Source organism: Pelecanus crispus, chromosome 6 (assembly GCF_030463565.1).
Source record: "Pelecanus crispus isolate bPelCri1 chromosome 6, bPelCri1.pri, whole genome shotgun sequence".
Taxonomy (NCBI): domain Eukaryota; kingdom Metazoa; phylum Chordata; class Aves; order Pelecaniformes; family Pelecanidae; genus Pelecanus; species Pelecanus crispus.
In genome coordinates, this window is record NC_134648.1 from 30,303,679 (window position 1) to 30,423,067 (window position 119,389).

The 119,389-nt window shown below is 53.8% G+C and overlaps 5 protein-coding genes across 5 annotated transcripts in view; 2 read left to right on the forward strand and 3 right to left on the reverse strand.

Moving 5' to 3' along the window:
* PEX16 (peroxisomal biogenesis factor 16) overlaps window positions 1-1,200 on the forward strand; it is a 6,794-nt gene extending 5,594 nt beyond the window's left edge. Inside the window, exon 11 of the mRNA XM_075711930.1 lies at window positions 673-1,200. Within this exon, the coding sequence (XP_075568045.1) occupies window positions 673-731 (59 nt within the window). The 3' untranslated portion in view covers window positions 732-1,200. The remainder of the gene's footprint in view (window positions 1-672) is intronic.
* Window positions 1,201-2,444: 1,244 nt separating this feature from the next.
* On the forward strand, window positions 2,445-3,063 carry FREY1 (Frey regulator of sperm-oocyte fusion 1). Its single transcript, XM_075713302.1, has 3 exons — window positions 2,445-2,512; window positions 2,735-2,802; window positions 2,927-3,063. The coding sequence occupies exons 1-3, from the start codon at window positions 2,445-2,447 to the stop codon at window positions 3,061-3,063; spliced, it is 273 nt and encodes a 90-aa protein (XP_075569417.1).
* A 1,302-nt stretch (window positions 3,064-4,365) lies between these two features.
* On the reverse strand, window positions 4,366-28,495 carry MAPK8IP1 (mitogen-activated protein kinase 8 interacting protein 1). The gene is given in 14 exon segments (XM_075712791.1): window positions 4,366-4,438; window positions 4,880-4,978; window positions 5,343-5,413; window positions 6,426-6,545; window positions 6,697-6,806; window positions 7,092-7,264; window positions 7,815-7,890; window positions 8,560-9,034; window positions 9,036-9,436; window positions 9,658-9,739; window positions 13,563-13,778; window positions 19,214-19,222; window positions 20,391-20,496; window positions 28,410-28,495. Coding segments are annotated over 14 exon segments (2,097 nt in total).
* Window positions 28,496-34,210: 5,715 nt separating this feature from the next.
* CRY2 (cryptochrome circadian regulator 2) lies at window positions 34,211-57,108 on the reverse strand. The gene is made up of 12 exons (XM_075711768.1): window positions 56,915-57,108; window positions 53,834-53,942; window positions 49,563-49,705; window positions 42,150-42,334; window positions 40,732-40,820; window positions 39,529-39,669; window positions 38,721-39,032; window positions 37,478-37,629; window positions 36,077-36,279; window positions 35,514-35,603; window positions 34,844-34,985; window positions 34,211-34,360 (listed from the first exon to the last, which is right to left on the reverse strand). Exons 1-11 carry the CDS (start codon window positions 57,106-57,108, stop codon window positions 34,846-34,848), a joined length of 1,758 nt encoding a protein of 585 aa, XP_075567883.1. The 3' UTR covers window positions 34,211-34,360; window positions 34,844-34,845.
* Window positions 57,109-58,987: 1,879 nt separating this feature from the next.
* Window positions 58,988-61,917, reverse strand: SLC35C1 (solute carrier family 35 member C1). Its single transcript, XM_075713137.1, has 2 exons — window positions 61,374-61,917; window positions 58,988-59,547 (listed from the first exon to the last, which is right to left on the reverse strand). The coding sequence occupies exons 1-2, from the start codon at window positions 61,915-61,917 to the stop codon at window positions 58,988-58,990; spliced, it is 1,104 nt and encodes a 367-aa protein (XP_075569252.1).
* Between the last annotated feature and the right edge of the window lie 57,472 nt (window positions 61,918-119,389).

Here is a 119,389-nt window from a genome sequence, read left to right on the forward strand (position 1 = left end):
CTGTCTTCTAGTCCTTCACTAGAGGATCCTCTTATTATGGGCCAGAATTCCACCTCCCCCTCTTCCCTGCTGATGTAAAGCCTTTTGTAGAGTGATTCATGGCAGTGATGTGGCATTAGATCAGCCTGGCATTGTGGGATTTCTTTGGGGAGTTCACAAAGCTGGCTAGCTCAGGAGCTGCTTCCTCCAGTTAGTGATTTCAGAGAGGCTTTGGAGCCTGCATTAAGCCATGTGCTACATAAGCATTTTCACTCTACAGCAGTTGCTTCTGTGTCTGCACCTGATCATTATTGCTGAGTTGTTTTCCCTCTTTCCTGTGCCACAGCAGCGTCCTGACTCGCTGCATGTGGGTTTTCCCCTTGCACATTGTAGAACCCCCTTCCCACTGGAGACTGGATCTGTCAGCTCTGAGGGAGTGGCATCCCACACCGTGGCCATGCTGACCATGTTTCACACCCTGCTTGGTCCTGCTCTAATCCCTGGCACCACATCCCAAAGTTTTCTCCCATCTTGGCAAAAGTAACTGTTCTATTCTTGGGTTCATCTGAGTTGTATAACTGGAGATTTGGGATTGTTGGGTATCATAACAAGAAGGAGGGATATACCCCAGATACACACAGCTTCAAATCCTTGCCTTTCTACTTGCGTGATCCCCCTGTTCTCTTGTTTCAGGGCCACTGATGGATTACTTGCCTGCTTGGCAGAAAATCTATTTCTATAACTGGGGCTGATGAGAAGATGATGATTATTCTCTGCTAAAATCATGGCTGGACATTTCTCAGGAGGACAGGCAGGCTGGGGGAGGGATGTTGACAATGTCTAATTTTCAGTTAAACCATCAATGAGAAGCTCCTGTTCTGCTGGGTGGGGAGGGGGGTGTATGTAATTATTTTAACAGATCTAGCTGTGAATGATGGGTACTACATGTGTGGAGAGACCCTGGCCACCTCTTTCTCTGGACCATTCTGTGGCTGCAGCGATGGTGATGGGACAACCTCTTTTTTTTTAAGCACTTAATTTTTCTTCTTTTGTATGGCTGCACTATAATAAAGCCAGGCAGCGTAGTGGTTTTTGGAGAGCATCGTCTCCCACCTCATGGCGCTGCGATTGACCTGCAGCCTGCTCGTGTTGGCCGTGCCTGGCTGATCTGCTTGGAGCGGGCTTGTCTGTCAAATAAACTGACTGAACGGAAAGAACTGAGCTGAAGGACATCTCGTCCCCTGTTTGCATGCGATCTCCTCGTATCTGGTTGCCAGCAGGTTTCTATCAGAGCAGCTTTTGCAGTTGTCTGCCCTGGGATATGCTGCCCCTTAGAAGTCTTTTGCTCTGGCCTGTGACCTGTGACCTTGCTCAGCTGATGACTGTAGCCTCTGTCACTCCAGGCACCTGGTTCAGTCCCCAGTTTCCTGGGGTTCCCCTGGGGGGATGGAGAGCTGCAGTTCGCAGGCTACTTTCCTAGCACCTAATGTTGTGCTAAAAGGGTTTGCAGAACGGTGATCAGCCAGTGCTCAGGGACTGGGCCAAGGGCAGAGAAGAGGAGGGATGAAGAGATTAATTCAGCAAATACTGCTGTGCCACACTTAAGGGTCCAGGAGAGGTTGGGACAGCCATGGCCCTCTTTTTGTATCTGCTCTGCTAACGGGTGGACAGTTGCGGTTCGATCGGCTCAGGGAGCTGCTGTGGAGGCTCCCTGGGCCAGGACAAAGGGGTAGCCAGCTGGTGGCACTGGGTTGCCCCACAGGCAGCTGCCAGCCCTGTGCAGAGCTTGGGAGCTGGAAACCGCCAGGTGTGTTGGCCTCAAGTGGGTGGAAGGAGCATTCCTACATGAACCATCCTTGGGGGAATCTGGGGCTGCAGGGGTGACAGCCTTCTTGCCTCAGCACCTGAAATAGGGGATGGACCACCACACACAACCCCCGAACGGGCCACCACAGTTGGGCACCATAGGGCTTTGGCAGCAGGTGGGGTCTGTGTTGCCACCTCAGCTGGCAGCAGTACCCTGTAACACAGCAGCATAGAAAAGCCATGAGCGAGCAACTGTGCTCCCTTCGTTCGGGTGTGTAGAAGCGGAAGATGTTGAAGATTGCGAAGCCTAGAAAGTGTTGGGGGTGTTACTTCTGGGGATAGCGAGGTACTGAGATGAAGGGGTTTGCTCTTGCTCTTGGAGGGGTTGAAAGGGAGGCAGAGGGTGGTGGTAAGGGACAGGGAAGCATCCCTGGAGCTGTGGCTGCGTGGAGGGATGTGCACCAGTGCAGGGAGGGCTGGGAGCAGCTGCCGTAGCCTGGGCAGGACCAGGCAGCCCAGGTCCAGAACACACATACCGGGAGGGGGCAGGCAGCCACGCCTGGGTGGGGGGCCTGCCTCCTGCCTAACCCAGCCGGTGTCCCAGGGCCACCGGGGTGGCCCTTTGTGACCTCGCCGTGGAGCCGGCATCAGGGCGCGCCATGCGGTGCTCGCTCCTGCTGCTCGCCCTGCTGGTGGGGGCTGCCCTCCCACGGCCCCTGCACCAGAGGTGATGGCACTGCCACCCCCCCACCCTCCTCCCTGCCCCGGTACCTGCAGAGGTACCCCAGGGCTCCTGGCCCAGGCGTGGGCTGGCTCTTGTGGCACCAAGCCCTCGAGACCTGGCTGGGCTGGGTGAAGGCAAGCAGTGCGTGGGAGCTCTTGTGCCAGTGTGTGTGAGTGCCGTAGGGTCTTGGCTCACTCCTGCCCTGGTTATCTTCTGCAGTGTCAGCTACTCAGTCCCTGAGGACTTCTCGGCTCCTCTGGAGCTTCCACAGCAGCACTTTGGCCTGGTGGATGGTACAGCGCTCTCCTCACCCCTCCAAACCCCCTTTCCATGCACTCACCCCCTCCAGGCGGGCAGTTATCCCCAGCCTGGTGAGCAGCCCCAGGGCTGAGCTGAGCCTCTCCACTCTACCCACAGATTATGGCATCAAACCCAAGCAGCCTCACTTCAGGACCCACGCAGCCCGGGAGCGGCCGGAGGGGCTGCGCAGAGCTGGCAAAAGCAAGCGTGATGAGCTTGACTTGCTGGAGTACTACTACGATGCCCACCTGTGAGCCAGTGTGCCCCTGTGCCCACTGCAGCCCAGCTTTCTGGAACCTGCCCGCCCTCCGCTGCTGCAGGACAGGGTAGGTGTGGAGTGTAGGAATGATTTGGGGGGGGGGAGGGGGGTGCTGTAAGGGTGGGGTGGGGATTGGAATGTCCTCCAGAGGTCCCTTCTGATCATCATACGATGATCTCTGGCCTCCAGGGATTGCAACCGGGGCTCTCGGACCAAACCAGAGAAGCTGCAGCTCCTCTGGGGGTCCCAAGGGAAGGAACAAATCATGGCCCAAACCCACTGTGGTGGGACACAAACAGCACGGCAGCCCTGCTCCATGAACCATCATATTTAATAGTTGTTGCCATCACAGCAGATCCAGCTGAAGCACAGAGACCGCTGGCTGCAGGGACCAGGAGAGCTCTTCTACCTCCCTGGTGCTTCGCATGGCTCCCTGCAGGCTTTAGCCCTTCCCTGCCCCGCTTCTGGCAGGGACCCAGCTCTGCGCAGGGGCTGAGCCCACCGCCCTGGGGTGGCCCAGCCCTGCTGCTGCCTCTGCCACCTCCAGCTGGGGGAAGAGAGGAAAAGGGGCAGAGAAAGTCTCCCCTCCCAAGGATGTAGTTACTGCAGGGAGATACAGGGCAGACTTTTCTCTCTCCCCAGGGCACGGATACAAGAGGGGTAGGGATGGGGGCAGAGGCCAGGGTGAGCTGTCTCAGCTCATCCTGCTGCCGGCACGCCTCTGGCAGAGGAGCTACTGGGTCTCCCTCTGTCATCCCTGCCCAGCAGCCTTGTCCCCAGGGCCTGGGAGGGAGGCGATGCCCGCCCAGGGCAAGCTCATCTCCCAGGCGTGAGCCAGCACATGGGTCTTGTTTGCTGTAGCTGCTGCGTCGTCATACTGCGAGAGTCCGACTCTGCCACTGCATTAAAAGTCACCCCAGAGGGATGTGACGGGAAGCTGGGCCATGGTCACAAGGAGATGCTGTCACCCCAGCCCGCAGCAGGAAAGGGCCTGAGCATGCTGCTGCCCACCCCTCTGCTGCTCACAGGCAGGGCACCCAGCAGGTGCTTCTCCAATAGAATAAACTAAAGAGTATTTTGTACAATAAACACAATTTGTCCAGCCCTCCCCCCTCCCATCCCCCGCCGCCCCAGCCCGAGGAAGGGGAGTCATGAAAAGAGGCGGCACTCTGTGCCCCGGGGAGCCCTGCCCCGGGTCCGCTCCTCCTCCAGGCTCAAAGCAGCTCTTGTCCATGCACGACACGGGGAAGGGGCGAGATTGCAGCCCTGACTGTGCAGGAGGTGCCTGTGCCAGCCCCTACTCCAGGTAGATGTCCTCTGTGGGGCACGTGTACTCCACATACTCCTTGTAGAATTGCTGAAAAGCCCTCCTGCAACACAGCACCGGGCAAAGCTGAGCAGCGCCCTCCCTGCGAGGCATTTACAGAGCCCTGCTTCCCTTCTCACCCTCGCTCCCTACCCTGCAGCCAGTTTGACCGTCCAGCCCCTGGCCCCTCCTGCGTTAGCACCCAGAGCTGCCATCAGAGCGGCAGGGACTCCATCCTTGCTCTAATCCCCTGCATGGTGCATGACTTTCAGCCATCTGCCTGCAAGGCCTTGCATTGGGACTTGTTCCAGGGCTGTCAGAAATATGCTGCCTGTAGCCCTGTCAGCCCTGGCTCTTGCCCCAAGCCTCTCACTCAAGGGGAGAGGTGCCAGCCTGGGGCCAGGTCCAAGCCCCACACATATGGGAAGATGGCAGGCTTCAGCCTGGCTGCCTCATTCCTCCTCCCCTTCGGGAGCAAGGGCCTCCCTCCTCGCCCAGGACTCACCCTACAGACTCTGCCAGTGGCTTCGTGGACTCCTCCGAGACGAAGACATGACAGGCGAATCTGTGGTCAGCAGGGTGCTTGGTAATGAACCCAAAATATCTGAGGGCAGAGAGAGTGGGTGTGACTGGACCAGCAGACAAGCAGGCACAGGTACCGCAGCATCCCCGAAGTGTACCCAGCCTTGAGCACAAGGGTTTGGGACCTGCACCCCCTGCAAACCCTAGTGGCCACCAGCTGCCATGGCCCCTGCCCAGAGCTGGGATGTAATTCCTGTCCAAAGGCTGCTTTTGCATGAAGCTGCAGCGCTGGGCTCACAGGAGACACAGAGCCCTCAAGAGCGGGGCACTGGGAAGCCATCCCTTCCCAGCCCCACTCGTGCTGCTCCCATGGAGTGGGAAGGCAGCAAAGCCTCTGTACCGAGCTGCTGGCATTGAGAGCCGCCCCACACCTCCTTACTACTCACTTGTTGTTCTTTGGATGGTACCCACAAAAAGAAATGTTCTTCAGCTGGAAAAAATGGCTACACTTGTTTACCTGGGGAAGAGAGAGACAAACTGTCAAAGGTTTCCTCCCCTCCACCCTGCGGGGCAGCCAGTCTCTGGCCCCTAGAAATATGCACTTGGATTCAGCAGTGAAATGAATCAGAGCCTGATCCTGGGCTGCTACCAGCAGTGCTTTCAGGATGGCCCCAAGCACGTGCACACAGGGTGCTCTTCCAGAGAGCCCTGCTGGCTCCCACCCTGGCTGCCCCTACCTCTCGCAGCTCCTGCAGGGTTTCCCTGGAGGCCCCGGGTTAGGCTGTACTCAGACTAGGGTCAGTGCTGCTGTTTGCCCAGTGCACGCAGCCCTTCTCCCTCGCTAAAAAGGCTCTCGGAAATACCAGCAGATAGAAGGTGAATGGATAACTTAGAACTAAATAAGTCATTCAAGCCTGGGTGTTCAAAAGGTCCCAGCCAGAAATGACAACTTATTTATACAAGTTTAAAGAGCAACCAAGTTGATGGCATCCTCTAGAGGCAGGACTTGTAGAAACCCCAGCCCAGCTCCCTACCACAGCATCCACAGCCGCAAACTACTACCCCCCAGCTGCAGGGGAGGTTTCCCAAAGGCTTGCTGCAAAGCCCTCGCTTGCCTCTGCCCAGCATCTCACCATGCTTTGCTGGGCTACTTATGCCGAACGCTAATCAGCACCCTGCCATAGCCAGCTAAAGAGATTACAGGGCAGATCTGGAGGACACTACTCAAAATAGTAGCAGAAAGGTTTAGGAGCAGCTGACAGATTACCAGCACGGCTCAGCTCACAGCATCCCACTGCAGCGACGTGCTTGGCAGCTGCAAGGGCATCAGCCAGCAGTATGGCCCAAAGCTGGGAGCCCATGGGACGGTGAGGGACCCTGAGGTGGGCCTACAACCCCACTGATGGTGTTTCTCAGACCCTTAGACAGGTGGAGATCCTCCATTTTCATATGCAAACATGACCTGTAGCACAGGGGGCACAAGCCAGCAGCTGGGGAAGGGATGAGATGAGCAGGGAGTGAGGTGCTACCTTGCTGTGCTCCTTGGAGTCATCGGCTTTCACAGCAATCTTGACCCCACGCACGCTGATCTCCAGGACACAGCTGGAGGGTGGGTTAAAGTGCACAGTGAGGCGGCGCGTGGTGGCAATCTGGGGGAGAAGACAGACAGACAAAGCCCTGGCACTCGTGAACAGTGGTGATGGCTCACCCTTTCCCTTTGCTTCCTTTCTCCACTGAGGCTCTGCCTTGCTGCCAGAAGGAGCAGGCACTCCTGCTCCCAGGGATGGGGTGGGACACTACCTTCTGCATGGCCGCGCACAGCACATCGTTGCCCTTGTGATAGGGAACCTGCACGGAACCGAGGAACTTCACCCGAAACTGGTCCACCCAGTCGCTGCTTTTGGCCAGAGCTGGAAGAGGGAACACACAGCAGGGATTGTCTTCAGTGACCGGGAATGTGGGTTGAGGTCCACCTCCCCGCTCCATATTCCCACCCCTGCATGTTTCCCTGCCCAGGGAAGGCTTCCTGCAGCACCAGCTCCCACCATTGCACCAGAAGCTGCCCATCACTCCCTGCCGGATGCCCAGCTTGGTGTTCCCTCCATCCCCCTGGCCCAGCACCAGGATCTGCTCAGCAGACAGGAGGTGGACACAAGATGGGGGACATCAGCAGGCTACGCGCAGAGGCTCGGTACCTGTTACATGGTCTGGGTCCTTGGTGACTTCAATAGCATAGTAGGCAGGAAAAATGCCCCGGTCACCCGTCCGCATGTTGTAGGCCTCGTACCAATAATCTTCTGCCTGCACCTCCACCAGCAAAGGATCGTCCACCTCCAGCTCCAGTTCATCCGCATGACGAGGCACAAACCTGGGCAGGGAGGCACTAGCACCTGGCTGGCCAGCAGTGCTGGTGGCCTTCTTACCGGCACACTGCTGGGGCAAGGGGCAACACAAAACCCACCACTGGCCCAAGCAGGCGGCACCCTGGCAGGTGTAATTAAAATTGTCCCTGCTCACTGCAAGGGGGTTGGGCTAGATGACCTCTAAAGGTCCCTTCCAACCCAAAGCATTCTATGATTCTATGATTAGCCATGGGGACCCAAGATGCTGAATAAAGCATCTAAGCAGGTTTAAGCTCAAAAAGCAGCAGCACCCAGGCACCTAAGGCAAGGGTATCCCTATGGCACCACCCATGCTGCTCCCCGGAGGTCCCGGCTGCCCTCAGAGATCTTGCCCCTGCAGCAGCCTGGGCAGATGTCGCTCCTGGGCAGGACATGAGCTATGGGCAGTGCTTTGGTCCCCGGGGCTTCCCAAAAGCTGGAAACACTGGGGTTTGGGCTGGCCCCACTGTGGTGGGAGGGCAGGACTGGCTTTGCCCCATGAGAGGCTGGGGACACCGCTTGCGCCTGCGAGCTCACCTAAAGACGGCACGGTGAGTCTGCTCCTGCTCCTCCCCGTTGATCATGCAGGAGAACAACCCAAAGGACTCGGCACCTGGGGACGAAGGCAGAGGGGGGACATCTCAGCGTTGAGGGGTCAGCACCACAACCAAGGGATGGACACAAAGCCAAACAGGCTGCTGATGCTCCTGGGGTATGGCTGGGCCGAGACGAAGGCATGCGGTGCCACACGAGAGAAAAGCACGGCTGGAGCCGCTGCACTGGCGCCCAGTGGTCCCCACTGGGACCACGACCTCCCCGCGCCACCCCACACCGCTGTGACGGCTGGCGTCACCAGCACTGTGGGACCGGCCGTGCCGCAGGAAGCCCTGCCTGCCGGGGCGTGCCACCAGCCCCGGTGCTCCTCCGGGCTCAGCGAGGAGGGGGACACTCCAGGAGGGATGCTGTCCCACCGCGAGACCACCCAGCCTTCCCCTCAGCACTCTCAGCACGGCCATACCTCGGGCTAGCCAAAAAACCCAGCCTGAAGCACCTCTGGCCACCCCCACCTGCAGGTCGCAAGGCTTTTCCAAGCCCCCCACACCTCCCCGTCCACCAGGGACGAAGCCACAGGCTGCAGCAAGCAGAGCTGGGGCTGGTGCCTGCTGGTGGCCCTCCACCTCGCCGCGGGGCCCTGAGCGTGCCCTCGGCCTCGTGCCAGGGACAGGCAGGGCACCCAGGCAGGCAGCCACCAGCCCACCTCCCCCCGGCGCCCAGCACTCACTGGAGGATCGCGCCCGGCCGCTCATGAAGACGTTGAGGAACTTCTTGGAGAAGTGGATGTCCGCCTCGGGGGTGGAGTCCTCGGAGAGGCAGACCGAGTCGCGCTTCAGCGCGTCCTCCTCGTACTCCTCGCCGATGGCCGACTCGTAGGGCGAGGAGACGCAGTTGTCGTAGACGGTGGCCGAGTCGCTCTCGTCGCTGTAGCCCGAGTAGCACTGCTTGAGGCTGACCAGCTCCAGCTGCACGTTCTCGTCCACTACCAGGGTGTACTTGACCGAATCGTAGGAGAGGGCGCTGGTGTCCGAACTCACCGAGGCTCTCTGAAGGCTGTGCCCTGGCCGGGAGCCACCGCTCCCACCACCGCAGGAGGCCCTGGGCGGGTTCGTCTTGTCAGGGGAGGACATGTAGTCCAGCACCTCGTCCTCCTCGCTGATGGAGGGGTTGGTTTTCCCTGCCAGGGGCCGAACAGCCGGAGGTGTCGATGTCGGAGCTGATGGACATGCGGTTCTCACTGGACTGAGACAGGAATGGCTTGTCAGTCTCCAGAGGGTCCGAGTTCTTCTGCACGGGCGTCAGGTAGATCTCCTCTGTGGCCTCCAGCCTCACGTCCGTCTGGTAGCGGATGCGGTCCCGGTGGGCCTCGGGGCCCCTTGTCGTCACCACCACCACGCTGGCACCGTGCGGTGGGGGCCGGCTGGTGGCCTGGTGCTTCTCGGGTGGCCGGGACGAGGTGACACAGGCGGGTGCCATCTGGGTGGCCGCTGTGCGCCGGCACGGGCTCTCCGTGGATGTGCCCCGGTCTTTGGTGGAGGTTGTGCTGTTTTGGTGATTGACCTCATCACTCAGGCAAACGTGGTCATGGGGAGGGGTCTGCTCACCTAGAGGGGGAGGAGAGCAGCAGTGACAGCCCCGCGGAGGGTGATGCTCCCTGCCAGGGAAGGTGGCCGGGGATGCCAGCCAGACTCAAGACGGACATGCACCCTGCCTCCATGTGGGATGTTTTCTCCAACCTCCTGCTCTTAGCACGACTTGCCCCAGGCTTCTGAGAGCCACGAAAGGGTGCAAGGAGCTGCCCCTGGCCAACAGCCTGAGAACTCACCCGTTTTCAGAGGGGACGACGACCGGGACACCCGCTCCTGCCAACTGTGCTTTTTCCCCAGAGAGTTGTTATTCAGAGTGTCCTGAGGAGAAGAACAAAGCTGCCTTGTAACCCAGACAGTAAACAGCGCGTGGCGCAGTGGCAGCAGCACCCATCCCTCCCCGGGTCCACAGCACCCCGCTTGGCTCCCCCCTTGCCTGGGCACGCGGTTCTCCGGGGGACCCACACCTTGCCACGCCGCTGCTGCAAGAGCTGACACGGTGGCCAAAGCAGGGCAGGCAAGGAGCCAGCCGGGAGGCAGACGGCCTGGCCTGGATGGATGTACTCATCTGCCCCGGGGAGACTCGGACACAGGAGCCCACGACTGGATGGTCCCAAGCCAAAAATTCAAGACCTGAGCCTGCCTAGAGCCCACCTCAGCTGGGCAGGCATGCTTTGCTCCAATCCTTCGGGCCCTGCCTACCTTCAAACCATCCAACGTCATTAAATGGGGGAAGTCCCAAGGGCCAGGGGTTGTGCTGCTGCCCAGCTGGGAGCCAGCTACAGGACAGACTGACACCTGCTACTGGAGTCATCCATATTGGGTGTATATAGGGGTACACATATGCACGCACACATATATGTACAGATACATATCTATACATGCAGACACACATATATATGTAGTCCACTAGCAGACATCAATCCTGATCAGCTAGAGAAGCAAGGCAGGATCAGGCTGCCCGTGCTGGGGCGAGTTTCTTTGGGTGCTGTGCCCTGCCCGCCTTGCCCTGGGTGGCTGGCCATGTGTGTGCACACGTGTGTGTGCACAGGGGAACGCACGCTCAGCCTCACTGCGAGACCTGGGGACAGAGAACCACGGCAGTCTCCTGTCTGCAGGGCTGGGAGAGGAGCCCTCCCCGGTCCCAAAGGCCACTGGTCCCCCTCTAACAAGGGCCCTCCTGCAGATGGGGGACAAGCCCTCCCTGCCCATCTCCGCAAGGGTGTTTCTCCCCCAGCTGCAGCAGTGGCATTTTCCATGCCATTAGTTTTTGCTCAAGTACTAAGCCCTGCTGGGACTCCCTGGATTTTCTCACAGCCTTATCGCCAGCCTGCAGCCATACCAGCAGTGCAGGAGCTGCCCCGTACTTGCTTTGCCTCCCCACCAACACGAAGCAAGCCTTTGCCCTGAAACTCCACCGAGTCACACACTGCTGAACCATGGCTGCCAGATCCCTGCCTCCGCGCAGGGAGGGGAGAGACCCCCACCACAGGGCTTCGGCGACCTCCCACCACGGCCTCCGCGAGCCCCTCCCGTGCCAAGGCAAATAACGGCGCGTCCCCGCTTGCCTTTCCCAGGGACACGATGGGCTGGGACGCGGGCCAGGCGAGCTGCCGCAGCGATGGCCTCTGCGTGCAAAGTGCCACGGGGCCAGCACACGAGCCAACCCGGCTGCCTGGACCAGGACAGGAGGCAGCAACGCAGCAGGCAGAGCCCACCCATCCCACAGGACCAGGGCACTCTGGGGTCTGCAAAGCCCATGACGCCCAGCCAGGGTGGAGAGGAACTCACAAGGTCTTAGAGGATGAACCTAGCCAGTCCCAGCAACTGTTTCTTCCTCTCTTGGGAAGCTGGGGATGCTCTTCTCATCCCAGACCATCTACCTAGGATGACTCTCACAGAGAGCCCAGCAACAACCAAGACATCAATCACCAAGCCAGCTCCTGGCCCGGCAAGGAGGTGCCCTACCCATGCACACCCTGCGCAGCACGAGGATGCTGGAGGCATGGGAGGGCAGCCCGGCGCCCTGGCTGGGCATTCAAGACAAGACGCATGGCCACGGTCCCTCTTCTGACCACCTGCAGGAGGAGGGAGCAGGGCAAGCCAGGAGGGTGCAGGAGGGTCTGGCATAGGTGGAGGCAGATCTCAGGCCGATCCCAAAGGGATGCCCTGCACCCTGTCCTCTCCTTGGGGCACCACATGTGGACTCGCCTACCTTTGGCCAGAGGTAGGCATCCAGAACGGGCACCCCAAGAACCTTACAGCCAGCCTGCCTCCGGCACTTCTCCTGCTTCTTGCAGGATGCCGCTGACAGCACTGCCCTCCCCAGCCAGCCATGCCCCAGCCCTGTGCCCCCATCCCCACTGGCTCCGCGCTCCTGCTGCCAGCTGCGGCAAAGCCCCCACCTCCTGTTACCCCAAGTCCTCAGCTTCGGCCATGCCTGTGGCCCCACAGCCTCCAGCATCCCCCTGCGAGGGGACCATCAGCTCCCCCTCCCCAGCCCACCATCTATGCAACCCTCCCCCACCAAAATCCCTCTCCGCAGGCCTGCTGCCACCCCTGGACACTGGTTGGGACCGGCTGCCCAGGAGGGGGGCCCTGCTGTCCCCCGTCACCCCAGCTGGATGTGGCTGCCACGTGCCACTTGCTCCTCCAGGTCCCCGCGCAGGGTGGGACAAGGCTGCTGCTGTCCCCTTGTCCATTATGCTTGGTAGGGCTCCCCCCCCCCCCACCGCCTCCCCAGCCCTGTTGCCTTTGTCCCTGGTGCCAGCTGCCCTGAGGGCACCCATCCTGGCTCTGTGCCTTCCTCCTCCTCCTCCTCCTCCTCCTCCTCCCACCCATGGCCTCAGGCAGAGAGCTGGCATCAGCTGCCAGTGCTGGGCTAGTGACACCCAGATCCAACTACTCCCCATCTGTCACCCACAGGGACACCTGCCTTTCTCTTCACACTCCTCGGCTGAACGTCACCGCGATGAAAATCCTCCTACTTGACAGAAGGCATGGCTGAATGCAGGAGGGTGGCAAAAATAGCCCTGCGCGTTGCGCATCTTGTACGGGTTCGTGAAGTTTGCAGGAGAGACGGGGCAAAGGGACTTTGGCTGCTGCTCAAAGGGTCAGCGTGCGGGGCACCGAAATGCTGCCTGCCCCAGAGACAACAGCAATGCCAAAGCCGCATGGGGCAGGCAGTCTTGGGGGAAACCATCCAAAACCTCGGGCAAAATCTGAGAGCGAGTGAGACAACAGAACCCCTTCATCCTCCTGGCCACCATTTTGGGCGTTGCCGTTCTGTCTCTCAAATTTTGCACGGGGCGCTGACATTAATGCTTCTTTTGCTGGGCGTTGCTGCTCAGGAGCGGAGGCTGCCAAGTCCCCACTGCTGGGCACGGGGCACCCGGTGTCACCATCCTGCCCTGGGGCTGGCGCTGCCCCGGCCTGAGGCTGGAGCCCAGCCAGCTGTCGGCCAGTGGTGCCACCCTGGGCTCGCCAGCCCCGTGGTGCGGTGCCCTGTCCCGTGATGGCTCATTCACGCGTTTGGTACGTTTGGTACGCCATGCCTCGTTCGCTCTCCATCCCCACCGGGTCCCTTCCCTGCTCCCGCCTCGCCCCTTGGGGCAAGGTGCTGGGGGCACAGCTCAGCCCTGCCACCCTGATGCCCCATCCCGGCCTGCTCCCTCCCCACCTGGGCAGCAGGGATGGAAGAAGGACCCCCCTAGCCCTGAGCCCCCCCATGCACCCGGCCGAGCGTGGTGCCCGGGCAGGGGCTGTGCGGGGGGCACAGCCTGCAGGGGCTTGGCGGTGGAGGGGCGGCATGGCAGGGAGTGAGCACATCCCCGGGTCCCCCCCCGGGCCCCCCCGAGCCCGCAGGCCGCTCCCTCCGGCCCTGCGGCGGGGACCGAGCCTGCGCTGCACCCGGCTCGGGGATGCGGGCGGCGGCGGGCAGGGACCCCCGGGGGGGCGGGCGGCCGCCCCGCCGGGCATCCCGGGGAGGGGCAGCGGAGCCTCTTCCCCGCCATCCCTCCAGCCGAGCCCCGCCATCCATCCCTTCATCCCTCCGAGACAAAAGCCCCGGCGGCGGCAGCATCCCTCATCCTCCTCCTCCTCCCCAGACCCCCCTGGCGCGCTCGCCCTCCCGCCCCGGCCTCACCTGGCTGCGAGGCACCTGCGGGAAGAGGTTGAGAGTTGTGGGTCTCTTCGGCCTGTAGACATCCGTGGTCCCGGCCGGGGGCTCCTTCTGCAGCGGCTCGGGCGCCGTCTGCTCCTCGGCCGGCGCGTCCCCCGCCGCGTCGATGAGGTCGAGCTGGAGCATCTCCGCCTGCAGCCGGCCGGCCTCCCCGCCGCCCGCCGCCCGGGCCCCGCCGCCCTGCCGGCTCACATGGCCCTGCCGGGATTAGCGGCCGCGATCAGGCCACCGGGAGGGCGGGCAGCCGCCGCGCCTCCCGCCGGGGCCGGGGAAAGGGGGGGGGGGGGGGGGGGGGGGGGCCGGCGCCGGTGCAGCCGCATCGGCACCCGGCGGCCTCTGCCTTTTAAAGGGGCAGGGATGTTATTCCCGAGGCCGGGGAGCCCCGCGCCCCCTCCCCAGGCAGGCGCCGGGCAGCATCCGTCCTTGCTGGCTGCTCCCGGGGGGCCGGGGCACCCCCGTCACCTCATTCCCGGCAGGTACATGTCACCGCCACATTCCCCGCCAAGCGCGCAGATGTGCGCGCCCAGGTTTCATCTCGACATAACAAGGACGTTTTTTCACAGTGAGAGCAAGCGCTCTCTGAAAAAACCTCCCCAGGGACATGGTAGAGTCCCCATCGCTGGAGGTTTTCAAGATGCAGCTGGACAGGGTGCTAGATAACCTCATCGAGGCTCCCTTTCCCACGAAAGGTTGGACCAGGTGATCTTTCAAGGTGCCTTCCAGCCTGGGCTGTCCTATGATTCTCCCTCCCAGGGCAGATCGTGCCCTTTCTTGGTTCCTGTCCTGGCAACTGGCACTCATACGAGCACGCAATCATACTGGTTGGAGGTTTGGTCCAACCCCTGCCCAGAGCAGGTCGCTCAGGGCCTTGCCCATCACACCGGATTATCCTCACGGACAGAGAGCCCGCTGCCACATTGGGCACTGGTGCCAGTGCTGCACTACTACTACTTCTTCTCTCTATGGGGTTGACATTTTCACTGCACACCTCTGAGAGGAGTCAGGCTCCTTCTTCCCTGTAACGCCCATTAGGCAGCCGGGGACAGCAGTTACACCCCCCCTTAGCCTCCTCAGCTTGAACAAACCTCTTCTCATACACCCTGCATTTGCACATATTGGGATGTGAAGCCATGCAGAAGGGATGCCTGACAAGCCGGCAGCCTGACATTAGCTTTCTAGTCACCCGCTGGCGGTGGCTGTGCTCTGGCGGGGAGCAGCCCCACTTTTTCCCCTTGCACCCTTGGAGCAAGGTGACCACCATGGCCCATGAGGGCTGCGAGGAGCGGATGCTCTCACGGCTGCGTTGCTGGGCAAAGAGGCACTGATGTCCCCCACGGCTGCAGGTGTTTAAAGGTCAGCGGTTTCCTTCCCAAGCCACCTTCCTTGCAGTAACCGGAGCTTGCACATGCACAGGTTGCTGCAGCCAGCAACAAAGGCTGCACCTTGGCACTAGCAAGTTGAATTCCCAGTGTTATCAGCTGTTTGTGGTGAGTGGAAAGCTCGTCAGCAGGCAGAGGTGAAGGGCATTTTTTTACAGTTGATGCTATCCGTGTCTCTGGCTGCATGGAGGATGCCCCTTGAGCTATGGGAGAAGTAACAGCTACAGCAGATCCAGCAGCCCCTCTAAGAGCTCTCACTGCTACCAGCTCCTAAACTGTTGGACTAAAGCCAGCGCAGGCAGGGCTCTGCCTGCTGCAGGCACAGTATGACCCCTCTCAGGGGGGCCATTTCACCCCAGTGCCCCTGCTGCAGTCCTGGCAGGCACTGAGTGAGCTCCTGGAGGAGCGCTGCCACCAAAACCCGTCCTCTCAAGGCTTTAAATGTTTAACTCCCTTGTTTTTAATGTTAGCCTTCATACAACAAGCTCTGTGTTTCCATGGCAGATCCCACCAGTTGCCTGTGGCAAATCACGTGGATTTTAACAAGGAAACAGAAGCAAAGGAAAGAACTGGGAGGCAATGCCGGCTAAATAGATCATACCTAGCTAAGGTAGGTGTGTTCGAGTCAGCTGGTGACGTTCAACCTAGACTGCTAATGATGCTGCCTCAGTAATCCTGTAGCTGTAGCAATCAGTCGGAAAACTCACAGAGGAGGGAAAGTCCCAGAAGGATGCAGAAAAGCAAAACAGTACCTGTTTTGAAGAAAAGTGCACCCTAGGAGGGATGCACCATTCCAGGTTCAATAGCTAGGATGAACTACAAACACCACAGGTACTTATTAATGGACTGTAGCACACCAAAGTGATTTTGAAACCACACAGAAATAGATCACCTTACCATCTGAGTGGGACCTGCGGTGATCTGCAAAGCAAGGGCAGGGACTAGATGTTGGGAAGCCTTTCTAACTGGAAGGATGCTGCCCCACCACAACAGGCTGCCTCGGGAGCTCTCTAGGAACAAGTTCATGTAACCTAAGGCCAGCCTGAGTATGATGACGCCTCAGCACAGATGCAATGGTGAGGTGACTTCCCAAAGTCCCTTTAACCTGTGGGAGAGATCAGGGCATGTGGGAGAGCAGTACCAGTGCCCAAATCCGGTGGTGGGATGTACACAAGAGGCACACCTGGACCCTGATGCAGTCATGGGAAGGCTTACACCTCCATTACAGATCTGTCCCTGGGATGGCCACGATGCTGGTGTGCTCCTGCTGCTGCTACCTCCCACCCACACAGTGCCATCCCAATGGCAAGAAGTCCCAGTGTCCAGCCACCAGTCTCTGATGGTCCTGATGCTGTGGTCCATGGGCCCCAGGGGGGCTGGGGCAGCTTGAGCCCTGCTGCAATTGCAAGGTGCTGGGAGCACCCCTGGGAGCACCGGTCCAGCCAGGGGAACTGCCTGCGTGGGGGCTGTTGCTGACCCCAGGAAGGGACAGATGCTGCTCACTTCCCTAGGAATGAAAGGCTCTCGCAAGGGCGGCGGGGTGATATGCAAGATGTTGCTTGAGTGACCCTGGTCCCTACCCGCTATGGTTGAGCAGGGGAAAGGCTCTTCCCTGCTCCCCCACCCCTGCAGCCTTCCCTGTCAGAGGAGAAATGACAAAACCTTCAGCTGGGAAAAGCATTTTATGAGCATGGAGAAGCAAGGGGGACTTGCCAAGCAGAGGGGACAACTGTGTCCCCTCTCCCTACCACCCAGCTGTGGCTGCTTTGCTGCCGGCTTCGAAGCAGCAGGAGAAGTCTCTCTGCCCCCAGCCTGGAGCAGCCGCAGCTGGCGATGGCTCACAGAGGCAGCTTCACAGGACAGCCTTTGAAAAGCTGCCCGGAGTAAGCAGCCGCCCTTGCTGCTGTATCGTTTGCTCCCAGCCCATGCAGCTGGCTCCCTGCCAGCCCCCGGATCAGCAGGTTGGCCTGCTCGTGGCAGCTGCTTCCCCCTTTGCAGTGGGTCCCGCTGGCCTTCGGGTGCGGCTGCTGCCAGCGGCACACTGCATCAGGGATGGTGAACATCAAGAGGAAGCCCGGCATTTCCAGCTGTCTTGTTATGCTGGAAAATCAAAGTAGTTTTTTTTTTCCCTCCACATATCTGTATCTTCATGGCTGATTCAAGGCCTTTTCAGGCAGACCATGAAGGCTCAGCACAGCCCTATATCATCTCTTTTCCTTTGAGCACTTGTTCTCATGCTTGCAGGTATTTCCAAGGAGGGTATTTCTTTTTTTTTTTTTTCTTTTTTTTCATTCCTGCATTAACCATTTTCCACAGCTCCTGGAATACAGGTGAGGCACCAAGCCTTTATTAACCACAGCCTGGTTGTTTGCTGGGATTGATCTTGCTGAAACCAGGGATAGTCACTCCAGATTTCCAAGCCAAACCCGAAGCAGCCCTAAAGGCAGCTCTGCTCCTCCGCTGAGTGCTCTCCTCAGCCCATCCCTTGCTTCGTTCCTGGTTTTCCTTCACCTGGGTCTTCTCGTTGAAATTAAGGGGTGTTTCAGCCATGTTTGGGAATATTCCTCATTCTTAGTAAGTGGTCTCCCATCTATGAGGTGTGGCCCTTGTCATCGTATAGAGTTCCCTCTTGCACAAACATCAGTCTACGCCTCCTTGCAGTTTCTGTGTGTCTAAGCCACTATTTCTGGCAAGCTGCTAAAATAGCGACAATGAAGTCATCTTTGTTTTTCCAGGACTGAAAAAAACCCAAATCCCACCTCTGTTCGGGTGTTGAACTCCACACGAGCTGCCTGTTCCTGCCACAGGGTTTTGCTGCCCAGGGGCTCTGCCCAGGCCCCCTTCCTTGCCAAGGTTCCTGGCTGTCCCCTCTGGCAGGGTCTGTCCCCTCACTCCATCCCGGCACTTTCCTGCTTGCCACTGGGGCGGTGACTGCGCCTGCCCGTCTCTACAGAGACTCGCCTCTGGGTCGGGAAGCTCAGAGTGGCTGGATGCCCCCAGCCCCCCGGCTCACACGCTCCCCAGAGCCCCTATTTCCCCCTTCCCCGTTGCTCTCTGTTCCAGTGTGATCTGGCGAACTGGCAGCTTGCTCTCGCCCCGCATCCCTCACTCTGTCACTCCACTGCCTGGCACTGCGGGGCGACCAGGGCCAACCCTCCACCCTACGTACCACGGGTGCTCTGCGGCACCAGCACCAGGAGCTCGGTGCAGGCAGGGCATCAGCGCGGGGCCCCCCTGGCCCTGGCCCTGGCGTCAGGCTGACTTGCCAAGCCAGCCGTCCTCACGTGATGCAATTAGCTGGCTGATGCCGGCCGCGGGTCGTTACTGATTTGCTAGCCCCCACGGCGTGCACAGACTCAACCAAGCTGCTCCCTCTGGGCCTGGCTGCTTCCATCAGGCAGATCCTGCAACCCTGTCGCCCCGAGCTTGCTCCAGACGGCAGATGGGTTGGAAAGCTCCCTGGCTCTCACCTTTGACATTTGGGATTGAAAAGCCCATCTTGCTGCCATTGCTGTCGCCACTTCTGGTTCTGCTCCTTGGGCAATCCTCCGTGTCCCATATAAACCATTTGGACATATTTTTAGCAGGCATTTTTTCCTGAGCGTGGTAGGCTTCTTCCTTTGCTGTGTTTATGAATAGCTCATTGCTTCCCCGGGGGCAGCCTTGCATCCCCCTTCCACCCCAGCAGACCTACCCAAGCATTTGTGCAAAGCAGCTCCAAGCCATCCCTGGGGAAGGCATGGGGCTTGCTGCTGGAGCCCAAGTAAACCCTCTACTGAGGGTCAGATCTCTGCATCGCAGTGCAGGGATGCAGAAACCCCTCAGTAAACTGTTTTAAATGGGTGAAACAGTCTATTTTTCCTCACCCTCAAGGAAGGGCTGCAGCAGTTGAGCTGCAAGTACCCCTGCATCACTTACCCTCCCTGCCAAACCTCAGCCAAGGGCTGGCAGTCCGTAAAGAAAAAAGAAATCCTGTCCTAAGAGCCCAGTGGTGCTATCAGCAGCAGAGAGCTAGGACGGCTAATGGGAAGTGTCCAGCAATGCACCCACAGCCCCTGCCTGCCTCACCTATTGCAGGCAGGAGGATCTTCCCAATGTTCTGCCCTCGCTGCGGCTGTGCCCTCATGGACACCCAGCCCCGGGTTTTGTCTCCAGTGTTATCCCTCCTTCCTTCAGTGTACACAGCCCACGAGCCCAGGCTCTCCCTGTCCTTCCCTGGCCATAACATCCTGGAGCAGGAGGAGGCTGCGGCCAGAGCAGAGATGTGGAGCAGCAGACCCATCTCTGGGAGCAGCCAAATTTCTGCTGGGAAGGTCCCGAATTAGCCCAGGGAGCACAGCAGGACACCTTCGCCTCCCAGGGATGAGGACTGCCTGTACAGTCCTGCCTGTAACAAGGGATTCCCAACACCACAAATTCACTTTCTAATTTTAAATCTGCGACAAATTCCTCTGCCTTTCCCCTCCTTGCTGGGTCTTCATCAGTTTTACAGAAGCAATATTTCTCCTGAGGGACAAAATGATTCTCAAACTGTTTGGTTGCTCCTCCAGCATTTGCATCCCTTTAACATGAAACACACTGGCAAAATGCAGAATCCCTGCATATTTCCTAATCCAATGTAACTGTCAGTTTATCTCCATGTTTTTGCCCCTGTGGCCTTCTTGGGCAGTTCAAACAGTGGTGTGATCCCTGTCGGGGTCTCCACAGCGTGCCCCAGGCTGCTTAAGGTGGATGGGAGACCTGTCTGCAGCATCTGCACAGGCTTCACAGCTCCCGTTTTTATTTCACCTGCTGCCTGCTAGGGCTGGAGCTGCTTTCTCCATCCCCGTTTCACTGGCACACCAGGTCTCCTGCGTCCAAAACACCTGAGGATAGCTCCTGCTAAAGGCAGCCAGAAGTAACGCCTCGGGTGAGTGGAGGAGGGCTCTCACCATGCCAGCCCAGCTGCACCTGCAGGTCCAGGGACGCACATGGGGACAGGAGGCACAGCCTGTGCAGGAACCTTGGTGCCACCTCACATGTGTCCTTGCTTCTCAAGGATGCCTACTGGGTGCGAGAGGCTTGCTGGCCATCCTGCTCAAATGGGGGGCATGCCCCCACTCACGCCCAAACCCTTAGGCTCATCCCTGAGGAATGAACTCAAACCCCTCCAGCACAGTGGGGACCAAAAGGCACCAGCTTTGAGATGGTTTTTTGTCCCCAGGTTTGGCTGGGTCAGAAAGGGTCTGTGCTGTGCCATGGAGAGGAGAGGGCACTGCTGGGAAGAGGGGATTGGGGTCATGGCAATGGGTACATTAAGGAAGCATCACCAGCCTGGGGATCTGGTGGTCCTGCACAGGAGCTGCTGGCCCTGCCAACCCCACCGGCACGCTCTCCCTGTCCCCATCCCCCTCCCCATCCCCATCGCGCTTACCCGGGTGGCCAGGCTCTCCTTGCAGTGCAGGCTGATTCCACACTCGTCGGTGATCTCGGAGAGGTCTTCATCCTCAAACTCCTCGAGGCTGATGTCGTGGGTGAGCCTGGAGGGAGCGGAGACGGGGTGGTCACCCACTGCGCAGGCGGTGGGCAGGAGGGTGCAGGGCAGCGTGCTGCCTGTGGGCAGGGAGCAGCGCTGCCCGCCTCAGGAGACGCTCTCCCAGTCTTTACTGGGGAGAAAGACTGGGAAGAGGGTTCCTTCTGGAGGGGATGGGCCTGTCCCCACCAAACAGCTGAGCTTGGCATGGTCCACGACTGTGGGGGAGGCAGGAGGAGCGTGCCCCAAACCAGCCCCTGCCTGACCGGAGCCAGCAGGGACGTGCAGGTAAGGAGAGGACAGGACAGACAGCACAGCCAGGTGTTCCCAGGAGGTTCGGCTCCCTCCATCCTAGGGAGGCTCTGGGGTTGTCCCAGCTGGGCACAGACACCCAGTGGGGCAAAGGCCAGGGTTACAGGGAGGGGAAGGGCTGGGCGTCCTGGGAGGGCACAGCTGGAGGATGGACCCGCTGGGACAGGTGACCATATCGGGACCCACAAACTTTGCAAGCACCACAAACCCCCCCGGCCATGGCATGACCAGACCCTGAGCCGTGGCTGGGAGGGATGTCCCAGCTCAGGTACCGGCAGTAAGAGAGGGCAGCGATTTCCCTCTGTGCCAAAATCACTCCCTGGGGTGACTGTGGGCATCCCCAGGGCCATTGGTGGTGTCGAGCCAGGCCTGCCGAGCCTGCCTGCATGGCCTCAGGGGTCCCTTAAGGCTCTCAGCCCCACAGGCTCATTACACCCCTTTAGGAATTTTACAGACATATCCTTTTAGCAGCTGGAAACATGCTGATGAGAGGTCTCCTTGCATGCTTGCTTGCATCCCCGGGGGGCACGGCAAGGCACTCCTGGCTTCTGTGCATTAAAACATTTCTCCGTGGTGGTACCGCAATGCTCCTCTCGCTTATTCATTACCACAGGGGTAAATAAAAGAGCCCAGCTTGAAAGTCCTCTGCCAACCAACTCAGCCCCCCGAGTTTGTCTGGAGCGGCCACGGGCGCTGCTTTGCATGCTGCCAGTTTCCATTTGCTCCCAGCTCCTTGGGCTGGGAGATGCTGGGGTGGAAGCGCCATGCCGAGCCCGGCACCCTCTACCAGCAGGGAAGGAAGGAGAAGGGTATTTGGTGACCTGCAGAGCTGCCACCCTCATGTTAAGCATCGCTCGCACACCCTGGGGCTCCCCCCCTGCAGTGGCACCAAGCCAGTGCCATGGAGGGGTAACACCTCCCTTGTCCCAGCCCCCAGAGCGGGGGAAGGAGCAAGAGAAGCCCATGGGGAAAGCAGCATCTCCCCTCCATGTGTCTGAGGACCCCACCAGTGGTGGGCTCCTGGGGTGAAGGTGGCCAGGAACAGCTGTGCCCATGGGGGCAGCCCCCACGAGATGCATCGGGGGGGGGGGGGGGGGGCAGGGACACAGCCTTCAGCACAGGGTGGGGTGTCCAGACACACCCCTCCCCCATCTGCTGCTGCCCACAGGAGGGAGGGAACGGGGAGCAGGAGGCTCATGATGAGCCTTCAAAGCACAAATCGATTTCTTCTCCGGTTACGCGGGTCGCCAGGGTGGGACACCATCAGCCGCTAATGCTCGGGGCCTCCAGCCGCCATGGTGCGGGAGCGCAGCGGGCGCTGCGGGGTCCCGGGGAGAAGTGTAATGTTGCTGAGAGGCTGGCAGGGGCTCCCCGGCTCTGCGGGGGTGGGTGGCAGTGCCCCCCGCTCCGGGATGGGGACAGCCAGCCCTGCCCGCGCTCTCAGGGATGGGGAGACAATGCAGATGCCGGTGCATGGCAGGATGCGGCCGGCTGCCTTTCCCGCTCCGGCACCCGGCTGCCACGCAGCTCCCTGCGCAGCCAGGAAAACTTCGGGCTCAACTGGGTGCCAAGTTTGCTCCTGTCCTGCGGTCATCGCTTGCAGAGAAGGGCAACGTGCCCAGGGGCGAGGGGCTGCCACTCGTCCCTCTGCCCACCCGCGGGGACAGCCCCCCACCCCGAGGCCCGGCGAGTCCCCTACCATTTCTCCCACTGATCTTCCAGCCAGCTCTCCTCCTCGGTGTTCGACTCCATTTTCAAGGGCAGCTGCATTGATGAGGACCCCCCTTCCCTGGGGGACACGCTCCCACCCCAAAGAAGACCCCTAGGCCTGGGGCAAGAAGGAGTGAGGGAGTTGACAGCCGAGTCCCCGGCACCCGCTGCCCCTCCGCCTGCCCCAGCGCAGTCTGTAGCTGCCGGCACTGCTCTGTCTCCTCACTGCGCAACCTGGGGAAGCTCATTAAAAATAGATGGAATCAGCTGTCCTGGAGGGGAAAAAAAAAAAAACAAAACAAAAAAAACCTCCCCAGCTGAGCCAGTGCCAAGTCCCTGCACTCTGCTGGGGATGCTGACTGCCTCTGCTCGCCAGCCAGCCAGCCCGGCTCCTGGTCCTGCTCCAGCGCCCGCTCCCCAGCACCCGCAGCAGGCACAGGGGATCTGCTCACCCCGGCACGGATGCCCACACCACCCGGCCTCCTCCTCCTCCTGCCCTTGCAGCATTGCTGGCCACGCCAGGGATGAGGGGCTTGGTGGGATTCCTTCCTGCAGGAGATTGGAGCATTTGTCCGGCTTCTTGCCAGGTAGAGCGGGGCTGGCTCACCGACACAAAGGCCGGAGCATTTCCAGCACAGCACGGTCAGCATCGCAGCCGGTCGCATTCCCTGAGCGGAGGGAAGCAAGAGGAGCACCTTCGCCAAGGGGCAAGCCCAGCCGGTGCAGAGCAGTGCCCGGTGCACTGCCCCTTCCCCGTCTGCCCCCACCTAACCCCTAGCCCTGCTCCTGCCTCAGGCAGGGCTGTCCCTGAGCTTCCCCAAACTCTAACCCCTGTTAAGGGCCAGAGAAATACCTGGTGAGCTGCTCTGCCAGCTCCCACCACTCTTCTGCTGCTGAAGGAAATAGGGGCCTTTCGCAGGAGGGGCTGCCAGGCCTTGCCAACAAACTATTGGCGTCGTGGCCTCAGATCATCCTCCATCACTCCCATGACTCTTGGAGCCACTTGCTGCCCACCAGCGTGCCGCAGACGCTGAGCCTCCACAGAGCCGTTCACCCCTCACCCCATCAGGATGGAGCCAAAGCAGCTCTGGGAAAGATGCACCCACCCTGATCTCAAGATGGGGACAGGGCACCCCCGTCCCCACCAGCTGCACATATGCTCTGGCACCCAGCGGGGTTGCGCCCCACTGCCACCCATTGCAGCGCTGCCCTCCTGCCCCACGCTCACCCCAGGAGCTCTCCTTGGCCCCCCAGCCCAGGGGCTGTGAGTGAAGGGTGTATCTCCCACCAGCCTGACCGGCACTGCCAGGTCCTTGGGACCCGGTTTCACCCCTGTCCGGGTTAAGGTGGGTGATGTTTCATAGAATCATAGAATCGTGTAGGTTGGAAAAGACCTTTAAGATCATCCAGTCCAACCATTAACCTACACTACCAAGTCCACACTAAACCAGTCAAGGGTAGACTAGACTAAACCATGTCCCCAAGTGCCACATCTACCCGTTTTTTGAACACTTCCAGGGATGGTGACTCCACCACCTCTCTGGGCAGCCTGTTCCAATTCTTGACCACCCTTTCCGTAAAGAAATTTTTCCTAATTTCCAACCTAAACCTCCCCTGGTGCAGCTTGAGCCCATTTCCTCTCGTCCTATCGCTAACTACATGGGAGAAGAGACCAACACCCACCTCACTACACCCTCCTTTCAGGTAGTTGTAGAGAGCGATAAGGTCTCCCCTCAGCAGGAGTCCAGCTCACCGGGTGGCCTGGACCATGCTGCTGAGCTAACTTGTGGCACCAGTGCCATGCCACCGGCAAATGTCTCTCATGATACTGTGTGCGTTGTCTCTCAACTCCCTGATAACAGTATCCGGGGCTCCATCTTCCCTATCTGCTCTGCCTGGAGGCACCTCATCTGCTTGAAACCTCCTCGCTTAATGCGATGAATAAAGAAATCTCTATCTCTGTATTACTCCTGCCCTTTTCTCCTCTCACATGGATGCTCCAGGTCTTTCTAGGAGATACAAGGAAGGCTCTCCGTTATCCCCCCTGCTCCCTGTGCTGGAAACACCCCTGCCTTTCTCTCTTGTTTCTCAAAGAGGCTAAAAATACCAGAAAAATGAAGCAGCTCTGACTCCCCTCAGCTCCATCATTGGCAGTAAAAGTCTGAGCAGGACCTACACGGGTATTTTGGCCAACTTCCCTCCCCAGCGGCAGCAGCAGAGGCGCGGGTGCCACCGGCATGCCGCTGCAGGCGGGCACCACGGCACCGCAAGTACATGGGAGGTTGCCCCCTGGTCGCAAGGGTGGGCGAGCCCTGCAAGCATCTGCAGAGGTTGCGGGTGCTCTCAAGGATGTGCTGAGAGGCTCCCGGAGGCTGGCAGACCTGCTGAATGCATGAGAACTGATAAACTCAGGACACCCAGGAACTGTGAGCAAGGGACCACATGCGTGTGCGTGAGCGGAGGCAGGCGTTACCTGCCCTTAGCAGGAGCAGCCTGATCGCAGCCCTAACAACAGCCTTATACTCAAGCCTGGCTGCTGTGCCTCCCTCCACTCCGTCCCCTGCCAGGGAAAAGGGGATTTCCAGCATCGCCTCCCCAGCCCGCTGCCACCTTGCAGGACTTCCCGTGTGGGGACTTGACCAGGGCAACACGGCACGATGGAGCTGGGGGCTCCAACAAGCCCAGCTGGCCGGGCTGTACACTGATACTCTGCTCCCAGGCAGCAGTGTGTGGAAGTCCTGTAACCAGCATCAGTGGGAAGGAAAGTACGATCCTACGTTTGGCTAGCCCCGGGTTTTTTCTTCCATCTGCAAGAGCCACAGAGACTCTTTTATTTTAACTGAGGAGAAGGCTCCTCTTTCTCTCCATCAGAAGAAGACAGCCCTTTCGTCTCCTCTCACAAGAAGACAGGTAGCCCCGCTCCAACGCCCAGCTCGTTGCCTCCAAACACGCTCCTCCGATGGCTCCAGACTAGCACAGCAGACAGGTAAAACAACCCGTAGTGCTGGGACTGATTTTTGCCTCAGTCTGAAGGTGCTTCCTCGAACTTCCCGAGGAGATGGAGAGGTGTCCTTCCCCCGGAGACCTCCTCCCTGCCCGAGGCCCCAGCAATGGCACAGGAAAGGGCTGTGATTTCCCACAGGGCTTCCTGAGGAGGGGGGTAGTTTCCCCCCTCTGTCCTGACCCATGCAAATAATTCCCTCAGGGTTTCCTTCCCCAGGAGCCTTCCTGCAGCTAGGTGGACTGCAGAAACCAGGAGACAGAGGACATTGGTCCCTGACCCCCTCCAGGTCCGGGCTACACCAGAGCCATGCTCCAGTGGGCAGCAGGGCAGGCGGCCGGCAGGGCGAGCGCTGCAGGGCCCTGCACCCAGCTGCACCCCAGTTGTGCCAGCCCTCCCTGCCCCTCTTACGCTTGGCAGAGGGACCCCCACCCCCAGAGAGGCCCCAGAGAGCCCCTCACAGGAAAGCTTGTCCCAAAGCACTGGCAAAGCTTCTTGCCAGGGTGAGGAGCTGCAACATGGTGTCCCAGAGAAAGATGCCAAGGAGCCCCAGCGGGGCGCAGCCCTGACCACGGGGCTTTGGGAGGCTTGAGGACAACAGGGAGGCTAGGTGAGAAGAACTTTTTTATTGCCGTCTCCTAAAACGCTGTTGTTCTTGTTGTGGTGAGCAGCTACCTCTGGGGGTCCTCCTGGCTAAAGGAGGGCTCACCTCACCATCCTTCTCCTCCCACCTCTTCTCAGACAACACCAAACCATCACCAGCAATGAGGACCTGCCAGACCACCATCTTTGGCCACCAGAGCTCCAGACTCCAGCCCATCGGGTCACTTGCTGGCCAGGACCGAGTCCTCTCTCGATTCAAGCCACCCAATCACCTAACTCTCAGGCCAGCACGCTGCTGCTCAGGGAGCTGGAAGAGCAGGCGCACGTACCGGAGGGCAGAAGAGCTGAAATACCTCATCCTGCAAGCAGCAAGCTGGGGGAGAGGGCAGGGCTCACCCAGGACCTCGCTGCCAGCCGCGGGCTGATCCCTCACCCTAAACCATGCTCACTGTCGCTGGGCCCAGCTCGGCCGTGGGGGATGGCCCCTCGCTGAGCCTCTGTGGTAGGGACGCAGGACCTGGGACAGGCACAACCCAAGCTGTGCCATGTAATCTAGCTCACAAACATTGCAAAAGCGGGGCTCCCTCCTCGCATGCTGCTCCCTGCCACAGTGTCGCCTCTGGTCTGCCAGACCCTGCCCCAGGCTCAGGGACATCACCGGCATCTCTTTCCACTTCATATCTCACACCTTGAGCTTGGTGGCCGGGGAAGATCTCGTGCTCCTGCCCCGACTCCCCAGCTCTCCACCCAGCTGCACGGCCTCCCCCACAGAGGTTGGGTCTTCCCCGGGGAAGGCTGCCAGGGTGCTGGGCTCCCTTTCCGAAGGTCTGAGGCACAGCAACAAGCAGCACCTCATTCTCCCTCCCGGGGTGTTGCTCTTTGCTGGGGAGCAGGAGGGTGCCTAGGAGACAGCCCCTGCACCCCAGACAGTGCCAGGTGACGAGCCCGACCCTCTCATAGGGCTGGAGCTGCTCAGCCGCCGGCCCCCGGCTCAGTGGCCAAGCCCCTTATCCATGGTGGACATTTCCAGAGGCAGCATTTAATCGCTCGATTTGCAGGGTTTACCCAGCCATGTTGCAACAGCTCCCAGCAGCTCTCGCAGGCAGCGCTGCAATAGAAGGCGGCTGCCAAAGCCCAGGAGCCACTCGGCAAAGGGGCTCCGGGAGCAGAGGAGCCCTTCAGGGGTAAATTGTCTGACCACCACCATAGCTCAACTGCACCTGCCCGCTTCCTCGCAGGGACCCGCTGGCCCCCAAGCCTCAGGGGCTGGGGCCTGCCAGAGGCAGGCATGAGCTCAGCCATGGCCCCAAGTGTGGACCAGCCCCTCCTCTCCCTCCCCAAAATCTCACCACAAAAAGCAGCCAGTAGTGATCCCCCCCTTCTCAGCCAGCTCCCCTGCAGCACCCCAGGGTGCCAGAGGCAAGCAGAGAGCAATGGCTGACGATGGCACGGCTGCCAGAAGCATCGAGCCTCCCCCAGATGGCAAGAAGCAACGCCAGGCATTGCACCCACAGCAGAGCTCCCTTACCTGCCCAGCGCATCCCCATCCTAGAGCTGCCCTCGGGAGGCACCGGAGGGTCTGGAGCCCCCAGCCCCTGCAGGTCAGCACCTCCGGCCATCCCTGGCCTGGCCCGTGCCATCGGAAGTCCCTGTGAGCAGCCTTGCTGGGTTTCGGAGGTCAGACAGCCCCCTGCATCCCAAATCAATGGGAAGGCTTGGTATTGCCGAGAGGATCAATTCTGGCACTCTCCCACCATCTCACTTGGGGTTCCTGTTTCACAGGGGTGGGAAGGAAGTGGGAGCACCTGGGATTTCTAGGAAAGGGCTAGAAAAAGGCTTTCCTGGGGGTGGAGAAAGGGATGAAGCTTTTTTTTTTTTTTTTTGAGGAAGAGGTGTTTGATGAGGCGATAAAGCAGGTAAGGAGGCCGGGGGGTTAGAGGGGGACATGGGGCCAAGCAGGGGCCTGGCGGGAGCTGAAATGGTGTAGGGGGTGAGGGCCAACATGGGCTTGGAGGGGGGAGCTGAAGCAACATATGGGGTGGGCGGGCTGAAGCAGTGATGGGGGGCTGGAGTGATGTGTGGTGTGAGGGTTCAGCGGTGTCTGGGGTGGGGGGGCTGAAGGGATGTGTGGGGTGCGTGGGGGCCAAAGGGATGCGGGCAGAAGCGCTGGACGAGGCGGGGGCCCGGCGCGGCGGTGCGGGGCGGGGGGCTGCAGCAGAAGGGGAGCGCTGCCCGGGGCGGGGGGCAGGGGCAGCCCCGCGGGGATCCCGGGGGGGGGGGGGGGCGGCCGGTACCTGAAATTGGGGGGCGAGGCGAGGTGCAGCCCCAGGAAGGGGGAGGAGGCGGGCGGGGATGCGGCTCCTTTCTCTCGCTCCGCCATTCCGTGGCTCTCTCCATGCAGGCGGAGGGCGGGCGGGAGGGAGGGAAGGAGGCAGGGAAGGAGGGATGGAGGGAGGGGGATGCTGGCGGTGCCGGCAGGGAGGGACATACCTGCCGCCGGGGGGGATGAAGGGGGGGCCCGGGGGCTCCTTCCCGCGGCCCCCGGCGGCAGCTGCAGGACAGATGCGGCCGCAGCTGGAGGCGACGTCTCGCGCCCCGTCCCCAGCCGCGCTGCCCGGGCCCTGGGAAACGCCGGCCCCTGCGGGGCAGATGTGCCCGCAGCTGGATCGCGCCCCCCCCCCCCCCCCCCCCAGCTGTGCCCGCAGCTGGAGGCAGCAGCCCAGGGCGAGGGGCTGGACACGCAGGGCCGCTTGCGAGGGCCTCCTGCCCAGCGGGGGCAAGCCTGGAGGCAGCAGGAGCAGCAGCTAAAAAAAGGCTGCGCTTCCCCACCCCGCGCAGGTTTGCAGCGCCCGGCTGGCAACAGGTCTGGCAGCCCCAGCACCAACCCTGGCCCTATTGAAGCTTGCCAGGGCTGCAAGCACAGCAAGGGGAATTAAAAAAGCAGCTTATACACACGTTCCACAGGCACAAAGCGGGGGGGGGGGTGGGGGGAGGGAATGCATCTCGAGGTTGCAGGTCTCTCCCCAGAACGGGCAGACCCACTCCTGCATCCAGCTGTGTTCCAGGGAGCATCTTGGGTGAATGCTCTTCCCTGCTACCCTTCCCCACCAGCCCGAGCAGCAGGTTTCCCTCTCCTCCCCATGTTTTGCAGGCTATCTCATAAAGTGCAGGTTGTGCTGTGCACAGGAGTGGACAACATCAGTATTTTTAGGTCCCAAGGCCACTTCTGGAGCTGAACAGGAGAACTTTTCGTATTCCCTGCATACCCACCGTTGTCTGTGACAGTCCTGGATGGGGTGGGCGGCACTGCTTTAGCGGTTCAAACTTTAAATATACGGCAGGTGCCATCAGCATTTCTCAAACCATGGAGTGGACTGTCATTGAGACAATGGTGTTAGCTCTTGGCCAAGACCCAGGACATCAGCTGCTCCTCCAGAGAAAAGCAGAGCCCTCCAAGGCACGCAGCCCTGCTCTCACTCAGGAGTCTTGATCTCCTGCCAGACAAACTCGAAAGAGATGTTACTCCTGGGCCAGTGTGGAAACAAGCGCACACCCACGGGGTCACCACGCACAGGTACCTCCGGGGCAGCCTCCCGAGGGGGGCTCGGTGTCCCTTTGGCAGTTTGGATGCACAGACTGAATGGTCCCACATGCAGGACCCGAGAGACTCACCAGCATCCATTCAGGGAGTGGGGGAGCTTTGACACAGCTCCATCTTAAGGCATAAACCCCAGCTACAGAAACATGATTTGTCTGCAGCATGGCTGTGGTTTGGCCTCTGACCTGGGGCAGAAAGGCTGCCTCCTCCTCCTGCAGCCAGGTCACCACCAGCATGTCTCCTCTCCTTCTGGGAAGCCAAGCACCAGCAGCTCCCACCACCGTCTGGCCACCAGACCCTTCATCCCAGCCCTGGCTCAGGCCAGCCGCCAGGCAGGACACCCACTTTGGTCTTCCTGGCTGTGCTGCTGCTGGTCACGTCTGTCTCCTTACATGCATGGTAGAGCCCATGGCCTCTGGGAGAGGGCTCCCAGAGATGTGCACATACATGTCCTGCAAAACAGAGACTGCTTCTGTCCTAGCCAGATGTCTCTGCTCACAAGGCATCTGCTGTCTTTTTTGTCTCTTTCAAATTGTCAGGCTGACCATCAGGTTCACTTCAGAATAACTGTTCTCGGCCTTAAGTTAAAGCTGAGGAAAGATTATGTGCTGAGAGAGGTTTTCCTGCTTCTCTCTCCCCCAGCTGAACCACCTGACCTCCCCCTAGATACAGCTGTGATACCAGACCAGCGCTCTGACCTCTCTCCATCAGCCATCCTTCTCACTGCTCCAGTTTCCCCTCTGCCCCAATGGCCACAGCTCTGGCTCCCATCCTGCACAACCAGGTGCGTTTTCTACTTTCAAAACCTTTCAGCCAGCCCTGCCTGAAGCCACTCCGGCTCCTTCTTTGTGCAGACAGAAAAGACATGGGGGAAGTGAATTTCCCCAACCACCAGCACGTGGAGCAGGCAATCACTCTCTGCTAGAAATCCAAGGTTAGCCAGTTTCCACCCTTAGCCACATCACCATCATTCCTTTGACAGGGAGAACAGATGTTCTGGTCAGCAGAGAGGAGGAGCCTCAAACCCGACCTCTCCGGGTTTAATTTACATTATTACACTCTGGGTAGAGAAAGCTGGACTGAGCTTGCTGTCATCCTGGCTCTTCATCTTCTAAGGCACAGGCTGCTATTTTCAAAAGGTTTTTGTCATGTACGAGCCACTTCAAGCATTGAAGTGTTACTTCCTCAAGCCCACAAGGTCATTGCTGGAGACAAGAGAACTCAGCAATAGCATGAACCTTGACCGCATCCTCACTCAGCTAACCAACGCACTGTACACGTTGCCCTCCCTGTAGACTACACATGCTCTTGTATCTCCAGCGCCTCTTTGAAACACGCTAATTTGCATCTTCAAAAACTGCCTTTTGCGTTTCAAACCTGCCAAACAAATTAGGCTCTGAATTTTAAATGCTTATATATGCAAAATGGTTCAAAATTCTGTCTTGGCTTTGCTGGATTGTTTGTAATAATCACTTAGCTGGTGTTTGGACTGGTGGTACGTGAACATACCCAACTGAGGCTAAGGGTCTAGCAACTTCTGTTCTAGATCAGCCCCACTGCCAAACCTGGACGAGAAATTTCCTGGCTACTTTCGATTCCTAGTGTCTTGCTGGTTACTAAGAAAATAATGTACCTCCTGTAATTATCCAAAGATAAAAAAAAGGTTCCAGTAACTGCGTCTACACAGGAGCAGTGAGGACGATGGCATAATGCACAAGCATAACTTTACTCCAACGGTGTCCTAGCTAGTTACTAGACTGCTAAATCATGGTGTACTTGGTATCAGTTCATGACTTAGCTGAAGAACTGCCAGAGGAAAGGCTCAATCACCGACAGGAGACCCATGCTGAACAATGTTCACATCGTTCATAGCTCTGCAGCACTTCTCTGCCCCAGCGCCCACCCTCTCAGTTGAAAGGAGCCTCCACACCACCCAGCGGAACATCCTGAAAGCCACTACTCTCACACCATCAAAACCAAACTGCTCCCTGTCCCCAGGCAAAGAGCTCACACCATGCCTGCTTTGGGGGTGCCTCTACTAGGTCAGAAATAGCCACCTAGCCCTGAGACACAGAAAAGTCACTATCCCAGGAAATGGAAATCCCCAAACTGGCATCCATTTCATGATGCTTTATCTCAGCCTCCAGCAATCCTCTGCTCCTTCCTGAAACAAAGCTTACTACAAAAACTAGGGAAGGTGCAGCCTTGTTCAGTCCGCCATCTTGTAGTTTAGTCAGTCGCCCAGTCCTAAACATTACAGAAAACGGTGAATAATCATCCCCTACTCTACTTCTCTGTCACACAGTTTCACACACCTTTATCATTTCAACCGGGAAAAGGTATCAGAATGGAAGAATCTCAGCCTACTTAACAGGTTTCTTGCAGGCAGTTTTTCCTGTATCTTTGGTTGGCCTTGTGTTTCTCTGTGTCCTTCCCAGTTCTGCTGCGCAAACTCTTCCAGGTGCCACCATCCACATCACAGGCACCGATCACCTTGCAAATGTGACTTCCTCTTCACCCACAAAGCCTTCTAAGAGATCACGCAGGAGATTTTGCCTCTCTTCCCTCTGGCTCCTTAGCCCCATGGATCCAGCCCCAAAAATGCCACTTACCGAACAAAGTAATTTGGATGACAGCAAAGAGAGGGTTAAAGACATTTATATAAAAAAAAAAGTCTTATTTACAGACCATTGTCTAAACATGAAACTCTCCAAATGACAGAAGTCACAATTTTTGTAATCTAAGCGTACAAAGTGCATGTCTTTCCCCTTTCTTCTCTCTGCAGCAGAAGATGGGGGGGGGGGTGTCTCTTTTTTCTTTACACCTTTCTACCCTCAAGACAGTGGGAATAAGGTCTGGGTCGGACTGAAGGAGACAAAACCTGTTGATTACCAGGTTATCCACTATGAATAGTAGTTTAGAAGGCAGTAAGGGCAGGAAAAGTGACTCTTGTTTACTTGGTCTGTCTGCCCAATGGATTCCCTTGGAAAAAGGAATCTAGGGTCAATGCCCCAGGGAGATGAGTGGGAAGGAAAGGTTATTGAGCTATTCAATAAATTAACTCACAGACCCAATTCAACCACTCCTGGTTTCCCAGATAGATTTGAGTCAGTTTCTATTCGCAGCCCCATTGCTCTGGGTTCAAGCATGGGCCCCAAAAATGAATCTGATTATCCCAGTCAGAGTGGGAGACAACTCCTGTGCTCCCCAAACTGTTAGTTGTGTAAGCGCACATATAGCCCCACACTATCTGTGCCAGGTGGGGATGAAAGGTTTTGGACAGCAAATGAAAACAGTGCCAACAGCAGCCCATTGCACAGGATTAGCTACTCAATCTAATCCCTCTTGAAAATCGCCAAAAGAGAGGCTCTTCTGCAGCACTACCCTCCCTTGCCCTTTTAGGTGGAAAGGCAAGCAGAGGCGCTCTGCCAGCACCGCGTTGAAATGACATGTAACAAGAGCAGGCCAAGGAGTGTATGATTAAGAGCTAGGAAAGCTGTAAATTGTCCTGCTAGACTACAAAGCACCAGTATGAATGCAAATGGCAAGAAGGAGCAGTGTGCAGGGTATAAGGTACAGGAGTATACTGCGTAGAACCTCAAAACACAGACGCCAATACAGGAAAGAGCAAACATCCACACAGAATGGACAACGGACTGAGCCTGATTAAGACTCACTTCAAGGAGCTGATGTGCATGAGGCACTCCACAGGCTACGCACCAGATGCCAGTCACTCTATTTAGAGAGCTCTCACTCAGGGAAGGAAATGCTGTAGAGTGCAGGGCCCAGGTGTAGCTCCCTTATTATTTGGACCAGCAAGCTTCTGGGAGACTTCTTTACTCATATCAAGGCATGATCTTATTCTCTGAAAAATTCCTCCTTCTCTCAGAGTGCCCCCCTGCCAGATGTCAAACTGCTCTGAAGCTGCCCGTTCCAGGCAACAACACTATGGCTCACCTTGCAGCAGTGATTCTTCTGCAGGGAAAGTTTTAAGTGCCTTTCAAGTGTACAGATGGTTTGTATCTCTCTGTTCTTGTGCTACAGTCATCTTTCATTTTGTTTCCATCCCACATGAGTACCACCTTGATTTACTCAGAAAGCATTTACATCCCCATCAGTCTAGCCTAATGGAATACTGAGATTTGCCTGTTCTCTTGTAGGGTGGGTACTCTATTTTTGACATTGTAGCAGCTTCCTTCTCAACTCCTACTATAATTTGAAGTAACCAGTGCACCTCACTGCCTAGTACTAGTGATGAGAAAGGACGTTCGCTACTTCTGAGATGCGCAGATGCTGCTCCCTACATCACTGCATCAAGTCACATGCACTGAGCTATTGTCAGAAAAGAAAGATACACCTGGGAGTGAACAAGTTGACAGAAGGCTCTTGCCCCCTTAAATGTGGGCAGATTTTGGGCATGGCTGTGAAGAGACTTATTTGGCTCTTTGGAGACCAGAAAGCCAAATATTCCCAAGCACAAGCAACGCAGTGCCCTTTTGTGGCAGCTACTGGAATTACACATTTATATGAGACCCCAGATTTTCTGTTGCGGATCACAAGTTCCAGTCCCTCTGTGGCAGCAGTCCCTCCTCCTCTGGTCACCTCTTCAGCATTCACACTCTTCACTTGCAAGGTGCTTGTGGCTGGCTGTAGGAGAAAGCAAAAGAGAGAATTTGGCTTGACCTCCCCCTCATACTGAAAAGCTGGCAGAACATGCAACGAGCTCCTCCCTCCTGGGATCTGGAGCATTTCAAGCAGATGACTGGACCTGCTTGCTCCCCTCCTCTAGCCATACCCTCACCACGCGGGCAAACCTGGCTGCAAACCCACTCTGTGGAAGGAGAAGCAGCCTCACTAGAGCAAACCTATGAACAACTGTGCTCTGTGATTGTTCTAGTAACAGGGTACTGCTCTCTGCTGGACAACCGAGTTAACAGCTTGTGAAGCAAAAGCGAAACAACCAGAGGGCGGACCACTGCCAAATTACAGGGCTATGGAATTACAGTTAGGAGCCACCTCCCTCCACAAGCAAGTCCATTCTGTTCATTAAAATGCAGGGAGCAAAAGATTGAGCCTTGCTAGCTGCCAGAACAAGGTAGTTTAGGCCAGATCACACTAGGGACTACTCACAGTCATAAACTCTTGCCAGGGACCTCTGGAGCGGGGAGACATGTCACTTTGGCTCGTTTGTACAGTTCTTCAGTGCACAGCTCTTCTGCTCCCTCATGTTTGCGCTTTGGAGAAGCCTGGTCTGCTTGCGACAGCCTCACTGCTGCAGAGGAAGAAGAGTCACTGTGACGTTTCCCCTGCCTTTAGATCTCCTCACAAATGCACCCTAGCCTAACGTGCTATGGAGCTGGGAGAAAGAAGAATATGCAGTGCACAAGCACAGAGAGATATTTCCACAGCCTCCTTGAAAACTTTTGAAAAAACTTTGCTAGAAGCAGAATAATTAAGTCCCCCAGAAAAAACACAACAGTATCCTCCTTTGACGGAGGACAGCTTAATTATACCTGATTAGCCCTACAGTGATCTGCACTTTCTCCCTTAAGTGGCTGCATATGATCCCATACAGACAATAAAAGATTCACTTCAATGAACTCCTATTCTTCAGCCCTTTTAGGAATGAAGGCCCACTAGGGACTTCTGAAGAAAGCCTAAAGGAAGAGGAAGGTGAAGTTGATCTACATTTTCCTAGCTACACACCCTCTTCTTATTAGGAAAGGATTGATCTCTCCTGCCTGTAGCCTTTAAGTCGACATGAAACCATCTCAGAAGCACACAAATAGCTCCAACTCACCTGTACTGGTGCTGCAGCCCTGCCCTGAAACTGAGTCTGCGACTGGGCCACTGAGATCTTCCGCACATGAAGGGACTGATGCCAGTAAACCTAGAGAAAGGCAAGAGGACCATAGTTAAGAAAAAAACACCTGAGGTGGGAGAAGCCTTTCACGTGGAAACACCTTAGTGATCACCAATGAGCACATCCATACTCCAAATCAGGATGAGTTCAGAGCTGCGCTCACCCAGTGCTGGCCACACACAGACACTGCGATCTAGCAATGTATTTATTTAGGATGCTCTTGCCTAGGCTTTTTTCCAAAGTGAAGACTGGACCACTGGTGGCATATGGATGGTGCTGTGCCATCACCAGCTCTCAAAACTAATCAAACTCCACTCTTAGCTGTCCAAGAGCTCAGTGGAGCTCTCCCTGGAAACTGGTTTAGCAACTCTGGCAGACACTGCTTCCTCTTGCAAGGACTGGCCAGAGACACAAGTGCGATCTATTTAAAATCATGACCCCTCCTCCCACCATTTTATCTCCTATTAAAGACACAATCTTTTGCAACTGTTGGTACTTACAGAGCCCCCTATAGCGTGACAGCTGCTGGTAGATCTGCTTCATGCGTTCAATGTTCAGTCGGCTGGTCTCCGCATGGTTCACCATGGGCTTGGGGTAGTCCACCCCAATGATGCACTTGGCTGCCTTCTGCACAGACTCTGGGGCATTCCATGGTTCGTAGATATATCGTGAGGGGAAGCCCTTTAGTTTGGGCAGATACCTTCTGCAACACAAGTAAAAAGATGCACAAACACCACTTAGAAGTGCATCAATAACAGGTCTGTGATGCCCTTAGATGTCCGGGGCCGCACGTGCGCTACACTGACTGGCTCAGCTTGTGCCTACCCTCCGCCAGCAGGCGCGGATAACCCAATGAACCCCATTCGTGATGGGGATCGGGGATTGCAATTCTTCCCCATGAACAAGGAATTCCCAGTAAGTGCGGGTCATAAGCTCGCGTTGATTAAGTCCCTGCCCTTTGTACACACCGCCCATCGCTACTACCGATTGGATGGTTTAGTGAGGTCCTCGGATCGGCCCCGGCGGGGTTGGCCCCGGCCCTGCCGGAGCGTCGAGAAGACGGTCGAACTTGACTATCTAGAGGAAGTAAAAGTTGTAACAAGGTTTCTGTAGGTGAACCTGCGGAAGGATCATTAAAGAACAAAGGAAAAAGAAAAAAAAGAAAAAAAAAAAAAAAGAAAAAAAAAAAAGTAGGACATTGAGGTGCTGGAGTGTGTCCAGAGAAGGGCAACAAGGCTGGTGAAGGGTCTGGAGAACAAGTCTAATGAGGAGCAGCTGAGGGAACCGGGGTTGTTTAGTCTGGAGAAGAGGAGGCTGAGGGGAGACCTTATCACTCTCTACAACTACCTGAAAGGAGGTTGTAGTGAGGTGGGGGTCAGTCTCTTCTCCCAAGTAGTTAGTGATAGAACAAGAGGAAATGGGCTCAAGCTGCGCCAGGGGAGGTTTAGATTGGATATTAGGAAAACTTTCTTCATGGAAAGGGTAGTCAAGCATTGGAACAGGCTGCCCAGAGAGGTGGTGGAGTCACCATCCCTGGAAGTGTTCAAAAAACAGGTAGGCACTTTGGGACATGGTTTAGTGGACATGGTGGTGTTGGGTTATGGTTGGACTGATGACCTTAGAGGTCCTTTCCAACCTTAATGATTCCTAGTTTTTACTTTCATTAAAAATAATCCAGCTACCAAGCCAGGAAACACGAAATTGCTACGCAACCCTTAATTGGTTTAGTGGTGGACTTGGTAATGTTAGGTTAATGGTTGGACTGGATGATCTTAAAGGTCTTTTCCAACCTAAACGATTCTATGATTCACAATGCACAGAAAGCGCTATGCATCTGTCAGCTACTGAATGACTTAGGCTCACAGACCAAGCAAGGAAGAAGCTCCAGTCACATCACTTACTTAACGTAGTCACCACTGGGGTCTGTGCGACGTCCGAAGCCCACCGGGCAGTAACAGTGGAAGAACTGCTGGAAGAACGCACTGCATGAAAGCCACATCCAGCTGCCTGCATTTACACTGAAATCTGCATCCAGCAACAGTTCGTCAAATACCTGCAGCAATTGGAGGAAAAGGCAGTGAGAGCTTCCCCAGGCAGGACTTTGTGGCAGGCGGACCCAAGGTGCTATTTCAAATGGTAGGCACTGAGCTGTGAGAACAGCTCGTAGTATCCTGAGCAGCAGCAAAGAGGCGATCTGCTGGCTGAAGCCAGCTGGCCGGTCAATATATCTCACTTCCTGATCCTTTCACATAGGGAGGCACTGTCTGCTCATGCTGATAAAGTGCTGTCTTATCTCTCATGCAGCTACAGACTAAATCACTACCTAGTGTTGCAGCACATCTTGGGTATTGATCCTAACCTGGGAGGCGTAACAAGTGCAAAGCACCAACCGTGGGAAGCAGGCAGATGCCGCACAGAAGAACAAGCACTGAAGCAAGAAGGAAGAACCCCTCTGAAGGTCCCAGAGCACACCGCCACTGAGGCAGGCAGCTTTCAGCCGTAACTCGTTCACATCCATGCACAGACGCCGCGCTTTTAGCACCTGACCCTATGACACACTTTCAGCTATGCTCTGCTTTGTCAGCTCTGTGACAAGATGCCCCTGCCTCCACTTTTTGCGTAGGGCAGTATGTACACTGGATAGGTTCAAGCTGTCTGTCCCTTCAGATGGCCCAAGAGGAGGGTCTTTTACCTCTTTCCTTGAGAGACTCTAGACTCAGATTTCTCAGTCATGGAGCGTTCCCTGACCGGCACGGTGATGGATTATACAATGAGGAAAAAGGTCCAGTTATAAAGTGACATTGAACTTGCAAAGAAAACAGATGGACTGAGAGAGCTTTTACAAGAAAGAAAAAAAAAAAAAAAAAAGGAAAAAAAAGACCCTAAAACCCCAGTCCAGATTTACCAGTGGGTCCCACTAACAGTTATGGTTACTGGAGACTCTTAATACTGCCAGAGCCTCATGGTAGCATGCAGAAAGAAGCCAGGCCGTTGGCAGGCCAAGAGCCCGCTAGCAAATCCTCTCTTCCACGCAATTTTTACATGCGAAGCAAAAGCCATACCTGTGTGCCCATCCTTGCAGTGAGTGCCAGGAGACTGTTTTCCTTATGGCCTCCTGCAAGCCTCTGGAAATGCCAGACTCACCCTGACTCCTGACTCCCAGCTGATCCAGAGGTCGCCCCTGGTCAGGAAGCAGGCCACCGCGTGCCTGGCCAGATGGTGGATCCACCCTTCCTGTCGCAGTTGGGTCATGATTGCATCGATCCAAGGGAAGCCTGTCTTGCCCTCTGCCCACTTTGCCAAGGCTTCAGGGTTCCTGTCCCAGGGGATTTGGATGCAAATGGGGTTCCCCTCCATCCGATCAAACTTTGGGTTGTTTGTGGCTGCTGTGTAGAAAAACTCCCGCCACAGAAGCTGTCCGTACAGAGAAAGGGGGGGGGTGCTGTTCCGCTTTACCTGTGGAGGAGGAAACAAGGGTATTCACAAGCAGGGGACGACTGGCTTCGTTAAGCTGAGCTGTAAGCCACCCATGCAATTCTACACAATTCCCAAGTCAGTTACTGACAACTGCCATAAAGGAGCTCAGTTCCAGATCATCCTTCACCAGAAACCCCAGGTAGTAAAGTTAGTGCTGCTTTTAGCTCACTCAGTACACTGACAAGAGACTTGAACAACCCAAAGCTAACAGCAAAAAGCTCTACAAGGCTCATGACACAGGAGTCCAGGTTGAAGAACAGGGTACCGGCAGATTTAAGGTTTGCTCAACTATATACAGGAGAATCACTTTTCCTCACCCAAGAGCCTCTGCTGTAGTAGCAACAAGCTTAGCCCAAAAGTCAAATACAAGTGAGACAACAGTAACTTTTGCAGTGGTTTTTGGCACACTGTCTGGGAACCAGCATCATGCTATGCTCAAAACCAGCCTGCTCCCCAGATGAACCTTTTGTCTTACCTTCTTATACAGCTCCCAGAGACGATAGTAGAACAAGCGGCAGGACAAGCAGCCAAAACGCAGGTAGGGACTGAGTCCTGTAGGGCTGGCCAGCAATGAATTGGCATTCATCCTTGGTCTTTCGTAATTTGCAACCCATGCCTAGACATAGTCAGGAGAAATGAGCCAAAAAATCCCCAAATTTGTGGCACACTGCTAAGGGCAGACCTCTGTGCAGGTGGTGAGGCCACTCGGGTCTGACAAGCAGTGTCTCTTCTATTCACCTCCAACCACCAGTAGGAAAGATCTCAAGTGGACAATCCAAACCCACAAACTCCATTCAAGAAATGCAAAACCTTTGCTCCAGGATTTAAACCAGTTAGCAATTTTGGCCAAGAAAAGGACTAAATTCGCTTTGCATGCAGAAGCTAATAACCCTGAGAGCTCCTAGGGACACAAGCTAAGACAAACTGTTTATGTCCAGGTACGACTATCTCATTTCACACACTAAACAAGAAAATTGGGGAAATTCAGACCTTTTTGTGGAGTATTATGTTGACGGTTTATTCCCCCTTCAGCACAAGAATTTACACTTTGATCTCTACAACTGCCACCAAGCCACCCAGCATTAGAAAGACACAAACTGGTTAAAATTGAGTCATGCCTCTGGCAGCTGGGTCTTCTTTCATTACTCGGAAATTATTTGCCTTGTGCACTATAATCAGAAACACATGCCCCACAGAAAAAATTTGAGTATTTCAGCAAGGGGCTCAAGGAATGCCAGCCAGGGAGACAACATATTAACAGGCTGACGTACAAGGGAAAGGCGTTCTTTTACGAGCACGTACTTGCACCAATACCTCGGCTAAAGACAAAACGAGATGGTGTGCAGGAGGGACTGAGAAATTTACACGAGAGCTTCCAAGTTTGCACACCTCTAAAGGAAACTGAGGGGTAGAAACAAGGAAAAGAATCCTATGTGCTTCAAACAGCAGCATAATTAATATACAGGTCTACTTCTTTGGGTCTGAGGAAGTCCAGGAGCTCCCTGCTTCACACACAACCCAAGATCATAGGAGTACTCTGACAATGCCAAACACCCTTTCCAGAGGTGAATGCTGCAACCGTTGCTAGGAAGAGCAGGGAAACAGAGCCATGGCCAACGCTCAACATGTGTTTGGAGGCACAGCCTGCAGGAATCACCACTTAAGTAACAGGGGTTACCTTTCTTTCCAAGTGTTTATCCAGCCTTGCCAAGGCTTCCGTCTCCCCTCCCTGCCAAACTGCAGGGGCAAGACCATCTGTAGGAAAGCCTGAGGGAAAGAACTTTGTAAGATTTGAAGCCATGTCTAGACAAAGGGTATAGATGGGGTTAAGCATTAATAACAGCAAGACACTACATACTGCAGTTGCCTAACATGGCTTACTTGCTGCTCTGGTCCTTCTACAGCAGGCAAATCATGTGGAACATGGAGAGAGCCTGCTCATGACACTGCACTACAAGGGCCTCTCCCTGCAATGCTTCAGGCAGCCTTCTGGGGACTTTGCCCATCGCTCAGTATGCCAGCACTCTCTCTTGTGTGTCAGCATTACACACAAGGCTCTGCTCCAAAGGCCAGACCAGCTGGCAAAGGACCATCTGCTCCACAGTTCTGCCTTACAAAATACCTTGCCACGGACACCAGCCGCTCACTAGAGAGCCTGGCGGCTCCTGGTGAGGCTCCTATTCTGCTGAAAGTGGGTGTTGGGGAAGGCACTGGATTAGTGCTGATACCTGATGCAAAAAGGGAAGTAATAACACAGTTGCCCTGCTCTGCTTTGAGCTGACAGAGGGGCCTCCCCTGGCACCAAGCAGAGCAGTGTAAGGTCACAGGCCAGATAATAAAGGCAGCAGATCCACCCAGGACTGCAACCCTTAGGATGCTCCTGTTGTGAAGCCCTCTGCTTTTACATGACTGCTGAAACTGTGCCTTAAGGTACAAGGTGATACTCCTATAAAGTTGCTGTGGAGCCTCCAGTCACACACATGCAGACAGTATTCTGCAGTAACCCTTTCTCCCTTGCATTTAGATTCACTTCTCTAATGTAGGCCTTGCATTCCTCATGCCTCAGCTCTCTATTCATCCTCCTTCTCCAAGAAAAATACAGGACCATTAAGGCATAGCAGGATGAGTGAAAGAAGTTTCTGTAATATCTTTTGTCCTGCTAAGTTCCCAAATTGGTGCTGCTTGGCAATAACTGAACGAAATGATCTAAGCCTGGTACACAGTTAGTTTACCTCTTCAAGTCTGTTACACAACATATCAGAGATGGCAGTAGGAGAAAAGCAGCTGGCGAGGACATGAGATACTGGTACAGTGGTTACACGCTCAGTATAGCAGAGAACATAAGGACAGATGCAGAGCGTTTCAGAGCAATGCTAGAGGGGACGCTGTGCTTCAACAGCAGTGCAAGGGACAGCAGTCTATTTTCATGAGGTCCAGCACTTGCTGAAAACATTAGGCTGTTTCTATGGCTAGAGGCAGCCCAGGTCAGAAGAGAACCCTGGAGTTGTCCTGGGCACATGCCAGCCATCAGAAACAGTTTCACTAGATCCCATTTCAGCTGGCAGTTAAACCCTTGCCTTCACTCTCGACACGTACCCAGCTCTTCCAGGGATGGGACCCCATACACATCATCATGGTTCTCCTGGATGTCCACTTTACACGTCTCCATCTGCTGGCTCATTACAGTGCTCACCGGCTTCTTTGGGAGCTCCATACGGCTAATGATGGCCTGGAAGCGCTTGTAGGTGAGGGGTGGCTTGTGGCCATTCAGCTCGATTATTCTGGAGACAAAATAAGCCAGGTGAAACAACACAGCCTCGCTACCACAGAAGACACAAGGAAATGACAGCCAAACTGCATCCCACTATCACTGCTCAGGATAGCGTTTCACTTTGGATACAGAAATCCTTATAGACCTACCTTTCACTTGATGCATCCCTCAAAGGGATATTAAAAACAAACAAACAAACAAAACCCCAAAACACACCAGAAAACAAAACCCCACACACTAATTCATCGCCATGGGAAAAAAATTCAGCTCCAGCTGAATCAGGCCTAGCATCACTTCTCTCTCCCAGAGCTCCTCATTTTACCCCGGTATGAAATCTCAATCTGATTACTGCCTGTCGCCCCAGGATGGCAAGTCCCAGGCCCGCATCTGTTACCCTGACACCTTGTGATATCCTAACCTGATTCTGACCTTACTTCCTCCCTGTCTGACACAAAAAGTCCCAGCCTGTTAGTGACCCTTCTTCCACCTATCTCAGATGAAACAAATCCCAGTTTGCGTCATTCCTCTCTCCCTGTGATTAGAGAAATCGCCATCCTCCCCCACGCCATAAGGTCACAAGTAGACCTGTCTCATGCTATTCACCTGTGTCAGATCAGGCTATGGAAAAGACAGCCACAGTTCCCTGTCCTCTGCTTTAGTAAGCATCCACAGCCTGCTAGGGCCATGCAGTCTTTTTTTTTCCTGGGACAGAGAGCTTTGAGAAGCCCTGCGGGCAAGGTAAGCTTCCCCAGGGTGAAAGATGCCATTTTTAACCCCCTCTCCTGCAGGGAGAGGAAGGAGTTAACAGCAAAGCAGACAGCACAGGGATCGCCAGCATTACATAAAGTTGAGGCAGCCAACCCCACAGCTCACACAAGAGCTGCAGCAGAGCAGCCTTCTCCACCCATTACAGTCAACAGCTTATGCAAGGGGCTGGGCTTAAAGCCGAGCCTTTCTGCGGACGCCATGTGCCTTCCCTTCCCCCCGAAGCCGCACGTGTAGCGAGGAGGAGCGACATGCCGGCCGGCCGGGGCCTGCCCCGGCCCCGAGCCCGTCCTCACGTGTGCTCCGCGGTGACCCGGCCTCCCCGCCGTGCCGAGCCGGCCCCGCGCCGCACCTCCCGCCGCCGCCGCCCGGGCTGCCGGCCCCGGGCTGCCGGCCCAGGGACGGGGAGCCCTGGAAACGGGCAGCACAGCTGCAAAGGCTAAAAATGAAGCCTCCTGCAGCGTCCTCCCGTTTTTCTGCTTCTGAGTTGTAAACACTGGGAGAAAAAGAGACTAATGAAGAGGACGGGAGGGCAATCAGGACGTGCACAGAGCGCAAAGCACCGTACATTTGGAGTGCGAGGCTACAAACAGGACCCCAGTGTGGGCACAGCACTCTCTGCCACCCCTCCGAGCAAGCGTATTGGGGGGAGCCTTACAGGCAGCATATTCTGTCCCGTACCTTCATACCAGAGAGCATCTCCTCTGCAATCACGCACGCACTTTTTGGCCGGCTGTCTCTGTGTACCACCCCAGAGATAGTAACAGATCATGAACTCTCATGAATACTGCCCACCACAATCTTCTCTGCGGCTCGCTCTGAGCACCCGGGCCCCCAAACAAGCCCATCGGTTCACAGAGATCCCCAGAAAATCAGCACCGCCGCTGGAAGAGAAGCGAGGCATTCCCAGTTACAGCACGCTAGAGAGGCTCTCTTGTTTCCAGAGTAATTCAGCGCTTGGAAGCAAAAACGTGACAAAGCTGCACGGTGTTTGCCCTGAGGTGCTTGGGATGGGGGCGGGGAAGCCAATTCTTTAACACTGCCTCATTTTTCAGTCCTCTTCCACAGATCTGCTAAGGCTGCAGCTCGGTCTGAGATCCACACTATTATACCACGACCCAGATCCACAGCTAAGACTTTTGTAAACAGACGGCTACTTCGAGCAAATCGCTGTGGCTCGCAGGTGGATGCAGTGTCTGTCTTTGACATCCTCGAGAATGCGAATAGGAGTGAAGTTACCTACTACAGCTCCTAAATAGACAGTTATTGGATCTGGGACACAAATCTTAAAGAGAGAGGACTAGGACAGTCTGCACATTTCACAGCACCTGACACTGGCATTATGCAACAAAATTTGAACCTTTCACAATACTGCCATGAAAAGAAGTTATCAAATATTAGGTATTGTACAATATGAGATATTATACAATACGTACTGGGTATTGTAGTACTGTTCAGCCTTCTGTACAAAGATTTGTACAGCAAGCCCCCCAAGCAGGAGTCCTTTCCTTCCTCCTACTGTCTCCCTAACCCAGGCAGTACAATCTCACAGGACTTTCCGCAATGACAGAAAAAGGGAGGACCCTCCCCAGGATTTAGTACTCCCATTTCATCTGTCTCTGCCGGCACAACCCTCAAGACTACACATGACAGTTATTCTTATAGTTGTCTTGAAGCAGAACAGAGAAGAGCAGAATCACTGCATTCATCATACAAAACCTAATCTTTCTGGTGTTAGTGAACACACACAAAAATGGCTGTGCTACCAGATTAGCAATACACTGCCCAGCGCTACCTGACAGTAGTACCCGGATGCCAGAAGTTACGAGGGTCTTTTTGACTGTCAGTCACACAGTCACACTTTACCTCAAGAAAGCAGGCAACCAAAACCTGACCAGAGTTCCGGTGCTGCTAGGCTTTTAAGGTATCCTACAGTCAGTCACCTGTGACAGCAGAGTGTCTGCAGACTTTAGAGCACACACCCCCACAAGTGTCAGCTTCTGACTCACACCTCCACAGCAGCGTCCCAGCAGGACGGCTACCGGGCTAGGGAAAACTGCTGGCCTAAAAAACCCGGCACCTCAGTTTGCTTGCAAATGACAGGGCCTGGTTCTGGCAAGGGACTGAATGTGCTCCCCTCTGCTTCCTTGCACGAGGATAAGCTGGCTGCCAGCACTCGGCAAGCAGGCTGCTCGACAATGCACCCCACTACCAATTCACACAGACTATTTAGTCAGCTTATGCAATCGCTCTGATCTAAATCCTCGCTCCAGAGAGCTCGTGTAGGGCTACGCGTACATCAGACAACGGGTATTTCTACAGATTCAAGGAGATGGAGAGATAACCAACATATATTCCACACAACGGATGTTGGACAAAAGAGGAACAATTCAACTGCCGCAGAATCACACACACGAGCATATGAAAGATGAAGAAATGACTTGATGACAGGCTAAGTATCAGCGCAGGGGGAAAACACCTGACACCAGAGCACCATGCAAGACAGACAAGGATAACAAGATCTGGCAGGCAGAAGTTTGACTTAACCTTCTTAGATGGAAATAAACCACTTTTTTGGCACAGCATAACTATGAACTGCAGAACCACCAAGGTATGCATGCCCCCCCAGTGCTTGGTTCCTGTAAATTAGTACGTGCTCCTATTAAAGCACATTTAACTATCATTTCAGCCTTAGGCTAGAGTATTTGAGGAAAAGCTGCTCCTGATGCATGCTACAAACATACAATCTCACAGTGCTCTTTTCTGACCTAAACCACTCCCCCTGAATAACCCAGGCCTGCCCAGGATTACAGAAACCACAATGCTGACCATCAGCAAGCAGACTACAAGAGGATTTAGATCTTAAGAAGAAAACAGGCAGATCCAGAGAAGGGACAAAACAACTTGTCAGCTGGAAGTTGTCAGACATAATAATTGTCAAGTAAAGGTTTTGAGCAGGCTAAGCTGATACCCAAGAGATTATCTTTTCTGTCTGACTTCCACAATCTCAATATTGCTCATCTTGACTGGGAATTCCTAGATTTTCTTAGGAATATTTTCCAGCACTGATGCTGATTTCTATAGCCCTCTCCTTGTTTTGAGGGAGAGGAGGGGAAAGATGCTCTGATAATCACACAGCTATGCTGGCAGTGCCAACAAGGAGCATGCTGTAATCTTCCTACTGGGTAGAACTGGTCAAATTCACAAGCTAACTGAACAGGCTCTTTGTAAATGTTTAAAAAGAGCTGGTGGTGGTGGTACTGGGAATATGCTGCAGGGGACAAGAGAAGGACTGCTGGAATCATTTATGTAGAAGTGAAAGTTTAGTCTAAATTGTTCAAAAACCAAGCCTGACAATCTTGTTGGGAACTTGATTAAAGAAAGATGAGAAGTAGGACACTACCACCAGGTTACTAATTATGCAGGAAAAACAGTAGACTGAGCAGAGGGACAACACATACCATGAGTTAAAAGACTGGGTAACACAACTGGAGGGTGATATACTCTGAGAGAGGCTTCCAGGAGAAATACAATATTAGAACTGTATTACCACCTGCTGAGAAATCTCAGAGATGCCAAGAACCAGGAAATGTCAGAGTAACTGGAGGCTTCAACTGCCTCCACACAGACTGGGTAGCTGTCACACCCCGCTCCCTGCCAAAAAACAATTTTCTAGTTGCCATAAATGACTGCTCCATGGAACAATTAATCAGGAACCCACAAGGAAAGGGAATTCATGATTTGGTCTTAGGCAGCACTAAGGTATAGCTGAAAATGTTAGTTATCACTTGCCTGCTCTAACCATGACTTTGGCATGCATCAATTTAACATCCTTCCAGGAGCAATAATATCATAACGGCTTTTATTTCAAGAAGAGAAATGCATAAAAATAAGGAAGTGTGCTAAGCAAGAAGAACAAGCTGAGACGTAAAGCACTGAAAGGCAACACAGATGATTTGAAGATGATGTTGGGGGAAAAAAATTCAACAAACACACAAACCATCAAAAAACATTTCAGAAAGATCACAAAAGTCAAAACAATTAAAGAATAGCATAATCAGAGATAATAGAAGGCAAAATCCTTCAGAAAAATGGTCAAATAAAGACAGAAAAAAACAAAGTGGTAGGTTAAATTAAAAGCCACAAAACCAGCCTCCTTGCACCTCCCAACCCAAATGAAAGTTTGAGAAACCTTTTTAAAAAAAGAATAAACATGGGAAAATCCACCCCCCAACAAAATCCTTTACAGACACTCCAGGATATTTATAAAGCCAAGAGGTGATCAAGTCATAAAATGAGCAGAGACTGTAAGACCACAGAAAAAAAACACGCATTTAGTTTTGCACGTGTATTCACTATGGAGGTATTCAGGGAGGCTGCCAGTCTGAATCTCTTTAAGGAAATGTATCAGGAGATGTCACAGACTGGGAGGTCAGGAAGAAGCGTCACAAAACAAAGCTATGCTTGAACCACAACAGCTTGCCAGGACCAGCAAGCATTCACCCAGGAGCTGTAAAGGACATCAAGAAATACCCAAACTAATAGCTGCTGCTGTATGTAAAACTTGCCTTAAAGCTGTCTGAATACTATGAGGAAAAAAGAAGGAAATATGACTCCAGATTTAAAAAGCATTTCAAGGGCATCAGAGGGATGACAGAATAGAAAGTCTGATATGTGCATTAGGCAGATGGGTAGAAAATACTAATGGAATCAGTGAATGCATGGGTATATGCAATATGCTGGAGGGTTAATTTGGCCTTAGTAAAGGGAAGTTGTGCCTCAAAATCTATTAGTGACATTTGAGCCTGGGGCAAGGGAGATTCAGTTGATATACTCTACCTGGATTTTCAGAAAACATCTGACTGGATCCCTCACTGAAAATTTTTAAAGAAACCAAGATAAACTGGGATAAAGGAAAAGGTCCCTGCAGACAGAAAATTCTTTGGATATAGGATAGAGTAGGAATCCATTTTTCCAGCAGGAGGAGAAATCCTACACAGAGCTGAGCTAGGGCTTGTGCTGCTCAACATTATTCATAAATTATCTGGGAAGGGACAAAAAATAGCATGATGATAGTTTACTGACGCAAGAAGCTATCTGGGATAGCTAAAAATGAAAGGCAACTTAAAAATTTCCCTATATACCACATGACCAGCTGACAAAAATATCAGATGAAATGCAGTGTTGGTCATGTTGTTTCTCCACATGCATGGCTATGCAATCTTAAACTGACATATAGTAGCAGCCTCTCAAATAGCTATGACCATTCTGGAAGGAAGTCCTGAGACATCAGTTTAGCGTTTAGCAGCACTCAGAAAAAGCAAAAAGAATGCTAGCGACTATTAGGGGAAGACAGGAAACATTATAGCACTATGCAAATCCAAGTTGCTCCTACATTTTTAACACTAGCTACAGTTTTCACCATTGCTCTCCATCTCTAGAAATACCCAGAGGTATAAAGAAAGGTGACAAAACTTAGAAGAGATATGGAACAGATTCCATCTGAAAACTGAAGTAAACTAGGACTCTCCACCTTGGAAAAGACAAAGATGACATGAAGAAGGATGTGAGGGGCATTGACATTGAAGGGCTGAGGATGTAATAAGGATTCATAGTCTCTTCTAATGTAAAAATCAGAAAGCAGTGTCTGCTCACAAGACAGGTTCAAGAAGAATCCCCCTCACTCCAAAGACAAACGTCTCCACACAGCATGTGCTACTGCAGAGCTCCTTCCCATAGGAAATTATGGACGTTAAAGATTTATAGGAGGAAATTTACATTCAGCATTACTAGCATGAGTCATCCAAAAAAGGAAAAAACAAGCAAAAAAAAAAAGCAAGCAACCTGGAAGAACAGTACTGAAACATGGTTGAAGTCAAACATACCTTAGAGTCTTAGCTGAAAGACTATCTCCATTGTTTAAGGAGATCATATATATATGGAGATTATATATATAAGTAAGTATATAAAACTCAACATAAAGGCAAGCACACAGCAAACACACCACAAAGACAAGGCATTCAGGTTTTAGAATAAAGTAAGTTTGCGCCAATCTACCTTGTTCTACTTCTTCCAGCTGTCCTGGCACATCCATCAGTTAAAAACCCTGCCTTCATAACCTGTTTGAGACAACAGCTCAACTTCTTTATTACAAGGAAGCAAAAAAAGCAGTCCACGCAGTGAGGACATGCTCAAGGAGAGCAATCAATAGGACACAGCTGAGCAACTGAAATGACTGCGAAGTACAGTTTAATAAGCTTGAGGCAACACCTTTCGGTACATTCACGTCACTGTCAGCACTTTGACGTGCTCTAATCAAAAGCGTGAGTGTGCAGAGTAATCCTGTTGACACCTTCTAGGCTCACACAGGATGACAGCGATCAACGTATAGCGATCAACATGATGGAGGAGACTGAAGTCTTCCCAGACGCGACAATCCCAGCCCAGCACCTCTGCCCTTGCTCTCCCCGTACCTGTCCAGGTCATAGAGGGTGTGAGAGTTCTCTATCACCACCTCCACACCAGCCTCCTTGGCCAGTTTGACGATAGCTGCATCTCTTTCCTTACCAAACGGCTCCGAGTCATATTCGAAGGTGAGACGAGTGACTCCCCATTCCTGCAAGAAACACAATACACACAGCTGTCAAACAGAAGACTCTTTCTAACCAGCACACTTATGAACAAGGATATCAGAATTCCTGGCCAGTGTTAAGTCCTAGAAGCTTAGAGGCAGTTCCTGTGAGGAACAGCAGTCTGGAGTCAAGATAACCAAAGAATCAACAATTTTATCAGCTCTAGCAAACACCGCATCAGCTATGCAAATTCCTATATGTCAGGTTTAAAACATGTAAGAGGAGGTTTGAGTTCTCTATTAACATTCTTAGGTGTCCTGGTTTCGGCTGGGATAGAGTTAATTTTCTTCCTAGTAGCAGGCATAGTGCTGTGTTTTGGATTTAGTAGGAGAATAATGATAACACACTGATGTTTTAGTTATTGCTAAGTACGGCTTATGCTAGTCAAGGACTTTTCAGCTTCCCATGCTCTGCCAGGTGCACAAGAAAACTGGGAGGGGGCACAGCCAGCATAGTTGATCCAAACTGACCAAAGGGCTATTCCATACCATATGATGTCATGCTCAGTATATAAGCTGGGGGGAGTTGGCCAGGGGGAGCGATTGCTGCTTGGGAACTGTCTGGGTATTGGTCAGCGGGTGGTGAGCAATTGCATTGTGCATCACTTGCTTTGTATATAATAATAATAATAATAACAACAACAACAACAACAAAACAACAACAACAACAACAACAACAACAATAATAATAATGTTATTATTACTATTTTACATTATTTCAGTTATTAAACTGTTCTTATCTCAACCCAGGAGTGTTTCTCATTCTTACTCCTCCAATTCTCTCCCCCATCCCACCGGGGCAGCGGGAGTGAGCAAGCGGCTGCATGGTGCTTAGTTGCTGGCTGGTGCTAAACCACGACATTAGGTTACAGCTCAGTCCCCAAGCCTAACACACCTTGTTTTGTTGCACGTGCTGCCCAAAAGTAACCCTACCATCCTGTTCCAGCATTTCCAGAGAAAGCATTTTTGGAGAACTCTTTCAATACAAGTTCTGCTCAAACCCCCATATTTTTATGTGGAAACTATCATTAAGTAAACCCAATACTCTAAATTTTTTCCAATGTCTCTTTAAAACCATCACATAATAGAGGACCAATGTCCAACCCAAAGAGCAAAAAACAGGGTAGTGGGAAATGCAGAACAAAGGATAGCAACTGCGTGAACCTTTCTGGTCAGCACAGTAGAGTATTATACTGCAATTCAGTTTTAAATTAAAGTCCTGCCTTTGGGGAGTTATTTCACACTATTTGTGCCATGCACTTATTCTGTATCTTCACACCTTTAATAGATCCCTCACAGATTACACGGAATAGGCCTTATGAAATAGCATTCAGCCTCTTCCAGGCTTTTCCAGAGCACAGTTTGCTTTGACTATGGCCTAGTTTTCATCAGAAAATGAATCCTATGAGAAGAGGTTTAATGGTTTCCACAGCGACCCTCCCGAGACATCCATCAAGCAGAACAGCAGCCCACAGATTTGTTTAACAAACACTTTAGTCAAACACAGCCAGAAATCTATAGATGCTTAAAAAAACCCTCACACAACTAAGATGCGAACCACATTCTGAAAGTGAGACAGTCTAAGTCACCTCTGTATACACAGGACAGTCTTTTCCACCTCGGCACCAGAAACAAAGCACGAAGAACAGATTTGATTAGTTCACTAAAGACCATTAAAAAATAATGCCAAAGATGGGGAAGGGAATTCAGAAGCAAAAAACTGTACAAGCCCCCTTCTTTTCTAAACTTTTCAGATTGAAGTCTAAAATTAGTATTAGGAAGGACACAGAACTAAAACAGTTGTGCACCACTGAATGTACATCTCAGAGAGGTCCCCCCCTCCTTTTTCAAAATAAGAACAAGACAGCATCCATAACTCAGAGCAGGGGTCAAACAGACATGTTGCAGGCCCTGCCCTGCTCCTATGTGATTCAACAGCTTCATTTTAAATTTTTCTTTCTTTTATAGGAAAGACAGTGTCAGCTGGAAGGCTTGAAAAAGATGGCTTTGGTCTTGAAGAAACACACATTACTGCCTTGAAAGAAAGGAATGGAATAAAAAAACCCATTTAAGGCTAACAGATTTTAGGTAAGAATACAAAACTTCAAATTCAGGTACTTCCTGCGGTTTTGAGAAGCCCACCACTCTGTGCTACAGTAGCACACAGGAAGCAGAGCACAATCATTGAGAAAACAGTAAACTGTATGACAGTAAATTGCTGCAGATAAACAAAGAAAAGTCATGACTGACTTGTCTCTTAGTATCTAGCCTATAGCAAAAAAAAAACTGTAGGGAGGAAAAAAAAAACCCCACACCAAAGGTACTGTGAGCAAACTTCAGTGAACAAAAGACACAATTTTCTCTGATAGAAGAGGTAAAATTACAGATGTTTGTTCAGAGGAAGCGAGACAAAAAACCTCTGCAAAGGTTAACACAGAGCTAACAAATACACTTCTCCTCATGATATCCATGCATAATAGTGCCTTTGCAGTGACTGTTATCAACAACATAGGTCAGCTACTGGCAGCAAGAGCAGAAATTATATTAGGTCTAAGTGTTGCCTTACCACATGTGACATAACTCTCCTCCCCACAGCGGCTGACAGCAAGGCATGAGCTGCTGCTAATTCACTGTTCAGTGCAGCAGCTCTGGAGAGGCCTGAATTCCCATGAAAGCCATACATTTACCATATAATAGCATACACCCCCCACCCCCACCCCTTCTTTTCAGCTCTGTTACAGCACATCTAAGATACCCATCAACTCACCCATCCAGGCAAAACAGACTGCAACAAAAAGCAGGTCTGGCTGATTCCACAACTATCTCTCAAACCTCAGACTCTGCCAACTACTCTTTGTTCTTTGACCAAAGTGGGCATTTTTCTCCAACAAAGTTTTAATTATCCTTTGAATACCTTGAACTAAAATAAGGAGGCCATGTACTACTACTAGCCAGAACTTATTTGCAGATCAAAAGATAAAAATAACCCAGACTCTGAAAAGGCCAGAAGTGGCACATAGTTTGTGTCATGTGTTAAGATGCAGAAGCCAAAATAAATCAGTGCCCATTCTAACCTGCATAGTCTGATCCCCTTCCCCAGTACTGCCCTCCTCCAGAAAATACACATCAGAACCATTTACAGCAGGAGGGTATAGACTGAAGTTTACCTCTCCATCTCAGCAGGTGGTCTATAGCAGGCTCTGGGGACACTAGTTCTGTCAACCATATGTAAGGTACAGTCACATGACAAACGCAACTCTTAAGACTACTGCGAACTGTGGTTTTTTCCTTTAGCTTTGTCACTCTAGCAAAGACACTATCAAAAAGCTTCAAAAATACAATCTTAGAGCAGGACATAGAAGAATGATGCTGCTTGAAGAACCTTGATATTCAAGGAGATGCTCTTGCCAGCCCTGTCTCTCTCATGATCTGCAGCACTGACATAGCACTTCAGAAATGTATCCCACTAATCCATCATCGACCACCAAGGTCACTGCATATTCCGCTGTCCTAAATCATCAGCAGGAAGCTTGGACCCAAGCTGTATTCTGCTGCTGAACTGACTGAAGTGCAGCCTTGAACAGAAGAAGAAAAGGAAGGTCAGCTAACATAAAAGCTTCTGAATTTTGAAATTTTAACACAAAGCCCTATTTGTAATTCACAGAGATCAATATGCTTTTTAAATTGTCTGTAAAGGTGTATGGACATAGCAGTCTTCCTGAGTAAAAGCTGTAGGAAGAAAATGGCCAATAGGGAAGAAGCTCTCAACAGAGAGGAGGCAGCATGTTACACTGCAACCCTGTCAGACCTGACTTACAGAAACAAAGGCGAAGACCACCATCCAAAGCACCCTGGTACTAGGTTACACCCTACTGCTAAATTTCTTTGCAAGTCTGCATTCAAGAGTGTATCTAGCTCCCAAGCTGGCCCTTATGGATAGTAGTTAAAGTTAGCTGTAGTTAAAGAAAAGAGTTTGTTACAGTGAAGAATTAGTTAAAGAGAAGCCGAGGGGATCTCCAACAACTAGCAGACCATTAGTGAGTGAAAACAAGGATAGCACCAGGACATCAGTTCTTCTTCACTATGCTCCAGAAAATTACTTTATCCTCTTACTTTAAAGAGTCTTGGGAAGACATCTGTTGGCTGCCCTCGCACAACAAACAAGCGAGAGTTGAGTTTCCTTAAACTGTTGTCCAGATCTTCCAGAGACTGGAGCAGAAATCTGCAGAGAGGAAACAACAGCAGTTAGTGTCAGTCAGTCCAGCTACAGCTAAAAGACAAATGAGGAGAATTTGCATAGAACTCCAGCAAATCTGCATCGCCAAATCAAACTGAAAGTTAAGACAAGAAACAGAAAACAAGAATTCGTATTCATCCCTGGTCTGTCTACCAGCTGCTGTGAGATTGCAGCACCAGCCAGCTCCCACACATTCATATGCATGTTCTGCTTGTCCAGATGCAAGAGGTTTCCAGGATCATCTTCTTCCTGCAACCCCCTTCCCATGTTCTCTCTCAGAGCTAGCTGCAACCCCCTGCCAGCTGCTTTCTCCACATTACAACATGGAGAAAAGAATAAATCATGTTATTCACTACAGTATATTCTTTCATGGGTTCTGGGGCAGGAGGGATTTTGCATATGAAATAGAAAGACGTCAATACACCAGTCCAAGGAAAGTAATGAATTACTACAAGAATTATGCAAGTTTTACAGTTCTGGCTACAAATAGGCAATGTTACAGCAGCGAAATGTACAATCCTAGCTCATCTGTAACATCAGACTGAGCACCAAGATCTCCAAAGGCAAGAATTGTCTGTACTTAGAATAGCTGCAAACAGAAGTGCAGTTTATCTTCCACCATGAAGATGCAAAGATAAGCACATGCCAAGACATTAATCTATTCCCTCCCACCCCAAAACTGTAAAAAAAACATTTAAATCCTTTTTGCATTTAATGGTGTGTCTTACTGATCCCCCACTATGCTATAAAACATCAATCATCTCATCTTTGCTTTCATAGCCACACATCACCCCATCTACATGGTAACTTCACTTTGTTTTGCCTAACTCTGCAAAAGACACCAGCTTTAAAACTTTAATCTCCGTGACAGCACGTGGCACTGCTGGAAAACTCACAATCCTTTGTAAGTGAGCCTGCCAACCCCTACCTCTCCCTCATTCCTACACGCCCACTCTGCAGCGTGACCTGCAAGACATGAGTATCTGCATCAGCTCCCTTGAGACCGCACACAGCTAATAGGAAAGTCAAGCTACAATTGCCCTGCAAACTGGGTACTTCCTCTCTCCTCAGCTGCATTGCCCATAATGTGAACTGCAAGCTTTGAGACAGAACAAGCTCAGTCTGCACTTCCTGAGGGAGAAGGGGACTCGGTGTTCATGGAAAGAAGGGCCCAGTATCACAGTACTGAAGACCCAGAACCAGGTCCGGGTAACGTAAACAAACCACTCCCTTACCCCCAGCCCACTTTCCATCTATTAAATAGGAATACCAACTTTCCAAGGCGTTCTAAAAATTAAACAAGGGTTAGTCCTGTATGTCTCACACATGTTGTGCAGTTAAATAATAAGGGATTTTCAACATGATAAATTTCTGGGAGCTAGGTAAAACACAATCATTTGCTTTTGGAGCACAGAACTCTGAACACAAGTAACTGCATTAAAAAAAATAGCAAACCAAAGCCAAGCTTCCCAGTGGGAACCAATGGAGCTCTGGTAAACATAAGTAACTTGCTAATACATTTTTGCCTAACAGCCAGTGGTGCTGGTTTCTGACATCTGCAGTAGCTACACCCCTCCAAGAAAACATTATTTTTAAAAACTTCACCTGCTCATATATTCCACGACTACAACATAAATAAAACCATTACCTGCATCCCTCCCTCTGCAATGTTGGAGAAAACAAACAAGGATTAAATGGATCAGGAATTAATCTTTTGGGGGCACTGCTTTCGTTCTTCCAAGTGAGGACAGTTAGCAATGACAGCAGCACATGAAAGGCATTTCTGTCTGCTGCTGCCTGTAGAAAGCCTGGTCTACAGAAAGATCTCTTCAGGCTCCTAGGATATTAAGCAGTAACAGAATCCACAACTTTTTGTAATTTGAACATCTACATTGTGGTCATTTCTGCACATTTACAATGTTTAAGCCATCCTCTGACGTGGGTTCTAGAAACGCTTAGAAATCACCCATGCTATCCAGTTCCTCTAAGATGAAGCTAAGGTGCACAGCAGAGGCAATCAGCTACAACTACAGTTTCCCTAACCTTACACATACAGCCATGTGACATTTCAAAGAGCATTTAAAGCATTTTTAGCTAGGTGGCCGTCCTGTCCAGAACCCCCTTGATGGGGTAGTGTGAGGGCAGGGGGAGATCTGCTTCACTTGTATGCAGGGGAGTCTTGCAAAGAAGAATCCCTATCTGGATTGGGTTTCCAAACGTTTAGGCAGCTGAGACCTGACAGAATAGCATTATGTAATGTTACTGGCTACCAGTACATAAGGTCTCGCTCTCTGCACAGACACGACTCACCCCATACATTTTCCCATTTGTAAAGAGGGGAAAAACCCAAACAGCTTCATCTCTACCTTTCTAGCAGCAGCCAAAGTGTATTTCCATAAAAATTTGGGGGATGGGAAGAAGGCAGGCGTGTGCACATGCCTACGCACACTCAGCAGCTGCACACTTGGCAGCCGAGGGGCAGAGGGAAGGTGTGGTGCGGTCACGCAGCTCTGAGGGTGCTTTGCACTTGTCTCTGAATTCAGGAAAACGTGTTCCTAAAGCGAAGCGCCCATCCGTTGCTGCTCTCATGCACTCAGCCAGCTTGGAAGGAGAAAGTCTAATGACATTACATAAAGTTGAAGGCACCCTCCCACACAGTCAGGCAACACGGCCGTGAAAACCGTGGCGAGGCCAACCGGGGAAGGCAACCTCTCTCCTGCACGGAGAGGACCGGGATGAGCAATACGTGGATGGGGCCGGACAAGGCAGCGTGTGCTGTTCCCGCTGCCGCGGCGGCCTGACCGACACGGCCCAGCCACTGCACCTAAAAGCTGAGGAGCCCTCCCCACCGCCAGTCCCGTCGCTCCTGCCCACACCTGGCGCGTCCCGAAGCCTGCCCGCTCCCCCTCGGGCCCACCCGCGGCCTTGTGGGTCCGGCGCCTCCTCAGCCCACTCACCGCCAGCGGTTGATACCCACGGCGGAGGAGGCAGCGAACCAAGGGTCCAGGATATAGATGCAACGCAGGGACGCGGCGTCACGTAGCGCTTCCTGCAGCGCCGGATTGTCGTGGAGACGCAGCCCGCGGCGGAACCAATGCACCGAGCGGCAAAGGACCGGGACCGGAGCCGGGCCCGGGGCGGTCGCCGCCATCGCCACCGCCAACTGCCGCCGCGGCCCCCGCGCGCCGGCCGCTCCCGCCCCGCTGCGCTGATTGGCTGTCGCCGCGTACGCGGCGACAGCCAATCAGCGCAGCGGGGCGGGAGCTTGCGGCGGGCTCTAAAGGCGCTCTGCCGCCCCCCAGCGGCCGGAGCTGGGCACAAGAGGGGGGATGTCACCGGTGTCCCGTCCCCGCCCCCCATATGGCGACACATGCTGCAAACATCGCTCCCACCCCTCCATCAGACCCAAAGAGCGACCCCCGACTTTATTCAAGCAGATTTGGCCGTTACAAAGTCAGTACGTGCAACATTAAAAACGTCAGTGCCCGTAAAAAAAAAAAAAAAAAAAAAAAAATCCAGGATCCCAAATGGCACCCTGCACTGAAAAGGAGTGAGAAGGTACCTGTGGTCATGAAACCTAGAGCAGAAGCTCCCCAAAATTAGATAGGAACATATTCTGGGCAGAAATGGAGCGTCCTTCAGTAGGAGTGGCCAGACATCACACATGGGGGCAGGGTATATCACATAGGATCCATAGGGCAGGGTACAAAGCAGTCACAAACTGTTCAGCATCCCTATTCAAATAACCCTTTACATATAACAGGGCCAGGGGTTTAGAAAGCTGGTGCAATATCACAGCTGACTATAAGATGTTGCTGCTGACCCCTGGGATTGAAAATCACAGCTGTGGAGCAACCTCAGGTGGCACTTGCATGAGACCAGATGGAGGGGCAGAGATTTCTGCAGAACTAAATGTTCAGCAGCAAGTTTCAAGTAAAGGGAATGATGCAGCTGAGCAAAATTAGGATTTCTGGGGGTGAAGGATTCACTGGGCTGGACGTGGGGGAGCATTTAAAAGGAACAAGCCAAAAGACAAACTGCAAACACCAGAGGAGATCCAAAGTAGATATGGATTAAGTCCCCCAAAACAAGCCTAATTTGTAAGAAGCCCATTTTCAAACACAAACCTACCCCCTACACAGAGGGTAAAGAGGACGAGTGTTGCAAGCCCCATGAACTGGCATCTCCACCCTAGAGAAGCAAGGGTTTCGGAGTAACTTTTGCCTTCCTGCCTGTCGCCAAGAGAGGCAGAGGCCAGGCTCGCCCCTCCCCGAGAAAGGCCACCTGAGAGAGCACGCTCTCCCTCACAGGACACAGTGCAGAGGAAACAAGAAGTTTCATTCCTGGTTCTTAGCATGATTTCCCAAACTAACAAACCAGGTGGAGAGAAACACAGGAGAGACCTCAGCAGGATGTCATACTGACTCTTTGGGAAGGAGATCTGGAGGCACTGCTGCTGCTTAGGATTGTACAGAACCAGAAGGGAGGGAATTTCCCATCCTTTACATATTCAATGTAATATTGAATATATTACAACAGGGGGCAATAGGAAGAACAGCTGTTGCCAACCCTTTTACAGCAGAACAGTTTACTGGCATCTATCCCCAACAGCCTGGGTACCTGCCTCCTCCTTACATGGAGGTTCAGGATTTTGTAACTTCAGATTGCATTTATTCACTTAATTCTAGATCCCTAACTACACAAAGCTCCCATCCCAGTCTTTGTCTGCTATGAGCCCACCCCCCAGAAATGCCAATTGCCCAGATTAGGGCAATATCAACATCATTTTAAAAAAAGATCACAAAAAACCTGATTGCTCTCTACAACACATGCTCTCCCCAATACCGATACAGGGTGAGATCCCGTGGATAAAACGTGATCCAGTCAGGTCTTTGGCTCTGGTTCCTGACACAGTTCCCCATACACTTTGGGGGTGAATGTTTTCCTGCTCCTTGCTCTTCTTCTCCCCAGGAGGAAAGGAGCACCAAAGGTTAACCCCCTGGGCACAGAAACAGAGGTGCAGGAGCTGCCTACACACCAGTCTCATTTCTTTCGCTGCTTTTGACATTAGGATCCTCTTGCACCCTTCTCATCTCCAGCCCTTTCACCCACGTGTAGGCGAAGGAGCCCCCCAGAACCATCAAGTTACTTGTCCACCACAAGAAGCTCTTTGCCTCCTCAAAGTAGATAACAGCCAGCACTGTTTGGGCACAGGCCTTGGCTGTCCCAGACACATTGTGGGTGAGTGGGCTAGTGAACTTAATCTGAAGTCCAGTGACATACCCAATGGCAAAGCCAAACACTCCCCCCAGGGTCATCACACCCCAAAAACTGGGGCTCCCCAGCTTGTCAAAATGGTAGAGGGTGCGGAACTCGCCCATCAGCATCATGAGTGGGAAGAAGAGGACACAAGCGTTGACGTTGTTGTAGAAGGTCAGGCGCCAGATGCTACCATCCACCACAGGCAGCACCTTCTTGGTGTAGATGGCATTGAGCGAGACACACAGGCTTGCTAAGATCCCAAAGAATATACCTGGCCACGACAGAGTGCCCTCCTCTCCCTCCTGGTCAACACCCAGCCAGAAGCCACCTGCAACCAAACAAATCAGGTATCATCTGAACAACTGCTGAAGGAGTCAAAGCATACAGTCAGCAATTCATCATCTACCTTATACTGAACCACCACAAGCAGAGACAGGCTTAAGGGCTTCCCTTTTCTATTAAGTGAACCCACAAAGTGTCATGACTAGTGTCCTGGGAAGATTTATTTTGGGAATGTGGTTAATTTTACTGTGCTATCATTCAATCTCAGAGGACTGATTCCCACACTGAGCAGGCAGCATGAGTTTAGAAACTGTTATTCCAAAGAGCCATGAACTAAAGTTAAAGCTACTTTTTGTGTATAGGTCATTCTCAGGAGATCATGATTTTTTTTTTTTTTAATTGAAAAAGGCAGCAAACTGACACACGGGTAGCAAGAAATATTCCTCAAGCTTTTTTTTTTTTTTAAAAAAAAAAGGCTCACAGGCTTTGCTGTGCTGTTAACAGGAAGGGAAAGATAGGTCTGAAAAGAAGATAGAAAGATAGTAAACACATGGATGTAATGTTAAGGAGCTTGACCCAGGGGAAAAAAAAAAAACACAACAACCACAAGGCAGAAACCAAGTGTAGTATCTTCAACACATTAAAATTCTTCAATGGGTAATGCACTCTTCAACCACCTCCAAAACAGGAGCTACAGGCTTTGTGTTTCCAAGGCAGAGAGGGAGACCTCTCCCCATCCAGTTCGTAAGCAAAACATAAAAGGGGAGATGCGCTACTGAAGGAGCACTGCACAGCCTCTCCATTAGCTGCTTTATGTTGGAGGCCACCTGGGAAGTTGCCTGCAAAGTGGCTGATGTGCTTTAAACTAAGCCCAAATACAAATGAGTTCAATGCACAGACAGGAAGGACTTTGCGTCAGGCCACAGAGGATGCTCAGCTGTGCTGCTACAGGCATACGGGCAATGCTCCCCCAGCAAAAGGAGATGGAGCCAGGGCGAGAGAGAGTCTTAAAGAAACCCTGCAAGGCTGGCAGATGCCATAGTCCTGGGCAATACCCGAACAGAAGACTAGCTGAAGGCAATTGCTTGCATCACTTGGGTGGAAAACACAGTAGCTCCGTTCCTGTTCACCTCTTCTGTGGAGAGGAGACTCTCTTGTCTCATTTTCGTCTGAATCCAGCTGCTTGTCTAAGCACCAAAGTGAACACCCATCCACCTGGCACCAGACTGAAGTCAACATTTCATCATTCTTGGCATCTAAATGGCCCTCCAGCAGAAGGTAGCCTTTGGCATTACCGATGCCTTTGGAATGAAAGCCTTCTAAGCAATTCCCGTTAAGCCTGCCCTACATACTAACCACACAACCAGATCTTCTGGTGGTGTTTTATGCTTGGCTTGATCAGCTAACCCTTCATCACTTGCATTCAGCCTGTCTGAATTGGATGGCTCCATTGTATGGTCCCAATGGTGCTGAGATAAATACTGTTATTGTTACCAAAGTTAATAATCAACAAGCACTTGAGAACAGGGAGAAAGCCACCTGCTGTTTTCTGGCCTTTGTGGGCGGGGGGGGGAAAAGGTAAGGCAAGTTAAACTTCATTAGAGTAGATAGGTTTTAGTGCTCAAAGGAAGAAAGGGAGCCATGGTCAAGTAAGAGTAATTTCCTTTCTTAACGAGTTACCTACATGCTCCAGACATGGGAAGCGGGTCGCCCAAGGCAGAGCAAAGCACAAGCCCTGAGCTACCCGACCTCACCAGGGAACCACCGTGCAGGTGGGGACGGTTTCCCAAGGGGAAGACACCCCACCTCCGGCACTCCAAGGTTATGGGGCCAGCTGTTGGGTGGGTGCAGCCCCCTCCCGCTCCCCCTCACCTATGATGACTCCGCAGGCCAGGAGGGCGTAGAGGGAGGTGGTCTGCTTGAGGAGCAGGTAGGAGAGCAGCACGTTGAAGACGGTGGTGAGGGAGCGCCCCACGTTGTAGAAGGCCACGCCGACGTGCTTGAGGCAGAGGTTGTTGGAGGTGACCATGCCAATGAAGACAGCAGAGAGGGGCAGGACGCTGCGGGACACCTTGGGGTCGAGGCGCAGGGCAGGCAGGCCCGCGCAGGGGGGCCCGCAGGCCGCCCCCACGCTGAGGCCCAGGCAGAGGGCGGCCGTCAGGGCGCACTGGAAGAAGGTGACGAAGAGCGGGGCGTTGAGGCGCAGAGAGGGGCTGTCCAGCAGGTACTTGTTGAGGAAGACCATGGCGATGGAGGTGAACCAGTAGAGGCAGACCACCACGGCGATGCGCAGGGCCCGCAGCAGGAAGGGCGCCCGCCGGCCCCCGCCGCCCTCGGCCGGCAGCAGCGGGTCGGCGCCGCCGCTGCCCAGCGCCATCCGCAGGATCCCCGTCCGCGTCAGCTGCGCCCTGGTCATGGCGGGCGCGGGCCGTCAGCCGACGGCCGTCAGCCCCGGCCCGGCCCGCCCCGGCCGCCCTCCTCCCGCCGCCGGCCCCACTCACCCGCTCACCCGCCGCCGGCCCCGCGCTTCCCGGAGCGCCGCGGCCCCGCCCGCCGCCCTTTATTCACGCCCCGCGGGCGCCGCTCGGCGCCTCCCCGGCCGCCCGGCCGCGCCGCCATGTCGGGGGAGGGCCCGGCCCGGCCCCGCCGCCCCGCCGCCCCGCCCCGGGCCAGGCCGCGGCAGGCGGGGAGCGCCGGCGGGGGCAGCGCGGGCGATGGGCGACCGGGGCAATTTGGCGAGGAGCGGTCGGCTGAGCAGGGCTCCTCCCGCACCCCCGCGCAGCCAGAAGTGAAGGGCTTGCTGCGGGGGAAGTGCTGCGAGGTGGCAGGACGGGGTGAGCGGCACCGGGTTCCTCCGGCCTTGCTGGGCAGTGGGCGGCAGGGCCGGGGCGCGAAGGAGGTCACTGGTAGCGGCCGCGGTGTCGGGAACAACACCCGCTCTGCTACCTCGTATCGCTGTCCTTTATGTGCTGGCTGGAGCAAAGGGGATCTGGGTCTTGCACGTTCAGTGATTTTCTAACGCCGATTTTGCCCACAGCCCGCCAGAAAGTACAGGTCTGTGCTCTGCCGCCTAAGCCTATTTACAGAAACAAAGTTTGCATTTTTATGGGTGTAAATAAAACCTTTCCGATACGACCTGAATGAAGTAGACAAGGTGACACCTGCAAACAGCTCATAGGGACAGTACAAGGAAGTGTCGGCTGCCTTATTCCCCTTCCTGCAGCGTTAACTTTGAAATCTAATCAGGAGAATGTCACTGCCGATGCCCTTAACTACTCGGGTACTGATGTGCAGCCTGTGTTGAACCCTGCACCACCCTGCTATGTTGTAAGCAATGCAGGAACTACCCACTTAAAAGGTAGCCTGGGTATTGGGGTAAGCTGCACACACTCTCCTGCTAAAACGGTTATCCCACAGTCCTAAATCATCATTCCAGGTATAAAAGACCCATCTGCCCATACTCACATGCCAAAAGGTCCCACCTTCTCTTACTGGTGCTTCATAACAAAGGAGCCTTTTCAATACCGAACTCGAGCATGTTGTGAATTCAAACTGCTGGACAGGACAAAATAAATTAAAATTAGTACCAGATTCCATGTGGTGGGGGAGGCAGCAGCGAGCTCAGTGTCAAACATTGGTCGTACAATCTCCCACTTCTTACTTCAGCTGAGACTGCTGCAAAATGTCTGGTCTGCAATGTCCTGGGGCCCAGCAATTCGCAGAGGGTGCAATTAAGGGGATTTTGGAGGCAAGGTGAGTGATGTTAATTGCCCTCATAGCAGCTATGCTCTTGCAGTTTGTGAAGGACAGAAGCATAGCAGGGGGGAGAGAAATGATGTCTTTCATTAGACCAGTTGATAGGGCTGGAAAATGTTTCAGGCATAATGTGCTCCTCTCAAATCTCTGAAATCACACTTGATTTTTTTTTTGCCCCAGCTGCATCAGTTGGTTTAGTGAAAGATGTTGCCTTGCCTTATAGCCCTTCTCTTGTAAACAGCACATGGGTGCTGGAGGGAATCACGTTCCTTCTGGACAGAGAAAGTTGGTGCCTGGTTGTTTGCTCTGGACTGCTGAGCACTGCTCTGGGTACGTGCTGAGCACCAGCTCTCACCCCTGCACCTTGTGATGGGCTATCAGGTGCCTTTCCAGCCTGGTGGAGCCCTTGCAACCCCAAGCGAGTTTTGCCTCCTCGCCTCCCCGACCTCCCCGTTCTGCCTGCCTGTTCAGGCAGCCGGGAGGGTGGCAGCGGTGCATGGTGTTTGCACACATGGGGCGTGAGAGCAGGGGACGCAGGCCTGCAGCTCCTGCCGTGGAAACAGCAGAGATCATGACTCTGCAGAGGTGCTGCCATCAAGGCAGGGAAAGCTGCTATCGATATGCTGGAAATGACTGACTGGTGTCCCCTCTAGCTCAGCCGTGCTTTGATCCTGCTGCTAGAAGTGCAGCTAGCACTTACTCATTGCAAGCTTCCTATCCCGCATCCCTTCCCATCCACCTCCTTCCAGTGCCTGGCCCAGCGCTTCTCCCGTACACGGCATCAGTTGAAAAAGTAAGAAAAAGAAATCGAACAGCCTGGGTGTGAGGCACTGGGTTGGTTCTAGAGGTCCCGGTGGCCTGTTACACATATCTGTGGCTTCAGCATCACATGTTTGTCTTGAATTTCAAGGAAATGACCTCTCCTACCACTATGTTGCAAGTATGACAGTGCCTCTGGCAGAATCAGAGCCAGATATAGATCTTTCCCCTGCCCCCTCTGCCACTTGCTAGTGTTGTTCAAAACGTCTTCTCTAAACTAAACATAGAAATTAGAGATGGAAAGAAACCCAACCCTCAATTCCATCTTGTCTGCTCATTCAGCACATAGAAGATTGCTTTGTCCTGCACAAGTTTGAAATATCCCAATCAATAAAATGTTCATTGCTTCTCCTGGGGGATTGTTCTCCAGCCTTATCACACATGTGTGGCACGTCTGCATGGCAGAATAGCGCTCTCAGCTCTGCCAATATAACTCCCTGGTGTTGACAATGTATTCCAAAATAAAAGTGATTTACTCTTGAATAATCAGGTAGTCTGTGATAGTTGTGCTGGTCAATCTCCTTAGGCAGAGCTTGTCTACAGCATGGCAATGGTTCTGACAAGTGCTTTGAATAAAGGCTCGCCTAGGCGCAAAAACTGACTGGCAGAGTTACTCTGCCATAGCTGTGCCTGCCTACCTGCCTCAAAGGGATGCTCTGCTTTGGGGGGAAAGGTGGTCTAAAGTTGTAGGTGATTTAGAAATTTCAGAGTAAAGGTGGTAATGAAGAGGTTATAATGCTAATTGGAGCTGTTGTGACAATGTAGTGTTGTCTCCTGCACAGCACCAGCCTTGGGCTTCCTTGAATTAATTCCTGCTTGAATTAAACCTGATCTTTTAGGAAAAAAAAAAATCAATCTCGATTAGAAATACTTCCAGGGATATTGAATTCAGTAGGACACTAGCAATATTACTCCAATGGCTGATTATTTCTCACTAAATAATGTACACTCTTTTTCATGCTTAGAGTTGCCTGGTTCAAGATTTCAACCTCTGGATCTTGTTACAGCTTTGCTGATTTTTTACAAGCAAGCGCTTACAGGCAGATGAAGTTACCTTTTAACCTAGTTTTTTGAGAAGATAAATACATTTAACTTCCTTACAGAACATGTTTATCATGCTACACCAGCAGCAATTCACTTCCTTATGCAGATGAGACCTAGATATTTTCCTGCCCTGATGCTTGGTTGTATATTAACACGATAGCACATATTGTGAAGAGCCAGCACAGGAATATTTCTTGCTTAGGAGTGTGCTGCTTCATGTTCCCTGAGTGTTTTCAAAATAAACAGTTGTCACTAGTGGAGGTCTGAGGCTGGAAAATAAGCAGCCTTGGCAGGTTCTTTGTGTTGGGAACTCTGGCTGCCTCAGTAGTGTCCTTGTTCCCATGTCCTGCAAGATGCCTGTGCTGCTGCCGGTGGCTGGCACGCCTGCCGGCATGCACACACACACACGCATGCACTCCTGTGTCCTATTTAATCCTTTCCTATGTGAACAGAAAACCTTTTAAAATATGACAGGCAGTGGTCCCCAGAGGAGAGCTCTCCCCTTCCCCCTTAAATTATGTGACCTACTTGAAAGCAAGCAAATCAGGTGATAACCAGCAGCCCAGCTGATAAAATAGCAATGGGTTTTGGGGTGTAGGTCAAACCCAGCGGTGAGATGGCATAAATTGCATTTCCTGGCCACACAGGAGACCTGGATGTACTGACCAGCGTGTTGGTGAGGGAACAAGTCCTTTGTAAGTCATGTAGAATAGCAAACACAGCAGAAAACACCACTGGTTTTGAGTATTTCTGGGTCTTTAGGAAGACCCCTTGGGGGTTAGAAATAGGGCTCATTCCACTACCTGGAATGGGAAATGGAAGAAACCAGCTCAGCAGTGAGGTCATTCCAGTGTATTTTGGTATTTATTGTTCCTTGTGTGTATGGTGGATCCGATTTCCAGTTAATACAAGCATCCCCAATGCAGATGTTTGTAAAGTGTGGGGCTAACGAGTCAAGGCATCAATATAGCTTTATATATGTATTAACACATGTACACATGCATATACAAACAGATATGTAAGTATATGTATATCTGTACATATGCATATGTGTGTGTGCATGCTCAGCCTGTATATAGTCAGTGTGACCCCACAATGGCATCCAAGCAGGGGCCAACAACCCGGGAGGGTTCACCTGTAACAGAAGTATTACTTTACTGGACCTACTGGTGATTCCTCTGGTTTGCTGTGTACCTCAGCAAAATTAGCTTGAGCCTTCAAGGTTTCAAGTTTGAACTGCAGATATTGCCTGGTAACAACAGGTCTCAGCTGTCACACTGTTATTTCATATTTGCTGATAATTAATACAGGGGAAGGAGGCCAATGCAAAATCCAAGCCTGATTTATCAGGTCAAAACAGCTGGATCAGGTGTCTCTCTGCTAGGTAGTAAACATGAGTCAGGGTGAGAAAAAAGAAAATCTTGGTATCATCCCCAAACAACACCTGTTTCTAGCACCAGCATTTCCCATTATGATACAGCATCTTTCCAGACTCTCCCTCATTTGTAGGAGAAATGGCTGTGCCAGGGTAGTGCTGCCGTAGCTCTCTGTCGTGCAAGATAATAGATGTCTCTGCAGTTGCATCGTGGAAAAACATGGAGCACCTGGGGAGTCCAGTGCAGAGGTGGCCTGGTGTCACTGCAAAATGGGAACAGATTTGGTCCAGGTGGATTTATTAGCTGTGGTTCTGTGCCAGCCTTGCTGGCCCAGGCAGCTGCTGCAAAGATGCTTTGGTGCCTGCCCCACGTGCCATCCTCCAGCAGCTTGGTGGCACCAGCTGGAGAGTGCTTGGATCCACCTGCACCCAGCTCAGGCACCTTCTTGGACTCCAGGACATGGGGTCTCCAGAGTCTGCTGGAACTCAGCCCAGAAAGGGCTAACTCCCAGCTGGATCCAAACCAGCTCTGTAACTGGATCAAAACCAGCACTGCCCGGGCTCTTCAACCTCTGCATGTCTGGTGCCAGGGCCCTGGAGCAGTCGTGCTGATGCAGCTCTTTATGGAGACAATGGGGTCCGCCAGGACCTCTGCGTGGGCTCTGTGCCATGCCAAAGCATCCCTGGGCTTTGTGGACCCAAGCGGTTTCTGGAAGCAGTGCAGGTGCCCCAGCAGCTAATAAACTCGGCCACATCTCCGACTGTCTCTGCATCTGGAGCATGCTTAATCCCCAGCCTGGGTAATCTGACTGCACGTAAGTGGAAGAATAGTGCATAAAAAATAATTAATGAAGGTTTCTCCTGTCTTGTTCTTTCCTGGGTTCCTGAGGACTCCTGCCTTGACTGGGGAAATGGTGGGGGACCTGCTTTGACCACGGGCAGAGACCGGAGGTGAAGGCAGCAGCAAGTTCCTTCCACCCCCAAATTAAAGCATCATCATCTGGCAGATCTCTGAGCCTGGATCCTTCCCCTGTCCTGCTCCCCTGGCGTGAAAGTCAAGCCCTGCCTGAAACAGCCAGACCTTAGACCCGACTGAACACCTGCACCAGAGGTGCGGGGGGAATGAGCTGCATTATAAAGTGTGGTTGTGGCAGAAGTGACACTAGAGGGCAGGGCTGGCACATGGTTGGAGCCTTCCCAGGCAGGGCTGGGACGAGCCTGGGGCTGGACTTGGGGGGGACTGGGGTAGGGGTGGACAGGACTGGGGCGAGGCTGGGGCAGGACTGGGGTTGGGGTGGAGGGGAGCCCTGGCCTTGCTGTCCTGCTTCGCCTGCCCGCTTGCAGCCTTGGTAGGCAGGAGTGGGCGCACACCACGCAGCAAAGGCCGTGAGCTCTGCAACTGCTTTCTGGGGCGCGTCGGGATGCTAGGGCATGGCGTGCATCTTCAGCTGCCCATGCTGGGCTTCTCTGCTAAGTACTTGGCCTCTGTCACCATCCAGGAACGGTATGAAACCAGACCCCAAGGGTCCTGGCGTTAGCTTAGAAATCACGGCACCACACAAAACAGTACGGATTATATACACTGCCCGGTTCCTGTGTGTTTCCCGTGCACCCCCCGCCACCCTCCACCTCATTCCTGTGGCCTGTGGCAGCCTCTGCTCCCCACCCACACCAGGCAGAGGGAGCTGGCTGGGACCTGACCAACCTTGCACAGCAGAAATGACTCAAGAAGGCAGGGTGAAAACTGGCAGCCCGCGGCAGACAAGTGAGCAGTTAGCTAGGCGTGAGGAAGCTGCTGCTTAGTCCCTCTGGCTCTGCAGAAAAGAGGATAACCTTGGGGGGAGGTGTCCCTGTGCCCATCCCAGGGTGCCCCCCCCCCATTCGGAGGGATGGCTGGGGATGGCTCCGCTTGCCACGGCTCGGGAGCAGCCTGGCCGCAGTGATGCTGAGACTCCACTTGGGTCTGGAAATGGCCCCGCTGCCACGGCTGGGTCAGGCAAGGGACCAGCAGCCTGGCTCCCCAGGAGCAGGGTGGGCAGGTAGCGGGCTGTGATTTATAAGACAAGCCCTTGGAAACTCTCCGAACCCAGTGCTTAAGTGCTTCTGAATGGCAGCATTAATTACTATTAAAAACACACATTTATATCTCTCTCACCTGCTTTAAATCCTGTGAAATTAGATTCCCTACCCATCCCTTCCAGCCTCGGTGGCAGCTCAGGGTGTTTTATAGGCCTATAAAGCCCTGCAGTACCTGCTGTCTACATGGGCTCTTATTTACGAGGCCTTTAACAGGCTTCCTGGCTGCACCGTGTAAGCCCCCTGATCATTTCATTTCCATGTCCCATGGAGGGAGCCATCCCCTTGGCTGCCCCGCCAGCTGTTCCTCCCCGCAGGGAGCAGCTGATGCAGAGCTCCGGCTACCTGGGGTGGGAGCGACACCGTGCCAGGGGTCCTGATCAAACCCATTTCCACTATTTGGCCCAGCCTCTCTGGTTTTATGTAGAAAAGGGATTCAGCGAGACAAGTGCCTCGTGACAGGGTTGCGAATGTCCTCGTTTGCTTGTTCTTTACAGCAGAGTCATGCCAGGCATCACCAAAAGTCACCCGGCACCTCCCAGGGCTGGGAGCTGAGCAGCCCTAAGACCCTAGATTTACTGAGCACAGAGACAGTAGTTTGTATACATGTAAAGCTTTGTTTGTGTAGGTCCTATGTAAAAAGCAAATACTATTTCCATGGTTTATTCTTTCTTTTTGGAGGGTGGAGGTGAACTGTGTAGATGTAACTTAAAATGCCAGCTTTTCCCTAACGGACTGCAGCCATTTTACAACTCATCATATATTGAATGCCTCAATGGTGTGTTTAAAAATATATTATGCCTTTGGACTGAGATGCAAACCCCATTTTCTTGAGGGCCCTCTTGTCCCCATGTCACAGGGTACAGGGTGGGGTAGAGGTGGGAGCTTGGTTCTTTTCCAGGGCTCTCCTATATAATTTCCCCATTGCTGGCTCTGTCCCCCCAGCACTTCTGGGACCTCAGACCTGCTGGACACCAGATGCTGCTCTGGGGAATTGGCCAAATTTGTGTGCCTGTGTCAGCCTGCTGGGGAGGAATTGATAGATATCTCTGCCTTCTGACTCCCAGGCTGAGCATGTTAATTTATAGATTGGATATGTCGCTCCTGATAAACGATATCTTACTTCCCTAATGCTGCCTTCAAATTGAGTTTTTAAGGCTAGGTCAGGTGGAGAAACCAAAGGGTGACTCTGCTTTCACTTTGCTCTGGCTTCGTTCTCCGCAGTTGGGCTGAAGTCGGCTTTGCAGGTGAGAGATGGATCTGGTGTGGCAGGGATGTTCCCCCTGCCTTGGTGGCCAAGTGGGCAGACTGTCTTCCCCAAATGGGGCTCCAAAGCCCCCCACCTGGCTCCCCCAGGTGCTCAGTTTGCTCTGAGGTGTTTTTGGGGAGGGCCAGCCTGGGCATCTCTGTGGGATGCCCCATCAGCACCCTTCCTCCCTCCCTCCCCACTGCACCCTGCAAGTGCACAAGCAGCCAGCTCCCCTGGGACAGGGTTGCCGCCATAGCAGGACACCTCCCGCTGCCCCCCACACAGCATCACGCCAGACCATCCTGCACTTTCTGCCTCTCCAGTCAAAATGCAAGTTATTTATGGAGCAGCATCTGATTTTCCCTGCCAGAAAAGCCATTTCCTACAGCCTTGCAAGGCCCAGGGCATATCTGGGCTGCGCTGGTGGGCTGCAAAGGGTCCGCAGTACTCTCTTGCTTCCCTCCTGATGAAGATAAAGGGTCCAAAGCCTCTGTAGGACCTGTCCTGGTTATCTCCTGCCACTTGGGGAGATAATGGGAGGCAAGGAGGCTAACTCTCCTGGGCTCGGAGAAGAACAGAAGAGCTGCATTTCCCTCCTCCTCCCCAGCAATGTGAACAAAACCAAAAACCCCCTTCTCCCAAAGCACCCTGAGTGATGCCCAGGAAGAGGGGAGGAAGTTTGGATCCATCCTTGGGGGGGACTGGAGGTGCAGGTGCCCCCCATGCATGCCAAAGGGGGGGTGTCCCAGCAGCCCGAGGTGGCAGGTCTTGGGCGCTTGTGGCACGGTGGGGCTCAGTTCTTCAGTGTTTGGCTGGTGTGAGGTGCTGGATGGCAGAGCTGGGAGCTGCCTGATAGGGATTGATGGCTTTGGGTTTCTTAAGCCAACAGTGTGCAATTGCTGCTGCCAGGGGCTGGGGCAGCATGGCAAGGCAGGGGTGGTGGAGCAGGGGCAGTCTGTCTGGCAGGGAAGAGGCATTTCCCAAAGGCTGAATGGGAGGGTTGCAACCGGGTGGTGACGAGACACTTATGCTGAGGCTGGGGCAAATCTCTGATCAGGCAATATGAGCCCAGCTGTCCTCCTCATCCTCCTCCGTGCGGCTCCATTCCCAGTCTCTTTCAACACTGCTGAGCTGCCTGCTTGGCAGACGGTGGGGCTGGGGCTTAGACCTTGCTGAGGAGGGTGCCTGAGCTCGGGCTTGCCCAGGAGCACAAGGCAGTACCAGAAGGCTCCCAGCACTGGCTCCTGCCCACACCTGAAGCCAACAGTGTACCCATGGCTACTCTCCAGGGAAAAGTGGCGTTTCCCTTTCTCTGCATGTTTCAGGTGGCGTCTGCTGAGCATTAATCCCTTCAGGGGATGTGCCTGAATGAACACAAGCAAAGCTGTGGTGAGGATCCTTCTCCAGCAGCAGAGGACTGTTTTCTGGAGCAAGGCCAATGGCTTAGAGCTGTACATACGTGAGCAGCTTTGTTCCTCCTCCAGGGAGCTGACTAACAAAGTTAAGAGTTGGCCAAACAGCCAGGATTAAGCATATCATTGCTCTAACCCTCCTGAGGTTACAGTGGTTAAAGGCACGTGTGTGAGACCTGTTTAGCTTGTCATTACCAAGCCCTGGCTTATTTTCTTGTTCCCCAAGAATGGAGTTTGCTGAAGCCACCTCTTTATGTCCTTTATGCATGAGTGTCACCGTAATAACACAAAATAAATCAGCCCAGTGAATACCTTCCACAGGTGATGAAAGAAGCAGCCAGTAATGCCTCACAGAGGCGGGAACCTTCCGCTCAGAGCTAACTCTGAAACCTAATAAACCATCATCCAAACTACACCACAGTCCTTGCCCAATTTCCAACAACCACAGCAGTCAAAATTTCCCTGCACAACAATCACAGCTGTTTGAGATCGCAAATCCTGCAGCACATTGGAAACAAAAAATGATGGAGCTGGGAACAATAAACTGAATTTGAACTTCCAATTAAAAAAAACCACAGAGGAGGCGGCTGTGATTTGATTCAGATTTAATTCAATCCAAGCTTCCCCCTTTCAAGGTTTGTTTTTTTCCCCCAGCTGCTGCAGACTCACCCATCCGCTGCAGTGCAAGCTGCAGAATAAACCTTGCTGCTGAATTTAGGTCAAGCTTGCCAGGGAATACACAGGACCTTGGCTGTTATTAAATGAGTATGGTTAGCATGAAGACCACATTGCAAATGCAAGAGTGGATGCTTTAAAGCCAGCACCCAGCTCTGTTGCACCTGAAGGACCTGTGAGCAGTGGAGGGGGGATGGAAGCTGGCATGGCGCATGGGGGAACAAATGTGCTCGTGAGCCGTGTCTCCCAAAACTAGTAAGTTCAAACCCTCAGCCTCCCTGTGGCCTGGAATCTTGGTACCAAGGATGCATTACCCCAAGCAGAGAAGAAAAATCCCTGGTCAGAGGAAGCCAGGGCAGAGTGGAGGCTGATGGCAAAACCCTCTCTAGCCGCCTCCTCCCCTGCCATTCCAGCTGGCTGCACAGGAGCATTATCACCATAATTATATTTGTACTTTTTAACCTCTGGCTCCTGTTCGTGTGATGCTGAACGCTCTCACACCCAGAATATTAACAAGGGGATCGCAGGACCCATTGGAGCCCGGCACCCATGAACAAGCAGGAGGAAACAGGGCGAGGAGCCCTGACCTCCCAAACCACTCAAAGTAGAGGGAGAGCAGGCAAGGGCTGCCCGCAGCAGGGAGCTGCTGCTGGGCATCCAGCTGTGAGCCTGGGACAGCAGAGGAGGAGAAGCGCATGTGAGGCTGGGAAGCAGGCTCAGGCTGGGCACGGGGCTGGGAAGGCGGCTCCTGCTGTGGCACAACCAAGGCAATCCCTTTCATCTGGCTGTGGTCATCAACAACGCAGAATCCAAGCAGCAAGAGGGCTGCTGTCAGTGCTCCAATACATGGAGCAGGTTGTACCCTGCAAATCATCCCATGGAGGAAGGCAGAGAAGGGCCAGCTTATGCCTCACAGAGGAGCTGCTGGCTGCTGTAATGTAACCCAGGAGCTGCAGGGCTCTTTGGAGCGGTCTGTAGTCTGGTGATGGCAGAGGCACGTCTTGGGTCGTCGCATCCCTGCTGCCCCATTCTGCGTGGGATAGCACAGGGTCCATATAGTCAGAACCAGGTGGGTTTTTTTTTAAAAAAAAAAAAGATATACATGTCCTTTCTGGTAAGAAATACTCCCCCTCCTCAGGAGGCATCCCTTCCTTGCTTCCACTAGTTCCTCACAGGGTATGAAGACCCTTCCCAGCAGCTCACTGAACACAAGCACTCACATAACTTCTGCCCTGAGCCCCCACCCTGGTTCGCTCTGAGGCCCCCAGGTTGCCAGCTGGGGCAGACAGGCTGGAGAAAAGCAAATACTGAAAGTCAGAGGGGAATCATCTCATGGGCACAGCCAGTCCTGCAATAACATGTCCCACATTAACTGGTCCTGCTGCAGGTGGCTGGAGGCCAGGAGGGAGAGGAGCGAGGCTTGTCGATGTGCATCCATCTTGTACCCTGCCCATCCCCTGCCAGGGCTTCCCAGCACACAGGGGAATGGCATCACCCCAATACCTGCAGCATTCCCAGCTGTGCCCCTTGTTACACACCCCAAGCTGAGCTCCATATTCCCCAGCGCATGGGTCCCCAGTGCTTGTTTTGTGCTAACAGGGCTGCTGTGACTCTGATTGTCTGATAAATGTAATTGAAGCCTCTGCCTTACCCTAGCATTACTACATGGAGCTGGAGACAGGAGTTAACAGTAGCTGAAGCACAGCTGTGGTGCCTCCTGCCCTCTCTGCAATGCTCCCGGGCAGTCAGTGCCGTGCTCTGGGTCATTCCTGTGCTGCTGCCTCCGATCTAGGGAAATGCTCTGTCGCACAGCCCTGCTGTATCCAGCCAGCTCATACAGTCCTTTAACCTGCACCTTTTTGGTTGTGCAGAATCTTTCTCTCACTCATACACTTGAAGGAGGCCCTTTAATGCACTTCTGCTTTATTACTTGTCTTTTTCAATTTACCTATAGCCAGTTACGCTGTGTGAGGCCAAGCTCTCCTGCACCACTTGCCAACAATACTGTGTTGTTGCAGACAATTAGACAAAGAAGCCACTCAAAGGATTCTCCAGGTAAGGTTACATCTCAAAATCCATCAGTAAAACAGGAGACCAGAGCATACGCAGGGCTATTGCATCAGGCATCAGTAAGAGGAGGTAAGATTGCAGAGCCTGTGGGTTTGGGAAAGTGTTTGTTCTCCAGCATCCCACGGGGCTACTGGCAGGATTAGGAGCATTACTCTGCAGCAGGATCATTTGAGCATAGAGTTTGTTAGTCATCAAGCTGAGCAGCAGCCTTCAAATAAGGCATGGAAGTGCAGATTTCTGCAGGGAAGGGACTGGGCTGGGTTTGGGGGAGCAGAGCGATCCCCTGCCGATGTGGAGCCAGGCACTGTAGGGTGGTTGATCACCTCTCAGGGAGTACTCTTTTAGAAAACCAGTGACAATCACAGGGCCAGGGCTCTGGCAACTAGTATTGTCCCTCCTTTTAATTGCAAGCTCTTTTGTTTGAAGTGAAGAATGCCCACAGATGAAATTATATCAGCTAAAATTGAGTGCATCCCACACTGAAGATATCCAGGACGGACAGGCCATCTGGAACAAGTCTTTTAATCTGTTTTTTTGAACAACTGTTACAGATTTGGAGCCCCCGTGGTTTTCCACAGTCTCAAAAAGCTCCTCCAGCCAAGACCTGTTCAGCATCAGGGCACTTCTGCTACCCACCACCCCTCTGCCCCCGCCCCCTTCCCAAAGTAAAGAAAAGTCAGTGCTCAAAATTGCTGAGTGAGCAAAGAGAGGCTTCATTTTTAGGGTGGGACAGCCATAGGTGGTGCCTAGCATCCCAGGTAATGAGGTTGTGAGGGCAGTTGTTACAGCTCTATACCATCTTCATGACTCTAAAGCCAGCCCCACGCGACACCTGTTTCTGCTCGCAGCAGTGTGCGGGGGGTGTCTCATCCCTGCTGGCCCCTCCTGCAGACCGGGCAGCACGCCTGGGGAATGAGGAAAGCAAGCCCCAGGCTTGCAACCACAGAGTGGAGAAAGCTGGTGCAAATCTGCCTTTGGGGAGAAGCGGGAAAGAAGGCAAAGCAGGCTGAAGCCTCTTTCTGAGAGCATTTTGCTGTGGTGCCCAGTCCGGCTAGCCTACAACCCCAGCACATGATGCAACTGGGGCCAGTGCCGACTGCAGCCTTTGTCAGCAGCTCGTGCCCCTCCAGAATATCTGATACTTTTCTAGTCAAGGGGCATGTGCTAAGAAGAAAGAATAGCCTTTTGGCCCATCCGTGCAGAGATCCTGTAGCACCAGAGCACACCTAGCCCAAAGCAGGTTCAGCATTGTGCAGGACAGAGCTGGTGCCTAACCACGCTGGCTCCATCCCATCCCATCCCGAACCATCTCACCCCACCCCCAGGCAGAGCAGGCTGTTGCTGTTGCTCCCACGGGCAGCTGGCCCTTTGCTGTCACATCAGCCATGGCCATGCTGCCACATCCCCTACCTGAGCAAGCAGTCATGCTGCACGCTCCCAGCTGTGGTATTGACCCAGAGTTCATTGCCTACAGCCTCCCATCCCTGGGAGGAGCGGAGCTGACAAGCCCTTGCAGCAGGGATGTTGTGCGGTTGCCCTCCCTTCGGTAGGGAAAACAAGGCTGGAAGAGCCAGAACAAGAGCACAGGGATTTCTTTTCCCCTTGGCTTCCACCAGGCTGTTTGTTCCCTGCCCTCTTTGCTGGACTTGGCCATCTTATGGAGCAAAGGCACAGCTAGCAAAAAAACAAAAGGTGGGGGAGGAAGGAGCACGATGCAGCCCCTGAGCTGCAAAACTCTGCTCCCCGCACTCCTGCCTTGCAGGGCTGGACCCATCCGCTCCCAGGAGAGCCCAGGCTCTTCATTTAACTCCCAAAGCACCTGCGGCAGCTCAGCTCGCAGAATTCCCCACCTCTACGGAAACCTCCTCTTTTTTTTTAATTTCATTTTTTATAGAGGCCTTTGAAGATGCTTGTTGCCATGGAAACACACTTTAAAGAGTGCCTTTTCCTTTCCCTTCATCTTGAGAGCTTCTGTTGCCATAACAGCCACATCCAACTCCTCCCTTCGCCCCACTGGCTGCCCCACCACGGGATGCAGTGGGGTTCCACCTTTGGTCCCTGAGCCCCCCGCGGTCAGGGCCAGAGGAGGTGCCTGTACTCCCGCAGGTGGTTTGTATCCCTCCTCGTGCCCATACGTGCAGGGTGTGGAAGAGGCAGCCCACTAGAAGAGCATCTCTGGGCCATGCTGCTGCCTGCAAGCCCCTTGCTTATACATCAGAGGGGCTCTGCCCTCATCCCTGGCCCTCAAGCCCCACAGTGATGACACCGGGTGCTTTTCTGCACCATTTATCCTAAAGCTTTTGACCGAACAATTCCCCTACAGCTCAGCCGGCAGCATTGTGGCTGAGCTCAAAGGAACATCTGTGATTAGGGTGGCTTTCATCTCTGCAGCACCCAGCATTGGGTAGTGGGGGCTATTTTCTGGTCCCCACAGAGGACAGGGTCCCTCGTCTCAGTGCCAGCCTTCGCGGGGCAGTAGTGCAGGTAGGCAGGACATGCTTGCTCGGTGAGCACCCATCTCCAGGGCACCCTAGCCCATGACACCCAGCAGGGAGGGTGGCACAGGTGGTTGCTGGCTGCTGCCCACCCTCTGGGCACCCTGCAACAGCCCTGCTCATCTCATTGCTGCTACAGACAAACCACAGCAACTAACTTGTTTCTTTCCATTTATTTTGCAGCCAGCAGCTGCTGTGGCTGCAGGTTTTGGTTCCCCCCCAGCAGCTGAGCAGGCTTGGACTGCACTTTGAATCCTGCCCTGGCAGGTTTAGGGGTCTGAGCTGGCAAGTCCAAGCTTACCAGCGGTGGCTGCGAAGTGAGCAGCATCATCCCCGCTCTAGCAGCTTGGCTGGGTGGCCCCAGGCAGGATCTGGGGTCACAGGGAGGAGGCTGGGAAGTGACAGAAAGCAGGACCTGGACCACATCTAGCTGTGCTGTGCTCCTCCATCCCACTGCGCCTTCAGCTAGCCAGGTCTGCGGCCACCCCTGGCTCTGGGGGGCCAAATTTCTGCCTTGGCAGCCCTGGGCTCCCTACTCAGCTCCACTAACTCCCCTCATTCCTGGCCTGCATTTCCCCCTTCTTCTCCCACTCTCGTGCGTTGCCCAAGCAACATCTTCCCTTGGTGGCAACGAGTTGTTTGGGGACAGGGTGCTGCAAACAGGGCCCACGATAATTCCAGGCACGATTCTAGCATGGGTGGGAGGAGAGGGGGTGAAAGGAGGGGGCTGCAGCTCCCTCCCCACCTCCCTGCTGGGCACACACATGCCCATCACAGATGGCTGCCTGCCTCCCACCTTGCAGCTACATCAGGCTCTTGCATCTTTTTGTCCATGGGGCAGGGATTCCCCAGCCCATGTCAGCAAAGACAGTTGTGCTGGACACGGCACAGCCCATGCCAGTGTGGCATGGAGCCACAGCGAATGGCAGAGGTGCAGCTAATGAGTTCTCAGAGCACTGGGGGCAGGGGGGGAAAGGCAGGTTTCCCTCCTGCCCCCTTGCAGGTCCTTGCCCGGAGCATCACTGTAGCAAAACAGATGCTGTCTCCCATCCCCCTGGGTTTTCTGCTTCCCCACTGGCTGCTGCAGAGCCAAGACTTAACCGAGAGCACATTCCTGGCTGCCATCATCTCAATTAATGCAGCCCTGCTCGCTTTAGCAATTACCTGCCAGTGGCTTGCAGCCCACTTCCAGCTGGAGATCTCCTGCCAGCATTTACAGCTGATGAGCAGAAGTGGGGAGCAGACATGGAGGGCACCTTCATTCAGCCTTGCTTGGATCCTGGATGCCCTGAGGGCTGGATGCACTTTCTGCCAGAGACACCTGCGTGCCTGGGACAGGCACCTGGGACTAGGATGGGGACCAGCTGGCCACCAGAGATCTTGAGGCAAGTGCATTAGCCCCTGGCTAGTGGCTCCAAGGAGCAAAGTCACCTGGGCCAGAGCAGGGTGGCAAGGCTCTTGGCACAGGCACAGCTTCCGTGGCTGTGTCCCATGCTCATGGTGAAGCTCTCCATCAGGAAAGGATGTCAGAGAGAGCAGTGCTATTGTCCCCCCCAGCCACCAAGTGCTGGCTGGCAGGTGACAGAACTAGCCAGCCACCGAGAGCAACTCAGCATCCTCAGGAAGGGGCACAGAGGCCACCCTGGCTTCTGCTGCACCAGCACCACAACGCCAAATCTCCCAGAGGCACCAGCCTGAAAAGAAGAGAGGGGAAAAAATTTTCTCCTGAATCAGGGCAAAAAGGGTTAGGAGATTGCTGCATTTTTTTCTTAAATGTGATTTTTTAAGTCAGAAGAGAAAGCGCTCTTTTTATTTACTTGCTGCTTTCTGAGCTTTTAGGGTGCATCGGGGTCAGGTTTTCAAAGCATTCCTCTAAGCAGTGAGGGACAGAATCTTATTTAAAAGTGAAGCGAGGTGGGAGAGAGAGAAAAGCAAGCCAAACATTTCCTGCCATCGGGAGCTGGGTTTGCAGTAGCAAGTCCTGAGAAAGGCACAGCGCTGAGGGTACACATGTAAGACCTCAGCTCTGGCCAGATCCACCCCTTGCAGCTCTCCAGCTTGCTGCAAGCCTCAAGGCCTTGTCCCAGAATTGTCATATTTTTTTCAAATACTTCCTACGACCTTCCTTCCCCACTGCGACTTGTCCTACGTGGCTCTGTGTGGGCTGCAGCATACCAAGCCTGTCCCGAAAACCCTTCCTCACCTGGAGCTCAGCTCTCCAGTAGCCCTGCATCAGCTGAAGTAGTCACACAAAATAAAGTCACTGAGACAAACATTCTTCCAGGAGAGGGAGAAACATCACCAGCCTTCTCCAGAGGGCAGCAGCAGTGGAGATTTAAACAACCACAATGCAGTTTCCTCAAGATGTTGAAAACTGTTACCAGGCTTCGCTTCTAAACTAATTAGAGCTCTTTACACAGCGCTAGTATTTGCTCCACACTGTAGCAAGGTCTTGCCACACTTAACTTGATCAGTGCAGTTTCCCCTTTGGCTGCACACGCATGAGGGCTGTGTGTACATACGTGTGTGCACTGAGCCAAACAAAACACCTCTGTTGCTAAAAATCAGAGCTCCTTACTGCTACCCAAGTCTTATGATCTTGATACTGATTTGCATGACCAGGAAACTTTAAATAAGAGGTTTGCAGTACCTGTGCATCCGAGGATGCCCCTGCGCCATGGCATTTCGCGGTTCCCAAGTCAACCTGCAGGCTGGGGAGCAGCTGAGAGCAGGTTGCCGATGTGCTGTTCTACTCTGCCTGCCAGGCAGGGAATGGACTTTAAGAAACAGCTGTATTTTCACAGAAATCTGTCACAGGACCATTAGGCAATAGCCCTTTGAACGGCGATGCCCATCAACTCTCCTTGGCTTTATGGGGATGGTGGTCCTGGTGCAATGCATCTCCTTTGGGGCAGAAGACTGTGGGTGATGGGGCCTAGCATGGCCCTTGCAAGCAGCTGTGCTCTCTTCAGCTCCATCCTGGCCCACTGGCAAGCAGAGAAGCTCCGTGCATGGCTCTGGCTCTGGGGATGGGAGATCTCTGCAGGAGGCACGGGTGCTGCAGAAAGCAGCCTCAGAGATGGTGCTGGCAGCCTCCATCCTTGTGGCCAGCACCAGTTCCCACCAGCCCAGCTGTCCTGGCCACCCATGACACAGGCACCTGGCCATGCCCAGGGGACAGACCATGCTGTGAGGCTGTCTTCAACCTCTGTGTGTTTGGAGAGGTGTGGTTATCAAGTGACTGGTGTGCTCTGCCCCCAAAGAAGCTGGAGGCAATGGCAGCCGAAGGGAGGCTGTGTGCGTTTGCTACGACACATGAGTACCAGGCCCCTTGCACAGGTCAGAGGTGCAGCAGCTGGGCTATCCACAGCCGAATTTGGCTGGAAGCCCCAGAAGACCAGTTTACACAAGCACCTGGGTGCTTTCCAACCAACAGCACTATATGGCTCATCCTTATCCCTTGCGTGTCAAGAAGCTAGACCTAAAAGGGAAATGCTGGCTTCATCCATCTCTGAGGGGTTGATGGTTACCTCTGCCAGTGCTGTATAAAGTAGTCCCATACATTTTGGGTATTGGGATTGCAGTGAGCCAGGTAGCTGGGGACCGACCACGAGGCATCGCAGCTCAGGCTGGGGCTCAGGTGGTGCAGGAAGACAGGGTAGCCAGCTGGGCTGTTGAGCTGCGTGAGGCCACAGGACCCATCACGCCAGAGCCAGCTGGGACTCCAAAGAGGCTCGTCTCCTGCTCCATTTTCCACATATTTCCTGCCAAGGATTTCCTTAGCCACCTCTTGGCCAAGCAGTGGCTGGGTCTCGGTGCCGCTGCCCCGGGAAGGCTGCTGCCCGGTGCTGCCTGGCTGAAACAGAGCTACCCCGGGTGGGGAGGAGGGCCCGGCGGCGATGGACGTGCCTTGCCAGCTGGCTGCTGAGTGCGCGGTTGCATCTGACGGGCCTGTGCTGGCACCAGATTGATGTCCTTTTTGTTCCTGATAAGGATCCGAAGTCTCCTCTGGGTTCCAGCAGCAGTTCTTTTATCCTTCCTGATTGTGGCATCCACGCTCCCGGAGTCCCCAGAGATGCATCAATCGCGGAGCTGCAGGCGCCGTGGCTGCTATCGGCAGAGATGATGGAAAAGCTACAGGAACAGCTGTCATTTCTCCCTGTTTGCGTTTTGTTCTTGGGCTATCAGCGGGACGTTTTCCGCCAGACACCTATCAATCTGCCACGGCGGAGCCCAGCCTTGTCTGTGTGCCTGCCGCTGCTGAAGCCTGCCTGCAGCCTCCTGCCTATGGCCAGCCTGCTGCAGTGCCTTCTCCCCTGCCGTGCTGGGGCAGGAGGGAGCTGGCACAGGGCTCCATCCCGGGGCTGGGGGAGCAGCAAGGCATTGGGATGGAGCCGGGGACCTCTGTGCTTGTGCTGGCCCCTCACCTGTCCCCACGTGGCGTTTGCTGGTCCCTTCCTTAGGGCTTTGTTTCAGCAGCCCCCTGCTTTGGGCTGGCTGAGGTGTGCCCTGCAGGTCCCAGGAGACAAGGGGAGATGGGCACTGGTGTCTGACGGTGGGCAAATCCATCCCAGCCCCTGGATGAGGAGGAGCAGAGGGGCACAGTGGCAGGCAGCGCAGCAGCCTAAGTGCCAGGTGGGATGGCAGCCCCTGAGATGAGCTCTGTGGAGCCAGCATTAGGGCTGGAGTTTAGGGTTACACTGAGGGCCGCCCCATCCACCTTCTGCCATGCTGGGCTCCCCCTGCACCGCTGCCTGGGAGGAGCTGCAGCCCCAGACAGGGTGAGCCAAGCCCATCCCCATGGCATCAGGGCTGACAGCACCACGGGGAGGGGGTCACAGGGACATTAGTGGCAGGGGACACCTCTTTTAGCCCCAATGTAATGAGGTAGAATACCTCAGATGAAAAAAAAAGCTAGGTTTGATTTGCCTTGTGCTTCCTCAAATTCTTTTGAATTTTCGATGGCTTCTGGGAGTACATAAGAAGACTCATGATTCAGATTTTAGTAAGCCTGGGCAACAAGACCTCCAAATACATTTTATTTCAGGAGGAAGCTTCCAGAGCACTGTGGATCAAAGAAGGCTGCAGGGTCTGTGATGCCCCCAGCCCCTCCTGCGCTCTGCTGCTGGCATTACCTGCCCCCAGGCCAGCAGAAGGGAGCAGCTCCCAAAGCCTCAGTGCTCAGCATTTAGCTCACGCCCCTCTGTGATGGCTAGAGACAAGATAAAGACAGGCACTGAGTCCCATTTAATGCCACTCTCTATCCATCACGGAGCTCACAGGCCGTGTCTTGCCTCATTACTTAAAATCCTCAGGGCAAGACGACCTGTCTGCCCTGCTCCTGCCCTCCGCAGGAGTCAGCACCGAAACCAAGCACCTGCAGAAACCCAAGTCCTCCCTCCCAGGTGGCCCGGGAAAGTCTCTGCCCCCATGCTGCTCCCCACAAATGGCAGGACGGGCACCTGCTAGCCAGGACCAGCACTGCTGTCCCTTGCCCCCCACCCTGTCCAGTGCTTTCACATCCTCCCGCGCTGGGCTTTCCCTTCCGTATGGGACTGCCTCCCTCCCTCTCCCCAGCACTGGCTGTGCTCCTTGCTGTCAGTGTCCCTCACCAGGCGCACCCAAGCCCAGGCCCCAGGCATCCCACTGCACTGCCAGCAGGTCAGAGCAGATGCCCCGTTTCCTTCTGCAAGGCTGGAAACACCTGATGTGGTAAATATTTGCATGCAGACATCTGTGGGGGTTTTATGGTATCTTCGTGTCTGCTTGTTGTTGGTATGGCTGACAAGTGCGACTGCGTAATGGTTGGTGCCACCGCAGAGCGGCTGGGAGCGCATTACAACCCCAGCTGGACAACCCTGCCCCTTCAGATGGAGTGCGGCAGCTCCTGATTTCACTCTGGAGGGTGTCCCGGTGTTTGGGCTGGCACATCAACACGAGGACACTCACCCCTTCGCTCCTGCTCCTGCTTCAGTTGGGGTGTCTTCAGGCAGAGATGAAATACCCCAGACACCAGCTGGGAGAGCAGACTATCTTAAGACATGTTGTTTCTTTCTCATTGAGTTTGGGTTTGTTTTTTTTTTTAAGCCTCATTTAACTCGAATGAGTGACATATGCTCCTTTTAGTGAAAAACCTCTGTTTTCTGCCGCACTGGGGCTGGGATTGCAGACTGCCGCAACGGCCCCTAGCTTTTCTTCCTCAGGCTAAAGCAGCTTCTGTCCAAGCCAAGAGCCAATTGCCTTGCTAGGTACCACATTGGAAAGCCTCTCCTGGCTGCTCGTGTGGGAGTGATCAAGCTGTCCCAGTGTAGCAGTCTCTTTGGCTGCAGCCTGTTCTCCTGAGGTGCCTGGAGTCAGCTCCGCATTAACGTGACTCCCTGGTGAAGCTCTTCCATCCAAGCCTGTGTTACAGTGGTGCTAATTAAACAAATACATCTCAATTCTGATGAAAATCTACATGTAAATCTGTGTGATGCTTCACAGCAGGCTGCATTTTAGCAGTCAGCTCTGAAATCTCTTATGACTCCTTGGAGAGTGTCGGCTGCATGGTCAATGAACCTTAATGGGGGCTGAAACCTCCCAAGCCCTCCTGCTTGGGAGACAGCACTCCTGCTGTCTTTATACCCTGCCAAACACAGCTCTTCCTCCTTGTCTCTCTACGCAGGACTGTGTGCCAGGGCAGGGACGGGTTTCTCTGGGCATCTCATTGACTGAGCCTTGCTTTCACCTTGTGCAAGAGCAGGAGAGCCTCCTCAGCTGGGGTGAAAAACCCAGGTACGAGGTAAAGGCTGAGCCATGCCAGTCAGGCTCCACGTGCAATGTGCAGGGGATCCAGAACAGCACCCAGTTTTTGCACTACACAGCCTGACTGTGCCACCCAGTCTCTGCATCTCTTATTATGCTTATTTGCTTTCCTCTCTTCCCTGGCAAATGAGCAGAAAGGAGAGAGAGAGAGAGGGAGGGCTTTTTTACCTGTTTATACACTCAAACTAATTAGAAATAGAAAGGATGCCTACCTTTTTTGGTGAGGATAAACTTCTTGAGAGACAGCCTTTGTGTATATTGAACACTGCTCTTGAAGCTTCCTCCCACTGCTAGCGGGATGCACGCTACACGTGAGATATATCAAAGGCAATATAATACAGCTGAGGTGCTATAGGGGGTACTATGAACTATACCAATGACATTTTCATCTTGGGAAAAAAACCGAAAGAGTGAAAAAAATTCTACTTAAAATTCCTGCCTGAGAAGATGAATTTGCAAATTCATCAAATGGCTCTGATCACGGAGGGGAGCTCTTTGGGGCACTGCCACCTGAGGTTAACCCCCTCTTTTTTGCAGGGGTCTCCTCTAGCACTGGCCTGGGCACCAGCAGTGCTGGGTCTCCTGCTCCACCACCAGCCTGGGGCTCGTTAGCTTTTAAACTCTCCCTGCAAATACAGAGTTTGGATGATGAAAGGCTGGTGGGCTGCTGCTGCTGCTGTTTGTCCCTGCTTGGCCCCCTGGGGAGGATGACAGCGGCTGGCTCCTTACCTCCTGTCATGCCACTCCAAGCATTCCCCGTCCCTCCACTGCTCCCATCGCTGTACTTTGTTAGCTCTGTTGCAGCCTTCGGTGGCCTGAGGTGATGGTGCTCAGTGCACTTCCCCTGCCTCGGCAGCCTGTGATCTGCTATGTGTCCCTGCGAAGACGTGGAGGACTTGAATAGCCATGTCCCCTCCCATGCCAGACAGCCCAGGGTGTGATGGATTCTGGCTCTGCCTGGGCATCCCCCGAGCGCCGGCTCTGCTGGGGCAGGCTGGATGCTGCATGAGGACAAGCAAGGCGAGCTGTGCTTGGGGTGCTGCGGGGGGATGATGGGGTGGTGAGCATGCAGCCATGGGAAAGCCCTCCCCAGCCAGAGCTGCTGCCCTTGGCCGTGCCCCCTGCCTAGGCTCCTGCGCAGTGCTCAGCTCCCCCCGGCATTGCACCCATCTCCCCTCTGACTGGCTCCCCACTCTTCCAGCCCTCCAGGACTTCTCCCCTCCCTCAAACCAGCACCAAGATGCAAAAGTGCAACAGGGATGATCATCTGTAGTGGCTGTGTTACTGTAGTGAGGTGTCCGGCCCATAATCCCCACCACAGGAGAGGCAGACTTTTCCTCCTTTTACCCTGTTTTTTCCCCAGTAGCTAGGAACTGGGGAAGTTTCCATCTGTGTGCACCGTCTTGGAGATTTTAATTATCAGCCATGTGCTGGCTTCTCCGTCTGGGGCTCAGCCTGCTGTGGCAGTGGCTCTGCAGGAGAAGGCATTTAGGAGGAGAGAGACCCGTGGAAGATGCTCCTGCTTCCCAGCTAGGTATAACAGCGGTGCTGATCTGCACGGCTGCTGGAGAGATTTGCCAGGGCAGGGCAAGAAGGGAGTCAGTACCCCCACCTCACCTCCCACCCGTGGGGCACAGGCAGAGGGGCCCAGTGTCAAACCTGGAATGAAGCTTTACCTGGGCTTCTGCAACAGGAGTAGCCCAGTTAGGTCCCAGTTAAATGAGGTTTAACTGCAGTTAAACCCTGAGGTCATGCAAACTGGAAAGGGGGCCCCATTTGGAGATGCTGCAGCCATCTGAGACAGCGTCATTGCTGCTCTGTTGAGGGAGCATGTCCTGCTCCAGGCCATGTCCTGCTCCTAGGAGGCTGTGTCAGCATGTCCCAGCAGTGACACAGGTCCTCTGGGCAGCCTGGGAGCTCATGTGTTTCCCTGCCCCCTGTATCCCTCCCACCTCCCCATCACAGCAAAACAAAGGCCGTTTTACCTCCTTACCACGCCAAGACCTCCTTAAGCGTCTTGGAGGGAGGCAGCCTGCAGGGCTGCAGCAAGTCAGAGCTTCCTCTGCTGTAAGCACACATGGGGCAGACCACGGCATCCACCGAGTCCTGCAGGAGCTGCTGCCTTTAGACATTCACACTCCCACACAACCCTGTGAATTCCTCTGTGGCCTCCTGGGCTTGGCCAGCAGCAAACCCATGGGCTTGGGGTCCTGCGCAGGAGAGTTGTTCAGGAGGGTCCTCTCTCCCAAGGAGGCCACGCTCTTGTTGTCCTTCCCAGGGGTGCAGCTACCGCTGCCCCTCTCCCCGGCTCCCAGCCTATGCAGCAGTTAGGTCTCAGCAGCAATTGCTCCTGGCTGGCCCTTCCCCTGCCTCGCGCTCTCCTCTCCATGCTGGGGCTGGTGGAGCAGGGCTGTTGGTGCAGGGGGAGAGCAGGGAGGCAGGCAGATTGGGGCGTACACCTCTGCCAGCCAGCCAGCAGCTGGGGCCACTGGAGACAGACCCCTGGGAGAAGGGGTGAGCTCCAGCATCTGCTTGCTGGAGCTGCAAGGGATGTACGGAGAGGTGTGAGCTGAAGGTGTCCCAGGGCACCGGGTTTACATAGCCAGCACACGAGCCAAGCACATCAAAGGCCCTGCCACCTGCAGAGATTTCCTTGGGCTTTTTTCTAACTAGCCATCAAATCACATAGTCAACGAAGAATGTGGGACAGGGACCAGGGAAGACGGGTGGGCTCTGTCCCCCACCCCGCCCGCACCCCCGCTTCCCTGCTCCCTCTCAAATCCACCCTGCTCCTTTGCATCTCCACCTTGTACCACAGCCAAGCAGCTTATCATCTTACCACAATCCATGAGCCAGAGCAATTAGTCAGTGCAAACGGAGATTTTAATTGCCCCTGTGATTTATTGAGCCTGGGCAGTATAATTAAAATGCATTCTCAGACACAATCAACGAGCTGTGGAGAAACACCATCTTCTTATTTGTGTGATCGAAGAACATGTTGTGGCTGGGAGGGCTAGCACCCCACCTCTGCCTCCTGGGGCCCCCTGTGCAGTAAGTGCCCTTCCAGCAGGGATGCTGCCATGGCATCCCTCTCGGCCGCTGCACTGCGGGCTGAGGCAGGCTGGCCTTGGGGTCCAATGGGCTCCTCTACCTCCATCCTTTGGCCTGCTTCTCCCCTTTCAGACCAACTGTTTCACTTCCTTGCCCCTTTTGTTTCCCTTGCACCAGTAAAGGCAAGCTGCCGGCTTGGGATTTCCAGCCTACCCCTATCCCATGGCAGCTTGGGAAGCTGTCTGCCGCAAACCATTTGTCGGCCACATGTGCCGGCTTGCAACCACGCGCTGACTGACAGCAGCTTTGGAGAAACCAGCTGCGATGTGGCAACCTGCTTGGGCAAAGGCTTGGCAGCCTGGCGTGGCTTGAAAGCGCTTGGTCCCCATTGCTGTGCCAGAGCAGGACCCCTCTGAGGAGCAAGACCCCCAGCAGTAGCACCAGCGTGGTTCACCCTTGCCTTGCCCTGCTGCCATGTCCCTGCTGTAGGGGCATGGATTTGCCTCTGGCATGTTCTTCCCATCCACGGTCTATAAGAGCAAAAGCAAACCGGAGCAAGGAAGTGCCAGTGTTTGTGCCAGGATGGCACTTCCCTGCTCAAGTGGCTGCTGGGCTCGCACCGTCCCTCCAGCTGCGGCCGGCAGGTACCCCGAGGGGCAGTCTCGGCGATGATCCCTCGCTGCTGCTCTGCACCTTGCTCACAGCAATTGCAGGCTGTGATGAGACTTTGCAATTAACCACACAGGAACTGTGGTCTCCCCTTTCTTCCTCCTCCTCCCATCACCACTTACTTCTCCCTCCTCATGCTGCAAGTAAGGAGCTTCGTCTCTTGCCAAATCCCCCGTCTGTGTTGGGGGATTGGGGTGAGCCAGGCGTAAAATGAAAATAAATCACTAATTCCTCCTAATAATGCCTGATTTCCTGATTTGATATCCCACATTAATTCTAATTACTCACCCAGAGTCAGGGCATTAATCAACGTGTTAAAACTTCTCCTCGCTTAGCAACACTGATGTGCATCTGGCATGGCTGGGGCGCCGGGCATCTGTCTGTCACACCAGCCCCATCTGCAACAGTGCTGCGAGGCGGGGGCGAGGAGGGGGCCCTTTCCGGGCTGGGAGCGTGGGGGGTGTGAGGGTCTCACCATTCCACCGTGGTTTTGGGGCACACAGGCATGGTGGCAGGCACCCAGCATCCTGCTTTCCTCCCTGTGAAGGTGAGGACTGCCTTCGCTCATGCCACACTGGCAGCATCCTTGGTGCGAGGGTATCACCAGTGGCATGGATCCGTGGCATGATCCAGCTGCTACGGCTTCCTCCATTAAATGGAAGTGCCCTGCTAAATAATCTCTCCTCCATAGAAGTACTGATAGATGATCCACTCATCTCATAGCTTGTTTTTTTAAAAAATACAAACTATGTGAAACACCCCTCTGTGGAGAGAGGTGAAGAGGGAACAAGGGGGAACCACACCTGCCATGATCCCTGATCCACTGCCATCATCATCTTCCTGAGCAAACCCCTTCCAGGCAGGAAGGCTGAATTGATTTCAATTCAAACGAATCTAAATCTGTAAACAGGAAGCCTTTAAATAATCCACTCTAATCTTGTTTCACATTTGAGCTACTTCGCTCTTTTCCTAAAGCAAGCAGACTGGTGCTGGTCAGCAAAACCCAGTACTTGTTTTTTGTCAGCTTCCATTGTAGCTAAACCAGCTTTTTAGAGCTATTATGTAATTAACATTTATATAGAAATATTTTTTTTTCACTTTGTGTTGAAAGGCTTAATATTGCATTTATTCACTAGCTGATTATTTTTTTTTTAATTCATCAGTGGAATAAGCTTTAATTTGGATGGTAATTAACTGAAACATGTGCAAACTCAGAATCTACACTTGGTTTTATGAGTCTGCCTTACCTGTCCTAGATACAGGACAAAAAATCTCTCTCAAAATACGTTTGTATTTAAAAGCCATACAATATATTAAAGGCAGCATTAGAGGTAGTTAATGAATTTGGCTTGGTTTCTGGCTCTGGGGTCCTTCAGGATTTTCAGCAGTATAGATTTCAACCTTGCAGATGTCACTGCTAGGACAAGGTGGAAAATGAGCCTTTCTGGTTTTTGGGGTTTGCAGCTTCTCAGATTTGACCAAGCTCATCCTGAGCTGAAGACAGTCCTTTTGCTGCACTTACAGAGCCCATTGCTGTTGCCAAATTCTGGTTTTGTATTTCATTCCAGGTTTTGTGTGCCTCCTGAGTTGTTGGCTTAGCATTAACTTTTGAGCAACAAACGTGCATTTTGTGAGTACTTACATTTACATTGGGTTTATTAACCTACAGTAATTTTATGTCTCAACTTAGAGTTTCAAATCAAGAGAGTTAATTTCTAGGAGAAATACAGACCTAAAATACTCTCAATTAGCAGTAATATTTAAATACATCCTGCTCCTAGGGCTCAGGCAACAGCAGCCATCTGAGCTCGAGGAAGAAGCAGAGTCCTCCCACGCTCAAACCTAAAACTGGGTTGTTGCTTGATGGCATCAAACCGCACTCGCTTCTGTCCCCCAGCCCAGGCTGCAACCCGGTGGTTGTCCTTCCAGCGGTGACAGCCACTGGCCTACTGACCAAGCCCTCTGAAATTTTCCTTTAAAGAGAAATCAAACATTTATGGCTAGAAGATAAACTGAAAACCGTGCTGTAGACAATGTGCAGGTTGGTGGTTTACAGCTGGGGGTCAATGGATCCCTGGGGTGCTGTGAGCTGTTTCTAAGCGTAACTGAGAAAAGTGAGCCTCTTGTCAGCAGACTTACAGTTACTCTACAGGAATTTGTGGTTCCATGGGAATATTTTTAAGAGGTATACAACTGGGAAAGCTCACAAAGCTCAAACCAAGATGGATGCATTCACCAGGGAGAGTTTTACAGCCTCCATATTCAAACTCCCCTTCATCCCCCAGGTAGTGCGCAGAATTAATTACATTTCAGCAATGCTAGCATCGCCCCATAGCAGCTGAATTGCTGTCATCCAGCCTGGCTGGACAAATCCATACCCCAGTGCCCCTCACCATCTGCAGAAGGAGGGACCGTGCTCAGTCCCACCAGGCAAAGAGAAATTGGAGACTTAGCTGTGCCCCTGCCCAGGCAGCAGCAAGCGAGTACTAACAGAGACCTCATTAATGTGCACGGCCTCCCCCTGCCATCTCCAGGTCTCCGCGTGCCACTAAATCATCTGGCTTGGAACAAATTCACTGGGAAGAACTATAGCAAGTCAATAGGAGGTCTTGGGCACGGGGAACAACGGCCCATAAAGCAAACATGCAGCAGTGTGCTCAGCTGCTGGGGATGCTGCCGGCACATGTGCTTGGGAAGATTAATATGCACCAAGCAACCAGGAGTGGGGAGGGAGGCTTGCAAGGTTCCTCTCATTAGCTCATCCTTCCAGCTGAATTAATGACTCACAAGTTTCGCCCAGCCCTCACTGGGTCTGCTATTAAATGGCACCACGGATTAGCGGAGAGTTGAGTGTGTGCATGCGTGAGGGGCGGCTTAGAAGCCTCTTAGACCCTCTGTGGGGAGGATGAGGGAGAGATCTGCTCCCAGGATACTGGGATCAAGTGCAGAGAGGCAGGAAGGGAAGCGCCAGTGTCCTTCATCGTTCCCTTCCCTCTCATGTGGGGATGGAGCAGGAGGGTCTGTGTGCCCCAAGCTGCAAGAGAAAATCACAGATGAATTTAAAATGAACGTGCTGCGGGCAGAACAAAGGGAGCTTGGAGGAGAGTATGTGTATAGGAGCAGGGAAGAGGTATGGGCAGTATGGGAAATACAGGTGGTAACAACTGACGTGCTCCCTGCACATAGAGCAAGACTTTGAGGACCCATTATTGGTGGCACCGCACTTCCAGACAGCTCCAAGGAAAGGCAAGGTCCCTGCTAAGATGCCCCACAGGGTCAGCAGCAGCCCAGCTGAAGATTCTGTGTCCCACTGGTGCCAAGGGACACACCAGGGGGGCATACAGTGCCTGTATGGACACAAAGCGTGCCTGGAGAGCTTCAGCAAGGCTCTGATTTCAAAGTGCTTCTATTTGGGCAGAGATTAAATCAAGGCAAAGAAGAACTGGGATGAAGCAGACTCCTGCAGAAGGCTCTGGGATGTCTGGTGGGGCAGCAGCTCAGAGCTGAGCCAAGTGGGAGGGGAGGATTATTTCTGCGGAGGGCACCGTGAGCCAAGGGTATTTTTTATACTAACGATCACAGGCCAAACTCAAAGAAAGCACTCCTTGGGGATTAGGAAGGATTAGGAATAATACATTGGCCTTGTAACCCAAGGCTACACAGGGCCAGATCCTGCTCCAGGCCCACCTGCTTGGCAAGTACTGTCTGGGGCCAATGTGGGTCTTCATTCAGATAACCTGGTGCATCCCCATATCTGAACGGTTTGATCCTCCTGGCAGTCTCTGATGGAGAGCACTCCAGGGCAGGAGCAGCGACTGGAACCTGGGAAGCATTGGCAGAGGTGGCTCTCATGCCAAGGGAGCTGGGGTCCCTGGAGGGTGGGCTGGGGTGGCAGGGCAGGGCGCAGAACCCCAGGTCAGGAGCCTGCAGCCTGGTGGGAAACCCTGCGGGTGGCTTTGCACGGCATTACAGGTGCAGCAAGGTGCCCCCACAGAGCTGGGAGTGGGGAAAAGCCAGTACCTCACCTGCACTGGTGGAAGGAGGAAATCAGCTTGTGCCACACTGATTTATTGGCCGAAGGCATCTGGTAGGAAGCTCGGCAAAGCCAGCCGGCTCCTTCAGCACCGTCCTGCCCAGTCCCGCTGTCCATTGGTGCACAGGCCCCCACTGGGCTCCCTGGCACGTCCCAGCCCCCTGCAGCCCCTCTGTCCCCTCTGTTCACCTCCTGTTCACTATCGCTCACCTCCAGCCACTCGGCCTTTGCATCCCAGCACCAGCTCCTTTGTTGGGCAGGCGCCCTTTGATTGCCTCCTCCTGCAGCCCAGAGAGGGCCAGCCCTATGGAAAAGCCATGAGCAGATGCTCTCCCTTATCGTCCTCTCTGATATTTCTTTCCTGCCTCCTCTCCCCCAGCTTCTCCTCCTCCTTTATTCTTGACTCAAGGGCTGAAATGAAAACACCTCCTTCTCCAACAGCCCCCGACAACAGCAGGAGGGAAACCAGCTCCATTCTATTGATTTGCAAAAGAAGAAATAGAGAGAAATGTCTTGAGAGCATTGTATCAAAAACCTGATGCTGTGCTGTGCTCAGATGTCTCAGGAGACTGGGTCTCAGCTCCTCTGACTGTTTGAAGACTCGCTGAGTCTCCTGGGATCTCGACAGCTCCAAAGCTGCCGCAGTAGAGTGAGAAAAATCAGACACATTCACAGCTAGCAAAGGCTTCCCCTGCAGAAATCAAAGGAGGCAGCACAAAAATGGTATATATTCAGCATGGCCAAGGAGCAAGATGACTGTGAGGGAAGCCAAGGGAGCTGAACTTACACTGCTCAGGAACAGGGCTGGGAGAATGCATGCCTTCTCTCTGCTGCCTGCAGGTATCATCCAGGTAACAACCCAAAGAAAGGTGAGGCGGTGAGGTCAGCCCTGGCCGATCAAAGGACTTGGATAACTGAGCTAGGAGCAAGAAGGAAAGCCAGGACATCAGAAGCCTTGACCACCAGAGCAAGGAGAGGGAGGCAAGTTGCATGCCTCAGAGGCACAAAAGAGGGATGCTGAAATACACTGTGATGGGTAAATCAGATTACTTCCTTGCTCCTCCTTTGCACCATTCATTAAGAGGAGTCCTACTGGGTGCACTATTTTCACCATATATTTTCACTTTGTGTTTCCTGGCCCTTGAGAAGACAGTGATTCAGGGACATCATTCTGCTGATCCGCAGATTTACTGCAGCCTCTGGACAGCTTCACACAAGGGTGCAAAATCACCCTGCAAAAAAACCCAGGGCAATGGGCCCTGTCCTATATCCTGTTTCTGGTGCTCTCTGCACATTCCTCCCCTGCCCAAACAGTAACTATTCATATTCAAAAGCTCTTGCTGAGATTTCCTGCTGGAAAAGCAAGTCCTTTCCAACCTTCCAGGTTCCCCATGCTTCTGACCTGCCCTAGGCTTAGAGTTGAGCACAACGAGGCATTAGAAGTTTGAGCAGAGCCTTGTGCCACACTCACCTTCAGCATCCACGTGTCCCAGTGGCACACCAAGAGTGCTGACTGAGTTGCTGTCTTTGAGAGAAGGAGTGTAGGCAATGGGAGTGCAGGAATTTCTGGGGTTAATTCTTATTAACCACCTTGATAAATGTTTCTTCTCCTTTCCTTTCTGCAGTGAGCCCAAGCATGCCAGGGACTACGTGAACTCAGGATCGCTGCTGGGGAACTCCTGCCTCCTGTGTTGCTAGTGTGCCATCCTCCTGCCCACGTTTCTGTCATGCATGTTCTCCAGCCCACTCCTCTCACCTTATTCCCACCAGAGAAGCATGAGGTCACCCCAAGGTAGACATCTCAGGAAGTCAAACGAGCTATGCTCCAAAACTGCCAGTTTCTTTACACTGTCTACTCATGCAGACTAGAGAGTTGGTACAGATGTAAGGAAGCAAGACATCCCCAGTGTCTTCAGGAGGAAGATGATGGGACCTATTTCCCACAGGTTGGGATGGGCGTCCCAGGACTGCTTATGGCATCAGACACTTGCTCTCCTCAGTGCCTCACTAGGATCAAGGATGAGAGAAATGGGTTACCAGGCTGGATCTCCTCTCCTGGAGTGGCTGCAGTGTCTCCTGTCCACTGCTGCTCAGCATGGGCTGGAGAGTGGCCACGCTCACTGGGAGGAGGAGAAAGCCTCTCTTTCTCAGTCCTAAATAACCCCAGCAGATAACTCGGGATCAAGGCACAAATGGATGAAGAGAAGGAAGAAGGCAAAGAGGAGATGGAGCTGGGGGTCAGGGTGAGACATGAGATCACTCCTGCCTCGCTTCTGATCCCAAACAGGAGACCGGTGAGGGACCAAATGGCCACAGGCAGCATGGGATGCTCACTGTGGTCCCCAGCAAGGAACCAGCCAGTTGGGCAGGAGGGAAAGTCATGCTGCAGGTCTCCAGATGTTTCCTAGCAGGTGGGCTGGGGCGGGAAATCGGCTCATCAAAGCTCCCTGTTACCTCCCTGGAACGGTTTCTTCTTTCTGAAACACACACAGCAGCTGCAGAGGCGCAGAGGCAGCACAACTCCTTCCCTGCCTGCCTGCGCTGTGCCGTCATGCTCCATCACGCGGCTCTGACTTGCACAGTGGACCGATGGACCATGCCACACCCCATCAGGCCCAGAAGTGCACAGACCTGATGGTTCTGCCATCTTTGGGAAGGATTAATGCTAGAGGTTTTCCAGAGTGATACTATAGTCATCTACCATCGCACACACACAGTTATTGCATTTACAGGCAAGAGCATCAGGTAATCAGCCACTTTCATTAGGAGCTCATTAGCTTTACGGAAGCTTCCTCCTCACTGAGGACTCAATTGTGCCTCCTTACAGACACGTTACAGCGTTTGATCTGCAAACGGCTCCAGCAAAATCAGTAAGAGCATTCCCATGGCAAGATGCTTTGTGGAATCAGGAAAGGTGTTACCGACTGGCCAGATGGAAGCACAACACAGAGCTCTCAGCTGGCAGAAAAGCACCCCCTCACATTCAAAAACTTAATCACCAACATCCTAACTTACTTGAATGACTAATTCAACTATTGCTACAAGGGCAATAACATTTCACAAATAACACACAGAGGTCTTTGCTCTTCTTCATTGTACCAGCTGCAAGGTTTGCACTGCTGTTTTCTAAGAGATCCCATTACATTTTCTTAAGATTCACTCAAAAGCTGCCGTAAGACCTCACTTTTAAACAAAACGCAATTCTCTCTAGTGCTTTGATCCTCCCATTGCTCAGCTCTTTCCAAAGGGCTCAGGATGTTTCTCTCTTTGAAGCCATATGCTTTTAGCTTTCATGGGTATGCTGCAGCAGCTTCCCCTGGATCAGCATCCTTCTGCTGTGTCAGGGTCTCGGTTGCCCCTCTGGCTTCTGAAGCCTTGGAGCAGACCTGGGAGCCCCGTAATGACAGAGCTGAGCTGCAAGGGCCGATGATTCCTGTGACTGTGGGAGCCCTGGCTCTCTCTGAAAGCATTGCATGGTCTCTCCTGCTCCTACTGCAAAGGCTTTTTTCCCCAGAAAAGATCTAACATTACACAAAAGGGAGCTGGGAGTAACCCGAATCCTTTGCTTAGCTTTGTAGGCACCAAATTTGGTACCGAGAGCACTATACTGATGCTGAGAAAGAAGAATACACTGGCTTATGCTGGGGTAAACCAGAGGGCACAACCATAGAGGAGTCCGGATGGCTCTCGGGGACTTGCCCTTGCAGGCAACTTGCAGGCAGCAGCACAGGGATAGAGGGAGGGAGGGAACTGCTGTGCACCCCAGAAAGCTGAAATCAAATCCTTTCCATTTTGACATATTTGGGACAGGGTACAAGAGGCGCATTTTGTGTGTGTGTCGAGAAATTCCCCACCTTTCTACTGGTGAGCATTGCAGAGGCTTGCATAAGCCCTGAGCTCCAGCATTAATGTCTCTGTCCCACAGTACCACAGACCCCCTCCCCATGCACCCCACAAATCACAGTCCATCCAGACGGCCAAGCACCCCACCACAGGTGAGCCAAGGGCTCAGAGCTGGGCCGGTGACACTGAGCGGGGACAGCCTCAGCCCAGCCATCACCAGGCAAGTCTGGGCTCAAGCTGGAAAGTCAAGCCAGCGGGTCAGGGTGCATGGGCTGGCACAGGCACGGCTGTGGCATAGCTCGGGCACGGAGTGAGGGCTGAGCTGCTTCCCGGGCAGCCCTCTGCCTCCCTCCTCTCCCCTGCACCAGTCCCACCATGGGCCGGCTGGAGTCGGGGCGTGCAGGGGGGCTACAAAGGCCTGGGCATGCCCAACGTGCATGTGAAGGAGCCAGCTGCCTGCAAAGCCACACGAGACACACCTTGTCAACAAGCCTAGCCATATGTTTGCCCAGGATTAGCGAACGCGCTGCCAGACCCAAAGCACCGTAATTTTCCTAGCAGAAAAACACTCAATATTCTCTCTCATGCAAGTCACTCAATGCTACTTTATTAGCATGACGAGCCAAGCCGGGGCTGCCAGCTCGCAGCCATTTGATGCTCTACATTTGTGTCCAGGGATGACGTGGGCTGCCCCTCCTGCAGGGCAATGCCACAGGGAAGAGCTTCACGGGGCTGCAGGTGGGAAAGCCTTTCCCAGTCCCTGCTGATGGCTCCTGTTGCTTGCTTGCTTGCTGGACCAGGCCCCCTACCTCTGCCAAACCCCTCCCCAGCACGGGGCTGGGGCTGGCCTCGAGGCAGTGGCCGTGGCCCTGCAGTGCTGCCGGGATGCTGCCGTGCCCTGGAACCCCCAAGCAAAGCCAGAGCCATCCCAGCTGCCACTGCTGCTGTTGTTATTTCTCAGTCTCTCCATTTTTCCAGCACCGACATTGCTTTCCCTGGTGTTGCCATAACAACTGGCGTTAAGAGCTTGTTGACATTGCCCTGTTGTACTAATTGCACAATTTCCTGTCACTGTTACATGCCAGTTATTTCTTTCGAAGGGCTGAAATTGCTTTCGGCCACCTCGTCGGCTCCCTGGCTGCCTCCTTGGGCCTAGTTAGGGAGCTTGAGCGAGGGAGCAAATGATCCTGAGATGCCCCTGGGGAAGTGTCATTTAACCCCATCCAGAGCAGCCGTCGACTATGTAGCTCAAACGCAGGTCGTTTCTGATATTTTGCCTACACTGGTGCTTTCACCATTGCGCTGGCTGGGGGTGTTACACCTGCAGCAGCAGGATGAAAATTTACGGATGGGTGTCTGCCATGTGCAAGGTCTGGGACAGAGCTTGGGTAATGTCACAGCCACCCCCTTCCCCTGCCAGGAAACCCAGGCTAGGAAACCCATCTTGGGGATGGGGGAAGCAGCGTGGAAGGGATGTGCTTTCCCCAACACAGGGGAGCAGCCACCCCACACTGCCCTGTGCCCCTTCCCCCTGGGGTGCAAGCTCTGGCACACCAGCAAGGAGCCAGAGGGGTCCCAGAGGTCCCCATCCACCAGGAGGGGCTCCCCTGTCCCAAATGGTTGTCCCTGGGCTCCCAGCTGGTCCTTGGGACACTGTGGCATGAGGCTGATGGGGTGCCTGTGAGCTCAGGGCTTTTGCTCCATCTTTGATGGAGAGGAAATGATTAGGAGCATCGACTGCATTGATCCAGCCTGGTTTTCAAAGGATGCTCAGGTCAACTTGAGACGCCCATTGCCTTAGCCCATGGCAGCCCAGCCTCTCTCCAGCCAGAGCCCGCCACGGTTGCTCTCTGGTCTCACCTGGACCCCTACTTTCCTTGTCCCCAGCAGGTGCTGCAGGATGCCTGGAAACCCCTTGTGATCCCAGTCTGGGGTCTCTCACAGCGTTTCATGACTTGCAGTGGACAATGAGAGGTCAGCCCCTCTCCGACAGTTGCGAGTGGAGGGGAGAAAGCAGGGGCTGTATGGGAGATGACAGATGCCAGTCCCTAGCAGTGTTTTCATGCAGGATGCTGTAGTCAGTGGTGACACAATCTCACTCTGCTGAGCTCTAGGTCTCAGCAACAGGACCCTGAGTGTGGAGCCCAAGGTTGATTCCCAGCTGCAGAGATGCCAAAGCCTAGGAGGCAGCTTAGCTGATTAGTGAGAGCCTCCACCAACTGGTGCAGCCAGCCAAGAGGAACAGGATCATTACGGGCATTTAATTTGTGTACAGGACACCCAGAAGCTGCTTTCAGCCCAGCACTGCTGCACTGAGGCAAGGGCCAGGATCCAGGAGCCACAGGCTCAGCTGCATCCCCTTCTTGGTACCGAGTTTGTCAGTGCCATCCGGCATGCAGCCCTTTCAGGTGTCACTCTGTGGGCTCCCAGTTCGCTCCCCTGTTTGGAGATGTCCAGCTCAGATACCAGCTCAGTCCAGGCACCCTGAAGTTCGGATGGAGGAAGGAGGGAGCCTCCTTCCCAGCCCTGCAGCCCTATCAGTCCCACAAACCCAGCTTCACCTAGGGATGCTGGACAAAGGGAGTGGGCAGACTGGATGCAGGGGGAGCTCCCAGTCCTCATCGGGCACTCCTACATGAGCAGCAAGGCTGTCCTGTTGTGTTCCTTAGTAATTTATCACCAAGACACTCACTTTATAAATATTAAATGAAGGGCTCCATAAATTTTTAACGCAGAAATAAAACTGCATTTGGTGGAGAAAAAAACCCAGCCCCACTCCTCACCCCTTCCTGTTGTCTTTCTTCCTTTCCCTGGCCTTGCCAACGGTGGAAAACAGCATTGCACTCAGTCCCATGGCTGCTAATGCGAGGACGGAGTTGATATTTCTGCAGGGTGCTTGCAGGCGGTTTTACCTGTGCAAGGGCACATCATTAGCACGCCTGCTCAACTTGCTAGCATTGAGGAGGTCACACTGCAGAGCATCACGCTCTGTTACGCTGTTAAATGTAATCATAAAAATCCTGTGTCCTGAACTAGTACCATCCAAAGTGACCTGGAACCACTGTCTGTGTAACATCCATGCCCGGCACCATTCTTCAGTACTTGCTTCAAGCCAGGTGGCACGTTTTAGGTCCAAATTCGGTTTTGTATGGGACTAACCAGGGCCCATAAAGGTGGCTGACCCACATGTGTGGTGCACAGGTGTGACAACAGGTCTCCAAAATTCTCTGAGAAGACCTTGGTGAGGGCTGGAAGCGGTCCTTGCGCATTTGGGGCAGCTCTAAGTCCCTCTCAAAGGGTTTTGAGAAGTGCTCAGATGCCTTCTGCTCCCCTGGTCACACATCTCAGACCTAGCAAAACCCCAAGCTCCAAGTAGAATGTGGCAAAACCAACAGTGGTGACCGCATGAGCCACCTGCACCATCACATCCCAGCGGCATCAGTAGCAGGGAAAATGTCGTTGTTCCCCAGCACACAGGCCAGTGTGTCACTGCCTGTGATCATTTTTTGATTGCCCATTCAAGCTCGGGTTTGCTGTCAGCACGCTCTTTCCCTGGTCGTGGCTTTCTATGGGGCCTCCCCATTCCTGGTCCTCTGGACGTGGAGGAGAAGGTGGCCACCACTGAGCGCAGCCATGGAGGCCAGGTGGCATTGATTTCGGACTGGCCAGACAGCTGTTTTGGACACATCCCTTTGCAGGGGCTGCTAACGAGGGGCAGTGTGCTCTGAGCGCAGCCTACGCACCCCTGGGAGCTGCAGAAACACACTCATTCCTCACTGTCAGCCTGCTGCAATGAAGAGCACGGATGAATCATTAGGACAAGTGCTACTACAGCCCAAGTGCAAATCAGGGAAGATTGGGGACCTTTGGCAAATAATAGCTCTTTGCTCAAGTGTGCTACTCTTCTGTATTCAACTGTGGCTCCTTGTGCTAACCCTGTTGCAGGGGATGCATGGCAAAAGGGGTCACATTGCCACCCCTGAGAGCCCTGTGCACATGGCTCTGCAGTCCAGCTGCAACTCGGTCACCCCTGATGGACAGCAAAGGAGTGGCCAGTAGTCAAACTGGCCCTGAAGATTGTTATGTCCCATCAGCCACTGCAGTATCTCAGTATGCTATGCTGCTTATCTAGTAGAAAACGGAACTTGGCTAGAAAAGCCCGATGCCAGATTATACCATGCCTCTTGTTCTCCCTGCACCCACTGTAGGACCCACTTTCTTCCCTTGCAGCTCTCTGTGAAGTGCAAATGCCAGCAAATTCTTGCTCCTGCAGTCATTAACTTCAGGGAGGAAAAAAATGTCAGCAGCTTTCTGATCAGAGCAGATCAGGTGGTCTTTGCCTGGACTCCCCTCAGCCAGACAGGGACAAAGAGGAATCCCAGAGCTTTCTCCTTGCTGCTGAGTGCCCCGATTAGAGTCATCTGGGGCCTTACACTGCAGAGGGACCCTAACTTTGCAGCCAGCCTCAAAAATATGTGTGAGAGTTCATCGCTGCTTTGATGAACTCCAACATTTTGGCAAGATTTTGTTGTTTCTTTGCAAGTGAGAAACATTAGAGTCAACGCTTACAATGCCATGTTGATGGAAAGGGATTAATCGACCCAGAGCACCTACTGAGCAAGGTAAAACCAAGAGATGCAACTTCTCCTCTGTGCACCAAGTGCTGCCTGCTGCACTCAAGGTCTGGGCAAGCCTCTAAAGCATGAACGATGCTGCACAGTGCCTGGATGCCTTCCAGGCTGAACCAGCCCCCTGCACCTGCCTGGCCAAACCTCCCCACCCTGGGCTGCCCTCACCGTGGGGCCACAGTCACCCGGAGCATCATTCCCACGGCAGGGGTTGGCAGAGAGGACAGGGAAGCAGATTGTGCTGGGCGGCAATGTCTCACAGGCCAGCAGGTAGAGGAGGATTCTCAAGCTCCCAGCTGCCAATCCACACAACAGAGACAGGCATTAAGCAAAACAGAAACTCATAAAAGTGATTTTAAAAATAATAATGGCAACACAAGTTATTAAAATCTGCACTCAGCTGGGTGTGGGGCTTATTGAGCATTTTCCTGGCTTTTCGTCAGACCATGGGATTGCCCCAGACACCGGGGCAGGGTGTATGACAAGGAGAGACAACGATCAATTTTTAATATTGCATATTTAAGCAGGCTTGGGCTTCAATCCATCATATCCTCCGGCTTTCCCTAAAATTAATCTTCAATAGCTTATCGAGAACTTCAGAAAATTAATATCCTAGCATTTCACCTTAGGGGAACAGCACTTTCTCTGGCTGAATGTGCAGGCAAGAGTGAAAGAACGAGAGATGAAGTGTCTCCCTGCAAAACTTCAGGTTCAAAAGATGGTTTTAGCAGAGCCGCCCACCACGTCTGCAGGGCTCCAGCTCTGTGGGCGCAACTGGAGAGCTAAGGAGAGGCACTGCAGGAAAAGCCGATGGGGAAGAGCATCTTGGGAGCCACTCAGAGCCTGCACTGAACGCACCACTCTGCGGCCCCGGCTCCTCTATGGTCATGCTCCCACCAGGGATGAGACACAGTGTGATGGGCAATGCAGAAAAGACATGACCTTTCCCAGGCAATTCAGAACTTTTAACCTTTCTGCTTCTTATCAAAGCCCAAAATGATTGAATCTGCCTTTAGTGTCAGCCCAGGGAAGCATGAAGAGGAACAGGAACAGGTTGTTTCCCTGTTGTCTGACTCCAAGGAACTGAACATCTGCGTTCTCACTCCCAAATTCAGTGGGGGGTAGAGGCTCCCGCTGGGAACCTGTGGGGCACGGCATCATCCAAGCCCCAACAGCTTTTCGGAGAAGGACGGTGGGAAGCCAACAAGGGAATGCAGGCTGTCAGTTGGGCACGGCTCACGTCCCCCGAGGACCATACCGCTTGACTGCATGCCTCCCAGGAACAACTTGTTCATGATTGAATAGCTTTTACAGCCACAAAGGAGGGCCAGAGTCCTCTGCGGGCTGGCGGCAACCCAGTGAGCCCTGGCAAGTCACCAGGAGACATGGCCAGCACCACCCAGCCAAGCTAACGTGGATCCCTCACAAAGAGATAATCTGTCCCTGAGGAAGGTTTCAAGCTGCAGAGCGCTCACTGGGCACCCAGGGAAACTGCTCATGTAACATGCAGTAGGGTGAATGTGTATCTGCACCCTCAGGGTCAACGTTTCCAACCCTGCTCCCCTGGAAATACAAATGCATACGTGTGTGTAAGCACCAGCATGAACAGCGAGGAATGGCTGGAGGGATGGCTGTGCTTCCAGTTGACCAAAGCTGGGGACCCAGCTGAGGTGGCTGTGCCCTGCTCTGGCACCAGGACAGGCAACCTGCTTGCTAGCAAGGAGGACAGCAGCAGGGTTGCAGCGCAGCACAGCGCGGTTGCTTTCTGTTTGCCATGCAGGAAGGTAAAAGCAAAAGACCACTCCTAACAAAGAGAAAATATCTGTCTAAAAACTGACTTTATTCACTTGTCCAGATGAACCCCGGACATATAGCAAGGGCTCGGTGACTGGCATCCCCTCTCCTCCATGTATTGACCCTGGGAATCACCTAGGGACACAGCTCGGGGTGTCTGGGAGTCAGCGAGGTTGAGCATGGCAAAACAACCTGCTGAGAGATTTCGTACCATAAAACCACCTACCCTTCCATCAGATCTCACTTTAAGTTTTCTAACACCAATTTCCTCCCAGCACTTTCCTTACCATTGCTGTCCGGGTGCTTCCCCACGCAGCAGCCTCCTACCCGAAAGCTGGGGCGCAAGGGAGGGCTGCTCTTCTCTCCCCTCCCTGCCGCACCCATCACAGCTGCCTCTTTCTGAAGCAGAGCAAGGTTTGCAAAACTGGCAGCTAACTTGTGTTGCCAGATAGATCACCATGCAGCAGCCCAGTAAGTGTGTCTGGGAGCCCCCCTTTCCTGTCTGCTCCCCATTTCTGGGCAGCTGAGGGGAAGGGAAGGGGTCACACAGGGAGAAAGGGGGAATTTCACCGCCAGATCCATGCCAGGAAGGAATGGGGGAGGCAAGAGGGGCAGACAAAGAGCCAGGGGCCGCGGGGATGCCCCAAGCCATTTCATAGGAGCCCACACCAGCTTCTGCATTAAACAGGCTCCATGACAATAGGATTAAGGGGTCAGGGAGCATGGGACCACATCCGAGACTGGATTATCAGGAAGAGAATTAAATGGAGATTATCTCCAGCATAGCACACACTGCCAGGGCCATGTCACTGCGCTTGTTAAATCTCCCACTCCGGCAGCCCCCTGCTCCAGCACTGGCAGCTGAGGTCCCCCATCATCACACGGACTGGGTTTAAAGCTCCCCCACATCCCTCACCTTGGTCCCATATGGGGGACCCAAGGGGCTACAAGCTCATCTGCAGTTCCCTACGTCAGAGTGGGGCTGGAGGGATTTGTTATTAATAATTAAGCATCCACAGAGTAAAGCAGAGGAGGGCTGCAGCATGCTGTGGGACCTGGGGCATCCCAAGAGCACGCAGTGAAGCACGTCCTGGAGGACGCCAGCGCTGAGCACGTGGCCAGTGAGCCATGCCATGGAGGGGTATAGGGAGAGCTGCTTGGGGCCGGGATGCCCTAGGGACACGGATACAGAGCTGGGATGTGGAGAGGCCCTTCCTGGGTGGCAGGGGGATGGCTAGGTCCAGGGATGGCTGGGAGAGGGTCTGCCAGGCTGGCACCCAGCCCCACAGAGGACATGCCCCAGGTGGCAGAGCAGGCTCTCCAGTCAGATGTGAACTCCCCCTCCTGCTGTGTTTCTTGGCTTTGCTCTCCCATTTCCTGAGAGGAATTTGTGTCTCCTCGAGGAGATGCAGCTGACCCGCCTCCCTCCCGGCAGAGGGTCTGGCTGTGCCATCCCTGCGGGCCGCCTCCACCCCACGCTGGCAGCTCCCCAAAAGGAGCGATTACCTATCTCCATAAAGAGGGCACTTAGGATACGTTCATCTTCCCCGGCACCTCCTGACTGCGCTCTACAAGCACTAATTAATTAAGCCGTATACCTGGAGCTGCAGTGGGATCAGTGTCTGCCTGCTATGGCAGGGAAATCCAGATGGGGTCATAGCAGAAAGGGTTTGACCACAGAGTAAATCGCTGCCAGAGCCCAGAACAGACTCTGGGCTCCTGCAGCTCGGCTGCAGCACATAGGGGTACTCCCAAATGGGGAAATCAAAACCTCGCCTGGCAACAAGAAGTTACAGCAGGTAACAAGAAAGAAAAAAATGAGCCAAAATGGATTTCCAGAGAGCAGATGGCTAAAGGTGTAAAAACAAAAAACAACAAGAAGAAAACCTTCCCCCCAAAAAACAAACAACAGATAGTTGGTAGCAAATGTTACACTGACAATAAAAATGAAGCCTCCAGGGGTAATTTGGGGAATTACAGATCAGTAAATTGCACATCTGTGTGCACCAAATTGATTGGAATGATAATTAAAAACAGAACATCTCATAATACAGCCCAGTGTGCATGTCTCGGAGGAAAATCATGTCTCACTAATCTCCCAGATTTCCTTGAACGTATCAGCCCAGCGGCGGATGCAGAACAACGAAGTGGCTATTTATTTAGAGCTCCTCTGACAAAAGATTGTCCAGACTGCTGCTAAAAAAGCTAATTAGCTGGGGGGCAAAAGGCACCATCTTTTTCTGCGTGGGAAACTGGCAAGGAGTCCCAAAGCAGAGAGGATGAATAGTTGGGGTTTACAATGGCAAAAGATTAGCAGCGGTGAAGTTGGGATGCGTGCTAGGCCTTCTGCTGTGCAAGGGTGTTATTAATGGCCTGGACGGAGGAGCGGAGGCAGGAGATAGGAGCAAGTGCAAACTTATTCAGGTGATTCATGAGCACAGGAGACAGCAAGGAGCTTTGGAGAGTCCCAAAGGTACTGTATGGGAGGGTACCACAGTGACAAATTGTATTGATGCTGATAAATGCAAAGAAATGCACTTTGCACCATAAAAACGTGCTTTTATTTTTTTGCAAACCTGGGAGAGTTTCTGTACCATCCCTGGAGGCAGCCTGGGCTGTCCTGGGAACAGCTTGGTCCACACTCCCTGCTCGAGGTGCAGCAGCAGCTGGCAAAGCCTCAGGGCAGCTGAGACAGGTTGGGCAACACGTGGCAAGTAGCGCAAGGACAAGCATGATGCTGCAGGGAGAGCACGGCCAGGTTGGGGTGGGGGGCGGCACTGAGACGAGGGGGGACCCTGAGGGACAGGGACCGTAACTGTCATGGAGGGGAGGCACAACAGAGACTTACAAAATAACAAGTGGCAGGGAGATGGGAAAACCTGGGTTTCCCTGTCGCCTAAGCAGGAGAGGAGGAGGCTGGTGAGTGAAATGGAGGGACAAGGCAGCAAAATACCACTTCACCCAACGTGAGATTAAATGATGGCGTTTTTTCCCCAGGAAACAGCTGTTTGAGACCAGAAACTCAATGAGATTCAACACTGGATTAGATATACACACAGATATCAATGAAACCCAGAGCATCGCTATTACCGGTGACATTTTGTGATGGGGATGGGAAGCTTTGTGCTTGGGGCTCCGGCTGCCCCGTGTCTGCCAGACCCCCGGGGGGGCCGGGTCGCCCCATGCCCGCTCTGCTGGGCTTGCTCCTTACCCTGCCCCAGCCGCTGCCAGGGGGGACTGCGTCAACTCAGAGGCAGCGAGACTGCTCCGACCTGTCTGGGCCTTGCTAGCAAGAGTTACTTTTGCTCTGCTGAACAGGTTGATGAATGTCTGACTGGAGGGAGGCGCAAGGAAAGCTCTCAGGAGCAGAAACTCTCCTTCTTGGCACTCTGCGCCTGCAAACTTTTGATGGTCTTAAGGCTTTTCAGCACAAAGCATCCCATAGCAGGGCAACTGCCCCAAACCTGGCCTGTGTCACCCCATCTGCACTATCCCACCCCCATCCCGGTCCAAGTGACGGCTGCGTACCCATCAGCGCTCCTGGCAGCGCCAGCCATGCCGAGCCCCAGGGGAACGCCGCACCGGGAATATCCTCCATCTGTGCCGGGAAGAAACCTCCCCACGTGAGAAGGCAGGCAGCTGGCTTCAGCCCTCGCGCATGCTGAAAAGGCCGGCAGCTTCGCGAAACGGGACAAAACCTTCAAGCGGAGACAAAATAGGAAGCGGAAAGCTTTAAGGAAACATCAAGCCGGAGGCTCCTGGGGCTGCTCCAGCCCCAGCCGGCTCACACGCAGCCCTGGCACCCTGGCCCCTTGGCTGTGCCAGCTGCTCCCCAGCCAGCCCCCACACGTGCCAGCCCCGACCTGTTGCCCTCCTGGTTTTTCTCTCCCCCCAAGCCCCCCCAGGAGGTGGCTCTACTCATGGACATGGGTTTTTTGACGCTGACAAACAGAGCCCGTGTTAAGCAAGTGAACCCCGCAGTCACCCTGCTGGGGGTGAAACCCAGGCTCGGAGACAGGCTTGCAGGGGCGAGAGGTGAGTGTATCAGCCCTTGACACCTTCTCCCTTCGCCCTCTCCTTGGGAAAGGTTGAAAAGCTCCTGGCATTTCTCTTTGGCTCCTATCAACCACAAAATTATTTCCCATTGCAGCAAGCAGATTCAACTTTCCTCTTTCCCACAAGCCTAGCAACACCAGCCCCGCAGATCACCTTGCCAAATACAGTATAGGATGCAGGTTATTACACTGGGAATATACTCCTCCAGCCTCCCTGTGCTCCTTTCACATTCATTTTTAATCAAAGGAACAAAGAGTCCACTTGTGCCCCAGGAACATGGCCCTTACACATCTGTCTCTGTATCTTTTAAGAGAGAAGAAACTCTTCTCCTCCACTCCTTTCCCAACTTCTCTCTTCCAGATCCATCATCATTAGCAACTATAAAAGTCAGAGCTGCAGCCATTAGGCTGCTATTCCTAGATAAATAATGCTTTTCATATTTAATTTACAAGCGGTTGCAGAGCCTCTTCGGGGTACATGGGGTTAATTAAGAGCTGAATTAGATGGAAATGCTTCTCCCTGAGGAAACTCAATTAAACTGTTCTGGCAAAAAACCAAGGATGGTCAGGATTTCTCCCCAAACAGTGCTGTTGTGCTGGCTGCCCTGACCACCAGGGTGTGTGGCACCTGTGGACATGCCATGGAGCCATGTCCCCTCTGCCTGGGGAAGGAGCCTCTTCTCCTACCTAATGCCACACACGTGTGTGCCAGAGCTGCCGATGGGCATGGCCCTCTGTCCCTGACCCCTGTGGGAAAGGAGGGACAGAAGAGGGAACAGGGCACTGAAGCAGCAGAGGTAAATAACGATAAGGAACAGCACGAAGGAACACCCAGACCTGTGTGGGACATGCACCCTAACAGCTCCTCCTTTTGAGTTCAAACATCAAGAGTCCCTGGGTTTCAGTCAGATGTGCCAGTGATGATGCGCATGGTTAATCCTTCCTCCTGCTGCACAAACAAGTTGCCAAATGCTCCTCAGGAAAGAGATCTCCAAAACAGGAGGTGTATCAAGACCTTGCTATGCAAGTGAAGGAAGCTCCTGGCTGCCACCTCCTCCTCCTCCCAGACATCTGCTCACCAAAGCAATGCATGCTGCGAATCACAAACTACCACGGGTCCCGTGCGAGCTAGACATCCTTCCTGTGGTGGTTTATGGGCAGCAGCTCTTTTCCTTCCCAAGAGAAAGAGGTATGGACAGAAGTATGCTGGAAGAAACAAAACAAAATAAAACAAAAGACCCACAACAAACCTGCTAGAGAAGTAAGTGAGATCTTTTGGGCTGACAGGAAAGTTTGTTTACATGGGCTTTTTGCTCTGATCCCAGCCAAACAAGGAAGGCAACAAGCGCATCAAGGAGCATGTATCTGGCTCACTAGACAGGATGAAAATGTTAAAATTCAAGTGCTCGATGTCAACACATAACACCTTGTAAAGACCTGTCAATCCAAGGAAGTGTTTGGTGGCCCTGATCAACAGCTCTTCAAACTCATACTCATTTAACCTTAGTTTTGCTCTGCTGTGTGTGTCCTTTCAACAGCCAAACCCAAGAGGCAAATGGTCTGGTGGCACCTCCATGCCACCCCACCCTGGGTAGCTTGAGCTTCAAGGAGGCGGAAGACTGGTTCCCAGAGTTTCTCTTAGTAGCGGGTCCTTGATCTTAGGGATCTGCATGTCCTGCAGCTCCTTCCCTGGCTCTGTCCCTGTGCAATACTGGCTGGAGCCCATCCTGAAAGTGATTCAGCTGTTCCTTTGACTCTCACAGCACAAGGAAGATGAACACCATGTCATTCTTTCTAATATCAGCCTCAGTGTTTGATGTGATTACCTGCTGTGTTCACTTGGCACTTGAACATTCAGACCTATCAATTTAATCTTAATTGTGCCCTTAATTTGATCATTGTGTTGTTCCACCTCTAACTGGCTTAGAGGAATCTGGTAGTAAATTTGCCCTGCAATGTGCTTGACTTAAACGTACATTTGCTTGGTTGGCCTTCGTACAAGATTTGTGAGGCAGAACACAGAAATCAGTTTATTCTGTCAACTTGCAGCACAGATAATGAGCTTGGGGGGCAGAAATACCTTTGGTAATGTGCTCTGCCACCGAACCAGCGCTCCTGTCCCCCACAAAACCTGCTCCTTACAGTATCTCTCAGTGTCTGGCATGCCCTGTCTAACTGCCCGTTGAGGAATAAGATCAGCCTCTAGGAAGTCTTTCAGCCCCTTCCTGCAGAAGCTGCAAACCCTCGACTCCTTGAGGGCACCTGGCTGAAGTTATCGACACAAACGCAGCCTGTGCAGAAGCAGGGAGGAGCCGAGAGAAAGTGGGACCCGAGCAGAAGAAATCCTGGGCATCACATTCCTCATCCCAGGACTTGGCAAAGCCCACAGAGGCTTCCCCCAGCTTTGCTCTGGGAAAACCAAGTGCCTGCTGGACCAGTCCCACCTGGACCTGCCCGCTCAGCCTCTGGCTGCGGGTAAGTGGATGAGCTAGCCCGAGCGCCGAAAGCAAGCCTCTTGCTGACAAAAAGCCTTGGGAGACTGGCAAGGCTGGGCTGCCAGGGAGCACACCACAGCTGGACTTCCAGGGAGAGTCAAGGATGCCCTGGTGTGTCATCTCCCCCATCCCCCTGGGAAATTTTTATATTTAATTAGAAGAGAGTTAAGGAAAGAAAGAGGAGTGCATGTGTAGGAGTAAACTGTCACCCAGGTAGCTGATTTCCTCCATGCAGGAGACAGAAGCAAAGGAACATTTAATCCTGCTGGCTGAGCACGGCCAAATTGAGATCTACAGGGACTTCTTTGTGCAAATGCCGTATGGCAACAAACAGCCCGGGTAACAGGATAAGCTTTATCTGAACAATCAGCCACTTCAGCACAGCCTTCCAGGGCCACTGGCACCGGCCAGCGACAGGTCGCCTGGGGACAGCTCCTCCAGCCCGGCAGGAGAGTCAAGAAAAGGAGCTGCTGCAGAGCAGCCTGAGATATTGCTGGATTTGGGCGACTCAGCCAAAAATCCTCGGTGAGCTCCCCCTTTGCCTAGAAAGTGGCCTGTTACCCAGCCCCCTTGACAAAACCCTTCTGCTTGCCACCCTGGGATGGGAGGCTGCGGCTGCCCGCTCCCTGCCCACCACCCAGCTGCACACCTACACAGCCCACGTGCCCGCTGGCACAGCGGCCCCTCGCACACCGAACAGGGCTTTCAGCTGCTGCCGGCATCCCTGCCTGCGACCCGCCTGCCTTCTGAGAGCTCTTGTGAGTGCAGGGATATTAATGATGCTGCCTTTTGATATGCAAACGGAGCGCTCATTACGCCTCTCGCCCCACATCCTCTGAGCTGTTAATTAAAGAGTGTGCAGCAGGCAGAAAATTATCGTCATTGCCTGCAAAATAAACCAACAACCCTCGGATAGCTGCACGCTTCCCTCCCCGCCGCAAAAGCATGTGCGTGCGGCAAGGCCCTGGAGGCAGCAGAGCAGATGGACTGATGGACCAGTGCTTGGGCAGGTGACCCCCACAGTTTCCACACAGCCACAACCTGGGGTACCGAAAGCTGTGGCAAGGCCATGGTGCCTGCATTGGGACCAGCCAGGTTGAAGGCAACTGTGACACATGGGACAAACAACCAGCTCCTGGGCTGCAAAGGCACTGGTGCCTCCTGCCAGCACCATGCTGCTCTTTGCACAACCTTTCCCGGGCTCTAGGCAAGCAGCAGAGACCCCTTTCCATCAGCCTGGAGGGATGGCTTTGCTTTCCCCTTCCCCAGTCCCTGCCTGGATGCTCAACGCTGAAGCAGAGATGGGAACAGGTTATTTTAGCGCTGACCTTCATGGTGCTTCTGCTTCCTGGGGGAGAGGGAGACCTGGATCTGGATTTGCAGGGAGGGCAGCAATAGCCAGGTGCCCTGGATGGTGAGCCCTGGAGAGCAGCTGCTGCAGCCCAGAGGCAAGGTTAGCAGGGCTGATGTGCAAAACAAGGTGGTGCTTTGGCCCTGATGAGTCTTTTGGGGAGGGAGGGACGCGCTAAACCTGAGCCAGGTGGGCAAGGATGCCCTGATTGCTCACAAAAATGAGACTCCTCTCCCATTGCTGCCCTGCCAAGGGAAGGGGCTTTCCCTCTTGCCCTGCTCTGGAATCTCACCTCGCAAACAACTTGCAGCTTTCTGGGGCTCTGAATCCAGTCCTTGCAGAGAGAAGCAAGTGCTTGCAGCAATCATGACAGATCAAAGGGAAGGGTGGGAATTGGAGCCCACAATTTCCTTCTGCTCTGACTAAGCGAGGAATCAAATTAACCTGTTAGTGAGCTGAGTGGAGACTGCCCCGACCCACTTTCCCTCTTAGGTGGATTTGTGTTTAACCCGAGAGGGTGTGCTGGCTGCTGTGGCTCCCAGGGGCTGCCTCTCCCCACTTAGCCAGACCAAAACCTCAGCTGGGACTCTCTAGTAGAGAACAAGGCTGCTGGAAACTCCAGGTCCCAGCCACATGGGTTTCCTCCCTCCTCATTGAACCAGAGAGGGGAGGATAGCAGTTTGCTCTCAGACAGGTTTGGGCACATTTTGGGTGTCCCCTGTCCTTCCACAGACCCCCACGGCTGAGGAGGAAGCTGCTCTGAGATATAGCACAGCCCTTATCTAGACAGACATGTTAGGTATTTTTCCCCTGCCATTTTTTTGGATACAGCCTGCATTTGTCTCTGCTGTTGGGAAACAGGGATTACTGCAGAAATGAGACTCCCACTAACTCCTTTCACAGAGCTGGTTAGAAATGACAGAAACAGCAGGTGCCCTGTGGACAGTAATGCACTCACTGTCTTTCTTTGCACCCTATGAGCAGACAAGCATTGCCTGATTTGTAACCCTGTGGAAAAGGGAGAGCTCACAGGTGGGAGACAGACTCAGGAGCTGCCTGCATGCTTTGGGGAGAGGCTGCTCCTTTGCGCTTTTTTGCCCATCAAAATAAAAGCAAACCCCCGCTCACAACTAAAGGTGTACTACGTGGGAGCAGACACCACCTCTCCCCACCCTCCTGGGCCAGGCTTTAATTGCTTGCCTGAGAAGGTGGTTCAGGCTCCCACCTCTTCCCTCTTTGCTTTTTCTCCCCTTCTTTCCAAGCCAGTGGTGCTTCTGTACCCTGGGGAGGAGGCCCCTCCGTGGCAGGAGGTTGCTCTCTGCAGCTGAGACAGGGATGCCAGAGCAGCTCAGCGCTGTGGGATAGACCCCGACCCCCGTGTCTCCCGCACCTCCAGCACCTGCAGTGAGAAGATGCTGGGAGTGGGCTCTAAGCAGCCCCTCAGATATTTCTAATGCACCCAGGTGCCGTTGTCCCTGCAGGGACTTTGGAGGCACAGATTCAATGGGGTCTGCGCAGAGAGATGATTTGTCACACTCTTTCCCCTGGGATTTCCTCCTGCCTCCACCAGTGACAGTGCTTCGCCGCGCTGGGGTTCAGCATGGAGGGGGCCGGGGGAGCCGGCACGGGGGATTGCCAGCTCAGCCCTCTCCAGGGGCGGACAACAGCTGCTGCCTCCTGTGACCCCGATGCCTCAGCTAAGCTGGTAATGACAAATGTGGCAACGACTCACCCGGGGGTGGAGATCACGGCAGCCTATTTCCCTGGGGCAGCAGTGGGCACAGGACGGTGGTATTCCTTCCTCCCGCTGCCTCCTGCGACCTTGACACCTCTGAGGACAGGGACGAGGTGGAAGATGCAAAGGCAACTTAACCCAAGCGACTCTGCTTCTCCACCTCCTCCCCACCCCAGGCCATGCCTCTCCCCGGCACCCCAGCCTCCCAGGACCTCGCTGCAATGCCGAGGCTCCATAACCCCCATGTCAGTGGTTCTGCATGGCTCCAGCGACCGTGGGCTGCCCCTGCCCTTCAGCCTCCCACCCGCTCCACTCGCAAGCGGTACCATCCGTCTCCTCGTCTCAGGACTTGCCCTGCCATCCATCACCGACTGCCTGAGCACATTATCCTTCACTTCTCCAGACAGCGGTCGAGGAAGGCAGCTGGGACAAAGCAGTTACTCTGCTGAATCCCAGATGTGCTCGCACCTTGGCTCTGCATGACAGAGCTGTGGGGCTAGAGCATTGCTGATTCAAATTTTCCTAAGACCGACAAGGTCCATGGAGCTGCCCTGCATTGCAGGCACCACCTGGGAGCCCTGGAGATAGAAGCTGTGGCAGATGGGACAGTCTGAATACCACCGTGCTGGACCACAGGCAGCTAAATCCATCCTTGTTGCCATGTCCTGGCTCACACCCCAAGGGCTGTGGAATGGGTTATGAAACTGCCAGGAGGGAGTGCTGTGCCCCGTCTTTGCCCGAGGGCAGCGGGGAGGCTGGGAGTCCCCAGCAGCCCAGAATGGGGGTACAGGCATGGGAGAGGATGGGGCCAGTTTTTGCCCAGCGCTTGAATGGTTTTGCCTGAGACCATAAAGTTTCTGAGGCTGAAGCCTATTCCTTACTCTGGGATTTTTCCCAGATGCTGCTTCTCTTGAGTTTCTCTCCCACTCCTTAACTGTTGCCACTCCTCAAGGCAGGGGCTTTAACCCACAGCATCCCTGCAGCCCCCGGAGCACCAGGGCTCGGCACTGCCTGCACTCCCAGCTCTGCTTCCCTGCAAACCTTGCCCAGCAGCTGGGCAGGGCACGGCTTTGCTGTACAGACCTCCTGCAGCAAGGTCAGCGCTGGAGCTGCCCTCCCGAGCCCCCATGCCCGCAGCCCCACTCACCAATCCCTCCTTCCCTGGCTGCCAGATCCCCCAGAGCAGCTCTAGTCCCCGCTGCCCCCCGTGTCGATGGATGCGCGCTCTGGGGGTAGAGGCGGGCAAACACGTGCTGTTCTGCCACATGAGTACAGTAAAGAAATAATTACAACACCATTTACTCTGATTGATCCAGCATAAAAATGACAGCAGGGAAATCCCAATACTTCCACCTCCAAGATTTCCATGATAACACCTCCTGTGCCAGCGCTGTGGCAGGGATGTGCCTGTGGGGGAAGAGGTGGCATTGCTATTTCAGAGCCTCACCCATTACAGTGACACCCATCCTTGCTCTTTAGATGGTGGGTATCAAGTGGCCCCAATTCAACATCATGCCAAAAATAAAATGGTCTTCTCTTTGGGTATTCAGTGCAGGCACAGGAAATGCTGAGCATTTGACCCACACTGAGCCGGTATCACAGACATGTTGACCAGGGGAAAAAACATTTTAGAAGGCTTCTCGTGGTATATTATATATGTCAAAAAAATTATTCTGATAAGTATATGGTTTCACGTGAGTCAGTAGTAATAGGTGCTACAAATTTAAATACCTCACCGCACACTCAGTACATAGCTATGCAGAAATATGAAGCACTTTGGATTAATATGCACTTAGTACAATGCACCGGTATTTAGTTTATATTGAATTGCTGCATTTCTATGTGCATGCTAATATTAAAAGTGCACCTACATGTTGGCTGTATACATATAAGCAGATATTCAGATGTCAGTGCTGATCTAGAGTTTTAAATGCCCCTAAAGCAATATTTTTCAAGAACTACCTGATGACCAGAGGGCTAAGTGTCAGTCAGGCCCTGCAGGCTCCTGTTTGTGGGTCCTGCCGTTTTGGAAGAGCAGGAAAGGATGGAAAGTCTTAGCTCTCAGATGATGCTTGTTGGGGTCGCTTGACACCATCCATCAGCGCAGAAGCCTCTCATCTGCTCGCCAGGGCTGAGTGGAGGCAGGGGTGGAGCTCTGCTGCCCTCGTGGCATGTCCTGAAGGACCGAGGCTCACCCACATCCCCTCTGAGCAGCTCCCTCCCGGGGACTGACCTCTCAGCCAGCGCATCCCGGCTGCCACATAGCTCCGAGGTGCCCGTGAGTCACTGGTGTCACGTGAAGAGTAGAGTCCTCTAGAGATGTCACCCGGTCCTCGCTGCTGCTCTGCCCGCAGCAGCCCGGGGAGAGGCCATGCCACGTGCACCCCCCGCAGCACGCAGCTCCCTGGCAGCTTGCTGGCACTTGATTCCCTCAGGAGTTTTGTCCAGGCAGAGGTGAAAGCTTTCCGATTCCTTCCCAGGGACCATTCTGCAGCCTTGGGCCTGGGATTATGAGGCAGCTTCCCACCCGTGTTCACCCTTTTCTCTCTAGCTTCATCCCTCTTCTCCCTCCTCCCCTGGGTACTTGCACCCTGCTACTCTGTCTCCGTCTAGCCAAGGCAGACATGAGGCTCTTTTAGTCTCGCTTCACACGCAAGCTTTCCAGCCTGCTCTGTTTTTCTACAAACTGCCCCAGTCTCTCTCTGGCAACCCTCTCTCTGGCAGCCCACCCGAGGCTGGATGCGGTGCCCCAGGACACTGGTGGGGCTCTCCAGAGGTGTGTATTGCCCATGCGTTGCCTCAGCCATGCCAAGGACATGCCCAACCTCAAATCCCGCTCTCAGTTTCAACCTGCAACTGTAGGGAGCCACCATCCTTCTACCCCTGCTCCTGAGTAAGACATGAAGCATGGCCACCATGCCAACCAGGGGTTGTCCCTTCCTGTGCCTCACCCTACCCTTCCCCTGGCAGCAAGGGGCCCGCTTTCCCCACACAGTTCACAGTCCTGGGAACCGGGCCTGGTGGCACTATTTGAGAAGAAAAAGCCCAGAGATGTTTTGGCATCCCCCATCCTCGGACTTTTGCAAGACCCGACTGGATAAAGCCCTGAGCAACCTGGTCTGACCCCATAGCTGACCCTGCTTTGAGCAGGAGGTTGGACTTGAGACCTCCTGAGGTCCCTCTTCCAGCCTGAGTTCTCCTGTGGCCCTAACCCCCTGCCCTACACACACACCGTGGGGGCGGCCCCAGACCTTTCCCAGGCTAAACTCTGCCTGAGCTCAGGTTGGTGTCAGCATATGCTTTGAAGTTCTCCTCTCACAGCCAGAAGCAGACACTTGTGCCCGCCTCCCTCCTCCATGCCTTAGCCTGCTCACAGGGTGTGTGCAGGGGCTCCCTCCATTGCAGACCCCCACAACCTTCCCCTTTGCCACCTCCCTGGGGGAGCCCCTCTCGCCCCACCAGCGCCATGCTCTGACCATGCTGCTGCTGAGTCAGAACTCGTTCGGCAGAGCGGGGAGGCATGCATCCTCTGCCAGGGGAGCCGAATAAAACGGGCAGAAAATGCACTAAAGCTTTTGCCACTTGTTTATGGCTGACAAATTAGTTTTGCATTAAGTTTTTAACAAGCCTGCCTTGTCGGCTCTGCTCGGAGAGTGGCTGGAGCAGACAGCGCAGGGGGGAGAGGGGAGAGGGCAGCAGGGACAGGTGACATCACGCCGGAGCAGATGGTGCCCGTGCATGTTGGATGCAACCCCACTGTCAGGAGGCTCAGGCTGCCCCAGTTCGGGGGGAAAGCAATGAGCCTTCTTGCCTGCTGCCCCCAGGGCTTCAGGGGGCTTCTGCTTCAGGGAGGAGGAAGAGGGGACATGTTTCCAGCAGGCACCGGGCAATCCACATGCTCTCCTGGTCTCTGGTATCTCCAGCTAGGTCCAGCCAGAGTGATCTCTCCCCCAGCACTGGCATCTCCAGCCAGGTCCAGCCAGATGCCTGGTTTCGTCCCTTCCATTGGGAGCCACAGCCATGATCCTTCGCAGAGTGGGGTGGCTTCCCAGTTCCACCTCTTCATGCGGCAAAGGTGGTGGCTACAGTCCGTCCCCGTGAGTGCCTGAAATCCCTGCCTAGCTCCCCACTGCCTCCCCAGAAGGCTACAGGAGGTCAGGAGGAACCCTGACTCCGCAGGCAACATGGTCATCTCTGATTCCACCCCCAGCAGGTCGCAGGATGGGTCTCCAGGTCCTGGAGTAGCATGTGGGCAGGTGAAAGCCGTAGTGAAATGGGATGGCATCCAGTGCACTCCTTGGGAAAGGGCAATTTCATCAAACCCAAAATATCCCCCCTCGGCTCCCACAAAATTGCTGCTGGTTCTGGACCGGCTCTAGCAGGAAGGGGATGGATTGTAGATGAGGCACAGGCAGTTCAGAGGAGGCAGTTCAGACTACAGCAGGCCCAAAACTGCTGTAGTTTACACTGGGGACTACACCCAGGCTTTCATCTACCCGTACTTGGGGGTTTGAGGTGTCTTCTGCTTGCAAGGGTTAGCAGGGCAAATGTTTTCAAAGGGAAGCGAAGGGATGGCGAAAAGCAGCATCCCCAGCTGGGAGCAAAGAGCAGCTTTTGTGGAAGTCACGCAAAGAGAGAAATCAATACAGCTCTAAAACAGCCATGACAAAAGAACAAGCGGAAAAAGCAAGTGGCCCACCAAAATCAAACCAGGAGGTGCAAGCAAGGAGCTTTACAGCTGCCTGGGATAGCAGGAGAAGCCACTGAGGAAGATCAAGGATAGAGTCAGAGCTTGAAATGCGTGGGGCTACAAAAGGGCTCAAGACATGAAACTTCCAGTATCGAGTCCCCACGGTGTTCTGATGCAGAGTTCAAGCCCATCTGGGTGCCCCAGCTGGACTCTTGCAATGATGCCTCCATCCTCCATCCTTCTTCCCGGCTCCACTGCATGACAACTAGCCACATTCCTCAGGGAAGGATCAGGCCCTGAGACAGTCCCGAGTCGTGCTGCTGGGTGCTGTGAGAACAGTGCACAAACACGAACCTATACCGGCATTCACTTGTGCAGCCCATGAACCTTTCCCGTGGCCATATCACAGAGGAGCCAGGCAGTGCCTGTGCGGAGTGCAAGGGTCCTGGCCTGGACACCCTGCCCGCTCACTGCTTCTGGCCCGAAAGGCTCCAAGGCATCTTCTCACCCTCCTCTGGGGAGACCAGCCAGTGTCCCTGCCCCAGCCAGTGTCCTTGCCTGCTCCTGTCCCCGTGCTGGGTCAGCAGCCTGGGGATCAGCTCCGGCGTTACGCCTGGAGGAGAAGCAGCAGCGACATGCAGGCTCAGCAGAAGAGGTGCCCCGTGGGGACAAGAGCTGCTCTCCTGCCCGCCCTCCAGCAGAGCTGTCAGAGCAGCCAGCGCTGGAGGCTGAAAAGCTGCAGCCAGGAGTGTGGGCAAGCCCTGAGCAGGGGCAGGGGTAACATAAGGTGGACAGGAGGGCTCAGGGAGCTGGGTGACCTTGGAAGACACCTGTTGAATGTGTATCACAGAGCTAATCCAGGATTTGGATGCTCAGATACCAACAGCAGCAGCCACAGGTACCCAGAGCCGGCAGCGTGCAGCAAACACCCCAGTGCACCCCAGCTGGCATGTCTCAGCCCCGTGCCACAGTGCTGGGGGCTCTTTGGCTGCCTAGTGCCCACCTCCAGCTCTCACATGGCCCTCATGTCCCCACGGGATCATCTTGGACTCCCTATTGGCACCTGGGCCAAAGATCCGACCCTCCACCCTCCTCCTCAGCCTGGTTAGGGGGGGAAGGCCATGGATACCGAGCAACCCCCCACACCCAGGAGCAGAGGAAGCTGCAACACCGGGGTGACAGGGCTGGGATGGGAGACACCCCCCCTGAATCCCAGGGACCCCGAGCATGCTGCCTGCAGCCCACTTATCCCCACTGCCTGTGCTTGCAGGCAGGGCCACCACGGCTGCGCTGGTCCCGGCTCCCTGAAAAGGCTCATTGTCGGCAGCGGTGGAGGCAGGGACACAGCAGGCATTGAGGGCAGCCGGTGCCCCTTGCTCCTGGCCGGCGGCAGGAGCTGGCCTGCCCCGTGCCCGACCGCTGGCAGCCCCGACCTCCCAGTCCCCCATGAAAAGGCTGGTTTGTACTGCTGCCCGCAGCCGGGAGCTGCAGGAGGACGATGGACTTGGCATGCACTTCTGGAGCTCCCAAAAAAGAGAGGCCTCTGCACTTATCCTCTTACCCCCTTCTCGCCCTGCCCCATCACCCCAGCACAGCCTTGCATCTGTTTGGGCTCCTCAGACCCGACTTTCTCGCACAAGCCCAGCCCCAGCCCCTCGGGGTGATGCTGCAGCTCTGCTCAGGATGGCCACCACCACCCCAACCCCTCTCAAAGGAGCTGCTGGGCGCTCCCTGTGCTCTCTGCTCTCCCTGTCCTTGGGACAGAGCTGAGCGGGACCCAGCCCGGCTGGGGAGGGAGCAGTGGCTGGACTCCAGCTCTGCCTGGCTCTCTACATTAAGCTCCTGCAGCCACCAGTAAACACATTAAGAACCTGCAGCCACCAGTAAACATGCAAAACAGAGGAAGGAAGGACGCCTGCCTGGGAAAGCTGGCCCAAGACATCCGGCACGAGCAGCCAGCACCTGCAGCCGCGCGGGGCCAGCCGCCCCAGGCTGGGCCCTACCCTGCAAGGGACGGCAGCGTGCCGGAGGCAAAGCCTCCTGCCCTCCTCTGGCCCACAGCACCCAAGAGGTGCCTGAAAGGAAAATTTACTTCTGTGGTGACCTGGCTGTGTAACCTGTCAGATGGCGAACAACTTTTTCTCTCCCAACCATGGAGCCAGGAGGCTTTTGCCAAGCACACGTGCAGTGTGTGGGGGGGGTCAGAGCAGGGTGAAGCAGCAGCTCCCCACCTTTGCCAGCACAGACCTGGTGGGGAGCGGGCTCGTCCCGCTCCCTCTAGGGGTGTCCCTGACCACTGGCAAGGAGGGGTGCATGCCTGCCATTTGGGCAGCCATTATCCTGTCTCACGGCTGCTGTGGTGGTTTGGGGAGGGGGCATCAGGTTGGTACCCAAAAGGACTTACTGTGGGGGGCTTTGGGGCACAACTTTCTGCACCCTGTGAACAGCGGCTGGAGGAGACAGGGTGTCCTTGGGAATGGACAGGGGACCCATCTGTCCTTAGAGATACAGGCAGATGCGTGGGGCCCTTTGCAGGCTTGCAGCGTGAATGGCACTGACTCACATGCATCCCGGGTGCTTGTGGGCTCCTGCAGAGACTTTGTGAACTTTGAGCAATTTAAGATGAAATGAGAGACTCCACTGACTCCTCCTGCTTCCCCAGGGACTTAATGAGGGCTAATTCAAAGCTCTGCAGAAGTGTAACACCCACATCAAAAGGGCCGGGGAGGTGCAGCGGGTGCTGTGCCTGCCATTGGTGTGGGTCACGCCTGACTCTCCAACAGAGGCATGGCTCCGGGATGCATGGAGCACCGCTGCTCCGGGCCCTCCGCCACAGCCCTTGCCTCTGCAGGTCAGGGCTGGGGGCACAGCGGGTCCTGTTGCCTCCTGCCGCTCCGTCGCCAGGCAGGCAGCCCCTTCCCGTGTGAGCACCCCGCTCCCTCACACCCCTTTGTCAGCTGTGCCCCTTGCCATATGCAATCCCCTGAGTCAGGGTAGAGGCAAAACTATCTTGGGACAGGGCTACAGCCCTCTGGCCAGACTTTTCTCTAGTCTCAAGCGCTGCAAACAGGATCCAGCAGCCCTCTCACCTTCCCTGGGGACTGGCTGGTTCCTCCCAAGGTCCCCTGGCTCTGAGGGGATCCCTATCAGATGTGATGGCCATGGCCATATCAACAAGAACAACCAGCACCACACAAACTTTAACAACTTGCATCCTTCTTTTTCCAAAACAGAAAATTAACCAGACCCAAAATCCCAGGGTACAGGGACAGACCTGCTCCGAGGTCCAGCAGAGCCTGCTCCTCCGTGCCCAGGATCCCAGCCGTGGGCAGCTACCAAGGAGGGGTTCTCACTTCCCCCTACAGGCAGGACACCTGGCATCCAGGCCTAGCAGGCGGCAGGCTGTTCCCTTTCTTAGCCCTTGCAGAGGCTTTTAATGGAAATATTAAGACTGGTATGAATGATGGACAAATGCAAGCTTGGGTGTGTATGCACTGGGGGGACAGCGGAACAAGGGCTAAAAGAACGGCTGTATTCATAACCGAGGATGTGTTTCCAGTTAATGAAGCTGAGCGCCATCAAGCCCAGGTCTGATAAGCCCCAGTACAGATGCCATGTTAGCAGAAGACACCAGAGTGCTATTACTTTCTACTAACCCAGCAGGAACAAAAGTTGCAAAAGATGACTCTGAACAGACAGACAAGACCAGTCCAAAAAAACTAGTTCATCATTGTCCAGTAAGAGGAATGCAGGAGACGGAGGGAAGACC

Coding starts and splice junctions, on each gene's coding strand:
- CRY2 (XM_075711768.1), bottom strand. CDS start 57,108: ATGGCGGCGACCGCCCCGGGCCCGGCTCCGGTCCCGGTCCTTTGCCGC. Junction 49,706..53,833: donor TCTTCCCAAGACTCTTTAAA/GTAAGAGGATAA, acceptor TGTTTCTTGCAG/GAATGGGGAGTCACTCGTCT. Junction 35,604..36,076: donor GTCACGCTATAGGGGGCTCT/GTAAGTACCAAC, acceptor GCCTTTCTCTAG/GTTTACTGGCATCAGTCCCT.
- FREY1 (XM_075713302.1), top strand. CDS start 2,445: ATGCGGTGCTCGCTCCTGCTGCTCGCCCTGCTGGTGGGGGCTGCCCTC. Junction 2,513..2,734: donor CCACGGCCCCTGCACCAGAG/GTGATGGCACTG, acceptor CTGCAGTGTCAG/CTACTCAGTCCCTGAGGACT. Junction 2,803..2,926: donor GCACTTTGGCCTGGTGGATG/GTACAGCGCTCT, acceptor CTCTACCCACAG/ATTATGGCATCAAACCCAAG.
- SLC35C1 (XM_075713137.1), bottom strand. CDS start 61,917: ATGACCAGGGCGCAGCTGACGCGGACGGGGATCCTGCGGATGGCGCTG. Junction 59,548..61,373: donor GGCCTGCGGAGTCATCATAG/GTGAGGGGGAGC, acceptor GTTTGGTTGCAG/GTGGCTTCTGGCTGGGTGTT.